The 144,179-nt window shown below is 48.3% G+C and overlaps 2 protein-coding genes across 2 annotated transcripts; both read left to right on the forward strand.

The window, feature by feature from the left end:
• Window positions 1–7,620: 7,620 nt before the first annotated feature.
• LOC147084140 (uncharacterized) lies at window positions 7,621–94,668 on the forward strand. The gene is made up of 5 exons (XM_085979832.1): window positions 7,621–7,670; window positions 10,891–11,151; window positions 76,375–76,587; window positions 84,774–85,465; window positions 94,625–94,668. The coding sequence occupies exons 1-5, from the start codon at window positions 7,621–7,623 to the stop codon at window positions 94,666–94,668; spliced, it is 1,260 nt and encodes a 419-aa protein (XP_085835958.1).
• Window positions 94,669–112,938: 18,270 nt separating this feature from the next.
• LOC147084141 (uncharacterized) lies at window positions 112,939–122,340 on the forward strand. The gene is made up of 2 exons (XM_085979833.1): window positions 112,939–113,020; window positions 121,455–122,340. Exon 2 carries the CDS (start codon window positions 121,513–121,515, stop codon window positions 122,338–122,340), a length of 828 nt encoding a protein of 275 aa, XP_085835959.1. The 5' UTR covers window positions 112,939–113,020; window positions 121,455–121,512.
• Window positions 122,341–144,179: the final 21,839 nt, after the last annotated feature.

The following is a 144,179-nucleotide window of genomic DNA, read 5'->3' on the forward strand; positions in this document are numbered from 1 at the left end:
TGTATGCTTTTTTAACAGCCTTCTCAACTTGTCCTGCCACCTTCTAAGATTTGTGTACATACACCCCGAGGCCTCTCTGTTCCTGCACCCTCTTTAAAACTGGACCATTTAGTTTATATTGCCTCTCCTCATTCTTCCTACCAAAATGAATCACTTCACACTTCTCTACATTAAATTTAATCTGCCACGTTTCTGCCCATTTCACCAGTCTGGCTACATCCTCCTGAAGTCTGTTACTATCCTCATTGTTTGCTACATTTCCGAGTTTCGTGTCATCTGTAAATTTTGAAATTTTGCCCTGGATCCCCAAGTCCAGGTCATTGATATATATCAAAAAAAGCAGTGGTCCGAATCAACGTTCACGTTAAGTTGCGCGGCCACGCAGCGGTCTGGAGGTCCCACGCAGCCGGCTCACCGCCCTATAAATGGAATAAACGCGCATGCGTGGAAATTTGAATGGGCCGCGCAGCCCGTTAAAAGGGCCATGCACCTCAAAACAAAAGAGGGAACATTGATCCTAATACCGACCCCTGGGCAACATCACTGTTTACCTCCCTCCAGTCTGAAAAGCAACCGTTCACCACTACTCTCTGCTTTCTGTCCCTTGGCAGAAAATTGGGAGGGGGGGCGAGTGCAAACAGCACCTGCTTTGTCGCCAAGCACTCAGTGGAGCAGGGGATTAGCCCTACTTTAAATGTCAGTCTCTTACATATACATTAATAAAAAGGGAGACGCTGTCCCTTTAAAATCGGTCATCCACGGGGAGGCAGTCCCTTTAATGAAAATCTCCTAGAAAAAGAGAGTGCCTGTCCCTTTAAGAGAACCCCCACCACTCCCATATTTATCTTAAAGTGCTTGAAATTAATAATTAAAAACGCAGAAAACTGGAGAAAAAATATTTTCACTCACATTTGCTCCACAGGGTTTCTTGTTTCTGTTTCATCAATTTAAAAACAAACTGCTTTTTTTACGATCAGCCATGATCGCATTGAATGGCGGAGCAGGCTCGAAGGGCCGAATGGCCGACTCCTGCTCCTATCTTCCATGTTTCCATGTTTAAAACAAGTATCTTCTGTAAAATAAAATTAGTTTGAGCTGTAAAATGGGAAAGGAACATGAAAAATAAACTTTCCCAGGATCACAGATTCTCACCAGGCCGCTTTACAAAATGGCGGCGGGCCGATCCCAGGTCCCTCCTCCTCCTTCGCCGCGATTGGTTGTTGGACCAAAGCCCCTCGGTCGGTGCTCCAGGCTCCGCCTCCCCTCGCTCATTGGTGGAGAGCTCAGTGTCAGTCAGTGCACGCCGGCGACGTCGTGACGTTTCAGGGTGGGCGGTTGGAGCAGGCGGGAAATTAAATTCATTTAAATTAAATCTCCCGTCAGTCTCCTCTGTCCCAATCAGCCGGCGCAAGTCCCGCCCCTCGGGCTCCCCGATTGGTTGGAGGACCCGCCGCCGGCTCGCTCCTCCAGCCCCGCCCCACTCGCTCCCTATTGGTCGGAACCTCCCGTCAATCAGGCCCTGGGCCCGGGTCCAATCTTCTATGCACTTTCAGTGATGACTTTTATGAACTGGTTTTACAGGAAATTAGAAGAGGAGGGGAGAGATTTGAAAACACTCGGTCCCTTTGTGACTCTAAAATTGCAGCTGACCCCGCGCATGCGCCCCATGGCCCCGCCCTCTCCTGCTCCACAGGCGACCGGCCCGCACCGCGCATGCTCAGTACAACCCCTGGGCCCCTGTCAATCATCCTCCCCCTCTGAACAGGCCCCGCCCCTCCTCCTACTCCTACTCCGCATGCGCCGCCGGGCCCTGCTCTCGAAGTTGAACCGCGCAGGGCCTCCGATTCTGGGTCGGCCCGGGCAACCGCGAGAGTCCGGATGACCGGCGGAAAGTGAGTTTTATGAAGGTTTTTTTTATATATAGCGGAGAGAAGCGCGGGCGAAGAGATAAATAAAAAGAAAATACAAACCGCACCGTCCCAGCGCCGAGCGGAGTGGATTGAGCGGCCTTCTCTGAATGGCCTCTTCTTGTGATGACGTCACAACCAGGCCCCAGCGCCGGGGAGGGAAGGTCCCGCCCCCTAGCCGCGCCACCATTGGTTGGAGGACCAGGCCGCCCAGTTCAGTCCTCCCAGCTCAGCCCTCTTCCTATTGGTCAGAGCTCCCGTCAGTCAGATTCACAATGTTCCGGCTCACATCCGCCACCCCGCGCAGTTCAAACCGCTCCGTTCGGCATCCACGGAGGTCCCGCCCGCCCCTCAGGTTTGCTTTTTCTGGTATTTTACTTTATAATCTCGCTCTCCGCTCCCCCCTCACCTCCATTTAAATCGATTCCCCAACACTTTACCCGGCCGCTGATTTCGCCTCTTTCCCGGGCCGACTTCCGTCTTCTCCCCAGAGGCCCCGCGCAGGCGCACTGGCAGCCTCGTTTTGTGGTGGGGCCGAATGAGCATACGCGGCCCCGCCTCTCCACATTTAAAGGGACACCCACCCGTCCACATTTAAAGGGACACCCACCCCATCCACATTTAAAAGGACACCCACCACCTCCACATTTAAAGGGACATCCACCCCACCACATTTAAAGGGACACCCAGCTCCTCCACATTTAAAGGGACTCCCTCCCCCCTCACATGTCCTCTACTGTGGAGGAGGAATTCCTTGAGTGTTTACGGGATGGTTTCCTGGACCAATATGTCGAGGAACCAACCAGAGATCAGGCCATCTTAGACTGGGTATTATGTAACGAGAAAGGATTAATTAGCAATCTTGTTGTACGAGGCCCCTTGGGTTGGAGTTATCATAATATGATCGAATTCTTCATTAAGATGGAGAATCAAGTTGTTGACTCAGAGACTAGGGTCCTAAATTTAAATAAAGGAAACTACGATGGTCTGAGGAGCAAGTTGGATAGGATTGATTGGGGAATGTCACTCAAAGGGTTGACGGTGGATAGGCAATGGCAAACATTCAAAGACCGCATGGATGAACTACAGAATTTGTTCATCCCAGTTTGGCATAAAAATAAAACTAAAGAGGTGACTCAACCGTGGCTAACAAGGGAAATTAGGGATAGCATAAGATCCAAGGAGAGGACATATAAATTGGGCAGAAAAAACAGTAAACCTGAGGATTGGGAGCAGTTTAGGGTTCAACAAAGGAGGACAAAGGGATTAATTAAGAAGGGGAAAATAGAATATGAGAGTAAGTTTTCAGGGAACATAAAAACAGACTGTAAAAGCTTTTATAGATATGTGAAGAGAAAAAGAACATAAGAAGTAGGAGCAGAAGTAGGCCATATGGCCCCTCGGGCCTGCTCCGCCATTCAATAGGATCATGGCTGATCCGAACCTAGACTCACGTCCACTTCCCTGCCCGCTCCCCGTAACCCCTAATTCCCTTATCAGTTAGGAAACTGTCTATCTGTGTTTTAAATTTATTTAATGTCGAAGCTTCCACAGCTATCTGAGGTAGCAAATTCCATAGATTTACCACCCTCTGAGTGAAGAAGTTTCTCCTCATCTCAGTTTTGAAACGGCAGCCCCTTATTCTAAGATTATGCCCCCTAGTTCTAGTCTCACCCATCAGTGGAAACATTCTCTCTGCATCCACCCGATCGAGCCCCCTCACAATCTTATATGTTTCGATAAGATCGCCTCTCATTCTTCTGAATTCCAATGAGTAGAGGCCCAACCTACTCAACCTTTCCTCATAAGTCAACCCCCTCATCTCCGGAATCAACTGAGTGAACCTTCTCTGAACTGCCTCAAGAGCAAGTATATCTTTTCTTAAATATGGAAACCAAAACTGCACGCAGTATTCCAGGTGTGGCCTCACCTGTCCCCTGTATAACTGAAGCAAGACTTACCTGCTTTTATACTCCATCCCCCTTGCAATAAAAGCCAAGATTCCATTGGCCTTCCTGATCACCTGCTGTACCTGCATACTAACCTTCTATGTTTCATGCACCAGGACCCCCAGATCCCTTTGTACTGTAGCACTTTGCAGTTTCTCTCCATTTAGATAATAACTTGCTCTTTGATTTTTTCTGCCAAGGTGCATAACCTCACACTTTCCAACATTATATTCCATCTGCCAAATTTCTGCCCACTCACTTAGCCTGTCTATGTCCTTTTGCAGGTTTTTTATGTCCTCCTCACTCACTGCTTTCCCTCCCATCTTTGTATCGTCGGCAAACTTGGATATGTTGCACTCGGTCCCCTCCTCCAAATCGTTAATATAGATTGTAAAGAGTTGGGGTCCCAGCACTGACCCCTGCGGAACACCACTAGTTACTGATTGCCAACCTGAGAATGAACCATTTATCCCAACTCTCTGTTTTCTGTTAGATAGCCAATCTTCCACCCATGCCAGTATATTACCCCCAATCCCATGATTTTTTATCTTGCGTAGTAATCTTTCGTGTGGCACCTTGTCAAATGCTTTTTGGAAGTCCAAATACACCACATCCACTGGTTCCCCTTTATCCACCCTGTTTGTTACACCCTCAAAGAATTCGAGCAAATTTGTCAAACATGACTTCCCCTTTATAAAACCATGCTGACTCTGTCCAATTAAATTATGCTTATCCAAATGTCCTGTTACTGCTTCCTTAATAATGGACTCCAACATTTTACCAACCACAGATGTTAGGCTAACTGGTCAATAGTTTCCAACCTTTTGTCTCCCTCCCTTTTTAAATAAGGGCGTTACATTAGCAGTTTTCCAATCTGCTGGGACCTTGCCTGAATCCAGGGAGTTTTGGAAAATTACCACCAATGCATCCACAATCCCCACTGCTACCTCTCTCAAGACCCTAGGATGTAAGCCATCAGGTCCAGGGGATTTATCCACCTTAAGTCATTCAATGGCATTACCATCGCTGAATCCCCCACTATCAACATCCTGGGGGTTACCATTGATCAGAAACTGAACTGGACCAGCCATATAAATACTGTGGCTACAAGAGCAGGCCAGAGGCTGGGAATTCTGCGGCGAGTGTCTCACCTCCTGACTCCCCAAAGCCTTTCCACCATCTACAAGGCACAAGTCAGGAGTGTGATGGAATACTCTCCACTTGCCTGGATGAGTGCAGCTCCAACAACACTCAAGAAGCTCGACACCATTCAGGATAAAGCAGCCCGCTTGATTGGCACTCCATCCACCTTCAACATTCACTCCCTCCACCACCGGCGCACTGTGGCTGCAGTGTGTACCATCTACAAGATGCACTGCAGCAACTCGCCAAAGCTCCTTCAACAGCACCTTCCAAACCCACGACCTCTACCACTTAGAAGGACAAGGGCAGCAGACGCATGGGAACATCACCACCTACAAGTTCCCCTCCAAGCCACACACCATCCTGACTTGATCCTGTATCGCCGTTCCTTCACTGTCGCTGGGACAAAATCCTGGAACTCCCTTCCTAACAGCATTGCAGGTGTACCTACACCATATGGACTGCAGCGGTTCAAGAAGGCGGCTCACCACCATCTTCTCAAGGGCAATTAGGAATGGGCACTAAATGCAGGCCTAGCCAGCCAGCGACGCCCACATCCCATCAATGAATAAAAAAATTGGAACAAAAGTCCCATTATCTTACCGAGTACCACCTCCTCAGTGATTTTAATCGTGTTTAGCTCCTCCCCCCCATAGCCCCCTGTTTGTCCAGTGTTGGGATATTTTTAGTGTCCTCTACTGTAAAGACTGATACAAAATATTTGTTCAGCGTTTTTGCCATCTCCATGTTCCCCACTACTAATTTCCCAGTCTCGTCCTCTAAGGTACCAACATTCACTTTAGCCACCCTTTTTCTTTTTATATAACTGTAGAAACTCTTGCTATCTGTTTTTATATTTTTTGCTAGTTTACTTTCATAATCTATCTTCCCTTTCTTAATTAATGTTTTAGTTATTCTTTGCTGGCTTTTAAATACTTCCTAATCTTCTATCCTCCCACTAGATTTGGCTACTTTATATGCCCTTGTTTTCAGTCGGATACTATCCTTTATTACTTTACTTAGCCACGGATGGCTGTCTTTTCTTTTACGCCACTATTTCCTCAGTGGAATATATTTTCTTGAAAATTGTGAAATATCTCCTTGAATGTACACCACTGCTCTTGTACCGTCTTGCACCTTAATCTATTTTCCCAGTCCACTTTAGTCAACTCTGCTCTCATACCTTCATAGTCTCCTTTATTTAAGCTTAGTACGCTGGTTTGAGATCCAACTCTCTCACCCTCCAACTGAATTTGGAATTCAACCATGTTATGGTCACTCATTCCAAGGGGATCTTTTACTAGGACATTTTTTATTAATCCTGTCTCATGACACAGGACCAGATCTAAGATTGCCTGGGACAGTGTAGAGGGAGCTTTACTCTGTATCTAACCCGTACTCTACCTGCCCTCATGAGCAAATTTGGCTAGGGTAAATAAAATCAGAGAGTTAAATGCGTGGCTCAAAGACTGGTGTGGGAGAAATGGGTTTTGCTTCTTGGGACACTGGCACCAGTACTGGGACAGGAGAGAGCTGTGCCATTGGGACAGAGTTGACTTGGCCAGTGCTGGGACTAGAATCCTGGTGAATCGAATAACTCCGTCCCAACGGAACAGCTCTCTCCTGTCCCAGTACTGGTGCCAGTGTCCCAAGAAGCAAAACCCATTTCTCCCACACCAGTCTTTGAGCCACGCATTTAACTCTCTGATTTTATTTAACCTAGCCAAATTTGCTCATGAGGGCAGGTAGAGCACGGGTTAGATACAGAGTAAAGCTCCCTCTACACTGTCCCATCAAACACTCCCAAGGCAGGTACAGCACGGGTTAGATGCAGAGTAAAGCTCCCTCTACACTGTCCCATCAAACACTCCCAGGGCAGGTACAGCACGGGTTAGATACAGAGTAAAGCTCCCTCTACACTGTCCCATCAAACACTCCCAGGGCAGGTACAGCACGGGTTAGATACAGAGTAAAGCTCCCTCTACACTGTCCCCATCAAACACTCCCAGGGCAGGTACAGCACGGGTTAGATACAGAGTGTCAGCCGTGGCTCAGGCGGCAGCACTCTCTCCTCTGAGTCAGAAGGTTGTGGGTTGAAGTCCCACTCCAGAGACTGGAGTCTAAAACTCTGTGCTGCCCCTCCAGTGCAGTGCTGAGGGAGTAAAGCCCAGTGCAGAGTAAAGTTCCCTCTGCACTGCTCCACTAACAGGCCTGAGCCCCAAACTCAGAAGAGCGCCCTCTGCTGCATTGCACTTGTCTCAGCAGCGGGAGAAGCAGGCGGCGGAAGTCCCGCCCCTCGGGCACCCCGATTGGTTGGAGGACCCACCGCCACCTCAGTCCTCCGAGCTCCGCCCGCTCTCTCCCTATTGGTCGGAGCTCCCGTCAGTCACTGCCTTGGAATTGATGACGTGCCCCAGTCCGGCTCCCTGCAGAAGACAAGGGGCTGCGGCCGCTCAATCCGCTCCGCTCGGTGCCGGGAGGGCGCTGGGACGGTGCGGTTTGTATTTTCTGTTTATTTATCTCCCCGCCCGCGCTTCTCTCCGCTATATATAAATAAACCCAGATAAAACTCACTTTCCGCCGGTGATCCGGACTCTCGCGGTTGCCCGGGCCGACCCAGAATGCGGGGCCCTGTGCAGGCGCGGGAGCGGGGCCTGGTGACGCATGTGGAGTAGGGGGAGGGGCCTGTTCAGAGCCCGCGCTCACCTTGGAGCGGTGCATGCGGAGTAGGGGGAGGGGGAGGGGCCTGTTCTGAGCCCGCGCTCACCTTGGAGCGGCGCATGCGGAGTAGGGGGAGGGGGAGGGGCCTGTTCAGAGCCCGCGCTCACCTTGGAGCGGCGCATGCGGAGTAGGGGGAGGGGGTGAGACCTGTTCAGAGCTCACATCCACCAATGAGAACAACAACAACTTGTATTTCTATAGCGCCTTTAACGTTGGAAAACGTCCCAAGGCGCTGCACAGGAGGATTGTAAGGCATTGAAAAATGTGACCCCGAGCCACATAAGGAGAAATTCGGGCAGATGGCCAAAAGCTTGGTCACAGAGGTGGGTTTTGATCAGCCATGATCTCATTGAATGGTGGAGCAGGCTCGAGGGGCCGAATGGCTGACTCCTGCTATTTTCTATGAAAGAGAGGTGGAGAGGTTCAGAGAGGGAATTCCAGAGCTTAGGGTCGAGGCAACAGAAGACACGGCCACTGATGGTGCAGCGATTATAATCAGGGATGCTCAAGAGGGCAGAATTGGAGGAACGCAGATGTCTCGGCGGGGAGGAGGTTGTTTTCTTTGGAACCGGGGAGGCTGAGGGGAGACCTGATTGAGGTGTATAAAATTCTGAGGGGCCGAGATAGGAAGGACCTATTTCCATTGGCAGAGGGGTCCACATCCAGGGGCATAGATTTAAAGTAATTGGTTGGAGCTTTAGAGGGGAGTTGAGGAGAAATGTTTTCACCCAGTGGGTGGTGGGGGTCTGGAACTCACTGCCTGACAGGGTGGTAGAGGCAGAAACTCTCATCACATTTTGAAAGTACTTGGATGTGCACTTGAAGTGCCGTAACCTACAGGGCTAAGGACCAAGTGCTGGAAAGTGGGATTAGTGTGGATAGCACTTAATCGGCCGGCACGGACAAGATGGACCAAATGGCCTCCTTCTGTGCTGTAATTTTTCTATGATTCTATCACGGGGGGCGGGTGGTTGTGAGTCTGAAGGGAATAACTAAGATAGGGAGGGGCGAGGCCATGGAGGGATTTGAAAACAAGGATGAGAATTTTGAAATCGAAGCATTGCTTAACCGGGAGCCAATGTAGGTCAGCGAGCACAGGGGTGATGGGTGACCGGGACTTGGCGTTGAGTTACGACACGGGTAGTTTTGGATCACCTCAAGTTTACGTGGGGTAGAATGTGAGAGGCCAGCCAGGAGTGCGTTGGAATAGTCGAGTCTAGAGGTAACAAAAGGCCAGGTGAGGGTTTCAGCAGCGGATGAGCTGAGGCAGGGGCGGAGACAGGCGATGTTACCGAGGTGGAAATAGGCGGTCTTTGTTATGCTGCGGATATGTGTTCAGAAGCTAATTTCAGGGTCAAATATGACACCAAGGTTGTGAACAGTGTGGTTCAGCCTCAGAGAGATGTTAGGGAGAGGGATGGAGTCAGTGGCTAGGGACCGAAAACAATCATAGAAACATAGAAGATAGGAGCAGGAGTAGGCCATTTGGCCCTTCGAGCCTGCTCCGCCATTCAACGAGATCATGGCTGATCATCCAAACCCTAGCACCCGGTCTCTACACCGACAGCCATCCCACCCAAGCCCTATCCCCGTAACCCCACGTATTTAATCCCCCCTAACACGAAGGGTCAATTTTTATCATGGCCAATCAACCTAACCCGCACATCTTTGGACTGTGGGAGGAAACCGAAGCACCTGGAGAAAACCCACGCAAACACGGGGAGAATGTGCAAACTCCACACAGACAGTCACCCGAGGCCGGATTTGAACCCGGGTCCCTGGCGCAATCGCTTTAGCCTTCCCAATATTTAATTGGAGAAAATTTCTGCTCAGCCGGAACCGGATTAGAGATCGTGGAGGGGTCGAGAGAAGTGGTGGTGAGGTAGGGCTGGGTGTCGTCAGTGTACATGTGGATACTGAGGCTGTGTTTTCAGATGATGTCACCAAGGGGCAGCATTTAGATGAGAAATAGGAGGGGCCCAAGGATAGATCCTTGGGGGACACCAGAGGTAACGATGTGGGAGTGGGAAGAGAAGCTATTGCAGGTGATTCTGTGGCTACGATTAGATAGATAAGAATGGAACCAGGCGACTGCAGTCCCACCCAGCTGGACGATGGTGGAGAGGCGTTGGGAGAAGGATGGAGTGGTCAACCGTGTCAAAGGCTGCAGACAAGTCAGGAAGGATGAGGAGCGATAGTTTACCTTTGTCACAGTCACAAAGGATGTCATTTGATGAGACTTTGATGAGACTTGATTTGACTTCAGGGCCAAGTCAGTGAGGTGGATTGGGCTGTTTCTGGCCCGCTGGTTATTGTGGGCACGGCTGGACACCAGTTGGACCGGCTCTGCCCTGTTCTTTGAGGCAAAATAAGCCAAAAAAAATTCTTGCTTCCCTCCTTACCCTTTCTGCACTCCTTTTACAGGGTTTTAGAAGTGTAGCATTTACAGACAGGAAGCTCAAACCAAACATCACCTCAAGATCTGAGAGTTACGCGATTCCTCAGGACCTGATTCAGTCGCTCCTCCAATCTGCTGGCACCCCCGTGAGTTCACACTGGGGAGAGAACTTTTAAATGTTCTGAAAGAGCTTTAAAATCTACAAATACCTGAAGCAACACCAGTAGCCACACACTGAGGGAAATCCGGGCCCCGTGTGTGGGCAGGGATTAATTGCACCCCCCGTGCTCCTGGGACACCAGCTTGTTCACACTGATGAGAGACCAATTAAATGTTCTGACTGTGGGAAGAGATTTAAAAGGTCCCAGGATCTGAAGAGACACCAGCTGGAGAGAGCAGGAGAGATTCTGTTTACCTGCTCTGTGTGTGGGAAGAGATTCAATCGGTCCTCGAATCTGCTGGCACACCAGCGAGTTCACACTGGGGAAAGGCCAGTGAAACATTCCGACTGTGGGAAAAGCTTTCAAATGTCCCAGGAGCTGAAGGGACACCAGCTGGAGAGAGCAGGAAAGAGGCCATTCACCTGCTCCGTGTGTGGGAAGGGATTCACTTGGTCATCCGACCTACTGACACACCAGCGAGTTCACACTGATGAGAGACCGTTTACATGTTCTGTCTGTGGGATGAGCTTTAAAAGCTCCAGGAATCTGAGCGGACACCAGCGAGTTCACAGTGATGAGAGACCATTTAACTGTTCTGCTTGTGGGAAGAGCTTTAAAACCTCTGAGGATCTGAAGCAACACCAGCGAGTTCACTCCGATCAGAGGCCATTTACATGTTCTGTCTGTGGGATGAGCTTTAAAAGCTCCAGGAATCTGAGCGGACACCAACGAGTTCACACTGGAGAGAGACCGTTCACCTGCTCCGTGTGTGGGAAGGGATTCACTCAGTCATCAAGCCTGGTGAGACACCAGCGAGTTCACACTGGGGAGAGGCCGTTCACCTGCTCCGTGTGTGGGAAGGGATTCACTCGGTTATCAAGCCTTGTGAGACACCAGCAAGTTCACACTGGGGTGAGGCCATGCACCTGCTCCATGTGTGGGAAGAGATTCACTCAGTCATCCCACCTACTGACACACCAGCGATATCACACTGATGAGAGACTATTTAAATGTTCTGTCTGTGGGATGAGCTTTAAAACCTCTGAAGATCTGAAGCAACACCAGCGAGTTCACTCTGATCAGAGACCATTTACATGTTCTGTCTGTGGGATGACCTTTAAAAGCTCCAGGAATCTGAACGGACACCAGCGAGTTCACACTGGGGAGAGACCGTTCACCTGCTCTGTGTGTGGGAAGGGATTCACTTGGTCCTCGAATCTGCTGAAACACCAGCGAGTTCACACTGTTCTGTAGCGCAGGGCCCTGGAGACAGCTGGGGTGACATGAACATGGAATGGATGAATGTTTTATAAATTCTTGTACAGCTGTTTAATCTTTAAGATTGTTGTGCTGATGATTCCCTTTGTTTCACTGTTCATAGAAACATAGAAGATAGGAGCAGGAGTAGGCCATTCGGCCCCTCGAGACTGCTCCGCCATTCAATGAGATCATGGCTGATCATCCCTGTCCCTGCTTTCTCCCCATATCCCTTGATACCTTTAGCCTTAAGAAATATATCTAACTCCTTCTTGAATATATTTAATGAATTGGCCTCTACTGCCTTCTGTGGTAGAGAATTCCACAGGTTCACCACTCTCTGGGTGAAGAAATTCCTCCTCATTTCAGTCCTAAATGGCTTACCCCTTATCCTTAGATGGTGTTACATAGAATGTACAGCACAGCAACAGGCCATTCGGCCCAACTTGTCCATGCTGGTGTTTATGTCCCACACCCACCCTACTTTAATTAACCCTATCAACATCTCCTCCCATTCCTTTCTCCCTTGTGTGGCTTCCCCATAAATCCATCTGTGCTGTTCACCTCAACTACTCCCTGTGGTAGCGAGTTCCCCATTCTCTGGGTAAAAAAATTTCTTCTGAATTCCCTCCTGGATTTATTAGTGACTTTTACATTTATAGCCCCTTAAATATGATGAGATTCTGTTAAGCTGACCAGTATGTTGTTGTACTTTGTCTTTTTCTGATGAATGAAACATTACTGAGCCCCTGTACCCGTGTTATGGGATGAAGTGCCAGACAAGTGAAGGCACAACGTCTGGGTGTGAATCTAATAATAACCTCACGGACCGTATAGGTGTGATAACCAGACGGGCTTGTGGTTTTAGTCTGGTCACAGATGGACTAAATTCCCCGAATTAGCAGGAGTTCAGGAGGCGGTCAACAGACAGGTCCAAACAATCCCATTTCCTGAGCGGTAACCAAACTTGTGTATAAGAACAGGCCACTTAAGCCGTTGTCAGTTGGAACAGACTCGAGAAGATCGCGCACGAATCCACTGTACTTCTATTCTCCAGATTGAGGGAATTATCACCTGATCTGTGTTATGCAGCGCTCTTAATAAAGTCTGGAGAGATAATTTGTGTTCTTGTGAGCTTGATTATCTGGTATCCGAAACCCTGGGACTCCCGATCATTAGTCAACCTCAGTGTGTGGAAAGGGATTCCCTGGGGTATCCCACCCACTGACACACCAGAGTGTCCACAGTGTGACTGCGGTGGGTCGATTCCACTGTTTCCGATGCCTTTAATCACATCCAGGACTGAACCATGTTAATTCAGGCAACTGGGGCTTGTTAATGTTAAGAGCTCCCAATAACTGGGCTGGATTTAAAGATTATTCCCTGTTCTCTCAGTACTAGTGAGCAGAGAGAAGCTGATGTTATAGAATCATAGAGCACAGTAGGATGCCTTTCGGCCCATCGTGCTGGTGCTGGCTCTCTGAAAGAGCGATGCAATTAGTCCCACTGCCCTGCTCTTTCCCCACAGCCCTGCAAATTTCTGCTTTTAGTATATATTCAATTTGACAGTTACTATTGAAGCTGCTTCCACCTCCCATTCAGGCAGTGCATTCCAGATCATCACAATTCGCTGAGTAAAAAAAGTCTCCTCATTTCCTCTCTAGATTCTTTTGCCAATGATCTGAAATCTGTGTCCTCTCGTTACCGACCCTCCTGCCAGTGACAACAGCTTCTCCTTGTTTGCTCGATCAAAACCCCTCATAATTTTGAGCACCTCGATCAGAGCTCCACTTAACCGTCTCTGCTCCAAGTTATATTGCAAGTGTTTTGTGAATTTTTGCTCTGATCGAGGTGCTGGATGTCCGTGCCTGGGGAATGGGACATTCTATCCTCGTGAGCACCGAGTGTCAGCATTCAGCAATCTCTGATCAGGGACTGTCTTTTTAAACTGCCTCACCTCAGCTTTTTGACTCCCTGATTTCATTTGTAAGCAGTTCAGAGTTTTTGCAGAGTGACCAAGGCTGAACAGATAAATGTGAGGTATTACATTTTGGTAGGAAGAATGGGGAGGTCACTTATCACTTGGAGGGTGCGAGTCTAGGTGGGGTAGAGGAACAAAGGGATCTAGGAGTACAAATACACAAATCACTAAAAGTTGCGACACAGGTCAGCAAGGCCATAAAAAAAGCAAACCAAGCACTAGGGTTTATTTCTAGAGGGATAGAATTGAAAAGTAGTGAAGTTATGCTAAACCTGTATCGAACCTTGGTTAGACCACACTTAGAGTACTGCGTACAGTTCTGGTCGCCATATTATAAAAAGGATATAGAGGCACTGGAGGTCTTCAAAATTATGAAAAATTTTGATAGAGTGGATACAGAGAGAATGTTTCCACTTGTGGGGAAGAGCATAACTAGAGGCCATCAATATAAGATAGTCACCAAGAAATCCAATAGGGAATTGAGAAGAAGATTCACCAGACTAATACCTGGGATGGCAGGAATGATGTGTGAGGAATGATTGGGTCGATTGAGCTTATACTCGCGGGAGTTTAGAAAATGAGAGGGGACCTCATTGAAACCTATAAAATTCTAACAGGACTGGACAGACTAGATGCAGGAAGGATGTTCCCGATGGCGGGGGAGTCCAGAACCAGGGGTCACAGTCTAAGGATAAGGGGTAAGCCATTTACGACAGAGATGAGGAGGAATTTCTTCACCCAGAGAGTGGTGAACCTGTGGAACTCTCTACCACAGAAGGCAGTTGAGGCCAATTCATTAAACATATTCAAGAAGGAGTTGGATATATTTCTTAAGGCTAAAGGGATCAAGGGATATGGGGAGAAGGCAGGGAGAAGGTACTGGGTTTGAATGATCAGCCATGATCTCATTGAATGGCGGAGCAGGCTCGAGGGGCCGAATGGCCTACTCCTGCTCCTATTTTCTATGCTTCTATGTTTCTATGTACATTCATGGGATGTGGGCATCGCTGGCAAGGCCAGCATTTATTGCCCATCCCTAATTGCCCTTGAGCAGGTGGTGGTGAGCTGCCTTCTTGAACCGCTGCAGTCCGTGTGGTGAAGGTCTCCCACAGTGCTGTTAGGGAGGAAGTTCCAGGATTTTGACCCAGTGATGATGAAGGATCGGCGATATATTTCCAAGTCAGGATGAAGTGTGACTTGGAGGGGAACTTGGAGGTGGAGGTGTTCCCATGCATCTGCTGCCCTTGTCCTTCTAAGTGGTAGAGGTCGTGGGTTTGGGAGGTGCTGCTGAAGAAGTATTGGCGAGTTGCTGCAGTGCATCTTGTAGATGGAACACACTGCAGCCACAGTGCGCTGGTGGTGCAGCGAGTGAATATTTAAGGTGGTGGATGGGGTGCCAATGAAGCGGGCTGCTTTGTCCTGGATGGTGTCAAGCTTCTTGAGTGTTGTTGGAGCTGCACTCATCCAGGCAAGTGGAGAGTATTCTATCACACTCCTGACTTGTGCCTTGTAAATGGTGGAAAGGCTTTGGGGAGTCAGGAGGTGAGACACTTGCCACAGGATACCCAGCCTCTGACCTTTGGAATTCTCTTCCACAGAGAGCTGTGGAGGTTGGGTCATTGAATGTGTTTAAGGGGGAGATGGACAGATTTTTGAACGATAAGCAAATCAAAGTTTATGGGGAGTGGGCAGGGAAGTGGAGTTGAGGCCAAGATCAGATCAGCCATGATCTTATTGAATGGCGGAGCAGGCTCGAGGCGCCAAATGACCTACTCCTGCTCCTACGTCTTACGTTCTTGTGTCTCTCATCAGCTCCGGCCGCCGCGCTGAGTTGTGTCTGACCCCGCGCATGCGCCCCATGGCCCCGCCCTCTCCTGCTCCACAGGCGCCCGGCCCACACCGCGCATGCTCAGCACACACCCTGGGCCCCTGTCAATCATCCTCCTGCGCGCTGGGCCCGAGCTCCAGGCTGCTGCACGGGGCTTTCTTTGTAAAGTCGGTGTTGGTGAAGAGCCGCAATCAGTGAGGGAAAGTGAGTTTTCCCCCAGATCTGATTGAGAGCAGAGTAGGGGAGAGAATAAAGGGGAATCCAAACCTGAGAGTCCGCGGATCCGGGCCCCGAGCGGAGCTTCTTCAGTTTGGCGGAGCGCACTCCAGTGACACGTGACCCGGGCCCAGGGCCTGATTGACGGGAACTTACGACCAATAGGGAGCAAGTGGGGCGGGGCTGGAGGAGCGAGCCGGCAGCGGGTCCTCCAACCAATCGGGGAGCCTGAGGGGCGGGACTTGCGCCGGCTGATTGATCCGCAGGGCAGCGAGTTTCTCCAGTCCCTTGTTCAGGGCCCGGGGCCAGGGGAGGCTGTGGGCCTTTATTCCCCTCATTGGACACAAGGCTCTTTGGCTCACAACACACGGGCTCAGATTGCAATACAGACTTTTTAAATTCATGAATCAAAGGGACAGGGTCGCTCATTCTGTTGTGCGACAGTTCCTGGGACAGACTGTATCTCCCCCTCTCCTCCACACAGGGATTTGTGCTGGTTAAAGGGACAGCGATTCTCCTTGTTCTGCGAGTTTGTAATTAACTTTATCCCATATTACAGACCCTAGGAGTTTACCAATAACTCCTCGAGTCTTGGTTATGATCTTCCAGAATTCCCTAGATTCTAGAACGTTCCCCAGGGATTGGAAGGTGTCAAATGTAACCCCGCCATTCAAGAAAGGAGGACGAGAGAAAACAAGGACCCCTGGGCCAGTTAGCCTGACATCAGTAGTACGTGCAAAAAAGATTCACAAGAATGACACCAGAACTGGGAGGATATACCGATCAGGAAAGGCTGAACAGGCTGGGGGCTCATTTCTCTGGAAAAGAGAAGGCTGAGGGGTGACCAGATAGAGGTCATTAGATTATGAAAGGGTTTGATAGGGTAGACATGGAGAAAATGTTTCTACTTGTCGGGGGGGACCAGAACTAGCTGTCATAGATATAATAATATATATAAGAGAGAGAAATAGCACCAGAGTAAAGAAAAGTTCAGAAATAGGAGGAATCAGACGGGGCAATAGCAAGGCAGACTAAGATGGGTTTGGAGTGCATGTGTGTAAATGCACATAGCCTGGTAAATAAGGTTGGTGAGCTGCAGGCACAAGGTGCCACAGGGGACTATGATATAGGGGCAATAACAGAGACCAGACTCAAAGAAAGGGAGGATTGGGGTCTTAATATTCCTGGCTACAAGGTATTCAGGAAAGATAGGGAAGGAAAAAGAGAAGGGGTGGCAGTATTGATCAACTAAACTATTACTGCACTGGAGAGGGGTGATGTAGTCGAGGGAGCAAAGATTGGTTTGAATTCAGGAACAATAGAGGAGCTATTACACTGCTGGGTGTTTACTACAGGCCACCAAATAGTGGGGAGGAGATAGAGGAGCGATTACACTGCTGGGTGTTTACTACAGGCCACCAAATAGTGGGGAGGAGATAGAGGAGCGATTACACTGCTGGGTGTTTACTACAGGCCACCAAATAGTGGGGAGGAGATAGAGGAGCAGATTTGCAGGCAAATTACAGAAAGATGCAAGAACATAGAAACATAGAAGGTAGGAGCAGGAGTAGGCCATTCGGCCCCTTGAGCCTGCTCCGCCATCCAATGAGATCATGGCTGATCATCCAATTTCAGTACCCGGTCCCTGCTTTCTCCCCATACCCCTTGATCCCTTTAGCCTTAAGAAATATATCCAACTCCTTCTTGAATATATTTAATGAATTGGCCTCGACTGCCTTCTGTGGTAAAGAATTCCACAGGTTCACCACTCTCTGGGTGAAGAAATTCCTCCTCATTTCTGTCCTAAATGGCCTACCCCTTATCCTTAGACTGTGACCCCTGTTTCTGGACTCCCCGACCATCGGGAACATCCTTCCTGCATCTTGTCTGTCCAGTCCTGTCAGAATTTTATAAGTTTCAATAAGATCCCCTCTCATTCTTCCAAACTCCAGCGAGTACAAGCCCAATCGTCCCAATTTCTCCTCATACGTCATTCCTGCCATCCCAGGTGTCAGCCTGGTGAATCTTCGTTGAATTCCTTCCATGGCAAGAACATCCTTCCTCAGATAAGGTGACCAAAACTGCACACACTACTTAAGATGTGGTCTCACCAAAGCCCTGTATAACTGCAGCAAGACATCCTTGTTCCTGTACTCGAACCCTCTCGCTATGAAGGCCAACATACCATTTGCCTTCTTAACCGCCTGCTGCACCTGCATGCTTACCTTCAGCGACTGGTGCACAAGGACACCCAGGTCTCGTTGCACTTCCCCTTCTCCCAATCTATTGCCATTCAGATAATAATCTGCCTTCCTGTTTTTGCCACCAAAGTGGATAACCTCGCATTTATCCACGTTATATTGCATCTGCCATGCTTTTGCCCAATCACATAACCTATCCAAATCACACTGGAGTTTCTCGGCATCCTCCTCACAACACACACCTGCCCACCCAGCTTTGTGTCGTCTGCAAATTTGGAGATATTACATCTAGTTCCCTTGTCTGGATCATTAATATATATTGTGAATAGCTGGGGTCCAAGGACCGATCCCTGCGGTACCCCACTAGTCACTGCCTGCCACTCAGAAAAAGACCCGTTTATTCCAACTCCTTGCTTTCTGTCTGCCAACCAGTTCTCTATCCAAGTCAGTACCTTACCCCCAATCCCATGAGCCTTAACTTTGCACGCTAATCTCTTATGCGGGACCTTATCGAAAGCCTTCTGAAAGTCCAAATACACCACATCCACTGGTTCTCCCTTATCTATTTTACCAGTTACATCCTCAAAAAATTCCAGTAGATTAGTCAAGCACGATTTACCTTTTGTAAATCCATGTTGACTTTGTCTGATCCTGTCACTGTTTTCCAAGTGCTCTGCTATTACATCTTTTATAATGGACACTAGCATTTTCCCCACTACCGATGTCAGGCTTACCGGTCTGTAATTCCCCGTTTTCTCTCTACCTCCTTTTTTGAATAGTGGGGTAACATTAGCTACCCTCCAATCCATGGGTACTGTTCCAGATTCCATCGAATGTTGGAAGATGATCAGCAATGCATCTACTATTTCTAGGGCCACTTCCTTAAGTACCATGGGATGTAGATTATCAGGCCCTGGGGATTTATCGGTCTTCAAGAGTAGTGATAATGGGGGACTTCAATTATGCGAATATAGATAGTAACAGTGTAAAGGGCAAATTGGGGAGTAATCCCTGAAATGTGTACAAGAAAACTTTCTGGATCAGTGTGTTTCCAGCCCAAGGAGGAAGGAAGCAGAGCTGGATCTAGTTCTGGGGAACGAAGTGGGGCGAGTGGAGCGTGTTTCAGTGGGGTGTATTTAGGGGAACAGTGATCATAATATCATCAGGTTTAGAATAGTTATAGTAAAGGACAAAGAACAATCAAGCGTAAAAATAATTAACTGGAGGAGGGCTAACTGCAGTGAGAGGAAAAGGGATCTGGCCCAGGTGGATTGGAGTCAAAAATTGGGAGGCAAAACAGAAAATGACCAATGGGAGGCCTTCAAAGAGGAGCTGGTTCGGGTACAGAGCAGACACATTCCTATGAGGGGGAAAGGAAGGGCATCCAAAGCTAGAGCTCCCTGGATGACTAAAGATAGAGGTTAAAGTGAGAGAGAAAAAGGAGGTTTATGACAAATGTAAGGTTGATAATACAGTGGGGAATCATGCTGAATATAGAAAGTACAGAGGAGATCTAAACAATGGAATAAGAGGGGCAAAGAGAGAGTCTGAGAACAGATTAGCAGCGAACATAAAAGGGAACCCAAAAGTCTTTTATAAAGACTTAACTAGTAAAAGGGTAGTCAAAGGAAGGGAGGGGCTGATTGGGGACCTAAAGGGAGATTGTCTTGTGGAGGCAGAGGGCTGGGCTGAGGGACTAAATGAGAACTTTGCATCTGTCTTCACTGGAGAAGAGGATGCTGCCAGTGTAGCAGTAAAGGAGGAGGCCGGAGCGATACTGGATAGGATACAAATAGATAAAGAGGAGGGACTTCAAAGGTTGGCAATCCTCAAAGTAGAAAAGTCACCGGTCCGGATGGGATTTGTCCTCGGTTACTGGGGGAAGTAGGGGTGAAAATTGCGGAGGCTCCGGCCACAATCTTCCAATCCTCCTTGGACATGGGGGTGGTGCCAGAGGACAGGAGGATTGCAAATGTTACAGCCCTGTTTAAAATAGGGGAGAGGGATAAACCCGGCAACTACAGGCCAGTCAGCCTAACGTCGGTGGTGGGGAAACTTTTAGAGACAATAATCCAGGACAAAATTCATTGGTCCTTAGAAAAGTCTGGGCTAGTAACTGAAAGTCAGTTTGTTAAAGGCAAATCGTGTCTGACTAACTTGATGGAGTTCTTTGATGAAGTAATGGAGAGGGTTGAGGGTAGAGCGGTTGATGTTGTGTATATGGACTCTCAAAAGGCGTTTGACAAAGTCCCACATAATAGACTTGTTGGCCTTAGTCCATGGGATTAAAGGGACAGTGGCAGCATGGATCGAGAATGGGCTCAGGGACAGAAGGCAGAGAGTAGTGGGGAACGGCTGTGTTTCAGACTGGAGGGAGGGATTCAGTGGGGATCTCCAGGGCTCACAATTAGGACCACTGCTCTTTTTGATCCATATTAATGACCGGGACTTGGGTGTACAGGGCTCAATTTCAAAGTTTGCAGAGGACATGAAACTTGGAAATGTCGTAAACAGTGAGGATAGTAACAGACTTCAGGAGGACATAGACAGACTGGTGAAATAGGCAGACATGTGGCAGATGAAATTTAACACAGAAGTGTGAAGTGATACATTTTGGTAGGAAGAATGATGAGAGGCAATAAAACTAAATGGTCCAATTTTAAAGGGTGCGCAGGAACAGAGAGGCCTCGGGGTGTATGTACACAAATCTTTGAAGGTGGCAGGACAAGTTGAGAAGGCTGTTAAAAAAGCAAACAGGATCCTTGACTTTATTAACAGAGGAATAGAGTACAAAAGCAAGGAAGTTATGCTAAGCCTTTATAAAACACTGGTTAGGCCTCAGCTGGAGTATTGTGTTCAATTCAGGGCACCGCACTTTAGGAAGGATGTCAAGGCCTTGGAGAGGGTGCAGAGGAGATTTACTAGAATGGTACCAGTGATGAGGGACTTCAGTTATGTGGAGAGACTGGAGAAGCTGGGATTGTTCTCCTTGGAGCAGAGAAGGTTAAGGGGAGATTTACTAGAATGGTACCGGGGATGAGGGACTTCAGTTATGTGGAGAGACTGGAGAAGCTGGGGTTGTTCTCCTTGGAGCAGAGAAGGTTAAGGGGAGATTTACTAGAATGGTACCGGGGATGAGGGACTTCAGTTATGTGGAGAGACGGGAGAAGCTGGGGTTGTTCCCCTTGGAGCAGAGAAGGTTAAGGGGAGATTTGATAGAGGTGTTAAAAATCATGAATAGTTTGGATAGAGTAAATAAGGAGAAACTTTCTAGTGGAGGAAGAGTTGGTAACCAGAGGACACAGATTTAAGGTGATTGGCAAAAGAACCAGAGGTGACATGAGGAAACTTTTTTTCCACAGCGAGTTGTGATGGGGAACGCGCTACCTGATAGGGCGGTGGAAGCAGATTCAACAGGAGCCTTCAAAAGGGGATGGGATAAATACTTGAACTGAAATAAATTGCAGGGATATGGGGAAAGAGCGGAGGAGTGGGACTAACTGGATTGCTCTTCGAAAGAGCCGGCACAGACTCGATGGGCCGAATGGCCTCCTTCTGCGCTATTCTGTGATTCTATGAATACAGAGAGACAATGTCCCTTTAAATATCGAGGTGTTACGTTGAGGTAAGGTGACACATTAGTTACAAAGGAGAAGACAAAAAGGTCGCAGACTCTTTAACTGACACCAATACTCCGAGGGAAGAGGATGTGACGGTCGATGTCCCTTTAACTGCGCCACACATGCCTGTGATTAAAGGCATCGGAAACAGTGGAATCGACCCACCGCAGTCACACTGTGGACACTCTGGTGTGTCAGCAGGTGGGATACACCAGGGAATCCCTTTCCACACACGGAGGTTGACTCTAATGATCGGGAGTCCCAGGGTTTCGGATACCAGATAATCAAGCTCACAGGAACACAAATTGTCTCTCCAGACTTTATTAAGAGCGCTGCATAACACAGATCGGGTGATAATTCCCTCAATCTGGAGAATGGAAGTACAGTGGATTTGCGCACGACTTTCTCGAGTCTGTTCCAACTGACAACGGCTTAAGTGGCCTGTTCTTAGACACAAGCTTGGTTACCACTCAGGAAATGGGATTGTTTGGACCCGTCTGTTGACCGCCTCCTGAACTCCTGCTAATTCAGGGAATTTAGTCCATCTGTGACCAGACTATAACCACAAGCCCGTCTGGTTATCACACCTATACGGTCCGTGATGTTATTATTAGATTCACACCCAGACATTGTGCCTTTACTTGTCTGGCACTTCATCCCATAACACGGGTACAGGGGCTCAGTAATGTTTCATTCATCAGAAAAAGACAAAGTACAACAACATACTGGTCAGCTTAACAGAATCTCATCATATTTATGGGGCCATAAATATAAAAGGCACTAATAAATCCAGTAGTGAATTCAGGAGAAAAATGTTTACACAGAGAGTGGTAGAATGGGGAGCTCACTGCCACAAGGAGTAGTTGCGGTGAACAGCACAGATGCATTTAACGGGAAGCCACATGAGGGAGAAAGGAATGGGAGGATATGTTGATCGGGTTAATTGAAGTAGGGTGGGTGTGGAGCATAAACACTGGTATGGACCAGTTGGGCCGAATGGCCTGTTTCTGTGCTGTACATTCTATGTAACACCATGAACAGTCAATCGAAGGGAATCACCAGCACAACAGTCTTAAAGATTAAACAGCAGTACAAGATATATAAAACATTCATCCATTCCATGTTCATGTCGCCCCAGCTTTCTACAGGGCCCTGCACTACAGATCAGTGTGAACTTGCTGGTGTTTCAGCAGAGTCGAGGACCGAGTGAATCCCTTCCCCCACACAGAGCAGGTGAATGGTCTCTCCCTAGTGTGAATTCGCTGGTGTCCCTTCAGATTCCCAGAGCTTTTAAAGCTCTTCCCACAGTCAGAACAGTTAAATGGTCTCTCATTAGTGTGAACTTGCTGGTGTCTCAACAGGTTGGCTGACAGAGTGAATCCCTTCCCACACACGGAGCAGGTGAACGGTCTCTCATCAGTGTGAACTCGCTGGTGTGTCAACAGGTTGGATGACAGAGTGAATCCCTTCCCACACACGGAGCAGGTGAATGGCCTCTTCCCAGTGTGAACTCGCTGGTGTCCGTTCAGATTCCTGGAGCTTGTAAAGCTCATCCCACAGACAGAACATGTAAATGGTCTCTGATCGGAGTGATCTTGCTGGTGTTGCTTCAGACCCCCAGAGGTTTTAAAGCTCTTCCCACAGGCAGAACATTTAAATGGTCTCGCATCAGTGTGAACTTGCTGGTGTCCATTCAGATCCCCAGAGCTTTTAAAGCTCTTCCCACAGGCAGAACATGTAAATGGTCTCTCATCAGTGTGAACTCGCTGGTGTCTGTTCAGATCCCCAGAGCTTTTAAAGCTCTTCCCACAGACAGGACAAGTAAATGGTCTCTCATCAGTGTGAACTCGCTGGTGTAACGTCAGTTCCGTGGAGCTTTTAAAGCTCTTCCCACAGGCAGAACATGTAAATGGTCTTTCATCAGTGTGAACTCGCTGGTGTTTCTTCAGTCCCGTGGAGCTTTTAAAACTCTTCCCACAGGCAGGACATGTAAATGGTCTCTCATCAGTGTGAACTCGCTGGTGTTTCTTCAGTTCCGCGGAGCTTTTAAAGCTCTTCCCACAGACAGAACATTTATACGGTCTCTCCCCAGTGTGAACTCGCTGGTGTGTCAGTAGGTGGGATGACTGAGTGAATCCCTTCCCACACACGGAGCAGGTGAACGGCCTCTTTCCTGCTCTCTCCAGCTGGTGTCCCTTCAGCTCCTGGGACATTTTAAAGCTTTTCCCACAGTCGGAGTGTTTCACCGGTCTCTCCCCAGTGTGAACTCGCTGGTGTGCCAGCAGATTCGAGGACTGAGTAAATCTCTTCCCACACACGAAGCAGGTGAACAGAATCTCTCCTGCTCTCTCCAGCTGGTGTCTCTTCAGATCCTGGGACCTTTTAAATCTCTTCCCACAGTCAGAACATTTAATTGGTCTCTCATCACTGTGAACAAGCTGGTGTCTCAGGAGGGTGGCAGAATGAGAGAATCACTTCAAAAACACAGAGCAGGTCAACGGTCTCACATCGGTGTGGACAAGCTGGTGTCTCAGCAGCATGGAGGGTGCAATTAATCCCATCCCACACACGGAGTGGGTTAAAGGTCTCTCATTGGTGTGGACAAGCTGCTGTCTCAGCAGCACGGATGGTGCAATTAATCCCTGCCCACACACGGAGCGGGTTAAAGGTCTCTCCCTCGTATGATCTTGCTGGTGTATCATCGGAGCGGATGGCTGAGTGAATCCCTTCTGGAACACGGGGCCGGTGAACGGGCTCTCCCCAATATGTAGCCACTGGTGTCGCTTCAGGTGCTTGTAGATCTCGAAGCTCTTCCCACACTCAGAACATTTAAAAGGTCTCTCATCAGTGTGAACTCTGGTTCACTGGTGTGCCAGCAGATTGGAGGACCGATTGCATCAGGTCCTGAGGAATCCTGTAACTCTGTCAGATCTTGACGTGATGTTAGGTCTCAGCCTCCTGTCTGTAAAGGCTCCACTTCTAAAACCCTGTGAAAGGAGTGTAGAAAGGGGTAAGAGGGAGAATGTTGTCTCCATTTTTTAAATATAATCATTCATAGAAACATAGAAGATAGGAGCAGGAGTCGGCCATTCGGCCCCTCGAGCCTGCTCCGCCATTCAATTGATCCCTTTAGCCTTCACGGGATGTGGGCGTCGCTGGCAACACCAGCATTTATTGCCCATCTCTAGTTACCCTTGAGAAGGTGGTGGCGAGCCGCCGCCTTGAACCACTGCAGTCCGTGTGGTGAAGGTGCTCCCACAGTGCGGTTACACTTCTTTGCAGTGGTTTGGTACAACTGAGGGGCTTGCTAGGCCACTTCAGAGGGCAGTGAAGAGACAACCACATTGCTGTGAGTCTGAAGTCACATATAAGCCAGTCAGATTAGTGAACCAGATGTGTTTTTAACAACGGTTTCATGGTCACCATTACGAGCCTTTTAATTCCAGATTTATTTAATTAACTGAATTTAAGTTCTGCAGCTGCCGTGCTGGGATTACATGGAAACTTAGAATATAGGAGCTGGAGTAGGCCATTCGGCCCCTCGAGCCTGCTCCACCATTCAATGAGTTCATGGCTGATCATCCAAATTCAGTACCCTGTCCCTGCTTTCTCCCCATATCCCTTGATCCCTTTAGCCTTAAGAAATATATCTAAGTCCTTCTTGAATATATTTAATGAATTGTTAAATATATTCAAGAAGGAGTTAGATATAGTTCTCACTTGAACTCAATTCTCCAGATCACTAGTCCAGGCCTCTGGAGAACTAGTCCAGTAACATAACCACTGTGGTATGGTACCTGTACTCATGTCCCCCTTTTCCCAGCCCAGGGGCAGTGAAGCTGATTTTCAGGCCCCAGCTGCTGCACAGGTTGGTTGAAAGGATCAACAGTAATGGCAGCTGCAATCCCCACAAGCCCCCGCGCTCCAGAAAGCGCTCCGGCCGCCGCGCTGAGTTGTGGCTGACCCCGCACATGCGCCCCATGGCCCAGCCCTCTCCTGCTCCACAGGCGCCCGGCCCGCACCGCGCATGCTCAGCACACACCCTGGGCCCCTGTCAATCATCCTCCCCCGCGCCTGCGCACTGGGCCCGAGCTCCAGGCTGCCGCGCGGGGCTTTCTTTGTAAAGTCGGTGTTGGTGAAGAGCCACAATCAGTGAGGGAAAGTGAGTTTTCCCCCAGATCCGATTGAGATCAGAGGAGGGGAGAGAATAAAGGGGAATCCAAACCTGAGAGTCCGAGGGCTCCGCAGGCACCGAATGGAGCTTCTTCAATTTGGTGGAGCGCACCCGTAAGACAAAGGTCCTCTACCAACCTGCCCCCGCCGCGCAGTGCTGCCCCCCGATTATCAAAATCCACGACAAGGCCTTGGACAACGTGGACCACTTTCCATACCTCGGCAGCCTACTGTCAACAAGGGCACACGTCGACGACAAAGTCCAACACCGCCTTCAGTGTGCCAGTGCAGCCTTCGGTCGCCTGAGGAAGAGAGTGTTTGAAGACCAGGACCTCAAACCCAGCACCAAGCTCATGGTCTACAGAGCAGTAGTGATACCCGCCCTCCTGTATGCCTCAGAGACATGGACCATGTACAGCAGGCACCACAAAGCAAAAAATAAACCCTTTTCAATTTAATTTAAAATAAGACAATACTTTAGAAAATATGATTAAATATAAAATAAATATTCACAATCTCCGCCCTTTTTAGTTCAGACACACCCCTCCTCCAGCATTCATCTGTGTGAAAGGCTCAGAGGGTGCGGAATTCTTAAAGTGCATCCAGGAGAACTTTTTGAGCCAGCATGTAGAAAGTCATACAAGAGAGGGGGCGGTACTGGACCTAATTCTAGGGAATGTGGCCGGGCAAGTGGTAGAAGTGTTAGTAGGAGCGCATTTTGGTGACAGTGACCATAATTCGGTGAGATTTAAGGTAGTCATGGAAAAGGACAGAGATGGACCAGAAATAAAGGTTCTAAATTGGGCGAAGGCTGATTTTAATATGATACGGCAGGATCTGGCCAAAGTGGACTGGGATCAGCTACTTGTAGGAAAATCCACATCGGAGCAATGGGAGTCTTTCAGAAAGGAAATTGAGAGAGTACAATGGCAACATGTTCCCGTAAAGGTCAAGGGTGGGACCAACAAGCCCAGGGAACCCTGGATGTCAAGGGATATACAAGGATGGAGTAGGAAAAAAAGGGAGGCTTTGGCAGATACAAAGGACTAAAAACAGTGGAAGCCCTCGAGGAGTATAGAAAGTGCCGGGGGGATACTTAAAAAAGAAATTCGGAGAGCAAAGAGGGGGCATGAAATAACACTGGTGGGCAAAATAAAGGAAAATCCCAAGGTGTTTTATAAGTATATTAAGGGCAAGAGGATAACCATGGAAAGAACAGGGCCCATTAGGGACCAAAGTGGCAATCTGTGCATAGAGCCAGAAGATATAGGTGGGGTTTTAAATGAATATTTTGCATCTGTGTTCACTATGGAGAACGACGATGTAGGCATAGAAATCAGGCAAGGGGATTGTGAAACACTTGAACAAATTATTATCAAGAGGGAGGAGGTACTAGTGGTTTTAGCAGGCTTAAAAGTGGATAAGTCCCCAGGCCCAGACAAGATGTATTCCAGGCTGCTGTGTGAGGCAAGGGAGGAGATTGCAGAGGCTCTGACACAAATTTTCAGAACCTCTCTGGCCACAGTGGAGGTGCCGGAGGACAGCTAACGTAGTACCATTATTCAACAAGGGTAGTAGGGATAAACCAGGAAATTACAGGCCAGTGAGCCGAACATCAGTGGTAGGGAAATTATTGGAAAAAATTCTGAGGGACAGAATTAGTCTCCACTTAGAGAGGCAAGGATTAATCAAGGATAGTCAGCATGGCTTTGTCAGGGGGAGATCATGTCTAACCAATTTGATTGAATTTTGAGAGGGGGTGACTAGGTGTGTGGATGAGGGTAGTGCAGTTGATGTAGTCTACATGGACTTTAGTAAGGCTTTTGACAAAGTCCCACATGGGAGATTGGTCAAGAAGGTAAGAACCCATGGGATCCATAGAAACATAGAAGATAGGAGCAGGAGTAGGCCATTCGGCCCTTTGAGCCTGCTCCACCATTCAATGAGATCATGGCTGATCATTCAAATTCAGTACCCTGTCCCTGCCTTCTCCCCATATCCCTTGATCCCTTTAGCCTTAAGAAATATATCCAACTCTTTCTTGAATATATTTAATGAACTGGCCTCCACCGCCCTCTGTGGCAGAGAATTCCACAGGTTCACCACTGTCTGGGTGAAGAAATTCCTCCTCATTTCAGTCCTAAATGGCTTACCCCTTATCCTTAGACTATGACCCCTGGTTGTGGACTCCCCGGCCATCAGAAACAGCCTTCCTGCATCTAGTCTGTCCAGGCCTGACAGAATTTTATAGGTTTCGATGAGATCCCCTCTCAATCTTCTAAACTCCAGTGAGTATAAGCCCAATCGACACAATCTCTCCTCATACGTCATTCCTGCCATCCCAGGTATCAGCCTGGTGAATCTTCGCTGCACTCCTTCCATGGCAAGAACGTCCTTCCTCAGGTAAGGCGACCAAAACTGCACACAATACTCAAGCTGCGGTCTCACCAAGGCCCTGTACAACTGTAGCAAGACATCCTTGTTCCTGTACTCGAACCCTCTCGCTACGAAGGCCAACATACCATTTGCCTTCTTAACCGCCTGCTGCACCTGCATGCTTACCTTCAGCGACTGGTGCACAAGAACACCCAGGTCTCTTTGCACTTCCCCGTCTCCCAATCTATTGCCATTCAAATAATAATCTGCCTTCCTGTTTTTGCCACCAAAGTGGGTAACCTCACATTTATCCACATTATACTGCATTTGCCATGTTTCTGCCCAATCACACAACCTGTCCAAATTATACTGGAGTTTCACGCCAGGGCAATTTGGCACATTGGATCCAAAATTGTCTTCGTGGCAGGAGGTAGAGGGTGATGGTCGAAGGTTGTTTTTGTGACTGGAAGCCTGTGTCCAGTGGTGTACCGCAGGGATCGGTGCTGGGTCCTTTGCTGTTTGTAGTGTACATTAATGATTTAGATATCAATGTAGGAGGTATGATCAGTAAGTTCGCAGATGACACGAAAATTGGTGGAGTGGTAAATAGCGAGGAGGGAAGCCTCAGGCTACAGGACGATATAGACAGATTGGTCAGATGGGCAGAACAGTGGCAAATGGAATTTAACCCTGAAAAGTGTGAGGTGATGCATTTTGGGAGGACTAACAAGGCAAGGGAATACACAATGAATGGTAGGACCCTAGGAAGGACAGAGGATCAGAGGGACCTTGGTGTGCATGTACATAGATCCCTGAAGGCAGCAGGACAGGTAGATAAGGGGGTTAAAAAGGCATATGGGATACTTGGTTTCAATAGCCGAGGCATAGAATATAAGAGCAGGGAGGTTATGATGGAGCTGTACAAAACGCTAGTTAGGCCTCAGCTGGAATACTGTGTGCAGTTCTGGTCGTCACACTATAGGAAGGATGTGATTGCATTGGAGAGGGTGCAGAGGAGATTCACCAGGATGTTACCTGGGCTGGAGCACTTCAGCTATGAAGAGAGACTGGACAGGCTGGGGTTGTTTTCCTTAGAGCAGAGAAGGCTGAGGGGGGACCTGATTGAGGTGTACAAAGTTATGAGGGGCATAGATAGGGTAGATAGAAAGGAACTTTTCCCCTTAGTAGAGGGGTCAATAACCAGGGGCATAGTTTCAAAGTAAGGGGCAGGAGGTTTAGAGGGGATTTGAGGAAAAACTTTTTCACCCAGAGGGTGGTTGGAATCTGGAACTCACTGCCTGAAAGGGTGGTAGAGGCAGGAACCCTCACAACATTCAAGAAGCATTTGGATGAGCATTTGAAATGCCATAGCATACAAGGCTACGGACCCAGTGCTGGAAAATGGGATTAGAATAGACAGGGCTTGATGGCCGGTGCGGACACGATGGGCCGAAGGGCCTCTTTCTGTGCTGTATAACTCTATGACTCTAACTCTGAGCCGAAGTTCCTCAAGCCGCAGACACTTCTGGTCACCACACTTTAGGAAGGATGTGAAGGCCCTTGAGAGGGTGCAGAGGAGATTTACCAGAATGGTTCCGGGGATGGGGGATCTTAGCTACAAGGACAGGTTGGAGAAGCTGGATTTGTTTTCATTAGGGCAAAGGAGGTTGAGGGGTGATTTGACAGAGGTGTACAAGATTATGACGGGTTTGGATAGGCTAGACGGGGAAAGGCTGTTCCCACTAGTTGATGGTACAAGGACTAGGGGACACAGATTTAAGGTTTTGGGCAAGAGATACAGGGGGGATGTGAGGAAAATCTTTTTTACGCAGCGAGTGATGAGGACCTGGAACTCGCTGCCGACGGAAGTGGTGGAAGCGGAGACACTCAATGTTTTCACGGGGAGACTGGATAGGCACTTGGGGGAAATAAACTTGCAGGGCTATGGGGATAGAGCGGGGGAGTGGGACTGACTGGATTGCTCTACAGAGAGCCGGCACGGACTGGATGGGCCGAATGGCCTCCTTCTGTGCCTCTATGACTCTATGCGGTTGCTGTGGATCACACTGGGGTCCACCAGCTCCCACATGCTACAGCTGCAACACATCACCTGCCCCGCCATCTCTATTGTATTTTATTTAACTAATTAGGTTTTCAAGTTTTGAAATTCCCAATTGTCTATTAATAGTTTTTAATCTAGGTAATAATCTTGTTTAATTTATTACATTTAGCTATATGCTTTAGGTCTTTACTGTAACTTAGCCCACAGTCCTAATTAAACCCTAGTTGTTTATATATTTTCACGTATCAAGCAGCACCTCTTACCCCCACCTCATCGAATTCGCTCACTCACCCAATTCCCGAGTTAAGTACTCTGTAGAAGCCGTACTCCGTAGAACTGGACTCCATGCTACTTACCTCCCAAACATTTCTCCTTCCGCACTCAAAAGGCCGATGAATTTCAGGTCCTGATGAACGGAGTGACTCTCTGAGATCTCGATGTGAAGTTTGGTTTGAGTTTCCCCGTCTGTCAATCCTGCCCTTCTCACAGCCGGTGAAAGGAGTTTCCAAAAGCCATCACTGAGAGTCCAGGACAGAAATTGACAACATTCTCCCCCAGCAACAATTCTCCTGTCCTCACCCAATCACGTTCCCTTAGCAACAAGGTATTGAAACTTCTTTTATACATTCTCGCAAAATATTACACACAGGTGTCTTCAACCAATCTCGCTCCCCCAGCAACAACTCCCCGGTCCTCACAGGATACTAGTTTGGCAACATAAAATGATATGGAACCTTCCAGAACTTTGGGCACTTTTTAATGGTTAATTACAAAATGGCCAGTTTTGCAGTTACCAATTACTGTAACTCATCAATACACACAATTCTGATTCATCGACTTTGCATTATAGAATAGTAGAATTACATTAATACATCCAAAGGGCTTCCAGCAAATAGTTTGCAGAAGGCTGCACCACTGAATAAATGTGAAATATTTAGTGTTTCCCACATTCAATAACTGTTCATTTTATTTTGCCTCATTTGAACACATTAATCTGACTGGCTGAAGGGCACTGATGTAATTTGATTGGAGGCCTTCTATCAATTATCTTGCCTACCCTCAATCTGGCAAAAAACTACTTAAAAATGTCGACTATTCCTCAATTCAATTAATGTCAAGCACAATGGTTTTAATGGGAACAGACACAAACAGTTAATTCCTGCCCCTTGCCCACCACAACAGCACTTAGACATACTGTGGGGAATCCTCATGGGACAAAGATGGAAGCTTTGTGAATTTAACACAAAATGAGGGCAGCGAATGTTGTAAAGCCTAAGGGGGAATTACAGTTTGTGTCCCGAGCTGAGCCGCCCCCTCTTAAGCTGAGTTTGTTTGTCTTGTTTCTTATTTACAAGTTCACTTCTTACAATACATTCTTTAATTCTTTATGTTGCTGCTTTAAGCTGTATAATTTTCACCCTAACAGATATGTACTTGAAGTGCCGTAACCTACAAGGCTGCGGACCAAGTGCTGGAAAGGGGGATTAGGGAGGATAGCTCTTTGTCGGCCGGCACGGACAAGATGGGCCGAATGGCCTCCTTCTGTGCTGTAAATTTCTATGATTCATTGATCATCCCATTCCCAAGCTGACTCTGTGTTAACACCTCAGACGAGCCGTCCCACGTAGAGTGACTCCCTCAACCTGTTCTCCCGGTTACAGAACCAGTTTGTCTCTCTCAGGAATGCCCAAGGCTCTGTTGTCTGGGCACCAACTCACTCGTGACCTCACATGTTGCCAACAAGTCTGCTGCCTGAGCAGTTTGCAGTGTTATTAGGTCTGTGGGTCTCTTAGCAACCACCTCCCTTATCTAGGCAAAGGGCCCAACTCCTGACTTTGGGTGTTATCATTCCAAACTTCAGCATTCTCTGTCTTTTCGCTTCAATCTGTCTGTGTCCACCCAGTGACAACACTGAGCCCCTCCCTCCAACCACTGACACTCGCCCTCTTGCTGAGAAAGAAAGACTTGCATTTATATAGCGCCTTTCACAACATCAGGATGTTCCAGAGCGCTTTACAGCCAATGAAGATCTTCTGAAGTATAGTCACTGTTGTAATGTAGGAAACGCGGCAGCCAATTGGTGCACAGCAAGCTCCCACAAACAGCAATGTGACAATGACCAGATAATCTATTTCAGTGATGTTGATTGAGGGATAAATATTGGCCCCAGGACACCGGGGAGAACTCCCCTGTTCTTCTTCAATGTAGTGCCATGGGATCTTTTACATCCACCTGAAAGAGCAGACGGGGCCTCGGTTTAACATCTCATCCGAAAGACGGCACCTCTGACAGTGCAGCACTCTCTCAGTACTGGAGTGTCAACCTAGATTTTTATGCTCAAGTCTCTGGACTGGGACTTGAACCCACGACCTTCTGACTCAGAGGTGAGAGTGCTGCCCACTGAGCTAAAGTGCCTGGAGCTAAGCCAGCTGGGATACTTGACATAGGATTACATCGGATATACGGCACAGAAACAGGCCATTCGGCCCAACCAGTCCATGCCGGTGTTTATGCTCCACTCGAGCCTCCTCCCGTCTTTCCTCATCTAAATCTATCAGCATAACCCTCGATTCCCTTCTCCCTCATATGCTTGTCTAGCCTCCCCTTAAATGTATCGATACTATTCGCTTCAACCACTCCCTGTGGCAGCGAGTTCCACATTCTCCCCACTCTCTGGGTAAAGAAGTTTCTTCTGAATTCCCTATTGGATTTCTTGGTGACTATCTTATATTGAGGCCTCTAGTTATGCTCTTCCCCACAAGTGGAAACATTCTCTCTGTATCCACTCTATCAACATTTTTCATAATTTTAAAGACCTCTATTAGGTCACCCCTCAGCCTTCTGTTTACAAGAGAAAAGAGACCCAGCCTGTTCATCCTTTGCTGATATGTATACCCTCGCATTTCTGGTATCATCCTTGTAAATCTTCTCTGCACCCTCTCCAGTGCCTCTATATCCTTTTTATAATATGGCGACCAGAACTGTACACAGTACTCTAAGTGTGGTCTAACCAAGGTTCGATACAGGTTTAGCATAACTTCACTACTTTTCAATTCTATCCCTCTAGAAATAAACCCTAGTGCTTGGTTTGCTTTTTTTATGGCCTTGCTAACCTGTGTCGCAACTTTTAGTGATTTGTGTATTTGTACTCCGAGATCCCTTTGTTCCTCTACCCCACCTAGACTCGCACCCTCCCAGTGATAAGTGACCTCCCCATTCTTCCGACCAAAATGTAATACCTCACATTTATCTGTTCAGCCTTGGTCAGTCTGCAAAAACTCTGAAATGTTTCATAATGAAATCAGGGAGTCAAAAAGCTCAGGTGAGGCAGTTTAAAAAGACAGTCCCTGACCAGAGATTGCTGGATGCTGACACTCGGAGCTCACGAGGATAGAATGTCCCATTCCCCAGGCACGGACATCTAGCACCTCGATCACAGCAACAATTCACAAAATAACGGCAATATAACTTGGAACAGAGACGGTTAAGTGGAGCTATGGTCGAGGTGCTCAAAATTATGAGGGGTTTTGATCGAGCAAACAGGGAGAAGCTATTGTCACTGGCAGGAGGGTCAGTAACGAGAGGACAGATTTCAGATCATTGGCAAAAGAATCGAGAGAGGAAATGAGGAGACTTTTTTTAGCCAGTGAATTGTGATGATCTGGAATGCACTGCCTGAATGGGAGGTGGAAGCAGATTCAATAGTAACTTTCAAAAGGGAATTGGATATATACTAAAAGCAGAAATTTGCAGAGGTGTGGGGAAATAGCAGGGCAGTGGGACTAATTGCATCGCTCTTTCAGAGAGCTGGCACCAGCATGATGGGCCGAAAGGCATCCTACTGTGCTCTATGATTCTATAACATCAGCTTCTCTCTGCTCACTGGTACTGAGAGAACAGGGAATAATCTTTAAATCCAGCCCAGTTATTGGGGGCTCTTAACATTAACAAGCCCCAGTTGCCTGAATTAACATGGTTCAGTCCTGGGTGTGATTAAAGGCATCGGAAACAGTGGAATCGACCCACCGCAGTATCAATGTGGACACGCTGGTGTGTCAGCGGGTGGGATACACCAGGGAATCCCTTTCCACCCACTGAGGTTGACTCTAATGATCGGGAGTCCCAGGGTTTCGGACACCAGATAATCAAGCTCACAAGAACACAAATTGTCTCTCCAGGCTTTATTAAGAGCGCTGCATAACACAGATCAGGTGATAATGCCCTCAATCTGGAGAATAGAAGTACAGTGGATTCACGCGCGATCTTAAGAACATAAGAAATAGGAGCAGGAGTAGGCCAATCGGCCCCTCGAGCCTGCTCCGCCATTCAATAAGATCATGGCTGATCTGATCCTAACCGCCAATCTACTATCACAGAACCATCTCCTGAATCTAACAGGATTAGGAGCAGGATCAGGCTACATGGCCCCTGGGCCCGCTCCGCTACCCACAGGGCCATGACCGATCCGAACCTAGACTCATGTCCAAATTCCTGCCCGCTCCCCATAACCCTTTATTCCCTTTACTTCTAGGAAACTGTCTATTTCTGTTTTAAATTTATGTAATGATGTAGCTTCTACAGCTTTTTGGGGCAGCATATTCCATGGACCTACCACCCTCTGAGTGAAGTAGTTCCTCCTCATCTCAGTTTTGAAAGAGCAGCCCCTTATTCTAAGACTATGCCCCCTAGTTCTAGTTTCACCCATCATCGGGAACATCCTCCCTGCATCCACCCGATCCAACCGCTTCACAATCTTATATGTTTCAATAAGATCGCCTCTCATCCTTCTGAACTCCAATGAGTAGAGTCCCAATCGACTCAACCTCTCCTCATATGTCCATCCCCTCATCCCCGGGATTAACCGAGTGAACCACCTTTGTACTGACTCGCGAGCAAGTATGTCTTTTCTTAAGTATGGACACCAAAACTGTATGCAGTATTCCAGGTGCGGTCTCACCAATACCTTGTACAACTGAAGCAATACCTCCCTATTTTTATATTCTATCCCCCTAGCAATGAAAGCCAACATTCCATTGGCCTTCTTAATCACTTGCTGCACCTGCATACTAACCTTTTGAGTTTCGTGCACCAGGACCCCCAGATCCCTTTGTACTTCAGTACTTTCCAGTTTCTTGCCATTAAGATAATAACTTGCTCTACGATTTTTCCTGCCAAAGTGCATAACCTCACACTTTCCAGTATTGTATTCCATCTGCCAAATCTCTGCCCACTTACTTAGCCTGTCTATGTCCCCTTGCAGGTTTTTTATGTCCTCCTCACTCACTACTTTCCCTCCCATCTTAGTATCATCTGCAAACTTTGATATGTTACACTCAGTCCCCTCCTCCAATTCGTTAATATAGATTGTAAAGAGTTGGGGACCCAGCACTGAACCCTGTGGAACACCACTAGTTACTGATTGCCAGTCCGAGAATGAACCATTTATCCCAACTCTCTGCCTTCTGTTAGATAGCCAATCCTCTATCCATGCCAGAATATTACCCCCAATCCCGTGATTTTTTATCTTAAGCAATAATCTTTTGTGTGGCACCTTGTCAAATGCCTTTTGGAAGTCTAAATACACTACGTCCACTGGTTCCCCTTTATCCACCCTATATGTTACTTCCTCAAAGAACTCCAGCAAATTTGTCAAACATGACTTCCCCTTCATAAAACCATGCTGACTTTGTCCTATTAAATTATGATTATCCAAATGTCCTGTTACTGTCTCCTTAATAATGGACTCCAATATTTTACCTACCACAGATGTTAGGCTATAGTTTCCAGTCTTCCGTCTACTGCCCTTTTTAAATAAGGGTGTTACATTAGCAGTTTTCCAGTCTGCCGGGACCTTTGCGGAGTCCAGGGAGTTTTGGAAAATTATTACCAATGCATCCACAATCCCTACCGCCACTTCCCTCAAGACCCTAGGATGTAAGCCATCAGGTCCAGGTGATTTATCCGCCTTGAGTCCCATTATTTTACCGAGTACCACTTCCTTAGTGATGTTGATCGTGTTTAGCTCCTCCCCCCCTATAGCCCCCTGTTTGTCCAGTGTTGGGATATTCTTAGTGTCTTCTACTGTAAAGACTGATACAAAATATTCATTCAGTGTTTTTGCCATCTCCATATTTCCCACCATTAATTCCCCGGTCTCATCCTCTAAGGGGCCAACATTTACTTTAGCCACCCTTTTTCTTTTTATATAACTATAAAAATTCTTACTATCTGTTTTTATATTTTTTGCTAATTTACTTTCATAATCTATCTTCCCTTTCTTAATCAATGTTTGTTATTTTTTGCTGTCTTTTAAAGTTTTCTCAATCCTCGATCCTCCCACTAGATTTGGCTACCTTATATGCCCTTGTTTTTAGTCGAATGCTATCCTTAATTTCCTTACTTATCCATGGATGGCTGTCTTTTCTTTTACACCCTTTTCTTCTCAGTGGAATATATATTTTTTGGAAGTTGTAAAATAACTCCTTAAATGTACACCACTGATCATGTATCGTCTTACCCTTTAATCTATTTTCCCAATCCACTCTACTCAATTCCGCTCTCATACCTTCATAGTCTCCTTTATTCAAGCTTAGCACGCTTGTTTGAGATCCAACCTTCTCACCCTCTAATTGAATATGGAATTCAACCATGTTATGGTCACTCATTCCAAGGGGATCCTTTACTAGGACATTTTCTCGGTCCTTTACTAGGACCTTCTCGAGTCTGTTCCAACTGACAATGGCTTAAGTGGCCTGTTCTTATACACAAGCTTGGTTACCGCTCAGGAAATGGGATTGTTTGGACCCGTCTGTTGACTGCCTCCTGAACTCCTGCTAATTCAGGGAATTTAGTCCATCTGTGACCAGACTATAACCACAAGACCGTCGGGTTATCACAACTATACGGTCCGTGAGGTTATTATTAGATTCAAACCCAGACGTTGTGCCTTCACTTGTCTGGCACTTCATCCCATAACACGGGTACAGGGGCTCAGTAATGTTTCATCCATCAGAAAAAGACAAAGTACAACAACATACTGGTCAGCTTAACAGAATCTCATCATATTTAAGGGGCCATCAATATAAAATAGTCTCTGACAGATCAAGTAGGGAATTCAGGAGAAATGTCTTTACCTAGAGAGTGGTGAGAATGGGGAACTCGCTACCACAGGGAGTAGTTGAGGTGAACAGCACAGATGGATTTATGGGGAAGCCCCACAAGGGAGAAAGGAATGGGAGGATGTGTTGATCGGGTTAATTGAAGTAGGGTGGGTGTGGGGCATAAACACTGGCATGGACCAGTTGGGCCGAATGGCCTGTTTCTGTGCTGTACATTCTGTGTAACACCATGAACTGTCAAACAAAGGGAATCATCAGCACAACAGTCTTAAAGATTAAACAGCAGTCCAAGAATTTCTAAAACATTCATCCATTCCATGTTCATGTCGCCCCAGCTACAGAACAGTGTGAACTCGTTTGTGTCTCAGCAGGTGGGATGACTGAGTGAATCCCTTCCCACACACAGAGCAGGTGAAAGGCCTTTCATTAGTGTGAACTCGCTGGTGTGTCAGCAGGTGGGATGAATGAGTGAATCCCTTCCCACACACAGAGCAGGTGAACGGCCTCTCCCCAGTGTGAACTCGCTGGTGTGTCAGCAGGTGGGATGACTGAGTGAATCCCTTCCCACACACAGAGCAGGTGAAAGGCCTCTCCCCAGTGTGAACTCGCTGGTGTGTCAGCAGGTGGGATAACTGAGTGAATCCCTTCCCACACACAGAGCAGGTGAACGACCTCTCCCCAGTGTGAACTCGCTGGTGTGTCAGCAGGTGGGATGACTGAGTGAATCCCTTCCCACACACAGAGCAGGTGAAAGGCCTTTCATTAGTGTGACCTCGCTGGTGTCTCAGCAGGTGGGATGACTGAGTGAATCCCTTCCCACACACAGAGCAGGTGAACGGCCTCTCCCCAGTGTGAACTCGCTGGTGTGGCAGCAGGTGGGATGACTGAGTGAATCCCTTCCCACACACAGAGCAGGTGAAAGGCCGCTCCCCGGTGTGAACTTGTTGGTGTTCTAGCAGTGTTGAGGACCGAGTGAATCCCTGCCCACACACGGAGCAGGTGAACAGTCGCTCCCCAGTGTGAACTCGCTGGTGTGCCGTCAAATGTCCAGAGCGTTTAAAGCTCTTCCCACAGTCAGAACATTTAAATAGTCTCTCATCAGTGTGAGCTCGCTGGTGTTCTTTCAGATCCCCAGAGCTTTTAAAGCTCTTCCCACAGTCAGAACACTTAAATGGTCTCTCATCAGTGTGAACTTGCTGGTGTCTCAGCAGATTGAATGACCGAGTGAATCCCATCCCACACACACAGCAGGTGAATGGCCTCTTTCCTGCTCTCTCCAGCTGGTGTCCCTTCAGCTTCTGGGAGATTTTAAAGCTTTTCCCACAGTCAGAATGTTTCACCAGCCTCTCCCCAGTGTGAACTCGCTGGTGTGCCAGCAGATTCGAGGACCGAGTGAATTCCTTCCCACACACTGAGCAGGTGAACATAATCTCTCCTGCTCTCTCCAGCTGGTGCCTGTTCAGGTCCTGGGACCTTTTAAATCTCTTCCCACACTCAGAACATTTAAAAGGTCTCTCATCAGTGTGAACTCGCTGGTGTGCCAGCAGATTGGAGGAGCGACTGAATCAGGTCCTGGTGAATCGAGTGACTGTCTGATCTTGAAGTGATGTTTGGTCTGAGCTTCCTGTCTGTAAATGCTCCACTTCTAAAACCCTGTAAAAGAAGTGTAGAAAGGGGTAAGAGGGAGAATGTTACCTCATGTCCCCCTTTCCCAGCCCAGGGGCAGTGAAGCTGATTTTCAGGCCCCAGCTGCTGCACAGGTTACATACGAACATACGAATTAGGAGCAGGAGTAGGCCACTCGGCCCCTCGAGCCTGCTCCGCCATTCAATAAGATCATGGCTGATCTGATTACTCCACATTCCCACCTACCCCCGATAACCTTTCACCCCCTTGCTTATCAAGAATCTATCTACCTCTGCCTTAAAAATGTTCAAAGACTCTGCTTCCACCGCCCTCTGAGGAAGAGAGTTCCAAAGTCTCACGACCCTCTGTGAGAAAAGATTTCTCCTCATCTCTGTCTTAAATGGGCGACCCCTTATTTTTAAACAGTGACCCCTAGTTCTAGATTCTCCCCAAGAGGAAACATCCTCTCCACATCCACCCTGTCCAGACCCCTCAGGATCTTATATGTTTCAATCAAGTCACCTCTTACTCTTCTAAACTCCAGCAGATACAAGCCTAGCCTGTCCAACCTTTCCTCATAAGACAACCCGCCCATTCCAGGTATTAGTCTAGTAAACCTTCTCTGAACTGCTTCCAATGCATTTACATCCTTCCTTAAATAAGGAGACCAATACTGTACACAGTGCTCCAGATGTGGTCTCACCAATGCCCTGTATAACTGAAGCATAACCTCCCTACCTTTGTATTCAGTTTCCCTCGCAATAAACAATAACATTCTATTAGCTTTCCTGATTACTTGTTGTACCTGAATACTAACCTTTTGCGATTCATGCATTAGGACACCCAGATCCCTCTGCATCTCAGAGCTCTGCAATCTCTCACCATTTAGATAATATGCTTCTTTTTTATCCTTCCTGCCAAAATGGACAACTTCACATTTTCCCACATTATGCTCCATTTGCCAGATCTTTGCCCACTCACTTAACTTATCTATATCCCTTTGTAGCCTCCTCATGTCCTCTTCACAATTTACTTTCCTACCTATCTTTGTGTCATCAGCAAATTTAGCAACCATGCCTTCGGTCCCTTCATCCAAGTCATTTATATAAATTGTAAAAAGTTGAGGTCCCAGCACTGATCTCTGTGGCACACCACTCGTTACATCTTGCCAACCAGAAAATGACCCATTTATGCCTACTCTCTGTTTCCTATTAGCTAGCCAATCTTCTATCCATACCAATATGTTACCCCGTACAACATGAGCTTTTATTTTCCGCAATAGTCTTTGATGTGGCACCTTATCAAATGCCTTCTGGAAATCTAAGTACAGTACATCCACCGGTTCCCCTTTATCCACAGCACATGTTACTTCCTCAAAGAACTCCAATAAATTGGTTAAACATGATTTCCCTTTCACAAAACCATGTTGACTCTGCCTGATTACCTTGAACTTTTCCAAGTGCCCTGCTATAACGTCTTCAATAATAGCTTCTAACATCTTCCCTATGACAGATGTTAAGCTAACTGGCCTGTAGTTTCCTGCTTTCTGTCTCCCTCCCTTTGAGTAAAGGAGTTACATTCACTATTTTCCAATCTAATGGAACCTTCCCCAAATCACGGGAATTTTGGAAAATTAAAACCAATGCATCAACTATCTCACTAGCCACTTCTTTTAAGACCCTAGGATGAAGTCCATCAGGACCTGGGGACTTGTCAGCCCACAGCTCCAACAATTTGCTCAGTACCACTTCCCTGGTGATTGTAATTTTCTTGAGTTCCTCCCTCCCTTCCATTTCCTGATTTACAGTTATTTCTGGGATGTTACTTGAATCCTCTATAGTGAAGACCGATGCAAAATACCTGTTCAATTCAACTGCCATCTCCTTATTTTCCATTATTAATTCCCCAGTCTCACTTTCTATAGGACCAATGCTCACTTTGTTAACTCTTTTCTTTTTAAAATATCTATAGAAACTCTTACTATCAGTGTTTATATTTCTAGCTAGCTTTCTCTGGTACTCTCATTTTTCTCTCCTTATTAATCTTTTAGTCATTCTTTGCTGTTTTTTATATTCTGTCCAATCTTCTGACCTCCCAGCCATCTTTGCACAATTATATGCTTTTTCTTTAAGTCTGATACTATCTTTAACTTTTTTAGTTAACCACGGATGGTGGGTCCTCCTCTTGGAATTTTTCTTTCTCGTTGGAATGTATCTATTCTGTGTATTCTGAAATATCCCCTTAAATGTCTGCCACTGCGACTCTATTGACCTATCCCTTAACCTAATTTGCCTGTTCACTTTAGCTAGCTCTGCTTTCATGCCCTCTTAATTGCCCTTATTTAAGTTTAAAATACTAGTCTTGGACCCATTCTTCTCTCCCTCAAACTGAATGTAAAATTCAATCATATTATGATCGCTGCTACCTAGGGGTGCCTTCACTATGAGGTCATTAATTAATCCTATCTCACTGCACAATACCAGGTCTAGTATAGCCTGCTCTCTGGTTGGCTCCAGAACGTGCTGTTCTAAGAAACTATCCCGAAAACATTCTATGAACTCCTCATCTAGGTTACCTTTGCCCATCTGATTTTTCCCGTTTATATGTAGATTAAAATCCCCCATGATTATTGCCATACCTTTCTGACAAGCTCCCATTATTTCTTCCTTTATACTCCATCCTACCGTGTGGTTACTGTCAGGGGGCCTGTACACCACTCCCACAAGTGACTTCTTGCCTTTATCATTTCTCATCTTAACACGTTGGTGCAGCAAGCAATTAGGAAAGCAAATGGTACGTTAGTCTTTATTACAAAAGGATTGTAGGGACTGAAGGCGGATAAATCCTCCGGACCTGATGGCCTACATCCTAGGGTCTTGAGAGAAGTGGCGGTAGGGATTGTGGATGCATTGGTGATTATTTTCCAGAACTCCCTGGACTCAGGAAAGGTCCCGGCAGATTGGAAAACTGCTAATGTAACACCCTTATTTAAGAAGGGATGTTCTGCCCTCGCAACGCGCTTCTATGCAGAGCTAGACAGATAGCGAACAACTCGATATCTTCCAATAAAATCACAAGGCTTGACTTTTCTTGTAACGCTTTACTGAACGATTCTAATTGTAAAACTGAAATACAACACAGAAATGGAAGCACACATTAGTATACAGGCGCATAACTGATATGTATACACAGATTTAGGTACGCCTGAGCAACACAGTACATTTAGTAAACTGGGAGGCATTCTCTTTAAATTAGCCCTGTACATAGTGTATGAAAATACAGCTACTAGTTAATCAGCTAGACAGAGAAAAGTTACAACTAAACATTTTCTACAACATGCAGTGCACATTAATCATCCATAGCATTCTAAAATACTTACAGACAAACAATTTCCAAGACTCAAGCATGGGGACAATACAACTGCCCGGAGCCTGTGCTGCTGTAGGAGCACCGTGGTGTAGGTCTGTGTCCCAGCGAGGACTCCACGAGGACTACGTAGCAGTCCTGTGGGGAGCGTGATGACCTCATCACGCTCGGTAGCGTTGTCCGCGCTTGGGGCGTCACATGATGCGCGTGGTCGCGTTTCTGGCCGTGGAGGCCGAAGTCGGGAGCGGGAGCTGGAGGCCAGGCTGAGCCGATGCTTGCCGCGGGAGCGGAAGATCGCGTCGCTCCCGGCGGCTGGTAGATGCGGCCGAAGACGCTAGGCCGGGCTGTGCCGGCAGCCTTTCTGGAAGGCCGAGTCAGGCCGGCAGCCACCTCACGCACGTCACGTCGTACGTGCCGTGACGTCAGCACGCTACGTTGTACGTGACGTGACGTCGGCACGCTAAGGCGCGTCTTAAAGGGGCAATGGCCCTAAAAGGTAAGTTAAAGGGGCAACGGCCCCAACAGGTAGGTTATACATATATAAGTAAGTTAAATACATACAGTGAGGTTAAGTTAGAGGGAGAGGCAGCACAAGGGAAGTAGACAAAAAGCTGGAAACTATAGACCAGTTAGCCTAACATCTGTGGTTGGCAAAATGTTGGAGTCCATTATTAAGGAAACAGTAACAGAGCATTTGGATAAGCATAATTTAATAGGACAGAGTCAGCATGGTTTTATGAAGGGGAAGTCATGTTTGACAAATTTGCTTGAATTCTTTGAGGGTGTAACATACAGGGTGGATAAAGGGGAACCAGTGGATGTGGTGTATTTGGACTTCCAAAAGGCATTTGACACGGTTCCACACAAAAGATTACTGATCAAGATAAGAAATCACGGGATTGGGGGTAATATACTGGCATGGGTGGAAGATTGGCTATCTAACAGATAACAAAGAGTTGGGATAAATGGTTCATTCTCGGGCTGGCAATCAGTAACTAGTGGTGTTCCGCAGGGGTCAGTGCTGGGACCCCAACTCTTTACAATCTATATTAACGATTTGGAGGAAGGGACCGAGTGCAACATATCCAAGTTTGCCGACAATACAAAGATGGGAGGGAAAGCAATGAGTGAGGATGAGATAAAAAACCTGCAAAAGGACATAGACAGGCTAAGTGAGTGGGCAGAGATTTGGCAGATGCAACATATGTTGGAAAGCGTGAGGTTATGCACTTTGGCAGAAAAAATCAAAGAGCAAGTTATTATCTAAATGGAGAGAAACTGCAAAGTGCTACAGTACAAAGGGATCTGGGGGTCCTGGTGCATGAAACACAAAAAGTTAGTATGCAGGTGCAGCAGGTGATCAGGAAGGCCAATGGAATCTTGGCTTTTATTGCAAGGGGGATGGAGTATAAAAACAGGGAGGTCTTGCTGCAGTTATACAGGGTATTGGTGAGGCCACACCTGGAATACTGCGTGCAGTTTTGGTTTCCATATTTAAGAAAAGATATACTTGCTCTCGAGGTGGTTCAGAGAAGGTTCACTCGGTTGATTCCGGAGATGAGGGGGTTGACGTATGAGGAAAGGTTGAGTAGGTTGGGACTCTACTCATTGGAGTTCAGAAGAATGAGAGGCGATCTTATCGAAACATATAAGATTGTGAGGGGGCTTGATCGGGTGGATGCGGGGAGAATGTTTCCACTGATGGGTGAGACTAGAACTAGGGGGCATAATCTAAGAATAAGGGGCTGCCCTTTCAAAACTGAGATGAGGAGAAACTTCTTCACTCAGGAGGGTAGTAAATCTATGGAATTTGCTACCCCAGAGAGCTGTGGAAGCTGCAAAATTAAATAAATTTAAAATGGAGATAGACAGTTTCCTAGCAGATAAGGGAATTAGGGGTTACGGGGAGAAGGCAGGGAAGTGGACGTGAGTCTCGATTCGGATCAGCCATAATCTTATTGAATGGCGGAGCAGGCCCGAGGGGCCGTATGGCCTACTCCTGCTCCTACTTCTTATGATTGGAGTATAAGAGTAAAGTCTTACTGCAATTATTTAGGGCCTTGGTGAGACCACACCTGGAGTATTGTGTACAGTTTTGGTCTCCTTACCTAAGGAAGGATATACTTGCCTCAGAGGGAGTGCAACAAATGTTCACCAGACTGATTCCTGGGATTGGGGGGGATTGTCCTGTGAGGAGAGATTGAGGAGACTGGGCCTATATTCCCATGAATTTTGAAGAATGAGAAGTGATCTCATTGAAACATCTACAATTCTTACAGGGTTTGACAGGGTAGATGCTGGGAGACGGTTTCCCCTGGCTGGGGAGTCTAGAACCAGGGGTCACAGTCTCAGAATAAGGGGTCGGCCATTTAGGACTGAGATGAGGAGACATTTCTTCATTCAGAGGGTGGTGAATCTTTGGAATTCTCTGCCCCAGAGGGCGGTGGAGGCTCAGTCATTGAGTATAATCAAGGCTGAGATCGATAGATTTTGGGACTCATGGGGAATCAAGGGATATGGGGATCGGGCGGGAAGGTGGAGATGAGGTAGAAGATCAGCCATGATCTTATTGAATGGCGGAGCAGGCTCGAAGGGCCGAATGGCCTGCTCCTGCTCCTATTTCTTATGTTCTTAAGAAAGCTATTTGCTATAGCCTGCTCCACCACGACAAACACAGAGGATTTCAGTCACATGCAGAGACTGGAGAAGCTGGGATTGTTCTCCTTGGAGCAGAGAAGGTGCAGCGGAGATTTAATAGAGGTGTTCAAAACATGAAGGGTTTTGATAGAGTAAATAGGAGCATGGGAACAGGAGGAGGCCATTCAGCCCCTCCAGCCTGTTCCACCATTCAATGAGATCATGGCTGATCTGTGTCTTAACTCCACCCACCTGCCTTGGCTCCATATCCCTTTGCTCCCTCGTCTAGCAAAAATCTATGGCTCTCGGATTTAAAATGATTAATTGAGCTGGCATCGACTGCTTTCTGCGGGAGAGGGTTCCACACTTCTACCACCCTTTGTGTGAAGAAGTGTTTCCCAACTTCTCTCCTGAATGGCCTGGCTCTGATTTTAAGGTGATGTCCCCTTGTCCTCGACTCCCCCACCGGCAGAAAAAGTTTCTCTCTATCTACTCTACCAATTCCTTTCAAAATCCTAAAATCCTCAATCACTCCTTAACCTTCTAGATTCCAGGGAACACAAGCCTAGTTTATGTAATCTCTCCCTCATAATCTAACCCTTGGAGCCCGGGTAACATTCTGGTGAATCTGTGCTGCACTCCTTCCAAGGCCAGTATATCCTTTCTGAGGTGCGGTGCCCAGAACTGTACACAGTGCTCCAGGGAGTTCCTGAGAGTTAATGTGCGTAGGTCCCTGAAGGTGGCGGGACATATTGAGAGAGTGGTTAACAAAGCATATGGGATCTTGGGCTTCATAAATAGAGGTATTGAGTACAAAAGTAGAGAAGTTATGCTGAACCTTTATAAAGCGCTGGTTAGGCCACAACTGGAGTATTGCGTCCAGTTCTGGTCACCACACTTTAGGAAGGATGTGAAGGCCCTTGAGAGGGTGCAGAGGAGATTTACCAGAATGGTTCCGGGGATGGGGGATCTTAGCTACAAGGACAGGTTGGAGAAGCTGGATTTGCTTTCATTCGAGCAAAGGCGGTTGAGGGGTGATTTGACAGAGGTGTACAAGATTATGACAGGTGTGGATGGGCTAGACGGGGAAAGGCTGTTCCCACTAGTTGATGGTACAAGGACTAGGGGACACAGATTTAAGGTTTTGGGCAAGAGATACAGGGGGTAAGTGAGGAAAAACTTTTTTACGCAGCGAGTGATGAGGACCTGGAACTCGCTGCCGACAGAAGTGGTGGAAGCGGAGACACTCAATGTTTTCAAGGGGAGACTGGATAGGCACTTGAGGGAAATAAACTTGCAGGGCTACGGGGATAGAGCGGGGGAGTGGGACTGACTGGATTGTTCTACAGAGAGCCAGCATGGACTCGATGGGCCTGTTAGAACCGGGTTTTCCTGGTCCTCGTCTTGAGTTCCGTAGTACGAAGAATGATTTCAGGCTTGAGGGTTCGGAGAGTTAAAACAACATTTTATTACTTCCAACTGTTCGCAGTGGTCACACAGTATATTGAGGTCTTTTACAGTACATTCGTGTCCCGAGAGTCACACCGGGTTAGGCACGTGTTGCCAGCATTTACGTCCCCGGGAGGTGTCTGACTCTCTTGATGATCCACACGTCTTCTGGCTAAGAGCGAATGCCGGTAGGGAAGCCCCTTTTATACAGTGGGACAAGGGTCATTACATCACTTCCCTGGCAACAAGCGTTCTCCAATGGGGATCACTTAAGCCCTTTCAGTTTGGCCATGATCTGGTCTTCAGTCTGGCGGGCAAGTCCTGACTTGTCTCACTGCTGCATATGCCTTCCTGAAGTACCGGATCGTGATTGGGCACCGCACAATAGCTAGTCAATCATCTTCTAGCTAGCAGTTAAGCCCTTTCAGTGACCTTTATTGCTCGTTAACACTTGGCCGCAGGCTGGGGCAGGTGTCTCTCTTTTCTGCTAGCTTTGCACTTTGCAAAGTTGGGGCTGCTCTTTAATCTAATCTAGACTTTCCTTGTGCGAAGCCATTTTTGTAAGCCAATTCATCGTCCATTTTATTCACATTTCCACAGGCCGAATGGCCTCCTGTTGTGCCGTTATGACTCTCTTGGGGTCTAACCAGGGCTTTGTATAGCTGTAGCTTATAAGCAGAAACTGTTTCCAGTGGCAGGAGGGTCGGTAACCAGAGGACACAGATATAAGGTCATTGACAAAAGAACCAGAGGCGAGGTGAGGAGAATTTTATTGACGCAGCGAGTTGTTGTGATCTGGAATGCGCTGCCTGAAAGGGCGGTGGAAGCAGAGTCAATAATAACGTTCACTGGGGAATTGGATAAATACTTGAAGGGGAAACATTTTCAGGGCTATGGGGAAAGAGCAGGGGAGTGGGACTAAATGGAGAGCTCGTTCAAAGAGCCGGCACAGGCACGATGGGCTGAATGGCCTCCTTCTGTGCTGTATGATTCTAGGAGCCACTCCTCGAGTGGAGTGGTGCCCGCAGGGATCGCTTGGCAGGAAATTGGGAGGAGGTGGTTCACACGCAGACAGCACCTGATTTCGAGACGCTGTCCTTTTAAAATTGGTCCTCCACAGGCAAGGAGGGACTCGGACCCTTTAATGAATACCACTTTGAAAAGAAGAGTCCCTGTCCCTTTAAGAGCCCTCCGCCCACCACTCCCACCTTTTTCTTAAAGTCTTTGAAATTAATAATAAAAGTTAATGCAGAAAAAATGTGTGTGTGTCTGACTGTATGTGTGTGTGTCTGTGTAGAATAGCATCATAGAATGATACAGCACAGAAGAAGGCCATTCGGCCCATCGTGCCTGTGCCGGTTCTTTGAAAGAGCGATCCAATTAATCCCACTCCCCCTGCTCTTTCCCCAAAGTCCTGTAAATGTTTTCCCTTCAAGTATTTATCTCAATCTCTTTTGAATTATAATATTGAATCTGCTTCCACCGCCCTTTCAGGCAGTGCATTCCAGATCACAACAACTTGGTGTGAAAATCTGTTTCCTCATGTCACCTCTGGTTCTTTTGCCAATCGCCTTAAATCTGGTTTCTGTCCCTTCAGCCATTGGAAACGGTTTCTCCTTATTTACTCTCTCAAAATCCATCCTGATTTTGAACAACTCTATCAAATCTCCTCTTAATCTTCTATGCTTAAGGAGAACAACCCCAGCTTCTCCCGTCTCTCCACGTAACTCAAGTCCCTCATCCCTGGTCCCATTCTAGTAAATTTCTTCTGCACCCTCTCTAAGGCCTTGACATCCTTCCTAAAGTGTGGTGCCCAGCGGAAGCCTAGCCAGTGTTTTATAAAGGCTTAGCATAACCTGCTTGCTTTTGTACTCTATTCCTCTATTAATAAAATCAAGGATCCTGTATGCTTTTTTAACAGCCTTCTCAACTTGTCCTGCCACCTTCTAAGATTTGTGTACATACCCCCCGAGGCCTCTCTGTTCCTGCACCCTCGTTAAAACTGGACCATTTAGTTTATATTGCCTCTCCTCATTCTTCCTACCAAAATGAATCACTTCACACTTCTCTACATTAAATTTAATCTGCCACGTTTCTGCCCATTTCACCAGTCTGGCTACATCCTCCTGAAGTCTGTTACTATCCTCATTGTTTGCTACATTTCCGAGTTTCGTGTCATCTGTAAATTTTGAAATTTTGCCCTGGATCCCCAAGTCCAGGTCATTGATATATATCAAAAAAAGCAGTGGTCCGAATCAATGTTCACGTTAAGTTGCGCGGCCACGCAGCGGTCTGGAGGTCCCGCGCAGCCGGCTCACCGCCCTATAAATGGAATAAACGCGCATGTGCGGAAATTTGAATGGGCCGTGCAGCCCGTTAAAGGGGCCACGCACCTCAAAAAAAGAGGGAACATTGATCCTAATACCGACCCCTGGGGAACATCACTGTTTACCTCCCTCCAGTCTGAAAAGAAACCGTTCACCACTACTCTCTGCTTGCTGTCCCTTGGCAGAAAATTGGGAGGGGGCGACAGCAAACAGCACCTGATTTCTCACCAAGCACTCAGGGGAGCAGGGGATTAGCCCCACTTTAAATGTCAGTCTCTTACATATACATTAATAAAAAGGGAGACGCTGTCCCTTTAAAATCGGTCATCCATGGGGAGGCAGTCCCTTTAATGAAAATCTCCTAGAAAAAGAGAGCGCCTGTCCCTTTAAGAGAACCCCCACCACTCCCATATTTCTCTTAAAGTGCTTGAAATTAATAATTAAAAACGCAGAAAATTAATATTTAAATAATTAATTCAGGGAGAAAAAATCTTTTTCCTCACATTCGCTCCACAGGGTTTCTTGTTTCTGTTTCATCAATTTAAAAACGAACTGCTTTTTTTATGATTAGCCATGATCGCATTGACAGGATTAATTAAAAATGTCCTAGTAAAGGATCCCCTTGGAATGAGTGACCATAACATGGTTGAATTCCATATTCAATTAGAGGGTGAGAAGGTTGGATCTCAAACAAGCGTGCTAAGCTTGAATAAAGGAGACTATGAAGGTATGAGAGCGGAATTGAGTAGAGTGGATTGGGAAAATAGATTAAAGGGTAAGACGGTACATGATCAGTGGTGTACATTTAAGGAGTTATTTTACAACTTCCAAAAAATATATATTCCACTGAGAAGAAAAGGGTGTAAAAGAAAAGACAGCCATCCATGGATAAGTAAAGAAATTAAGGATAGTATTCGACTAAAAACAAGGGCATATAAGGTAGCCAAATCTAGTGGGAGGATAGAGGATTGGGAAAACTTTAAAAGACAGCAAAAAATAACAAAAAGATTGATTAAGAAAGGGAAGATAGATTATGAAAGTAAATTAGCAAAAAATATAAAAACAGATACAGTAGTAAGAGTTTTTATAGTTATATAAAAAGAAAAAGGGTGGCTAAAGTAAATGTTGGTCCCTTAGAGGATGAGACCGGGAAATTACTGGTGGGAAATATGGAGATGGCAAAAATATTGAATGAATATTTTATATCAGTCTTTACAGTAGAAGACACTAAGAATATCCCAACACTGGACAAACAGGGGGCTAAAGGGGGGGGGGGGAGAAGCTAAACACGATCAAAATCACTAAGGAAGTGGTACTCGGTAAAATAATGGGACCAGCGGGAGCAGCGAGGAGGAGCTCGGGAGAAAACCCGGCGACCAGCGAGGCCCGAGACCAGTCGGGAGCAGTGAGTCGGAGCCCGGTATAAAAACCGGAGAGAGGCGAGGCCCGAGACCAGTCGGGACCAGCGGGAGCAGCGAGGAGGAGCTCGGGAGAAAACCCGGCGACCAGCGAGGCCCGAGACCAGTCGGGAGCAGTGAGTCGGAGCCCGGTATAAAAACCGGAGAGAGGCGAGGCCCGAGACCAGTCGGGACCAGCGGGAGCAGCGAAGAGGAGCTCGGGAGAAAACCCGGCGACCAGTGAGGCCCGAGACCAGTTGGGAGCAGTGAGTCGGAGCCCGGTATAAAAACCGGAAGGAGGCGAGGCATACCAACTCAGCAGCGGGGAGAGAGGTAAAAAGTAATCAGTGTGTGACGTCACCAGGGAGCAGGTAGGTGATTGGTTGGTGAGTATTTCTCTTTTTTCAATACAAGCTTGAATTCTGTGGTGTTAAATTTCTGTGGTGTAGTGGGGATAGTTGGTAAATAAAGCGCCCTAGAGCATACCTGTAACTGGGGTATTGAATAAATTTTTAAAGAAATTAAAGGGGTAAGTCATGGCAGGAGAGTTCAGACCCGTGCTCTGCTCCTCCTGCTCTATGTGGGAAGTCAGGGATGCTGCCAGTGTCCCTGATGACCATGTGTGCGGGAAATGCATCCAGCTGCAGCTACTTGTAGACCGCATTGCGGCGCTCGAGCTGCGGGTGGATGAATTTTGGAGCATGCGCGATGCTGAAAGGCTCGTGGATAACACGTTTAGCGAGTTGTGCACGCCTCAGGGTAGGGCAGCACAGGGGGTGACCATCAGGCGGAGCAACAAAGGCAGGCAGGTAGTGCAGGGAACCCCTGCGGACATCCCCCTTTCAAACAAGTATACCGCTTTGGACACTGTTGAGGGGGATGACTCACCAGGGGAAGGCAGCAGCGGCCAACTTCCTGGCACTGGGGGTGCTCCTGCTGCCCAGGAAGGGGGGAAAAAGAGTGGGAGAGCAATAGTGGTAGGGGATTCTATAGTAAGGGGAACGGATAGGCGTTTCTGTGGCCGTAGACGTGAATCCAGGATGGTTTGTTGCCTCCCTGGTGCCAGGGTCAAGGATGTCACTGAGCGGCTGCAGGGCATTCTGGAGGGGGAGGGAGAACAGCCAGTGGTCGTGGTCCACATTGGTACCAACAACATAGGTAAAAAGAGGGATGAGGTCCTGCAGCAAGAATTTAGGGAGCTAGGTGAAGGATTAAGGAGCAGGACCTCAAAGGTTGTAATCTCTGGATTACTCCCGGTGCCACGTGCTAGTAAGTATAGGAATAGGAAGATAGAACAGATGAATGCGTGGCTAAAGGGATGGTGCAAGGGGGAGGGCTTTAGTTTCCTGGATCACTGGGTCTGCTTCTGGGAAAGGTGGGACTTGTACAAGTCGGACGGTTTACACCTGAACCAGGGGGGAACCAATATCCTTGCGGGGAGGTTTGCTAGCACTGCTGGGGAGGGTTTAAACTAACTTGGCAGGGGGTTGGGGTACAGAGTGGAGCTATAGTAGGGGGTGATTTACGGCCAAATACAGAGGGAAAAACAAGTCAGCTGGGAAGGCAGAGCAAATATGTGAAGGCAAAAGAGAATATGGCAGGGCTGGAAGGCATTTATTTTAATGCAAGGAGTCTTGCAAATAAGGTGGATGAACTGAAGTTGTTGTTGAACACATGGGAGTACGATATTGTTGCTATCACGGAGACATGGTTGAGGGAGGGTCAGGACTGGCTGCTCAATATTCCGGGGTATAGAATCTTCAGGCGAGACAGAGGGGGGTGTAAAAGGGGAGGGGGTGTTGCAATATTAATTAAGGAGTCAATTACTGCTGTAAGGAGGGATGATATATTAGCGGGTTCCTCTAATGAGGCCATATGGGTAGAACTTAAAAACAAAAAGGGGGCAAGCACTTTGCTGGGAGTGTACTATAGGCCCCCAAACAGTCAGGGGGAGATAGAGGAACAGATATGTAGGCAAATCTCAGAGAAGTGCGAAAATAATAGGGTAATAATAGTGGGGGATTTCAACTTCCCCAATATAAATTGGGACAGTCAGAGTGTGAAAGGCTTAGAGGGTGCAGAATTCTTAAAGTGCATCCAGGAGAGCTTTTTGAGCCAACATGTAGAAAGTCCTACAAGAGAGGGGGCGGTACTGGACCTAATTCTGGGGAATGTAGCCGGGCAAGTGGTGGAAGTGTCAGTAGGAGAGCATTTTGGCGACAGTGACCATAATTCGGTGAGATTTAAGGTGGTCATGGAAAAAGACAAAGACGGCCCGGAAATAAGGGTTCTAAATTGGGGGAAGGCCGATTTTAATATGATAAGGCAGGATCTGGCCAAAGTGGACTGGGAGCAGCTGCTTATAGGAAAATCCACATCAAAACAGTGGGAGACTTTCAGAAGGGAAATAGAGAGAGTACAACGCCAACATGTTCCTGTAAAGGTCAAGGGTGGGACCAACAAGCAAAGGGAACCTTGCATGACAAGGGATATACAAAAATGCATTAGAAATAAGAGGGGGGCTTTTGGCAGTTACAAAAGACTAAAGACAGAAGAAGCCCTAGAGGAGTATAAAAAGTGCAGGGGCATACTTAAAAAAGAAATTAGGAGGGCGAGGAGGGGCCATGAAATAACACTGGCGAGCAAAATAAAGGAAAATCCTAAGATGTTTTATAAGTATATTAAGGGCAAGAGGATAACCAGGGAAAGGGTAGGGCCCATTAGGGACCAAAGTGGCAATCTGTGTGTAGAGCCAGAGGATGTAGGCGGGGTTTTAAATGAATTTTTTGCATCTGTGTTCACTATGGAGAAAGACGATGCAGACATAGAAATCGGGCAAGGGGACTGTGACATACTTGAACATATTAGCATCGAGAGGGAGGAGGTGCTAGCGGTTTTAGCGGGCCAAAAAGTGGATAAATCCCCAGGCCCGGACGAGATGTATCCCAGGCTGCTGTGGGAGGCAAGGGAGGAGATTGCAGGGGCTCTGACACTAATTTTCAGAACCTCTCTGGCCACAGGGGATGTACCAGAGGACTGGAGAACAGCTAACGTAGTACCATTATTCAAGAAGGGTAGCAGGGATAAACCAGGGAATTACAGGCCAGTGAGTCTAACATCTGTGGTGGGGAAATTATTGGAAAAAATTCTGAGGGACAAAATTAATCTCCACTTGGAGAGGCAAGGATTAATCGGGGATAGTCAGCATGGCTTTGTCAAGGGTAAATCATGTCTAACAAATCTGATCGAATTTTTCGAGGGGGTGACTAGTGGGGTGGATGAGGGAAATGCTGTGGATGTGGTGTACATGGACTTCAGTAAAGCTTTTGACAAAGTCCCGCATAGGAGACTGGTCAAGAAGGTAAGAGCCCATGGGATCCAGGGTGCCTTGGCGCGTTGGATCCTAAACTGGCTGAGTGGCAGGAGGCAGAGGGTGATGGTCGAAGGTTGCTTTTGTGACTGGAAGCCTGTGTCCAGTGGGGTACCTCAGGGATCGGTGCTGGGTCCCTTATTGTTTGTGATCTACATAAATGATTTGGATGAAAATGTAAAAGGTATGATCAGTAAGTTCGCAGATGACACGAAAATTGGTAGGGTGGTAAATTGCGAGGAGGAAAGCCTCCGGCGACAGGACGATATAAACGGGTTGGTCAGATGGGCGGAAAAGTGGCAAATGGAATTTAACCCTGAAAAGTGCGAGGTGATGCATTTTGGACGGACAAATAAGGCAAGGGAATACACAATGAGTGGTAGGACCCTAGGAAGTACAGAGGGTCAGAGGGACCTTGGTGTACATGTACATAGATCCCTGAAGGCAGCGGAGCAGGTAGATAAGGTGGTTAAAAAGGCATATGGGATACTTGCCTTCATTAGCCGAGGCATAGAATATAAGAGCAGGGAGGTTATGATGGAGCTGTACAAAACGCTGGTGAGGCCACAGCTGGAGTACTGTGTGCAGTTCTGGTCACCTCACTATAGGAAGAATGTGATTGCTTTGGAGAGGGTGCAGAGAAGATTCACCAGGATGTTACCTGGGATGGAGCGCCTCAGCTATGAAGAGAGGCTGGACAGGCTGGAGTTGTTTTCCTTGGAGCAGAGAAGGCTGAGGGGGGACCTGATTGAGGTGTACAAAATAATGAGGGGCATAGATAGGGTAGATAAAGAGGAACTTTTCCCCTTAGTGGGGGGGTCAATAACAAGGGGGCATAGATTCAGGGTAAGGGGCAGGAGATTTAGAGGGGATTTGAGGAGGAACTTTTTCACCCAGAGGGTGGTTGGAATGTGGAACTCAATGCCTGAAAGGGTGGTGGAGGCAGGAACCCTCACAACATTCAAGAAGCATTTGGATGAGCACTTGAAATGCCATTGCATACAAGGCTATGGACCAAATGCTGGAAAATGGGATTAGACTGGACAGGGATGGATGGGCGGCGCAGACACGATGGGCCGAAGGGCCTCTTTCTGTGCTGTAAAACTCTATGACTCTAGGCGGATAAATCACCTGGACCTGATGGCTTACATCCTAGGGTTTTGAGGGAAGTGGCGGTAGGGATTGTGGATGCATTGGTAATAATTTTCCAAAACTCCCTGGACTCGGCAAAGGTCCCGGCAGACTGGAAAACTGCTAATGTAACACCCTTATTTAAAAAGGGCAGTAGACAGAAGGCTGGAAACTATAGACCGGTTAGCCTAACATCTGTGGTAGGTAAAATTTTGGAGTCCATTATTAAGGAGACAGTAACAGGACATGTGGATAATCATAATTTAATAGGGCAAAGTCAGCATGGTTTTATGAAGGGGAAGTCATGTTTGACAAATTTGCTGGAGTTCTTTGAGGAAGTAACGTATAGGGTGGATAAAGGGGAACCAGTGGACGTAGTGTATTTAGACTTCCAAAAGACATTTGACAAGGTGCCACACAAAAGATTATTGCTTAAGATAAAAAATCACAGGATTGGGGGTAATATTCTGGCATGGATAGAGGATTGGCTATCTAACAGAAGGCAGAGAGTTGGGATAAATGGTTCATTCTCAGACTGGCAATCAGTAACTAGTGGTGTTCCGCAGGGGTCAGTGCTGGGTCCCCAACTCTTTACAATCTATATTAACGATTTGGAGGAGGGGACCGAGTGTAACATATCAAAGTTTGCAGATGATACTAAGATGGGAGGGAAAGTAGTGAGTGAGGAGGACATAACAAACCTGCAAGGAGACATAGACAGGCTAAGTAAGTGGGCAGAGATTTGGCAGATGGAATACAATACTGGAAAGTGTGAGGTTATGCACTTTGGCAGGAAAAATCGTAGAGCAAGTTATTATCTTAATGGCAAGAAACTGGAAAGTACTGTAGTACAAAGGGATCTGAGGGTCCTGGTGCACGAAACTCAAAAGGTTAGTATGCAGGTGCAGCAAGTGATTAAGAAGGCCAATGGAATGTTGGCTTTCATTGCTAGGGGGATAGAATATAAAAATAGGGAGGTATTGCTTCAGTTGTACAAGGTATTGGTGAGACTGTGTACAGTTTTGGTGTCCATACTTAAGAAAGGACATACTTGCTCTCGCGTCAGTACAAAGAAGGTTCACTTGGTTAATCCCGGGGATGAGGGGATGGACATATGAGGAGAGGTTAAGTAGATTGGGACTCTACTCATTGGAGTTCGGAAGAATGAGAGGCGATCTTATTGAAACATATAAGATTGTGAAGGGGTTGGATCGGGTGGATGCGGGGGAAGATGTTCCCGATGATGGGTGAAACTAGAACCAGGGGGCATAGTCTTAGAATAAGGGGCTGCTCTTTCAAAACTGAGATGAGGAGGAACTACTTCACTCAGAGGGTGGTAGGTCCATGGAATATGTTGCCCCAAAAAGCTGTAGAAGCTACATCATTACATAAATTTAAAACAGAAATAGACAGTTTCCTAGAAGTAAACGGAATTAAGGGTTACGGGGAGCGGGCAGGAATTTGGACACGAGTCTAGGTTCGGATCGGTCATGGCCCTGTGGGTAGCGGAGCGGGCCCAGGGGCCGTGTAGCCTGATCCTGCTCCTATTTCGTGTGCCTAATTCTGTTAGATTCAGGAGATGGTTCTGCGATAGTGGATTGGCGTTTAGGATCAGATCAGCCATGATCGCATTGAAGGGCGGAGCAGGCTCGAAGGGCCGAATGGCCTACTCCTGCTCCTATCTTCAAGGTTTCTATGTTTAAAACAAGTATCTTCTGTAAAATAAAATTAGTTTGAGCTGTAAAATGGGAAAGGAACATTAAAAATAAACTTTCCCAGGATCACAGATTCTGACCAGGCCGCTTTACAAAATGGCGGCGGGCCGATCCCAGGTCCCGCCTCCTCCTTCGCCGGAATTGGTTGGAGGACCAAAGCCCCTCGGTCGGCCGTCCAGGCTCCGCCTCCCCTCGCTCATTGGTGGAGAGCTCAGTGTCAGTCAGTGCACGCCGGCGACGTCGTGACGTTGCAGGGTGGGCGGTTGGAGCACGCGGGAAATTAAATTCATTTAAATTAAATCTCCCGTCAGTTTCCTCTGTCCCAATCAGCCGGCGCAAGTCCCGCCCCTCGGGCTCCCCGATTGGTTGGAGGACCCGCCGCCGGCTCGCTCCTCCAGCCCCGCCCCGCTCGCTGCCTATTGGTCGGAAGCTCCCGTCAATCAGGCCCTGGGCCCGGGTCCTATGTTTCCTATGCACTTTCAGTGATGACTTTTATAAACTGGTTTTACAGGAAATTAGAAGAGGAGGGGAGAGATTTGAAGACACTCGGTCCCTTTGTGACGCTAAAGTTGCAGCTGACCCCGCGCATGCGCCCCATGACCCCGCCCTCTCCTGCTCCACAGGCGCTCGGCCCGCACCGCGCATGCTCAGCACACACCCTGGGCTCCTGTCAATCATCCTCCCCCACTGAACAGGCCCCGCCCCTCTCTCTACTCCGCATGCGCCGCCAGGCCCCGCTCCCGAGGATGAGCCGCTACCGCGCCTGCGCAGGGCCTCGGATTCTGGGTCGGCCCGGGCAACCGCGAGAGTCCGGATCACCGGCGGAAAGTGAGTTTTATGAAAGTTTTTTTTTATATAACGGAGAGAAGCGCGGGCGGGGAGATAAATAAAAAGAAAATACAAACCGCACCCTTCCAGCGCGGAGCGGATTGAGCGGCCGCAGCCCCTTGTCTTCTGCAGGGAGCCGGATGACGTCACAATCGGGCCCCAGCCTCAGCGCCAGGGAGGAAGGTCCCGCCCCCTTGCCGCGCCGCCATTGGTTGGAGAACCAGGCCGCCCAGTTCAGTCCACCCAGCTCAGCCCCCTTCCTATTGGTCAGCACTCCCGTCAGTCAGAATCACATTGTTCCGGCTCACTCCGCCACCCCGCGCGGTTCAATCCGTTCCGTTCGGTGTCCGCGGAGGTCCCGCCCGCCCGACTCTCAGGTTTGGTTTTTCTGGTATTTTACTTTATAATCTCGCTCATCGCTCCCCCCTTCACCTCGATTTAAATCAATTCCCCAAACACTTTACTTTACCCCGGCCGCTGAATTCGCCTCTTTCCCGGGCTCGGCCTTCTGCCTTCTCCCCGGAGGCCTCGCGCAGGCGCACTGGCAGCCTCGTTTTGTGGTGGGGCCGAATGCGCGGCCCCGCCTCTCCACATTTAAAGGGACACCCACCCCGTCCACATTTAAAGGGAAACCCACCCCCTCCACATTTAAAGGGAAACCCACCCCCTCCACATTTAAAGGGACACCCACACCCTGCACATTTAAAGGGACACCCACCCCCTCCACATTTAAAGGGACACACACCCCCTCCACATTTAAAGGGACACCCACCTCCTCCACATTTAAAGGGACTCCCTCCCCCCCCTCTCATGTCCTCTACTCTGGAAGAGGAATTCCTTGAGTGTTTACGGGATGGTTTCCTGGACCAATATGTCGAGGAACCAACCAGAGATCAGGCCATCTTAGACTGGGTATTATGTAACGAGAAAGGATTAATTAGCAATCTTGTTGTGCGAGGCCCCTTGGGTCAGAGTGATAATAATATGATTGAATTCTTCATTAAGATGGAGAATGAAGTTGTTGACTCAGAGACTAGGGTCCTAAATTTAAATAAAGGAAACTACGATGGTCTGAGGAGCGAGTTGTGTAGGATTGATTGGGGAATGTCACTCAAAGGGTTGACGGTGGATAGGCAGTGGCAAACATTCAAAGACTGAATGGATGAACTACAGAATTTGTTCATCCCAGTTTGGCATAAAAATAAAACAAAAAAGGTGACTCAACCGTGGCTAACAAGGGAAATTAGGGATAGCATAAGATCCAAGGAGAGGACATATAAATTGGCCAGAAAAAGCAGTAAACCTGAGGATTGGGAGCAGTTTAGGATTCAACAAAGGAGGACAAAGGGATTAATTAAGAAGGGGAAAATAGAATATGAGAGTAAGCTTGCAGGGAACATAAAAACTGACTGTAAAAGGTTTTATAGATATGTGAAGAGAAAAAGAACAGAAGAAGTAGGAGCAGGAGTAGGCCATACGGCCCCTCGGGCCTGCTCCGCCATTCAATAGGATCGTGGCTGATCCGAACCTAGACTCACGTCCACTTCCCTGCCCGCTCCCCTTAACCCCTAATTCCCTTATCAGTGAGGAAACTGTCTATCTCCATTTTAAATTTATTTAATGTCGCAGCTTCCACAGCTCTCTGAGGTAGTAAATTCCATTGATTTACCACCCTCTGAGTGAAGAAGTTTCTCCTCATCTCAGTTTTGAAACGGCAGCCCCTTATTCTAAGATTAAGCCCCCTAGTTCTAGTCTCACCCATCAGTGGAAACATCCTCACCGCATCCACCCGATCAAGCCCCCTCACAATCTTATATGTTTCGATAAGATCGCCTCTCATTCTTCTGAATTCCAATGAGTAGAGGCCCAACCTACTCAACCTTTCCTCATAAGTCAACCCCCTCATCTCTGGAATCAACCGAGTGAACCTTCTCTGAACTGCCTCGAGAGCAAGTATATCTTTTCTTAAATATGGAAACCAAAACTGTTTGCAATATTCCAGGTGTAGCCTCACCAGTACCCTGTATAGCTGAAGCAAGACTTCCCTGCTTTTATACTCCATCCCCCTTACAATAAAAGCCAAGATTCCATTGGCCTTCCTGATCATCTGCTGTACCTGCATACTAACCTTCTGTGTTTCATGCACCAGGACCCCCAGATCCATGTGTACTGTAGCACTTTGCAGTTTCTCTCCATTTAGATAATAACTTGCTCTTTGATTTTTTCTGCCAAAGTGCATAACCTCACACTTTCCAACATTATATTCCATCTGCCAAATTTCTGCCCACTCACGTAGCCTGTCTATGTCCTTTTGCAGGTTTTTTATGTCCTCACTCACTGCCTTCCCTCCCATCTTTGTATCATCGGCAAACTTGGATATGTTGCACTCGGTCCCCTCCTCCAAATCGTTAATATAGATTGTAAAGAGTTGGGGTCCCAGCACTGACCTCTGCGGAACACCACTAGTTACTGATTGCCAACCCGAGAATGAACCATTTATCCCAACTCTCTGATTTCTGTTAGATAGCCAATCTTCCACGCATGCCAGTATATTACCCCCAATCCCGTGATATTTTATCTTGTGCAGTAATCTTTTGTGTGGCACCTTGTCAAATGCCTTTTGGAAGTCCAAATACACCACATTCACTGGTTCCCCTCTATTCACCCTGTTTGTTACATCCTCAAAGAATTCGAGCAAATTTGTCAAACATGACTTCCCCTTTATAAAACCATGCTGACTCTGTCAGATTAAATTATGCTTATCCAAATGTCCTGTTACTGCTTCCTTAATAATGGACGCCAACATTTTACCAACCACAGATGTTAGGCTAACTGGTCAATAGTTTCCAGCCTTTTGTCTACCTCCCTTTTTAAATAAGGGCATTACATTAGCAGTTTTCTGATCTGCTGGGACCTTGCCTGAATCCAGGGAGTTTTGGAAAATTACCACCAATGCATCCGCAATCCCCATCGCTACCTCTCGCCAGACCCTAGGATGTCAGCCATCAGGTCCAGGGGATTTATCCGCCTTAAGTCCCATTATCTTACCGAGTACCATCTCCTTAGTGATTTTAATTGTGTTTAGCTCCTCCCCCCCCTATAGCCCCCTGTTTGTCCAGTGTTGGGATATTTTCAGTGTCCTCTACTGTAAAGACAGATACAAAATATTTGTTCAGCGTTTTTGCCATCTCCATGTTCCCCACTTCTAATTTCCCGGTCTCGTCCTCTAAGGGACCAATGTTCACTTTAGCCACCCTTTTTCTTTTTATATAACTTTAGAAACTCTTGCTATCTGTTTTTATATTTTTTGCTAGTTTACTTTCATAATCTATCTTCCCTTTCTTAATTAATCTTTTAGTTATTCTTTGCTGGCTTTTAAATGCTTCCCAATCTTCTATCCTCCCACTAGATTTGGCTACTTTATATGCCCTTGTTTTCAGTCGGATACTATCCTTTATTACTTTACTTAGCCACGGATGGCTGTCTTTTTTTTTACGCCCCTTTTTCCTCAGTGGAATATATTTTTCTTGAAAGTTGTGAAATATCTCCTTGAATGTACACCACTGCTCATGTACCGCCTTACACCTTAATCTATTTTCCCAGTCCACTTTAGTCAACTCTGCTCTCATACCTTCATAGTCTCCTTTATTTAAGCTTGGTACGCTGGTTTGAGATCCAGCTCTCTCACCCTCCAACTGAATTTGGAATTCAACCATGTTATGGTCACTCATTCCAAGGGGATCCTTTACTAGGACATTTTTTATTAATCCTGTCTCATTACACAGGACCAGATCTAAGATTGCCTGCCCCCTGGTTGGTTCAGTAACATACTGCTCAAGGAACCCGTCCCTAATGCACTCTATGAACTCTTCCTCAAGGCTGCCCTGCCCAATTTGATTTGTCCAGTCAATATGAAAGTTAAAATCTCCCATGATTATAGCTGTTCCCTTATTACAAGCCCCAACTATTTCCTGATTTATACTCTGACCAATAGAGTTGCAACTGTTAGGAGGCCTATAGACTACGCCCACTAGTGACTTTTTCCCCTTATTATTCCTTATTTCCACCCAAACCATTTCACTATCCTGATCCTTTGACCGAATATCATTTCTCACTATTGCAGTGATTCCATCCTTTATTAACACAGCCACCCCACCTCCTTTTCCTTCCTGTCTGTCCTTCCTAATAGTCAAATACCACTGGATGTTTAGTTCCCAGACATGGTCACCCTGCAGCCATGTCTCCGTAATGGCCACCAGATCATACCCATGTGTAGTTATTTGTACCGTCAACTCGTCTATTTTGTTACGAATGCTGCGTGCATTCAGATAAAGAACTTTTAAATATGTTTTGTGACAATTTATTCCTGCTTTTACCCCCTTTACTACTTTACCTTTATCTTTATATATTCTGTCCCTTCCTGACACGCTCTGGTTTTTAATTCCCCCACTGCTATCTTGCTCTGTTGCCTTCTCCGCTGACATTTTTATTTTTCGCTCTCTTGAAACCTCCCCCCGACTAATTAGTTTAAAGCCCTCTCTACAGCCCTAGTTATTCGATTCGCCAGGATTCTAGTCCCAGCACTGGCCAAGTGAAGTCCGTCCCAACGGAACAGCTCTCTCCTGTCCCAGTACTGGTGCCAGTGTCCCAAGAAGCAAAACCCATTTCTCCCACACCAGTCTTTGAGCCACGCATTTTACTATCTGATTTTATTTACCCTAGCCTTATTTGCTCGTGAGGGCAGGTACAGCACGGGTTAGATACAGAGTAAAGCTCCCTCTACACTGTCCCATCAAACACTCCCAGGGCAGGTACAGCACGGGTTAGATACAGAGTTAAGCTTCCTGTACACTGTCCCATCAAACACTCCCAGGGCAGGTAGAGCACGGGTTAGATACAGAGTAATTCTCCCTCCACACTGTCCCATCAAACACTCCCAGGGCAGGTACAGCACGGGTTAGATACGGAGTAAAGCTCCCTCTACACTGTCCCATCAAACACTCCCAGGGCAGGTACAGCACAGGTTATATGCAGAGTAAAGCTCCCTCTACACTGTCCCATCAAACACTCCCAGGGCAGGTACAGCACGGGTTAGATACAGAGTAAAGCTCCCTCTACACTGTCCCATCAAACACTCCCAGGGCAGGTACAGCACGGGTTAGATACAGAGTAAAGCTCCCTCTACACTGTCCCATCAAACACTCCCAGGGCAGGTACAGCACGGGTTAGATATAGAGTAAAGCTCCCTCTACACTGACCCATCATAAGAACATAATAAGAACATAAGAAGTAGGAGCAGGAGTAGGCCATACGGCCCCTCGGGCCTGCTCCGCCATTCAATAGGATCATGGCTGATCTGAATCTAGACTCACATCCACTTCCCTGCCCTCTCCCCATAACCCCTAATTCCCTTATCTGCTAGGAAACTGTCTATCTCCATTTTAAATGTATTTAATGTTGCAGCTTCCACAGCTCTCTGAGGTAGCAAATTCCATAGATTTACTACCCTCTGAGTGAAGAAGTTTCTCCTCATCTCAGTTTTGAAAGGGCAGCCCCTTATTCTAAGATGCGAGTCATCAGAGAGTGCTGTGAGTTTGGGTAAGTGTGAGAGTTCTTTAATTGTTATTTCTCTTTAAATCATTCTTGATAAGATTACTTAAGCAGTTTAAGTAAAGGGGAAAAGTTAAATATTTGGGATTCTGTTGGTTTAAGAAGAGTAAAACAAGGTTACACTGCAGTAGGAGTAAATTGGAACAGCAGGCAGTGGAAACCAGTTTTCTAACCAATCAGCAGGGGTGACTCATTTGGCTGTAAACAAACAAACAGTATAAAAAGACCAGTCCTAGTGCGAGCAAGCACTGAGTGCGAGTCATCAGAGAGTGCTGTGAGTTTGGGTAAGTGTGAGTTTGGGTAAGTGGGGTGTTTGGTGCTCTTTTCAAACTTTAACTCTGGGTTGTAGTTAATAAGGCCTTTCTGGTGCAGAGTGACTGTTGGTAAACCATTTAACTGGTGTAATTAGAGGGATTGATTTAATTTAAATCCAATTAATTAAAGGGGATACTAGCATCTAAAATCGGGCAGAGGGTGTCCATAACTAATAATAAAAAATTTAATTAATTACATAGAATGGGGCAGGTGATGTGTTACTGTTGCGAGATGTGGGAGCCGGTGGACCCCATTGAGGCTCACGGTGATTACATCTGTGACAAGTGTCTGCTGCTACAGGAACTCCAGCTCCGTGTTGATGAGCTGCCGTCTGAGCTTCAGACACTGTGACACATCAGGGAGGGGGAGAAGTACCTGGACTCTGTGTATCAGGAGGTGGTCACACCTATGAAGTTAATTAATTCAGATGTAGCCCATGGTCAGGGACAGGACGGTGTGACTACGAGTGAGGCAGGTACGGGGATCTAGGAGGTAGAGCTGGAGGAGCCGCAGCCCTTGCTCTTGTCCAACAGGTTCGAGGTTCTTACTCCCTGTGGGGACAGGAGCAGGGACTGCAGGGAGGATGAGCAACCTGGCCACAGCACCGTGGAACGGGGGGTCATTCAAGAGGGGGGAGTAAATAGAAATGTTGTAGTGGTAGGGGATAGTATTATTAGGGGGATAGATAGAGTTCTCTGCAGCCGAGAGCGAGAGTCCCGAAGGCTGTGTTGCCTACCCGGTGCCAGGGTTAAGGACATCTCCTCTGGGCTGGAAAGAAACTTGCAGTGGGAGGGGGTGGATCCAGTTGTCGTGGTCCATGTTGGTACAAACGACGTAGATAGGACTAGGAAGCCGGTTCTGTTAAAGGAGTATGAGCAGCTAGGGGTCAAATTAAAAAACAGAACCTCAAGGGTAATAATGGATTATTACCTGAGCCACGAGTGAATTTGGCTAGGACAAATAAAATTAGAGAGTTAAATGCGTGGCTCAAAGACTGGTGTGGGAGAAATGGGTTTTGCTTCCTGGGACACTGGCACCAGTACTGGGGCAGGAGGGAGCTGTTCCGTTGGGACGGGCTTCACTTGGCCAGTGCTGGGACTAGAGTCCTGGCGGATCATATAACTAGGGCTGTAGAGAGGGCTTTAAACTAACTAGTGGTGGGGAGGTTCCTAGAGAGCAAATAATAAAAATGACAACAGAGAAGGTCATAGACTTAGGTAGCAGTGGGGAAATTAAAAACCAGAGCGTGTCAGGAAGGGGCAGAAGGTATGGAGAAAAAGGTAAAGTAATAAAAAGGGCAAAAAGCAGGAACTAAGTGTCACAAAACATATTTGAAAGTTCTCTATCTGAATGCACGTAGCATTCGTAGCAAAATAGATGAGTTAATGGCACAAATAACTACTACATATGGGTATGATCTTGTGGCCATTACAGAAACATGGCTGCAGGGTGACAATGCCTGGGAATTAAACATACCAGGTTATTTAACGATCAGTATTCTGCCCTCGCAACGCGATCCTATGCAGAGCGAGACAGATAGCGAACAACTTGATATCTTCCAATAAAATCACAAGGCTTGACTTTTCTTGTAACGCTTTACTGAAAGATTCTTATTATTGTAAAACTGAAATACAACACAGAAATGGAAGCACACATTAGTATACAAGCGCATAACTGATATGTATACACAAATTTAGGTACGCCTGAGCGACACAGTACATTTAGTAAACTGGGAGGCATTCTCTTTAAATTAGCCCTGTACATAGTGTATCAAAATACAGCTACTAGTTAATCAGCTAGACAGAGAAAAGTTACAACTAAACATTTTCTACAACATACAGTGTACACTAATCATCTATAGCATTCTAAAATACTTACAGACAAACAATTTCCAAGACTCAAGCATGGGGACAATACAACTGCCCGGAGCCTTTGCTGCTGTAGGAGCACCGTGGTGTAGGTCTGTGTCCCAGCGAGGACTCCACAAGGACTACGTAGCAGTCCTGTGGGGAGCGTGATGACCTCATCACGCTCGGTCGCGTTGTCCGCGCTTGGGGCGTCACGTGATGCGCGTGGTCGCGTTTCTGGCCGTTGAATCCGAAGTCGGGAGCGGGAGCTGGAGGCCAGGCTGAGCCGGTGCTTGCCGCGGGAGCGGAAGATCGCGTCGCTCCCGGCGGCTGGTAGATGCGGCCGAAGACGCTAGGCCGGGCTGTGCCGGCGGCCTTTCTGGAAGGCCGAGTCGGGCCGGCAGCCGCCTCACGCACGTCACGTCATACGTGCCGTGACGTCAGCACGCTACGTCGTACGTGACGTGACGTCAGCACGCTAAGGCGCGTCTTAAAGGGGCAATGGCCCTAAAAGGTAAGTTAAAGGGGCAACGGCCCTAACAGGTAAGTTATACATATATAAGTAGGTTATGTACATACAGTAAGGTTAAGTTAGAGGGAGAGACAGCACAATCAGGAAGGACAGGCAGGAAGGAAGGGGAGGTGGGGTGGCTATGTTAATAAAGGAATGAATCACTGTAATACAGAGAAATTATATTGGGTCAAAAGATCAGGATAATGAAACAGTTCGGGTGGAGGTAAGGAATAATAAGGGGAAAAAAACACTAGTGGGCGTAGACTATAGGTCTCCGAACAGTTGCAACTCTGTTGGACGGAGTATCAATCAGGAAATAGTTGAGGCTTGTAATAAGGGAACATCTATAATTATGGGGGATTTTAACTATCATATTAATTGGACAAATCAAATTGGGCAGGGCTGCCTTGAGGATGAGTTCATTGAGTGTATTAGGGATGGGTTTCTTGAGCAGTATGTAACTGAACCGACCAGGGGGCAAGCAACCTTAGATCTGGTCCTGTGTAACGAGACAGGATTAATTAAAAATGTCCCAGTAAAGGATCCCCTTGGAACAAGTGACCATAACATGGTTGAATTCCATATTCAATTAGAGGGTGAGAAGGTTGGATCTCAAACAAGCGTGCTAAGCTTGAATAAAGGAGACTATGAAGGTATGAGAGCGGAATTGAGTAGAGTGGATTGGGAAAATAGATTAAAGGGTAAGACGATACATGATCAGTGGTGTACATTTAAGGAGTTATTTTACAACTTCCAAAAAAAATATATTCCACTGAGAAGAAAAGGGTGTAAAAGAAAAGACAGCCATCCGTGGCTAAGTAAAGAAATTAAGGATAGTATTCGACTAAAAACAAGGGCATATAAGGTAGCCAAATCTAGTGGGAGGATAGAGGATTGGGAAAACTTTAAAAGACAGCAAAAAATAACAAGAAGATTGATTAAGAAAGGGAAGATAGATTATGAAAGTAAATTAGCAAAAAATATAAAAACAGACAGTAAGAGTTTTTATAGATATATAAAAAGAAAAAGGGTGGCTAAAGTAAATGTTGGTCCCTTAGAGGATGAGACCGGGAAATTAATGGTGGGAAATATGGAGATGGCAAAAACACTGAATGAATATTTTGTATCAGTCTTTACAGTAGAGGACACTAAGAATATCCCAACACTGGACAAACAGGGGGCTATGGGGGGGAGGAGCTAAACACGATCAAAATCACGAAGGAAGTGGTACTCGGTAAAATAATGGGACTCAAGGCAGATAAATCACCTGGACCTGATGGCTTACATCCTAGGGTCTTGAGGGAAGTGGCGGTAGGGATTGTGGATGCATTGGTAATAATTTTCCAAAACTTCCTGGACTCAGCAAAGGTCCCGGCAGACTGGAAAACTGCTAATGTAACACCCTTATTTAAAAAGGGCAGTAGACAGAAGGCTGGAAACTATAGACCGCTTAGCCTAACATCTGTGGTAGGTAAAATTTTGGAGTCTATTATTAAGGAGACAGTAACAGGACATTTGGATAATCATAATTTAATAGGACAAAGTCAGCATGGTTTTATGAAGGGGAAGTCATGTTTGACAAATTTGCTGGAGTTCTTTGAGGAAGTAACATATAGGGTGGATAAAGGGGAACCAGTGGACGTAGTGTATTTAGACTTCCAAAAGGCATTTGACAAGGTGCCACACAAAAGATTATTGCTTAAGATAAAAAATCATGGGATTGGGGGTAATATTCTGGCATGGATAGAGGATTGGCTATCTAACAGAAGGCAGAGAGTTGGGATTAATGGTTCATTCTCAGACTGGCAATCAGTAACTAGTGGTGTTCCGCAGGGGTCAGTGCTGGGTCCCCAACTCTTTACAATCTATATTAACGATTTGGAGGAGGGGACCGAGTGTAACATATCAAAGTTTGCAGATGATACAAAGATGGGAGGGAAAGTAGTGAGTGAGGAGGACATAAAAAACCTGCAAGGGGACATAGACAGGCTAAGTAAGTGGGTAGAGATTTGGCAGATGGAATACAATACTGGAAAGTGTGAGGTTATGCACTTTGGCAGGAAAAATCGTAGAGCAAGTTATTATCTTAATGGCAAGAAACTGGAAAGTACTGAAGTACAAAGGGATCTGGGGGTCCTGGTGCACGAAACTCAAAAGGTTAGTATGCAGGTGCAGCAAGTGATTAAGAAGGCCAATGGAATGTTGGCTTTCATTGCTAGGGGGATAGAATATAAAAATAGGGAGGTATTACTTCAGTTGTACAAGGTATTGGTGAGACTGCACCTGGAATACTGCATACAGTTTTGGTGTCCATACGTAAGAAAAGACATACTTGCTCTCGAGTCAGTACAAAGAAGGTTCACTTGGTTAATCCCGGGGATGAGGGGATAGACATATGAGGAGAGGTTGAGTAGATTGGGACTCTACTCATTGGAGTTCAGAAGAATCAGAGGCGATCTTATTGAAACATATAAGATAGTGAAGGGGTTGGATCGCGTGGATGCGGGGAGGATGTTCCCGATGATGGGTGAAACTAGAACTAGGGGGCATAGTCTTAGAATAAGGGGCTGCTCTTTCAAAACTGAGATGAGGAGGAACTACTTCACTCAGAGGGTGGTAGGTCCATGGAATATGCTGCCCCAAAAAGCTGTAGAAGCTACATCATTACATAAATTTAAAACAGAAATAGACAGTTTCCTAGAAGTAAAGGGAATTAAGGGTTACGGGGAGCGGGCAGGAATTTGGACATGAATCTAGGTTCGGATCGGACATGGCCCTGTGGGTAGCGGAGCGGGCCCAGGGGCCGTGTAGCCTGATCCTGCTCCTATTTCGTGTGTCTAATTCTGTTAGATTCAGGAGATGGTTCTGTGATAGTAGATTGGCGGTTAGGATCAGATCAGCCATGATCTTATTGAATGGCGGAGCAGGCTCGAGGGGCCGATTGGCCTACCCTGCTCCTATTTCTTCTGTTCTTATGTTCTTATTATGCCCCCTAGTTCTAGTCTCACCCATCAGTGGAAACATCCTCACCGCATCCACCCGATCAAGCCCCCTCACCATCTTATATGTTTCGATAAGATCGCCTCTCATTCTTCTGAACTGCAATGAGTAGAGTCCCAACCTACTCAACCTTTCCTCATATGTCAACCCCCTCATCTCTGGAATCAACCGAGTGAACCTTCTCTGAACCGCCTCGAGAGCAAGTATATCTTTTCTTAAATATGGAAACCAAAACTGTACGCAGTATTCCAAGTGTGGCCTCACCAATACCCTGTATAACTGCAGCAAGACCTCCCTGTTTTTATACTCCATCCCCCTTGCAATAAAAGCCAAGATTCCATTGGCCTTCCTGATCACCTGCTGCACCTGCATACTAACTTTTTGTGTTTCATGCACCAGGACCCCCAGATCCCTTTGCACTGTAGCACTTTGCAGTTTCTCTCCATTTAGATAATAACTTGCTCTTTGATTTTTTCTGCCAAAGTGCATAACCTCACACTTTCCAACATTATATTGCATCTGCCAAATCTCTGCCCACTCACTTAGCCTGTCTATGTCCTTTTGCAGGTTTTTTATGTCCTCCTCACTCACTGCTTTCCCTCCCATCTTTGTATCGTCGGCAAATCCTTCCTCCAAATCGTTAATATAGATTGTAAAGAGTTGGGGTCCCAGCACTGACCCCTGCGGAACACCACTAGTTACTGATTGCCAGCCCGAGAACGAACCATTTATCCCAACTCTTTGTTTTCTGTTAGATAGCCAATCTTCCACCCATGCCAGTATATTACCCCCAATCCCGTGATTTTTTATCTTGATCAGTAATCTTTTGTGTGGAACCTTGTCACATGCCTTTTGGAAGTCCAAATACACGACATCCACTGGTTCCACTTTATCCACCCTGTATGTTACATGCTCAAAGAATTCGAGGAAATTTGTCAAACATGACTTCCCCTTCAGAAAACCATGCTGACTCTGTCCTATTAAATTATGTTTATCCAAATGCTCTGTTACTGTTTCCTTAATAATTGACCCCAACATTTTGCCAACCACAGATGTTAGGCTAACTGGTCTATAGTTTCCAGCTTTTTGTCTACTTCCCTTCTTAAATAAGGGTGTTACATTAGCAGATTTCCAATCTGTCGGGACCTTTCCTGAGTCCAGGGAGCTCTGGAAAATGATCACCAATGCATCCACAATCCCTACCGCCACTTCTCTCAAGACCTTAGGATGTAGGCCATCAGGTCCAGGGGATTTATCCATCTTAAGTCCCATTATTTTACTGAGTACCATCTCCTTAGTGATTTTAATCGTGTTTAGCTCCTCCCCCCCCATTGCCCCCTGTTTGTCCAGTGTTGGGATATTTTTAGTGTCCTCTACTGTAAAGACTGATACAAAATATTCGTTCAGCGTCTTTGCCATCTCCATGTTCCCCACCACTAGTTTCCCGGTCCCATCCTCTAAGGGACCAACGTTCACTTTAGCCACCCTTTTTCTTTTTATATAGCTGTAGAAACTCTTGCTATCTGTTTTTATATATTTTGCTAATTTACTTTCATAATCTATCTTCCCTTTCTTAATTAATCTTTTAGTTATTGTTTGCTGGCTTTTAAATGCTTCCCAATCTTCTATCCTCCCACTAGATTTGGCTACTTTATATGCCCTTGTTTTCAGTCAAATACTATCCTTTATTACTTTACTAAGCCACGGATGGCTGTCTTTCCTTTTACTCCCCTTTTTCCTCAGTGGAATATACTTATCTTGAAAGATGTGAAATATCTCCTTGAATGTAGACCACTGCTCTTGTACCGTCTTACACTTTAATCTGTTTTCCCAGTCCACTTTAGTCAATTCTACTCTCATACCTTCATAGTCGCCTTTATTTAAGCTTAGTACGCTGGTTTGAGATCCAACTCTCTCACCCTCAAACTGAATTTGGAATTCAACCATATTATGGTCACTCGTTCCAAGGGGATCCTTTACTAGGACATTTTTTATTAATCCTGTCTCATTACACAGGACCAGATCTAAGATTGCCTGCCGCCTGGTTGGTTCAGTTACATACTGCTGAAGGAACCCGTCCCTAATACACTCTATGAACTCTTCCTCAATGCTGCCATGCTCAATTTGATTAGTCCAGTCAATATGAAAGTTAAAATCCCCCATGATTATAGCTGTTCCCTTATTACAAGCCCCAACTATTTCCTGATTTATACTCCGACCAACAGATTTGCAACTGTTAGGAGGGCTATAGACTATGCCCACTAGTGACTTATTCCCCTTATTATTCCTTATCTCCACCCAAACTGTTTCACTATCCTGATCCTTTGACCCAATATCATTTCTGACTATTGCAGTGATTCCATCCTTGATTAACATAGCAACCCCACCTCCCTTTCCTTCCTGTCTGTCCTTCCTAATTGTCAAATACCCTTGTATGTTTAGTTCCCAGTCATGATTATCTTGCAGCCATGTTTCTGTAATGGCCACCAGATCATACCCATGTGTAGTTATTTGTACCGTCAACTCGTCAACTTTGTTACGAATGCTCCGTGCATTCAGATAAAGAACTTTCAGATATGTTTTCTGACAATTTATTCCTGCTTTTACCCCTTTTACTACTTTACCTTTATCATTATACATTCTGTCCCTTCCTGACACGCTCTGGTTTTTAATTCCCCCACTGCTACCTTGCTCTATTGCCTTCTCCGCTGTCATTTTTATTTTTCGCTCTCTTAAAACCTCCCCCCCATTAATTAGTTTAAAGCCCTCTCTACAGCCCTAGTTATTCGATTCGCCAGGATTCTAGTCCCAGCACTGGCCAAGTGAAGTCCGTCCCAACGGAACAGCTCTCTCCTGTCCCAGTACTGATGCCAGTGTCCCAAGAAGCAAAACCCATTTCTCCCACACCAGTCTTTGAGCCACGCATTTAACTCTCTAATTTTATTTACCCTAGCCAAATTTGCACGTGGCTCAGGTAGTAATCCAGAGATTATTACCCTTGTGGTTCTGCTTTTTAATTTGGCCCCTAGCTGCTCAAACTCCCTCAGCAGAACCTCTTTCCTTGTCCTATCTATGTCGTTTGTACCAACATGGACCAAGACAACTGGATCCTCCCCCTCCCACTCCAAGTTTCTCTCCAGCCCAGAGGAGATGTCCTTAACCCTGGCACCGGGCAGGCAACACAGCCTTCGGGACTCTCGCTCTCGGCTGCAAAGAACCGTATCTATCCCCCTAACGATACTATCCCCTACCACTACAACATTTCTTTTAACTCCCCTCACTTGAATGCTCCCCCGCTCCACGGTGCTGTGGCCAGGTTGCTCATCCTCCCCGCAGTCCCCGTTCCCGTCCTCACAGGGAGTAAGAGCCTCAAACCTTGTTGTACAAGAGCAAGGGCTGCGGCTCCTCCAACATTACCTCCTGGATCCCCGTACCTGCCTCACTTGTAGTCACACCGTCCTGTCCCTGACCACGGACTACATCTGAATTAATTAATCTAATTGGTGTGAATACTTCCTGGAACACAGAGTCCAGGTAACTCTCCCCCTCCCTGATGTGTCTCAGTGTCTCAACATGGAGCCGGAATTCCTCGAGCAGCCAACACTTACTGCAAATGTGATCACCGTGAGCATCAATGGTGTCCACCAGCTCCCACATATTGCAGCAGTAACACATCACCTGCGCTCCCATTCTATGTAATTAATTACATTTCTTCTTATTATTTTTAAATACCCTCTGCTGGGTGCCGGGAGGGCGCTGGGATGGTGCGGTTTGTATTTTCTTTTTATTTATCTCCCCGCCCGCGCTTCTCTCCGCTATATATAAAAAACCCTGATAAAACTCACTTTCCACCGGTGATCTGGACTCACGCGGTTGCCCGGGCCGACCCAGAATGCGAGGCTCTGCGCAGGCGCGGTAGCGGCTCATCCTCAGGAGCGACGCATGTGGAGTAGGGGGAGGGGGGGGGCCTGTTCAGAGCCCGTTCAGAGCCCGCGCTCACCTTGGAGCGGTGCATGCGGAGTAGGGGGAGGGGCGGGGCCTGTTCAGAGCCCGCGCTCACCTTGGAGCGGCGCATGCGGAGTAGGGGGAGGGGGCGGGGCCTGTTCAGAGCCCGCGCTCACCTTGGAGCGGCGCATGCGGAGTAGGGGGAGGGGCGGGGCCTGTTCAGAGCCCGCGCTCACATTGGAGCGGAGCATGCGGAGTACGGGGAGGGGGTGGGGCCTGTTCAGAGCCCGCGCTCACCTTGCAGCAATGCATGCGGAGTAGGGGGAGGGGGCGGGGCCTGTTCAGAGCCCGCGCTCACCTTGGAGCGGCCATGTGGAGTAGGGGGAGGGGGCGGGGCCTGTTCAGAGCCCGCGCTCACCTTGGAACGGTGCATGCAGAGTTCGGGGAGGGGGCGGGGCCTGTTCAGAGCCCGCGCTCACCTTGGAGCGGCGCATGCGGAGTAGGGGGAGGGGGCAGGGCCTGTTCAGAGCCCGCGCTCACCTTGGAGCGGTGCATGCGGAGTAGGGGAGGGGGCGGGGCCTGTTCAGAGCCCGCGCTCACCTTGGAGCGGCGCATGCGGAGTAGGGGGAGGGGGCAGGGCCTGTTCAGAGCACTCGCTCACCTTGGAGCGGTGCATGCGGAGTAGGGGGAGGGGTCGGGGCCTGTTCACAGCCCGCGCTCACCTTGGAGCGGTGCATGCGGAGTAGTGGGAGGGGGCGGGGTTTGTTCAGAGCCCGCGCTCACCTTGGAGCGGCCCATGCGGAGTAGGGGGAGGGGGCGGGGCCTGTTCAGAGCCCGCGCTCACCTTGGAGCGGTGGATGCGGAGTAGGGGGAGGAGGCGGGGCCTGTTCAGAGCCCGCGCTCCCCTTGGAGCGGTGGATGCAGAGTAGGGGTGGGGGCGGGGCCTGTTCAGAGCCCGCGCTCACCTTGGGGCGGCGCATGCGGAGTAGGGGGTGGGGCCTGTTCAGAGCCTGCGCTCCCCTTGGAGCGGTGGATGCGGAGTAGGGGGAGGAGGCGGGGCCTGTTCAGAGCCCGCGCTCACCTTGGGGCGGCGCATGCGGAGTAGGGGTGGGGGCGGGGCCTGTTCAGAGCCTGCGCTCACCTTGGGGCGGCGCATGCGGAGTAGGGGGTGGGGCCTGTTCAGAGCCTGCGCTCACCTTGGAGCGGCGCATGCGGAGTAGGGGGCGGGGCCTGTTCAGAGCCTGCGCTCACCTTGGAGCGGCGCATGCGGAGTTGGGGGTGGGGCCTGTTCAGAGCCTGCGCTCACCTTGGAGCGGCGCATGCGGAGTAGGGGGCGGGGCCTGTTCAGAGCCTGCGCTCACCTTGGAGCGGCGCGTGTGGTGGAGGGGGCAGGGCCTGTTCAGAGCTCACCTCCAACAATGGGAACAACAACAACCTGTATTTCTATAGCACCTTTAACATAGGAAAACGTCCCAAGGCGCTGCACAGGAGTATTGTAAGACATTGAAAAATGTGACCCCGAGCCACATAAGGAGAAATTCGGTCAGATGGTCAAACGCTTGGTCACAGAGGTGGGTTTTGAACAGCCATGATCTCATTGAATGGCGGAGCAGGCTCAAGGGGCTGAATGGCCGACTCCTGCTCCTATTTTCTATGAAAGAGCGGCGGAGAGGTTCAGGGAGGGAATTCCAGAGCTTAGGGCCGAGGCAACAGAAGACACAGCCACTGATGGTGCAGCGATTATAATCAGGGATGCTCAAGAGGTCAGAATTGGAGGAACGCAGGTGTCTCGGGGAGGAGGTTGTTTTCTTTGGAACCGAGGAGGCTGAGGGGAGACCTGATTGAGGTGTACAAAATGCTGAGGGGCCGAGATAGGAAGGACCTATTTCCCTTGGCAGAGGGGTCCACAAGCAGGGGGCGTAGATTTAAAGAAATTGGTCGGAGTCTTAGAGGGGAGTTGAGGAGAAATGTTTTCACCCAGAGGGTGGTGGGGGTCTGGAACTCACTGCCTGACAGGGTGGTAGAGGCAGAAACTCTCATCACATTTTAAAAGTACTTGGATGTGCACTTGAAGTGCCGTAACCTACAAGGCTACGGACCAATTGCTGGAAAGTGGGATTAGTGTGGATAGCACTTAATCGGCCGGCATGGACAAGATGGGCCGAATGGCCTCCTTCTGTGCCGTAATTTTTCTGTGATTCTATCGCGGGGGGCGGGTGGTTGTGAGGCTGAAGGGAATAACTAAGATAGGGAGGGGCGAGGCCATGGAGGGATTTGAAAACAAGGATGAGAATTTTGAAATCGAAGCACTGCTTAACCGGGAGCCAATGTAGGTCAGTGAGCACAGGGGTGATGGGTGAACGGGACTTGGCGTTGAGTTACGACACGGGTAGTTTTGGATCACCTCAAGTTTACATAGGGTAGAATGTGGGAGGCCAGCCGGGAGTGCGTTGGAATAGTCAAGTCCAGAGGTAACAAAGGCCCGGGTGAGGGTTTCAGCAGCGGATGAGCTGAGGTAAGGGCGGAGACAGGTGATGTTAGAGGTGGAAATAGGCGGTCTTTGTTATGCTGCGGATATGTGTTCGGAAGCTCATTTCAGGGTCAGATATGACACCGAGGTTGTGAACAGTCTGGTTCAGCCTCAGAGAGATGTTAGGGAGAGGGATGGAGTCAGTGGCTAGGGAACAGAGTTTGTGGCAGGGACTGAAAACAATTGCTTCAGTCTTCCCAATATTTAATTGTAGAAAATTTCTGCTCACCCAGAACCGGATTAGAGATCGTGGAGGGGTCGAGAGAAGTGGTGGTGAGGTAGAGCTGGGTGTCGTCAGCGTACATGTGGAAACTGACGCTGTGTTTTCAGATGATGTCGCCAAGGGGCAGCATTTAGATGAGAAATAGGAGGGGCCCAAGGATCGATCCTTGGGGGACACCAGAGGTAACGATGCGGGAGTGGGAAGAGAAGCTGTTGCAGGTGATTCTGTGGCTACGATTAGATAGATAAGAATGGAACCAGGCGAGTGCAGTCCCACCCAGCTGGACAACGGTGGAGAGGTGTTGGGAGAAGGATGGAGTGGTCAACCATGTCAAAGGCTGCAGACAAGTCAGGAAGGACGAGGAGGGATAGTTTACCTTTGTCACAGTCACAAAGGATGTCATTTTTGACTTTGAAACTTGATTTGACTTCAGGGCCAAGTCAGTGAGGTGGATTGGGCTGTTTCTGGCCCGCTGGTTATTGTGGGCATGGCTGGACACCAGTGGGACCGGCTCTACCCTGTTTGTTCTTTGAGGCAAAATAAGCCAAAAAAAGTTCCTGCTCCCCCCTTACCCTTTCTACACTCGTTTTACAGGGTTTTAGAAGTGGAGCATTTACAGACAGGAAGCTTAAACCAAACATCACCTCAAGATCTGAGAGTTACGCGATTCCTCAGGACCTGATTCAGTCGCTCCTCCAATCTGCTGCCACCCCCGTGAGTTCACACTGGGGAGAGAACTTTTAAATGTTCTGAAAGAGCTTTACAATCTACAAGTACCTGAAGCAACACCAGTAGCCACACACTGAGGGAAACCCGGGCCCCGTGTGTGGGCAGGGATTTATTGCACCCTCCGTGCTCCTGGGACACCAGCTTGTTCACACTGATGAGAGACCAATTAAATGTTCTGACTGTGTGAAGAGATTTAAAAGGTCCCAGGATCTGAAGAGACACCAGCTGGAGAGAGCAGGAGAGATTCTGTTCACCTGCTCTGTGTGTGGGAAGAGATTCACTCGGTCCTCGAATCTGCTGGCACACCAGCGAGTTCACACTGGGGAAAGGCCAGTGAAACATTCCGACTGTGGGAAAAGCTTTCAAATGTCCCAGGTGCTGAAGGAACACCAGCTGGAGAGAGCAGGAAAGAGGCCATTCACCTGCTCCGTGTGTGGGAAGGGATTCACTCGGTCATCCGACCTACTGACACACCAGCGAGTTCACACTGATGAGAGACCGTTTACATGTTCTGTCTGTGAGATGAGCTTTAAAAGCTCCAGGAATCTGAGCGGACACCAGCGAGTTCACACTGATGAGAGACCATTTAACTGTTCTGCCTGTGGGAAGAGCTTTAAAACCTCTGAAGATCTGAAGCAACACCAGCGAGTTCACTCCGATCAGAGGCCATTTACATGTTCTGTCTGTGGGATGAGCTTTAAAAGCTCCAGGAATCTGAGTGGACACCAGCGAGTTCACACTGGGGAGAGACCGTTCACCTGCTCTGTGTGTGGGAAGGGATTCACTCAGTCATCAAGCCTAGTGAGACACCAGCGAGTTCACACTGGGGAGAGGCCGTTCACCTGCTCCATGTGTGGGAAGGGATTCACTCGGTCATCAAGCCTGGTGAGACACCAGCAAGTTCACACTGGGGCGAGGCCATGCACCTGCTCCGTGTGTGGGAAGAGATTCACTCAGTCATCCCACCTACTGACACACCAGCGATATCACACTGATGAGAGACTATTTAAATGTTCTGTCTGTGGGATGAGCTTTAAAACCTCTGACGATCTGAAGCAACACCAGCGAGTTCACTCTGATCAGAGACCATTTACATGTTCTGACTGTGGGATGAGCTTTAAAAGCTCCAGGAATCTGCACGGACACCAGCGAGTTCACACTGGGGAGAGGCGGTTCACCTGCTCTGTGTGTGGGAAGGGATTCACTTGGTCCTCGAATCTGCTGGCACACCAGCGAGTTCACACTGTTCTGTAGTGCAGGGCCCTGTAGACAGCTGGGGTGACATGAACATGGAATGGATGAATGTTTTATAAATTCTTGTACTGCTGTTTAATCTTTAAGATTGTTGTGCTGATGATTCCCTTTGCTTCACTGTTCATAGAAACATAGAAGATAGGAGCAGGAGTAGGCCATTCGGCCTCTGGAGACTGCTCCGCCATTCAATGAGATCATGGCTGATCATCCAAATTCAGTACCCTGTCCCTGATTTCTCCCCATATCCCTTGATCCCTTTAGCCTTAAGAAATATATCTAACTCCTTCTTGAATATATTTAATGAATTGACCTCTACTGCCTTCTGTGGTAGAGAATTCCACAGGTTCACCACTCTCTGGGTGAAGAAATTCCTCCTCATTTCAGACCTAAATGGCTTACCTCTTATCCTTAGATGGTGTTACATAGAATGTACAGCACAGAAACAGGCCATTCGGCCCAACTGGTCCATGCCAGTGTTTATGCCCCACACCCACCCTACTTCAATTAACCCGATCAACATCTCCTCCCATTCCTTTCTCCCTCATGTGGCTTCCCCATAAATCCATCTGTGCTGTTCACCTCAACCACTCCCTGTGGTAGCGAGTTCCCCATTCTCACCATTCTCTGGGTAAAAAAGTTTCTCCTGAATTTCCTCTTGGATTTATTAGTGACTTTTATATTTATAGCCACATAAATATGATGAGATTTTGTTAAGCTGACCAGTATGTTGTTGTACTTTGTCTTTTTCTGATGAATGAAACATTACTGAGCCCCTGTACCCGTGTTATGGGATGAAGTGCCAGACAAGTAAAGACACAACATCTGGGTGTGAATCTAATAATAACCTCACGGACCGTATAGGTGTGATAACCAGACAGGCTTGTGGTTATAGTCTGGTCACAGATGGACTAAATTCCCTGAATTAGCAGGAGTTCAGGAGGCGGTCAACAGACGGGTCCAAACAATCCCATTTCCTGAGCGGTAACCAAGCTTGTGTATAAGAACAGGCCACTTAAGCCGTTGTCAGTTGGAACAGACTCGAGAAGATCGCGCGTGAATCCACTGTACTTCTATTCTCCAGATTGAGGGAATTATCACCCGATCTGTGTTATGCAGCGCTCTTAATAAAGCCTGGAGAGACAATCTGTGTTCTTGTGAGCTTGATTATCGGGTATCCGAAACCCTGGGACTCCCGATCATTAGAGTCAACCTCAGTGTGTGGAAAGGGATTCCCTGGTGTATCCCACCCGCTGACACACCAGAGTGTCCACAGTGTGACTGCGGTGGGTCGATTCCACTGTTTCCGATGCCTTTAATCACATCCAGGACTGAACCATGTTAATTCAGGCAACTGGGGCTTGTTAATGTTAAGAGCCCCCAATAACTGGGCTGGATTTAAAGATTATTCCCTGTTCTCTCAGTACTAGTGAGCAGAGAGAAGCTGATTTTATAGAATCATAGAGCACAGTAGGATGCCTTTCAGCCCATCGTGCTGGTGCCGGCTCTCTGAAAGAGCAATGCAATTAGTCCCACTGCCCTGCTCTTTCCCCACAGCCCTGCAAATTTCTGCCTTTAGTATATATCCAATTCCCTTTTGAAAGTTACTATTGAATCTGCTTCCACCTCCCATTCAGGCAGTGCATTCCAGATCATCACAATTCGCTGTGTAAAAAAAGTCTCCTCATTTCCTCTCTAGATTCTTTTGCCAATGATCTGAAATCTGTGTCCTCTCATTACCGACCCTCCTGCCAGTGACAACAGCTTCTCCTTGTTTGTTTGATCAAATCCCCTCATAATTTTAAGCACCTCGATCACAGCTCCACTTAACCGTCTCTGCTCCAAGTTATATTGCCAGTGTTTTGTGAATTGTTGCTGTGATCAAGGTGCTGGATGTCCGTGCCTGGGGAATGGGACATTCTATCCTCGTGAGCACCGAGTGTCAGCATCCAGCAATCTCTGGTCAGGGACTGTCTTTTTAAACTGCCTCACCTGAGCTTTTTGACTCCCTGATTTCATTATTAAACATTTCAGAGTGTTTGCAGACTGACCAAGGCTGAACAGATACTTGTGAGGTATTACTTTTCAGTAGGAAGAATCGGAAGGTCACTTATCACTTGGAGGGTGCGAGTTCTAGGAGCAAAGGGATCTCGGAGTACAAATACACAAATTACTAAAAGTTGTGACACAGGTTATGAAATAAAGAGTAGATTGCCTTTCAAAAGCTAGGCTTTATTAACCTTAAAAAACCAGCAAGTACATGTTGAGCACCCAGTCTCAACCACTGTAGAAAACTGAATTTAAGATGGCCACCACAGGTCACATGGAATCAACTAACCAATAAGTTTACAGCATATATCTCAAGGCAGGAAAACAGGCAACCAATTACAATGCTTCTTATAAAACAAGAATAATCACCACATTCACCCCTCCTTTTAAAATATACTTCAACCTCGGTAGCCTTTACAGTTTACAATTAGTTATTTATGACTAGAGCTCTGCTATTACGTCTTTTATAATGGACTCTAGCATTTTCCCCACTACCGATGTCAGGCTTACCGGTCTGTAATTCCCCGTTTTCTCTCTACCACCTTTTTTGAACAGTGGGGTAACATTAGCTACCCGCCAATCCATGGGTACTGTTCCAGAGTCTATCGAATTTTGGAAGATGACCAGCAATGCATCTACTATTTCTAGGGCCAGTTCCTCGAGTACCCTCGGATGTAGATTATCTTCTATGTTTCTATGTATTCAATCTTTCCTTGTAGCTGAAATTCTGCAGTCCTGGGAACAACCTCATAAATCTCCCGTCTCGAGCAGTCACATCTTTCCTGCAATGGGGTGAGCAGAACTGCACGCAGCACTCTAGCCGGTGGCCTAACTGGTGTTTTGTACAGTTCAAGCAGAACCTCCCTGCTCTTGCATGATACAGAAAGAAAGAGGCACTGCCCCTTTAAATACCTGGGGGGCACCCACAGAATCACAGGAACTCCACAGTGCAGATAGAGGCCATTTCGGCCCATCGAGCCTGCACCGACACATATCCCACCCTATCCCTGTAACCCCACGTATTTAATCCTCCGAACACTAAGGGTCAATTTAACATAGCCAATCAACCTAACCCACACATCTTTGGACTGTGGGATGAAACCGGAGCACCCGGACAAAACCCACGCAAACACGGGGAGAATGTACAAACTCCACACACAGTCGCCCGAGGCCGGATTCGAACCCGGGTCTCTGGCGCTGTGAGGCAACAGTGCTAACCACTATGCCACCATTCCCCTTTAAATGGCCAAGCAATTGTTTTTGTTGAAAAGAGGCCGCAGTCCCCTTTGACTCACACCTCCCCCCCCGCCCTCCTCTCACCCACCACAAATACTCACGAGAGAGAGAGAGAGAGAGAGAGGAGGAAGAATGCTGGTCTTTGTCCCTTTAAAAGTGGCTGCCCACCAAAATGTTCACAGCACCAGGGCTCTTTGTTCTGGATAAAAGTCAGAGAGAGAAAAGGTTCACTTATTTTTAAATGAATGCAGTTGATGAATAGACTTGCAATAAAGGTAATGCAAAGGAATAAACACTCACAAGCTGGGTTTTTTTCCACTCCCTCCTCCCCTTCCCTTTAACAGCTCCTGCAGACAATGAAAGCAGGAAAGCGGCCTGCAGCCCACCGAGGTCCCGCCCCCCTCCCTCCCGCGCCGCCATTGCTTGGAGGACCGTCAGCCCACCCGGTCCTCCCAGCGTTTTCCGCGCTCCTGATTGGCGGGCGCCTCGCGTCAATCACCCCCCCCTCCGATTACGCGTTGACGCCAGCACGCAACGCCCAGGGGTCGGTTGGATCGGCGCACGCCACCGCAAGGTAAAAAAAAGACACCCCACACAAATGAGGAAAAACAAGAATAATAATAATCGCACTTTAGAGGGGAGGAGGTTGGGGAATTAATGAGTGTTTTCAATTTGTTTCGGAAAAAAACATTTTTGAAAAGCTTCTCAACGGTGCGAGGCTGCCAGTGCGCCTGTGCGGGGCCTCCGGGAAGCAGACGGAATCAGCGGCCGGGGTAAAGTCATCTGTTGGGGAATCGATTTAAATCGAGGTGAAGGGGGAGCGGAGAGCGAGATTATAAAGTAAAAGACGAGAAAAACCAAACCTGAGAGTCGGGCGAGCGGGACCTCCGCGGACGCCGAACGGAGCGGATTGATCCGCGCGGGGTGGCGGAGTGAGCCAGAACAATGTGATTCTGACTGACGGGAGCGCTGACCAATAGGACGAGGGCGGAGGTGGGAGGACTGAACTGGGCGGCCTGGTCCTCCAACCAATGGCAGCGCGGCTAGGGGGCGGGGCCTCCTCTCCAGCTCAGGTGCGCTGGGGCCGATTGTGACGCGCTGTCCCCAGGTGAGAGCAGCTCAGTCAGCACAGAGCTGGGGCTGGAATCTGGGAGAGGGGCCGCAGGCAGCGGGCCTGGCAAAGGGGCACAAGCTTCACAATACAAGCTGCTTTCAAATGCACAATTGTTTCCTACACACAGCCTGGGTCACTCTGCAAAAAAAACTGTTTAACAATTCATCATAACTCCCCTGCTTTAGGAGAGGCGTAGAGTGCAAAAGCAAGGAAGTTATGATGAAACTGTGTAAAAGACTGGAGTCAGCTGTGGCTCAGTGGATAGCAGAGTCAGAAGGTTGTGGGTTCAAATCCCGCTCCAGGGACTTGAGTATATAAAGCGAGGCTGACACTCCAGTGCGGTGCTGAGGGAGTGCCGCACTGTCGGAGGGTCAGTACTGAGGGAGCGCCGCACTGTCGGAGTGGCAGTACTGAGGGAGCGCCACACTGTTGGAGGGGCAGTACTGAGGGAGTGCCGCACTGTCGGAGGGGCAGTACTGAGGGAGCGCCGCACTGTCGGAGGGACAGTGCTGCGGGAGAGCCGCATTGTCAGAGGGGCAGTAATGAAGGAGCGCTGCAGTGTCGGAGGTGCCGTCCTACGGATGAGAAGTTAAACCGAGGCCCCCATCTGCCCCCTCAGGTGGATGTAAAAGATCCCGTGGTGCTATTTCGAAGAAGTTATCCCCGGTGTTTTGAGCCCAATATTTATCCCTCAATCAACATGACGAAAAAACATTATCTGGTCATTATCACATTGCTCTTTGTGGGAGCTTGCTCTGCGCAAATTGGCTGCCGCGTTTCCCACATTACAACAGTGACTACACTTCAAAAGTACTTCATTGGCTGTAATGCGCTTTGGGACGTCCGGTGGTCGTGAAAGGCAGTTAAAAAGGCAAATGGTATGCTGGCCTTCATTACAAGAGGATTTGAGTACAGGAGTAAAGAAGTCTTACTCCAATTATATCTTCTTCTTTCTGCTTAGGCAGTCCCTCGGAACCGAGGGTGACTTGTTTCCACATTAAGAATGAGTTCTCGGGTGTAAGGGTAAACCGGGAGAGCTTCTTCTCTGATATAAAGGGTCAACTGGATCCATGTTTATCTGTAATTTAAACAGAGGTCTGGTCGTCTTCCGAGCTCTTTCCCCTAGAGGAGAGGGTAGAATGGGGGTCTTTAGTGTTAAATAGTTTCACCTGGGTCCATTGCTTCCATCGCATACCCATCGGTTCCTGTAGACAAACACACGTATCACTTGTCATTAATACAGTACATGGCCCCATCCAACGGGCCCCATTCCCTTTCTTCCGATAACTTGCGTCATTACTTGTTGACCTATTCTGGGCAACTCGTCTGGTTTAAGTCCAGCATTCTGCCTTTCTAGATCTTTAATCTGTTGTTGGTTCCTTACTACTTTATTTAGCGCTTGTACCTCCTGATTTAGTTGTACTAAGTATCTCCTTAATCTATCTTGCACTGGTCCTGGTCTTAAATACATATTTTGGTTCTGTCTTCACAAAGGAGGACACAAATAACCTCCCAGAGATGTTGGGGAACATAGGGTCTAATGAAAGGGAGGAACTGAATGAAATCAGTATTTGTAGGAAATGGTGTTAGGGAAATTGATGGGATTGAAGGCTGATAAATCCCCAGGGCCTGATAATCTACATCCTAGGCTACTTAAGGAAGTGGCCCTAGAAATAGTAGATGCATTGCTGGTCCTCTTCCAAAATTCGATAGACTCTGGAACAGTACCCATGGATTGGCAGGTAGCTAATGTTACCCCACTATTCAAAAAGGGTGGTAGAGAGAAAATGGGGAATTATAGACCGGTAAGCCTGACATCGGTAGTGGGGAAAATGCTAGAGTCCATTTTAAAGGATGTAATAGCAGAGCACTTGGAAAACAGTGACAGGATCGGACAAAGTCAACATGGAGGGTCCCTAAACTTACATAGAAACATAGAAGATAGGAGCAGGAGTAGGCCATTTGGCCCCTCGAGCCTGCTCCGCCATTCAATGTTCAAGTTTCTGGAGTGGGACTTGAACCCACAACTTTGTGCCTCAGAGGCGAGAGTGCTACCCACTGAGCCACTGGCTGACACTAAAGAACAAGCAGTCCTGACGAACGGTCATCAACCTGAAACATTAACTCTGTTTCTCTCTCCACAGATGCTGCCTGACCTGCTGAGTATTTCCAGCATTTTCTGTTTTTATTGAAGAAACGAGGGAGTGATTGCTGACAGGAGGAATGTTGGGTCGTCCTGCACATGCGCACCTCCTTGGCGGCTGAGGCGAAACACCGACTCGCCCCCACCTGAGCCGCTCATGCGTACCAGATGTTGCGGCTCCGCATGCGCGCCCGATGTTCCAACCGCGGGGTTTTGTGCGCTGAGCATGCGCGTTGTGGACTGATCGGGACGGGCGATTATGGAGCAGGAGGGAGAGCGTGGGGGCCATGAGCACATGCACGGGACTCGGAGTCAACAGAGTGCTTTCTGGAGCGTGGGGGCTTGTGGGTATTACAGCCGCCATTACTGCTGATCCTTTCAACCAACCTGTGCAGCAGCTGGGGCCTGAAAATCAGCTTCACTGCCCCTAGGTTCGGAAAGGGGAAAATTAAACAACAGTTTGTCTCTGATCCTTTTCTGATCTCAATTTACAGGGTTATAGAAGTGGAGCAGTTACAGGCGGGAAGCTCAGACCAAACATTACGTCAACATCTGACAGAGTCGCTGGATTCATCAGGACCTGAATATCATCGGCCTTTGCACATGGAAGGAGAAAGCAGCGATCGCAGCGATGACAAACCGCACATGTGTTCGGTGTGTGGACGCGGATTCAGCCGATCGCCTGACCTGGCGAGACACATACACCGTCACACCGGGGAGAAACCGGGTAAAGGTGGGGACGGTGGGAAGGGATTCAGTTCCCCGTCTACGTTGGAAGTTCAACGGCGCAGTCACACCAGGGACAGTCCGTTCACCTGCTCCGTGTGTGGAAAGGGATTTGTTTGTTCATCCCACCTGCAAACACACCAGCGAGTTCACACTGGGGAGAGACCATTTCAGTGTTCTAACTGTGGGAAGAGCTTTAAAAGCTCCGGGCATCTGAAGAGACACCAGCTTGTTCACACTGATGAGAGACCATTTCAATGTTCTGACTGTGGGAAGAGCTTTAAAAGCCCCAGGGAACTGAAGGAACACCAGCTTGTTCACACTGATGAGAGACCATTTCAGTGTTCTGACTGTGGGAAGAGCTTTAAAAGCTCCGGGGAGCTGAAGGGACACCAGCTTGTTCACACTGATGAGAGACCGTTTCTGTGTCCTAACTGTGGGAAGAGCTTTAAAAGCCCCGGGGAACTAAAGCAACACCAACTTGTCCACACTGATGAGAGACCATTTCAGTGTCCTAACTGTGGGAAGAGCTTTAAAATCCCCCGGGAGCTCAAGCGACACCAGCTTGTTCACACTGATGAGAGGTCGTTTAAATGTTCTGACTGTGGGAAGAGTTTTAAAAGCTCCGGGAGTCTGAAGGGACACCAGCTTGTTCACACTGATGAGAGACCATTCACCTGCTCCGAATGTGGGAAGGGATTCACTCAGTCATCCAACCTCCTGTCACACCAGCGAGTTCACACTGGGGAGAGACCATTCACCTGCTCCATGTGTGGGAAGGGATTCACTCATTCATCCAACCTCCTGTCACACCAGCGAGTTCACACTGGGGAGAGACCGTTCACCTGCTCCATGTGTGGGAAGGGATTCACTCATTCATCCACCATGCAGACACACCAGCTTGTTCACACTGACGAGAAACCCTTTAAATGTTCTGACTGTGGGAAGAGTTTTAAAAGCTCCGGGGAGCTCAAGCGACACCGGCTCCTCCACACTGGAGAGAGGCCATTCACCTGCTCCGTGTGTGGGAAGGGATTCACTCTGTCATCCACCCTCCTGTCACACCAGCGTGTTCACACTGACAAGAGATCCTTTAAATGTTCTGACTGTGGGAAGGGCTTTAAAAGCTCCGGGGATCTGAAGGAACACCAGCGAGTTCACACTGACGAGAGACCGTTTCAGTGTTCTGACTGTGGGAAGAGCTTTAAAAGCTCCGGGGATCTGAAGGAACACCAGCGAGTTCACACGGACGAGAGACCATTTCAGTGTCCTAACTGTGGGAAGAGCTTTAAAGGCTCCAAGGATCTGAAGGAACACCAGCGAGTTCACACTGACGAGAGACCCTTTTAAATGTTCTGACTGTGGGAAGAGCTTTAAAAGCTCTACGAGCCTTAAGAGACACCAGCGTGTTCACACTGATCATCGAATCTAACAGCACAGAAGGAGGTGATTCGGCCCATCCTGTCTGTGCCGGCTCTTTGAAAGAGCTGTCCAATTTAGTCCCAAACCCCAGCTTTATCCCCAGAACTCTGCAAACTAGTCCTCTTCAAGTACGTGTACAATTACCATTTGAAAGTTCCTGTGGAACCTGATTCCAGCATCCTTTCAGATGGTGCGTTCCAGATCTTAACAACCCTCTGTGTGAAAACAATTCTCCTCATTCCCCTCTAGTTCTTTTAGCAACTATTTTAAAGCTGTGACCTTTGGTTACCGACCCACTTGCCAGAGTGAACAGTTTCTCCCCACTTGCTCGATCAAAACCCCTCATTATTTTGAACACCTCTATTAGGTCTCCTCTTAACCTTCTCTGCTCTAAGGGGAACAATCCCAGCTTCTCCAATCTCTCCACATAACTGAAGTCCCTCATCCCTGGTACCATCCTGGTCAACCTCCTCTGTACCCTCTCCAAGGCCTTGACATCCTTCCTAAAGTGTGGTGCCCAGAACTGTACACAAGACTCCAGCTGAGGCCAAAACCCTGCAGCTGCACAAAACCCTGGTTAGACCACACCTGGAGTACTGTGAGCAGTTCTGGGCATCACACCTTAGGAAGGATATATTGGCCTTGCAGGGAGTGCAGCGTAGGTTTACCAGAATGATACCCGGACTCCAAGGGTTAAGTTACGAGGAGAGATGATATAAATTAGTGTTGTAGTCCCTAGAATTTAGAAGTTAAGGTGTGATCTGATCGAAGTTTTCAGGATATTAAGGGGAACAGATATGGTGGATAGAGAGAAACTATTTCCGCTGGTTGGGGATTCTAGGATTAGGGGCATAGTCTAAAAATTAGAGCCAGACCTTTCAGGAGTGAAATTAGGAGACACTTCTACACACAAAGGGTGGTAGAAGTTTGGAACTTCCTTCCACGAATGGCAATTGATGCGAGATCAATTGTTAATTTTAAATCTGAGATTGATAGGTTTTTGTTACCCAAAGGTATTAAGGGATATGGGCCAAAGGCGGGTGTATGGAGTTAGATCACAGATCAGCCATGATCTCATTGAATGGTGGGACAGGCTCGAGGAGCTGAATGGCCTCCTCCTGTCCTATGTTCCTCACTAGTGATTTGTAAAGGTTTAGTGTAACTTCCTTGTTTTTGTATTCAATGGCACTATTTGCAAAGCCAAGTATCCCACACACTTTCTGAACCGCCTCACCAACTTGCCGCGACACTTTCAAAGATTTGTGAATATGGACCCCCAGGTCCCTCTGCTCTTGCACCCCCTCAAAATAGTCCCATTTAGATTATATGGCCTCTCCCTGTTGTTTCTCCCAAAGTGCATCACTTCACACTTATCCTCATTTAATTTCATCTGCCTTGTGTCTGCTCATTTCACAGTCTGTCTCTGTCCTTCTGAAGTCTGCTACTACTATGCTCACTATGTACTGGCCGCGCTAGACGTGCTCCTATCTAGTTATCCAGCAAGTTAAACACTTATTCAAAATAATTCTTCGTGAAGCCGTTTGCTGTTTGAAGCCTTTACTTGAACAATTTTGTGAAACTGTAAACAAAGATAAAGTATGTTTTGTACATAAACTGAGTACCATACATTCGATATTACATAAGATATAAACATATTTACAACAGTAGAATAGACTAATTGTATAACTAACTAACATTTGGACTCACTTCTGTAACCATCAAATATTAACCTTTTATAAACATAGTATTATCAAAATACTACTCTGACAACATTGCTATTATGCTAAGAAACAAAGATACAGATATTGCGCTTGGCCTAACATGAAATCAGATTACATTGGATTGTGAAACCCTTATGGAATCCTCCATTACTGCCAGGTTCTTCCTGGAATTCTACTTCCTGTGTTACACAGGAAGAAAGGTATGAAGGTCAAATGACTTCTCACAGGAAGAAAGGAACAAAGGTCAAATGACCTCACACAGGAAGAAAGGAACAAAGGTCAAATGACCTCACACAGGAAGAAAGGAACAAAGGTCAAATGACCTCTGCTTCATACAAACACACTGCTAACACAATAACCACCACCAGAGGGTACTATCTGCACACATAAAATAGTCCATCGGTCCAGAACACTCCCCGTCTGGGGTCATTAATGACTCCACATAGTCCGAACTCTACTTGTCACTGGAGTCCTCTGGCGACAAAAGAAGAACCACCTCAGAGACGGTCCATCGGTGTCGATGATAGGATGCAGCTTCCGTAGACTGCTGTGAGTGGGTAGGTTGCGTTCTGCTACGCACAGTTCCAATCTGGGTATGGTGAGGTCTGGCTGGGGCGCCAACTTGACTCTATCAAAGATGAAGCCGATTTTGCTTTGTCCTTCTTGAGTGGTGACCTTCAGATAAGCCACGCTTGCAATGGCCTTAGCGGATGCGTCTGCAAAGACACGAAGCTCTTTGAATTGGGCATTTGAGGGAGAGAAAGACGTAGAGCAGTGAGGTATTTGGATCTCCTGTAAGTCTTGGAATGAGTCTCTCCATCTGTCCCACACTGCTTCCATCTCTTTGGGGAGAGGTGAATCCCACTCTTCAGTGCGTGTGGAGAGTTCCCTGAGGAGCAGCCTGCCTTGTATGGTGACAGGGGCTAAGAAGCCGAGAGGGTCGTATAGGCTGTTGACTGTAGAGAGCACTCCTCTACGTGTGAAGGGTTTCTTGGCGTCTAGGACTTGGAATGTGAACGTGTCTGTTGCTATGTTCCACGACACCCCTAGGCTACGCTGTAGGGGGAGGTCATCAGTGAAGAGGTCTAGGTCCTTGACGTCCTTAGCACGATCTTCAGGGGGGAATGCCTCCATCACTGCTGGTCTGTTAGAGGCTATCTTATGCAGCCTGAGGTTGGATAGTGCAAGTAGTTCCTGGGCTCGTCCGAGGGTACTGATGGCCTCTGCTTCGGTCGGGAATGACTTCAGTGCATCGTCGACGAAGAACTCTCATTCGATGAACCCTCTCACATCACTGCCAAAGTCGTCGTCTTCTTCCTTGGCAGCCCTCCTTAGTCCGTATATGGTGACAGCAGGGGATGGGCTATTCCCAAAGGCATGGACACACATTCTGTAGTCCACAATGTCTCTATTGGGGTCATTGTCTCGATACCACAGGAAGCGGAGGAAGTCTCTGTGGTCTTCTCTCACCACGAAGCAATGAAACGTGCTGGATATCGGCAGTGATGGTGACGGGCTCTTTCCTGAATCTCATGAGCACTCCCAAGAGGCTGTTGTTAAGATCGGGCCCTGTGAGGAGTACGTCGTTGAGAGAGACTCCCTGATATGGTGCACTGGAGTCAAACACCACGCGGATCTATTCTGGCTTTTTGGGGTGATAGACTCCGAAGGAAGGGAGGTACCAACACTCTTGGCCTTCCTGGAGTGGAGGAGCTATCTCTGCATAATCGTTGACAAGCATTTTCTTGACAAATTCTAGGAAGTGTGCTTTCATCTTTTCAGATTCCTGGCGACATCCTACAGGGTACACATTAACGAGGCAATCTTGGAGCATGCTCTTGTGCTCACTCCTTCTCCACACACCTCGGTGCACCTGGATGTAATCTCTGGACCAGCAGCTCCCTCTCTCTCCCCGCCGTGCTCTGAAGCAGGAGGAGGCGTCTCTGACTTCCAAGGAGCTGGGCCTGGGTGTAGTGCTGAAACGTGCCGATCACTTTCACATTCAGTGCATTTTGCATCTACCTTGCAGTTCTTGGCGAGATGGCTCGTGGATGAGCAGCACTTGAAACATGTAGAGTTCTCTTTAAGATATTGATTCCAATCTTCCAGGGACATCTCCCTGAAGCCTCTGCACTTCTTTAAAGGATGGGGCTTGTTGTGGATAGGGCATTGTTTGCTCATATCCTCAGGTTTCTTCTGAATCTTTGTGTGCTCAGTTGAGGACACTTGCATTTTGTGGACAGACATTGGTGTCTTTCCATGTCTGGCAAACTTGTCTCTTCTGGCAAGTGCTGGGTGGGAGGAGAAGAAGTTGAAGCTGGGGTCGTTTCTGGCTTTGGCTTCTTTACGGATGAATTTAACAAACGCAGAGAATGGTGGGAACGCCACGTTGTGCTTTAGCTTGAACTTTGATCCAAACGTTATCCACTTCTCCTGCAGGTTAAATGGAAGCTTCTCAATGATGGGACTTACCCCTGTGGCAGTGTCTAAGTACGATAGACCGGGTAGGCAGCCGTCCTGCTTTGCGGCTTTGAGTTCCGACAGCAGATCTCCAAGGTCGCGAAGCTTCTGGTGTTCCTTACTCGTCAACCTCGGAAAGTTCGCCAACCTGTCAAAGAGAGCCCTTTCAATGGCTTCGGGCGAGCCGTAACTTTCTTCCAGCCTCGCCCAAGCCTTCTTCAACCCCTCTGGCAGCTGCCCCACATTGGCCGCTTTTATCCTGCAGGCCTGTCCGGCGGACTCTGGGCCGAGCCATTTGATAAGGAGGCCGAGCTCTTCTCCTGCCGACAGGTCTAAGCCCGATATGGCATCATGGAAGCAGGACTTCCAAGCCCGATAATTCTCCGGCCTGTCATCAAACTTAATTAACCCCGAAGTCACCAGCTGGGTGCGTGCAAGGTATTTGGCGAGGTCGTAGGTGCTGGGACCTGGGCCAGGGTTGCCTTGGCTAGGGGCTCTGTTGGAGGTCTCAAGGAACCGAGAGGGGATTTGCCTCCGACTTTCTCTATTCAGCGTCCTATTCCTCTGCACCGTGTCTTCCTTTCTGCTGGGGGAGACTCTGCGGCTTGAGGCACGCCGTCTGCTTTGACCTTGTTTGGCAACTTGTGGCATGTTATACGAAGTGCTTGCGTCTGTAGAGATGTGCGGGCCTCCATCCCTTTCTCCTGCAAACTGTATGTCGGCATGGTCGCTCACGTAATCTATGGTGCGCTGTCGTGGACTCTGCCACGGAACGGGAATTAAAGGTTTGTAAGCTGTCTCGGGATCAACTCCCTCCAAAATTGCCTCGAATACATGTGTCTCGGCTAATGCAGCATCTATCTCTTTTTGTTGCTGCAGAGCGTCTAATGTGGCTTGGAGACGGGCCTGTTCAGCCTGGCATTCAACTTGGTGACGGGCCTGTTCCGCTTGGAGTCGGGTCTGTTCTGCTTGGAATCGGGCCTGTTCTGCTTGGGGTTCAGCTTGGAGACGGGCCTGTCTTACTTTTATTTCTATTTCACTGTTCGCATGTGCAGCTCTGGCTTGAGCTGCCACTAGCTTAGCCCGTGCTCTGGCGATAGTCACGCTTATTCTAGAACCACCTGATGACCGTGTACTAGCTTGCGATCTGACGTAACCGGAGCTTATAGACCGATTGTCACCTTCTACAGTTTCGTCTGCCTGTTTAAGGTCTTCTCCTCGCTGCAAAGCATTTTCGTTATTATCTTCTGACATGTTGATGTGAGGTAGATGTGCTCTACGAGGTTAAGGCTTACATTGGGTTCCTCCTGCTCTGCTCTTCACAGCTAGCCGTATTGCTATCTTTTCACTGATATGTTTTCACTGCTAGCCGTATTGCTATCTTTTCACTGATATCTTTTCACTGTACTGGCCGCGCTAGACATGCTCCTATCTAGTTGTCCAGCAAGTTAAACACTTATTCAAAATAATTCTTCGTGAAGCCGTTTGCTGTTTGAAGCCTTTACTTGAACAATTTTGTGAAACTGTAAACAAAGTTAAAGTATGTTTTGGACATAAACTGAGTACTATACATTCGATATTACATAAGATATAAACATATTTACAACAGTAGAATAGACTAATTGTATAACTAACTAACATTTGGACTCACTTCTGTAACTATCAAATATTAACCTTTTATAAACAAAGTGTTATCAAAATACTACTCTGACAACGTTGCTATTATGCGAAGAAACAAAGATACTCACAGATATTGCGCTTGGCCTAACATATGAAATCAGATTACATTGGATTGTGAAACCCTTATGGAATCCTCCATTACTGCCAGGTTCTTCCTGGAATTCTACTTCCTGTGTTACACAGGAAGAAAGGTATGAAGGTCAAATGACTTCTCACAGGAAGAAAGGAACAAAGGTCAAATGACCTCACACAGGAAGAAAGGAGCAAAGGTCAAATGACCTCTGCTTCATACAAACACACTAACACAATAACCACCACCAGAGGGTGCTATCTGCACACATAAAATAGTCCATCGGTCCAGAACACACTATTTACTACGTTGCCAAGTTTTGTATCATCTGTAAACTTCAAACTTGTACACCTATACCCAAGTCCAGGTAAGTTATATATAACAAGAAAAGCAATGGTCCTAATCCCGACCCCTGGGGGACTCACTGCATACTTCCCTCCAGTCAGAAAAACATCCCTCAGCACTGCTCACTGTCTCCTATCCCTCAGCCAATTATATACCCAAATTACCATCAGCCCTTTAATACCATGTGCTTCTCTTTTCCGAGTAGGTCTCTTGTGTGGTACTTTATCAAATGGCTTTTGAAAGTCCATAAGAAATAGGAGCAGGAGTGGGCCATACGGCCCCTCAAGCCTGCTCCACCATTCAATAAGATCAGGGCTGATCATCGACCTCAACTCCACTTTCCCGCCCGATCTCCATATCCCTTGATTCCCCCAGAGTCCAACAATCTATCGATCTCAGCCTTGAATATACTCAAAGACTCAGCATTCACAGCCCTCTGGGGCAGAGAATTCCAAAGATTCACAACCCTCTCAGTGAAGAAATTCTTCCTCATCTCGGTCTTAAATGGCCGACCCCTTATCCTGAGACTATGCCCCCTAGTCCTAGACACTCCAGCCAGGGGAAACAACCTCTCAGCATCTACCCTGTCAATCCCCTTCAGAATCTTGTATATTTCAATGAGATCACCTCCCATTCTTCTAAACTCCAGAGAGTATCGGCCCATTCTACACAATCTCTCATCATAGTTGGAATAAACGGGTCATTTTCCGAGTGGCAGGCAGTGACTAGTGGGGTACCGCAAGGACCGGTCCTAGGACCCCAGCTGTTCACAATATATATTAATGATCTGGACGAGGGAATTGGATGTGATATCTCCAAATTTGCAGACGACACAAAGCTGGGTGGGACGGTAAGCTGTGAGGAGGATGTCGTGAAACTCCAGTACGATTTGGACAGGTTGGGTGATTGGGCAGAAATATGGCAAATGCACTATAATGTGGATAAATGTGAGGTTATCCACTTTGGTGGCAAAAACAGGAAGGCAGATTATTTTTTGAATGGCAATCGATTGGGAGAAGGGGAAGTGCAAAGAGACCTGGGTGTTCTTGTGCACCAGTCGCTGAAGGTAAGCATGCAGGTGCAGCAGGCAGTTAAGAAGGCAAATGGTATGTTGGCCTTCGTAGCAAGAGGGTTCGAATACAGGAACAAGGATGTCTTGCTGCAGTTGTACAGGGCCTTGGTGAGACCGCACCTTGAGTATTGTGTGCACTTTTGGTCGCCTTATCTGAGGAAGGACATTCTTGCCATGGAAGGAGTGCAGCGAAGATTCACCAGGCTGATACCTGGGATGGCAAGAATGACGTATGAGGAGAGATTGTGTCGATTGGGCTTATACTCACTGGAGTTTAGAAGATTGAGAGGGGATCTCATCGCAACCTATAAAATTCTGTCAGGCCTGGACAGACTAGATGCAGGAAGGATGTTTCTGATGGCTGAGGAGTCCAGAACCAGGGGTCGTAGTCTAAGGATAAGGGGTAAGCCATTTAGGACAGAGATGAGGAGGAATTTCTTCACCCAGAGAGTGGTGAACCTGTGGAATTCTCTGCCACAGAGGGCGGTGCAGGCCAGTTCATTAAATATATTCAAGAAAGAGTTGGATATATTTCTTAAGGCTAAAGGGATCAAGGGATATGGGGAGAAGGCAGGGACAGGGTACTTAATTTGGATGATCAGCCATGATCTCAAATGGCGGAGTAGGCTCGAAGGGCCGAATGGCATACTCCTGCTCCTATCTTCTATGTTTCTATAGGACAGCCCTCTCATCCCAGGAATCAATCTAGTGAACCTTCGTTGCATCACCTCCAAGGCAAGTATATCCTTCCTTAGATAAGGAGACCAAAACTGTGCCCAGTACTCCAGGTGTGGTCTCACCAAGGCCCTGTACAATTGCAGCAAGACTTCCTTACTCTTATACTCCAACCCCTTTGCAATAAAGGCCAACATGCCATTTGCCTTCCTTATTGCTTGCTGTACCTGCATGCTAGCTTTCTGTGTTTCTTGCACGAGGACACCCAAATCTCTCTGAACAACATTTGAAAGTTTCTCACCATTTTAAAAAGATTCTGTTTTTCTATTCTTCCTACCAAAGGGAATAACCTTACATTTCCCTACATTATACTCCATCTGCCACCTTACTGCCCACTCACTTAGTCTATCTATATCCCTTTACAGACTCTCTGTGTTCTCCTCACAGCTTACTGTCCCACCTAGCTTTGTATCATCAGCAAACTTGGATACATTACACTCGGTCCCTTCATCTAGGTCATTAATATAGATTGTAAATAGCTGAGGCCCCAACACTGATCCTTGCGGCACCCCACTAGTTACAGCCTGCCAACCTGAAAAAGATCCATTTATCCCTACTCTCTGTTTTCTGCCTGTTAACCAATCCTCTATCCATGCTACTATATTACCCCCAACCCCGTGAGCCCTAATCTTGTGTAATAATCTTTTATGTGGCACCTTGTTGAATGCCTTTTGGAAATCCAAATATACTACATCCACTGGTTCCCCTTTATCTACCCTGCTAGTTACATCCTCAGATAACTCTAATAAATTTGTCAAGCACGATTTCCCTTTCATAAAACCATGTTTGCTCAGCCTACCCATGTTATGATTTTCTGAGTGCCCTGATACAACTTCCGTAACAATGGATTCCAGCATTTTCCCAATGACTGATGTCAGGCTAACTGGCCTGTCGTTCCCTGTTTTTTTTTCTCCCTCCTTTCTTGAATAGCGGTGTTACATTTGCGATCTTCCAATCCGCTGGCACCGTTCTAGAATCTTGGGAATCTAGGGAATTTTGGAAGATCAAAACCAATGCATCCACTATCTCTTCAGCCACCTCTTTTAGAACCCTAGGATGTAGGCCGTCAGGTCCAGGGGATTTGTCGGCTTTTAGTACCATTAGTTTCTCTAGTACTTTACATTAAGTTCCTCACCCTCATTAAACCCTCGGTTCCCCACCATCTTTGGTACACTTTTGTGTCTTCTACTGTGAAGACAGATACAAAATATTTGTTTTAACGTTTCTGCCATTTCCTTATTCCCCATAATAATTTCTCCTGTCTCTACCTCTAAGGGACCAACGTTGTCAGCTGTGGCTCAGTGGGCAGCTCACTCGCCTCTGGGTCAAAGGGTGGTGGGTTCATGTCCCACTCCAGAGACTCGAGCACATAAAGCTAGGCTGACCCTCCAGTGCAGTGCTGAGGGAGTGCGGCACTGTCGGAGGGGCCGTCTTTCGGATGAGACGTTAAACCGAGGCCCCGTCTGCTCTCTCGGGTGGATGTAAAAGATCCCATGGCAGTATTTTGAAGAAGAGCAGGGGAGTTCTCCCCGTTGTCCTGGCCAATATTTATCCCTCAACCAACATAACAAAACAGATTATCTGGTCATTATCACATTGCTGTTTGTGGGAGCTTGCTGTGTGAAAATTGGCTGCTGCACTTCCCACATTACAACAGTGACTACACTTCAAAAAGTAAAGCGCTTTGAGACGTCCAGTGGTCATGAATGGCGCTATAGAAATGCAAGTCTTTCTTTACTTTTGCTACTCTCTTCCTTTTTGATGCTTTTGATTTAATGATTAAACATTTAAGAAATTATTGCAGTGACAAAGGCTGTCTGTGAAACTGGAGGAAATTTGTCTTTAAATAATCCTTAAAAAATTTTTTTTAATGTAAGATTGAACATTTTATTGACAGTGAATGACATTTACAGAGCTCAGGTCTCAGCTCTTTGTACAAAGTCACAAGCCCTCATGCCTACAAGGCAGGGGTCCCAGTCTCTACAAGCTTCTTGGTCGTCTTCACTTGTTCATCCGGATAGCGGGTCTCCAGGAATTCACACAGATGAGGGTCGGCGCTCCCAGTGGAGGGTTTGTGCAGATCCAGCAGACTCTGGTTGACATTCTTCTCCATCTGCAGGGCTCTCTGCATCACCGAGCGGAGCCTCTCGCTCTCCCGGCCGAACAAGTGGACTGTAATGAAACTTAAAAACTTAAATTAATTTTTGAAACTTATCAAATTAAATTAAATTCACCCCAGCCAGGGTGACAATGCACTCCAGTCCCTGCAGTGCCCACCAGTCTCGGAAGGTCTCAGGTGTGCCGGCAGACACCGCGTGCTCCATCTCCAGGGCCACCCGGGCGTGAACATGGCCACGGAAGAGAGGCAGGCAATCGGGCCGAACGACCCCCTCGACCGCCCGCTGCCTGGACCTGTTTATGGCCACTTTCACCAGGCCCAGGAGCAGTCCTACGAGGAGGTCCTCCACCCTGCCCACTCCCCTCCGCACCGGGTGACCAAAGATCAGGAGCGTGGGACTGAAGTGCAGCCAAAAATCGAGGAGCAGCCCCTTCAAATAGTGAAAGAGGGGCTGCAACCTCTCACATTCCACATAAATATGGAACACGGACTCCTCCAGGCCGCAGAAATAGCAAGCGGCCTGGGAGTCCGTGAACTTATCCAAAATCTTATTGCACGGGACTGCTCCATGCAACACCCTCCATGCCAAGTCCCCAATAGATAAAGGGAGGACTCCCGCACAGAGAGCCCTCCATTGGGGACCTCTGCCTCTGCTGGATGGCAAGATGGCATGCCAAGGCGTGTCCGGACAGCAGGCGAAGATGACAAAGTGGAGAGTGTGCAGGAGCAGCCCATACAGGAAACCCCTCCGCGCAGAACTAAACATCACGGAGGGCATTTCCCTGAGATGGCTCAAGTTGAGAGGCGCCGGTTCCCGAGAGGGGTTTTGGGGCCGTGCGCTGATGAGGAATTCCGTCTGAACGGGGGTCAGTTCGGACGGGACCACCCCATGTGCTTGAGCCTCCTCGATACACCTAGTGGAGTTGGGGCCCAGTGCCGCGGGATCACGGGTGTCAGACGCACCACCTAAGCTCCTACCTTACCTGTCAAGAGGGAAGGAGTTGTCTGTCACGTCAGGATGCCTCCTTTGGAGCATGCGAGTGATCATACCACCAAAGCTGCGGAAACATGTCCTCAACGAGCTGCACTCAGGACATTGTGGTATTGTCCGGATGAAGGAGCTGGCACGAAGCTACTTCTGGTGGCCCGGTCTGGATCATGAAATTAAAGTTGAAGCAAAATCATGCCCATCATGCGAGACAACCAGGGATACGCCAAGAGCAGCGCCACTGCATCCATGGGAATGGCCAGCGACACCGTGGCAACGGATCCATTTGGACTTCGCGGGACCAGTGGAAGGAACGATGTTCCTGGTCGCGGTGGACTCCCATTCCAAATGGCCGGAGGTTGCAGTAATGTCCACTACCACTACCACTACGGAGAAAACCATCGAGACTCAGAGAGATGTTCGGGGGATTTGGTCTGCCGGAGCAGATCGTAACCGACAATGGAACACAGTTCACATCCCAGGAGATGGAGGAGTTCCTCAAGAGCAATGGAATCCAGCACACATTCTCCGCACCTTATCATCCATCCACGAATGGATTGGCGGAGAGATTTGTCAGAACGCTGAAACGTGCGTTGAAAGCTGCAAGAAGTGATGCTCCTCTAAAGCAGCGCCTGAATGCTTTCTTGCTGAAATACCGAAACACGCCTCATGCTACGACTGGAGCATCTCCTGCTTACCTACTCATGGGAAGGCAGCTACGGACACGCCTTGACCTGCTGAGGCCAACGTCCACAGAAGCAGTGGTGCACGCCAATCAGCAGGATCAAGTCAGCAGACGAGCTCAGAGGTCCAAAGAACGACATTTTGTGGTGGGGGGCAAAGTCCTCGTGCATAACTACACCACCCCGGAGTGGTGGGTCCCGGCTACGGTCATTCAAAAGACGGGCCCCGTTTCATACCGAGTCTGCACCGGAGACGACCGAACATGGAGACGGCATGTAGACCAGTTACTGCCAAGATAGTCGCCACAGGTAACCCAAGAAACAGAGGATCAAGGACCTGCTGGGGGCTCCAGCAGGGACTGGTCGTCCGACCCTGAGATGGTGGCACCATCCACTCTTGTGCCATCGAGGGAGGAAGCCACGCCTGCAGGGTCATGGGAGAGCCAGCCAGAGCCTGCTCCTGAGCTTAGGCGTTACCCCCAAAGAGAAAGGCAGCCTCCAGAGCGCGTTAGTTACAGTTAGTGCTAACCTGTGTGCATGGGGCAGAATAATCCCCAGGGTTAGCGGAATGTAGAGGCAGTCTACCCTCTCTTCCAAAGTTATAGTCATTTTCAGTTATTCTGTTTTGTGGACATTCTATTTTAAGGGGGAGGAAATATGTTGTGTATTTTGAATGTGTCTTAGAATTGTCCCACATGGGATACCGTAGTGGTGATTTGCAATGCACTATGGGAAATGTAGTGCATAGAGTGAAGAAGCACATTGTAAATAAAATGGCCATTAACTAAACTCTCCACCCCGGAGTCCTTCTTAATTGTTATATAGATAAGGGTATAAAACCCCTTGAGACACAACACTTGGGCTGATAAGTGGCAGGTAACATTCGCACCACACAAGTGCCAGGCAATGACTATCACCGACAAGCAAGCGTCTAACCACCGCCCCTTGACATTCAACAGCATTACCATCGCTGAATCCCCCACCATCAACTTCCTGGGGGTCACCATTGACCAGAAACTTAACTGGACCAGCCACATAAATACTGTGGCAACAAGAGCAGGTCAGAGGCTGGGTATTCATGGCGAGTGTCTCACCTCCTGACTCCCCAAAGCCTTTCCACCATCTACAAGGCACAAGTCAGGAGTGTGATGGAATACTCTCCACTTGTCTGGATGAGTGCAGCTCCAACAACACTCAAGAAGCTCGACACCACCCAAGACAAAGCAGCCCGCTTGATTGGCATCCCATCCACCACCTTAAACATTCACTCCCTCCACCACTGGCGTACCGTGGCTGCAGTGTGTACCATCTACAAGATGTACAGCAGCAACTCGCCAAGGCTTCTTCGGCAGCACCTCCCAAACCCACGACCTCTTCTACCTACAAGGACAAGGGCAGCAGGTGCAGGGGAACACCTGATAGAATACATATATCCCTGAAGGCAGCAGGACAGGTAGATAAGGTGGTTAAAAAGGCATATGGGATACTTGCCTTCATTTAGCCCATTAAAACCCAATTTCTGGAAGCTGCACCACATATAGTATTACAATAGTAAAGATACTCTTGACATTTAATGAGTTTTATTACTGTACTATTAATATTTGTTTCAGTGTGACAATGTGTAAACTGAAACCATATAAAAAAAACTGCCTCATTTCCCAGGAGCTGCAAATAGTCCAGGGCATGGTGGTTGGCGCTGTTGCCTCGCAGCGCCAGGGACCCGTGTTCGAGTCCGGCCTCGGGCGGCTGTGTGGAGTTTGCACATTCTCCCCGTGTTTGCGTGGGTTTGCTCCGGGTGCTCCGGTTTCCTCCCGCGGTCCGGTGATGTGCGGGTTGGGTTGATTGGCTATGATAAATTGACCCTTGGTGTTGGGGGGATTAAATACGTGGGGTTACGGGGATAGGGTGGGATGTGTGTTGGTGTAGGGGTTACGGGGATCGGGTGGGATATGTGTCGGTGCAGGCTCGATGGGCCGAAATGGCCTCTATCTGCACTGTGGGGTTTCTGTGATTCTGTGATTAGCCGAGGCATAGAATATAAGAGCAGGGAGGTTATGATGGAGCTGTATAAAACGCTAGTTAGGCCACAGCTTGAATACTGTGTGCAGTTCTGGTCGCCACTATAGGAGGGATGTGATTGCATTGGAGAGGGTGCAGAGGAGATTCACCAGGATGTTACCTGGGCTGGAGTGCTTCAGCTATGAAGAGAGACTGGACAGGCTGGGGTTGTTTTCCTGAGAGCAGAGAAGGCTGAGGGGGGACCTGATTGAGGTGTACAAAATTATGAGGGGCATAGATAGGGTAGATAGAAAGGAACTTTTCCCCTTAGTAGAGGGGTCAATAACCAAGGTAGGGGCAGGAGGTTTAGAGGGGATTTGAGGAAAAACTTTTTCATCCAGAGGGTGGTTGGAATCTGGAACTCACTGCCTGAAAGGGTGGTAGAGGCAGGAACCGTCACAACATTCAAGAAGCATTTAGATGAGCACTTGAACTGCCATAGCATACAAGGCTACAGACAAAGTGCTGGAAAATGGGATTAGAATAGACAGGGCTTGATGGCCGGTGTAGACACGATGGGCCGAAGGGCCTCTTTCTGTGCTGTATAACTCTATGGCTCTATGACCACCAACTCCAAGTCAAACACCATTCTAACTTGGAAGTATATTGCCATTCCTTCATCGGCGCTGGGTCAAAGTCCTGGAACTCCCTCCCTGACAGCACTGTGGGAGTACCTTCACCACACGGACTGCAGCGGTTCAAGAAGGTGGCTCACCACCACCTTCTCAAGGGCAATTAGGGATGGGCAATAATCGCCCACATCCCATGAACGAATAAAAAAAAACTTCATCCCATAACACGCGTACAAGGGCTCAGTAATGTTTAATTTATCAGAAAAAGACAAAAGTACAACAACATACTGGTCAGCTTATCAGAATCTCATCATATTTATGAGGCCACAAACTTAAAATAGTCACTAATAAATCGAGTAATGAATTCAGGAGAAGTGTCTTTACCCAGAGAATGGTGAGAGTGGGGAACTCGCTACCACAGGGAGTAGTTGAGGTGAACAGCACAGATGCATTTATGAGGAAGCCACATGAGGGAGAAAGGAATGGAAGGATATGTTGATCGGGTTAATTGAAGTAGGGTGGGTGTGGAGCATAAACACCGGCATGGACCAGTTGGGCCGAATGGCCTGTTTCTGTGCTGTACATTCTATGTAACACCATCAACTGTCAATCGAAGGGAGTCATCAGCACAACAGATTGAAAGATTAAACAGCAGTACAAAAATTTATAAAACATTCATCCATTCCACGTTCATGTCACCCCAGATGTCTGCAGGGCCCTGTGCTAAACAGTGTGACCTCGCTGGTGTCTCTTCAGCTCCCCGGACCTTTTAAAGCTCTTAGCACAGTCAGATCATTTAAATGGTCTCTCATCAGTGTGAACTCGCTGGTGTGTCAGCATGTTGGATGACTGAGTGAATCCCTTCCCGCACACGGAGCAGGTGAACAGCTTCTCCCCAGTGTGAGTACGCTGGTGTTCCTTCAGATCTCCGGACCTTTTAAACCTTTTCCCACAGTCAGAACATTTAAACGGTCTCTCATCAGTGTGAACTCGCTGGTGTGCCAGCAGGGGGGATGACTGAGTGAATCCCTTCCCACACACGGAGCAGGTGAATGGCCTCTCCCTGGTGTGAACACACTGGTGTCCATTCAGATGCCCGGTGCTTTTAAACCTCTTACCACAGTCAGAGCATTTAAATGGTCTCTCATCAGTGTGAACTCGCTGGTGTATCTTCAGCTCCCCGGTGCTTTTAAAGCTCTTACCACAGTCAGAGCAATTAAATGGTCTCTCATCAGTGTGAACTCGCTGGTGTATCTTCAGCTCCCCGGTGCTTTTAAAGCTCTTACAACAGTCAGAACATTTAAATGGTCTCTCCCCAGTGTGAACTCGCTGGTGTATCTTCAGCTCCCCGGTGCTTTTAAAGCTCTTACCACAGTCAGAGCATTTAAATGGTCTCTCATCAGTGTGAACTCGCTGGTGTTCCAGCAGGTGGGATGACCGAGTGAATCCCTTACCACACATGGAGCAGGTGAATGGCCTCTCCCCAGTGTGAACACGCTGGTGTCCATTCAGATGCCCGGAGCTTTTAAAGCTCTTACCACAGTCAGAGCATTTAAATGGTCTCTCATCAGTGTGAACTCGCTGGTGTGTAGTCAAATTGCTGGAGCTTTTAAACCACTTCCCACAGTCAGAACATTTAAATGGTTTCTCATTGGTGTGAACTCGCTGGTGTTGCAGCAGGTGGGATGACTGAGTGAATCCCTTCCCACACACGGAGCAGGTGAATGGCCTCGCCCCAGTGTGAACACGCTGGTGTCCATTCAGATGCCCGGAGCTTTTAAAGCTCATCCCACAGTCAGAGCATTTAAATGGTCTCTCATCAGCGTGGACCAACTGGTGTTTCTTCAGATCCCCAGAGGTTTTAAAGCTCTTCCCACAGTCAGAACATTTAAATGGTCTCTCATCAGTGTGATATTGCTGGTGTCTCAACAGGTTTGATGGCTGAGTGAATCCCTTCCCAGACACGGAACAGGTGAACGGTCTCTTTCCTGTTGTCTCCAGCTGGTGTCTCTTCAGCTCCTGGGACATTTGAAAGCTTTTCCCAGTCAGAATGTTTCACCGGCCTCTCCCCAGTGTGAACTCGCTTGTGTGCCAGCAGATTTGAGGACTGAGTGAATCTCTTCCCACACACTGAGCAGGTGAACAGAATCTCTCCTGCTCTCTCCAGCTGGTGTCTCTTCAGATCCTGGGACCTTTTAAATCTCTTCCCGCAGTCAGAACATTTAATGTGAACAAGCTGGTGTCTCAGGAGGGTGGCAGAATGAGAGAATCGCTTCAAAAACACAGAGCAGGTCAACGGTCTCTCATTGGTGTGGACAAGCTGGTGTCTCAGCAGCACGGAGGGTGCAATTAATTGCTTCCCACACACGGAGTGGGTTAAAGGTCTCTCCCTAGTGTGATCTTGCTGGTGTATCATCAGAGCGGATGACTGAGTGAAACCCTTCTGGAACACGGGGCCGGTGAACGGGCTCTCCCCAGTGTGTAGCCACTGGAGTTGCTTCAGGTACTTGTAGATTTTGAAGCTCTTCCCACACTCAGAACATTTAAAAGGTCTCTCATTAGTGTGAACTCGCTGGTGTGCCAGCAGATTGGAGGACCAACTGAATCAGGTCCTGATGAATCGAGCGACTCTGTCTGTTCTTGACGTGATGTTCGGTCTGAGCTTCCTGTCTGTAAATGCTCCACTTCTAAAACCCTGTAAAAGGAGTGTAGAAAGGGGTAAGAGGGAGAATGTTGCCTCATGTCCCCCTTTCCCAGCCCAGGGGCAGTGAAGCTGATTTTCAGGCCCCAGCTGCTGCACAGGTTACATACGAACATACAAATTAGGAGCAGGAGTCGGCCACTCGGCCCCTCGAGCCTGCTCCGCCATTCAATAAGATCATGGCTGATCTGATTACTCCACATTCCCACCTACCCCCGATAACCTTTCACCCCCTTGCTTATCAAGAATCTATCTACCTCTGCCTTAAAAATATTCAAAGACTCTGCTTCCACTGCCCTCTGAGGAAGAGTTCGAAGTACTCACGACCTTCTGAGAAAAAATTTCTCCTCATCTCTGTCTTAAATGGGCGACCCCTTATTTTTAAACAGTGACCCCTAGTTCTAGATTCTCCCACAAGAGGAAACATCCTCTCCACATCCACCCTGTCCAGACCCCTCAGGATCTTATATGTTTCAATCAAGTCACCTCTTACTCTTCCAAACTCCAGCGGATACAAGCCTAGCCTGTCCAACCTTTCGTCATAAGACAACCCGCCCATTCCAGGTATTAGTCTAGTAAACCTTCTCTGAACTGCTTCCAACGCATTTACATCCTTCCTTAAATAAGGAGACCAATACTGTACACAGTGCTCCAGATGTGGTCTCACCAATGCCCTGTATAACTGAAGCATAACCTCCCTACTTTTGTATTCAGTTTCCCTCGCAATAAATAATAACATTCTATTAGCTTTCCTGATTACTTGTTGTACCTGAATACTAACCTTTTGCGATTCATGCATTAGGACACCCAGATCCCTCTGCATCTCAGAGCTCTGCAATCTCTCACCATTTAGATAATATGCTTCTTTTTTATTCTTCCTGCCAAAATGGACAACTTCACATTTTCCCACATTATACTCCATTTGCCAGATCTTTGCCCACTCACTTAACTGATCTGTATCCCTTTGTAGCCTCCTTATGTCCTCTTCACAATTTACTTTCCTACCTATCTTTGTGTCATCAGCAAATTTAGCAACCATGCCTTCGGTCCCTTCATCCAAGTTATTTATATAAATTGTAAAAAGTTGAGGTCCCAGCACTGATCCCTGTGGCACACCACTCGTTACATCTTGCCAACCAGAAAATGACCCATTTATGCCTACTCTCTGTTTCCTATTAGCTAGCCAATCTTCTATTCATGCCAACATGTTACTCCCTACACCATGAGCTTTTATTTTCCACAATAACCTTTGATGTGGCACCTTATCAAATGCCTTCTGGAAATCTAAGTACAGTACATCCACCAGTTCCCCTTTATCCACAGCACATGTTACTTCCTCAAAGAACTCCAATAAATTGGTTAAACATGATTTCCCTTTCACAAAACCATGTTGACTCTGCCTGATTACCTTGAACTTTTCCAAGTGCCCTGCTATAACGTCTTTAATAATAGCTTCTATCATCTTCCCTGTGACAGATGTTAAGCTAACTGGCCTGTAGTTTCCTGCTTTCTGTCTCCCTCCCTTTTTGAATAAAGGAGTTACATTCGCTATTTTCCAATCTAATGGAACCTTCCCCGAATCTAGGGAATTTTTGAAAATTAAAACCAACGCATCAACTATCTCACTAGCCACTTCTTTTAAGACCCTAGAATGAAGTCCATCAGGACCCGGGGACTTGTCAGCCCACAGCTCCAACAATTTGCTCAGTACCACTTCCCGGGTGATTGTAATTTTCTGGAGTTCCTCCCTCCCTTCCATTTCCTGATTTACAGCTATTTCTGGGATGTTACTTGAATCCTCTATAGTGAAGACCGATGCAAAATACCTGTTCAATTCAACTGCCATCTCCTTATTTTCCATTATTAATTCCCCAGACTCACTTTCTATAGGACCAACGCTCACTTTGTTAACTCTTTTCTTTTTTAAATATCTATAGAAACTCTTACCATCAGTTTTTATATTTCTAGCTAGCTTTCTCTGGTACTTAATTTTTCTCTCATTAATCTTTTAGTCATTCTTTGCTGTTTTTTATATTCTGTCCAACCTTCTGACCTGCCAGCCATCTTTGCACAATTATATGCTTTTTCTTTAAGTCTGATACTATCTTTAACTTTTTTAGTTAACCACGGATGGTGGGTCCTCCCCTTGGAATTTTTCTTTCTCGTTGGAATGTATCTATTCTGTGTATTCTGAAATATCCCCTTAAATGTCTGCCACTGCAACTCTATTGACCTATCCCTTAACCTAATTTGCCTGTTCACTTTAGCTAGCTCTGCTTTCATGCCCTCATAATTGCCCTTATTTAAGTTTAAAATACTAGTCTTGGACCCACTCTTCTCTCCCTCAAACTGAATGTAAAATTCAATCATATTATGATCGCTGCTACCTAGGGGCGCCTTCACTATGAAGTCATTAATTAATCCTATCTCACTGCACAATACCAGGTCTAGTATAGCCTGCTCTCTGGTTGGTTCCAGAACGTGCTGTTCTAAGAAACTATCCCGAAAACATTCTACGAACTCCTCATCTAGGTTACCTTTGCCCATCTGATTTTTCCCGTCTATATGTAGATTAAAATCCCCCATGATTATTGCCATACCTTTCTGACAAGCTCCCATTATTTCTTCCTTTATACTCCATCCTACCATGTGGTTACTGTTAAGGGGCCTGTACACCACTCCCACAAGTGACTTCTTGCCTTTATCATTTCTCATCTTAACACGCAGGTGCAGCAAGCAATTAGGAAAGCAAATGGTACGTTAGTCTTTATTACAAAAGGATTGTAGGGACTTAAGGCGGATAAATCCTCCGGACCTGATGGCCTACATCCTAGGGTCTTGAGAGAAGTGGCGGTAGGGATTGTGGATGCATTGGTGATTATTTTCCAGAACTCCCTGGACTCAGGAAAGGTCCCGGCAGATTGGAAAACTGCTAATGTAACACCCTTATTTAAGAAGGGAAGTAGACAAAAAGCTGGAAACTATAGACCAGTTAGCCTAACATCTGTGGTTGGCAAAATGTTGGAGTCCATTATTAAGGAAACAGTAACAGAGCATTTGGATAAACATAATTTAATAGGACAGAGTCAGCATGGTTTTATGAAAGGGAAGTCATGTTTGACAAATTTGCTCGAATTCTTTGAGGATGTAACATACAGGGTGGATAAAGGGGAACCAGTGGATGTGTTGTATTTGGACTTCCAAAAGGCATTTGACAAGGTTCCACACAAAAGATTACTGATCAAGATAAGAAATCACAGGATTGGGGGTAATATACTGGCATGGGTGGAAGATTGGCTAACAGAAAACAAAGAGTTGGGATAAATGGTTCATTCTCGGGCTGGCAATCAGTAACTAGTGGTGTTCCGCAGGGGTCAGTGCTGGGACCCCAACTCTTTACAATCTATATGAATGATTTGGAGGAGGGGACCGAGTGCAACATATCCAAGTTTGCCGATGATACAAAGATGGGAGGGAAAGCAATGAGTGAGGATGACATAAAAAACCTGCAAAAGGACATAGACAGGCTAAGTGAGTGGGCAGAGATTTGGCAGATGCAATATAATGTTGGAAAGTTTGAGGTTATGCACTTTGGCAGAAAAAAATCAAAGAGCAAGTTATTATCTAAATGGAGAGAAACTGCAAAGTGCTACAGTACAAAGGGATCTGGGGGTCCTGGTGCATGAAACACAAAAAGTTAGTATGCAGGTGCAGCAGGTGATCAGGAAAGCCAATGGAATCTTGGCTTTTATTGCAAGGGGGATGGAGTATAAAAACAGGGACGTCTTGCTGCAGTTATACTGGGTATTGGTGAGGCCACACCTGGAATACTGCGTGCAGTTTTGGTTTCCATATTTAAGAAAAGATATACTTGCTCTCGAGGCAGTTCAGAGAAGGTTCACTTGGTTGATTCCGGAGATGAGGGGGTTGACGTATGAGGAAAGTTTGAGTAGGTTGGGACTCTACTCATTGGAGTTCAGAAGAATGAGAGGCGATCTTATCGAAACATATAAGATTGTGAGGGGGCTTGATCGGGTGGATGAGGCGAGGACGTTTCCACTGATGGGTGAGACTAGAACTAGGGGGCATAATCGAAGAATAAGGGGCTGCCCTTTCAAAACTGAGATGAGGAGAAACTTCTTCACTCAGGGGGTAGTAAATCTATGGAAATTGCTACCCCAGAGAGCTGTGGAAGCTGCAACATTAAATAAATTTAAAATGGAGATAGACAGTTTCCTAGCAGATAAGGGAATTAGGGGTTACAGGGAGAGGGCAGGGAAGTGGACGTGAGTCTAGATTCGGATCAGCCATGATCCTATTGAATGGCGGAGCAGGCCCGAGGGGCCGTATGGCCTACTCCTGCTCCTACTTCTTATGTTCTTATGTTCTTATGATTGCAGTATAAGAGTAAAGAAGTCTTACTGCAATTATACAGAGCCTTGGTGAGACCACACCTAATAATAATAATAATAATAATCATCTTTATTGTCATTGTTAGTGCACAAGTGCAGTACAACGAAATGTAGGCTTGCGGCTCCCGAGAGTGTACATTTAGATTAAGACATTTAAACATTCAACATTCATTTGGTTTGTAATACATTAACATAAACATAAACATAATAAAGTGCATTGGCAGATGTGCATGATTTAGAGTTTATTTGTGGAGTTCAGTAGGATGACAGCCCTGGGAAAGAAGCTGTTCCTAAATCTGGTCGTTCAGGTGCGAATGCATCTGTAGCGTCTCCCAGATGGCAGGAGGGCGAACAGACTGTGGCTGGGGTGGGTAGGGTCTTTGATGATGGTCCGTGACCTCCGTAAACAGCGTTTCTGGTATATGTGCTCTATGGTCAGTAGCCGGGTGCCGGTAATGCATTGGGCAGTTTTGACTACCCGCTGCAGGGCTTTCTGGTCATAGTAGCGACAGCTGCCATACCATGATACAGTTCGTCAGGATGCTCTCAATTGTGTAGCGGTAAAAGTTAGAGAGGATCAGGGGTGACAGGTTACATCCCTTCAGCCTCCTTAGGAAATATAGGCGCTGCTGGGCCTACTTCACCAGAGAGGAGGTATTGAGGGACCAGGAGAGGTCTTCCGTGATGTGGACTCCGAGGAACTTAAAGCTGTCCACCCTTTCCACCACAGCCCCATGGATGTGGATGGGGGTGTGACTTCCACCTTTAGACTTCCTGAAGTCCACAATGATTTCTTTGGTTTTCTTGATGTTAAGGGCCAGGTTGTTATCGGCGCACCACTTCACGACATGCTGGACCTCCTCCCTGTAGGCTGACTCATCGTTGTTGGTGATCTGGCCTACTACCGTGGTATCATCCGCAAACTTGATGACGGTGTTGGAACCATGAACAGCCACACAGTCGTGGGTGAAGAGGGAGTAGAGGAGGGGGCTCAGCACACACCCTTGTGGGGTATTGTGTACAGTTTTGGTCTCCTTACCTAAGGACGGATATACTTGCCTTAGAGGGAGTGCAACAAAGATTCACCAGACTGATTCCTGGGATGGGGGGATTGTCCTATGAGGGGAGATTGAGGAGACTGGGCCTATATTCCCATGAATTTTGAAGAATGAGAGGTGATCTCATTGAAACATCTAAAATTCTTACAGGTCTCGACAGGGTAGATGCTGGGAGACTGTTTCCCCTGGTTGGGGAGTCTAGAACCAGGGGTCACAGTCTCAGAATAAGGGGTCGGACATTTAGGACTGAGATGAGGAGAAATTTCTTCACTCAGAGGGTGGTGAATCTTTGGAATTCTCTGCCCCAGAGGGCTGTGGAGGCTCAGTCATTGAGTATAATCAAGGCTGAGATCGATAGATTTTTGGACTCATGGGGAATTGAGGGATATGGGGATCGGGCGGGAAGGTGGAGATGAGGTAGAAGATCAGCCATGATCTTATTGTATGGCGGAGCAGGCTCGAAGGGCTGAATGGCCTGCTCCTGCTCCTATTTCTTATGTTCTTAAGAAAGCTGTTTGCTATAGCCTGCTGCCCCACGACAAATACACAGAGGATTTCAGTTATGTGGAGAGACTGGAGAAGCTGGGATTGTTCTCCTTGGAGCAGAGAAGGTGCAGCGGAGATTTAATAGAGGTGTTCAAAACAGGAAGGGTTTTGATAGAGTAAATAGGAGCATGGGAACAGGAGGAGGCCATTCAGCCCCTCCAGCCTGTTCCACCATTCAATGAGATCATGGCCGATCTGTGTCTTAACTCCACCCACCCGCCTTGGCTCCATATCCCTTTGCACCCTTGTCTAGCAAAAATCTATCGCTCTGGGATTTAAAATGATTAATTGAGCTGGCATCGACTGCTTTCTGTGGGAGAGGGTTCCACACTTCTACCACCCTTTGTGTGAAGAAGTGTTTCCCAACTTCTCTCCTGAATGGCCTGGCTCTGATTTTAAGGTGATGTCCCCTTGTCCTCGACTGCCCCACCGGCAGAAAAAGTTTCTCTCTATCCACTCTACCAATTCCTTTCAAAATCCTAAAATCCTCAATCACTCCTTAACCTTCTAGATTCCAGGGAACACAAGCCTAGTTTATGCAATCTCTCCCTCATAATCTAACCCTTGGAGCCCGGGTAACATTCTGGTCAATCTGCGCTGCACTCCTTCCAAGGTCAGTATATCCTTTCTGAGGTGCGGTGCCCAGAACTGTACACAGTGCTCCAGGGAGTTACTGTGCGTAGGTCCCTGAAGGTGGCGGGACATATTGAGAGAGTGGTTAACAAAGCATATGGGATCTTGGGCTTCATAAATAGAGGTATTGAGTACAAAAGTAGAGAAGTTATGCTGAACCTTTATAAAGCGCTGGTTAGGCCACAACTGGAGTATTGCGTCCAGTTCTGGTCACCACACTTTAGAAAGGATGTGAAGGCCCTTGAGAGGGTGCAGAGGAGATTTACCAGAATGGTTCTGGGGATGGGGGATCTTAGCTACAAGGACAGGTTGGAGAAGCTGGATTTGTTTTCATTAGAGCAAAGGAGGTTGAGGGGTGATTTGATAGAGGTGTACAAGATTATGATGGGTTTGGATAGGCTAGATGGGGAAAGGCTGTTCCCACTAGTTGATGGTACAAGGACTAGGGGACACAGATTTAAGGTTTTGGGCAAGAGATACAGGGGGGACGTGAGGAAAAACTTTTTTATGCAGCGAGTGGTGATGACCTGGAACTCACTGCCGACGGAAGTGGTGGAAGCGGAGACACTCAATGTTTTCAAGGGGAGACTGGATAGGCACTTGAGGGAAATAAACTTGCAGGGCTACGGGGATAGAGCGGGGGAATGGGACTGACTGGATTGCTCCACAGAGAGCCGGCATGGACTCGATGGGCCGAATGGCTTCCTGTTGTGCCGTTATGACTCTCTGGGGTCTAACCAGGGCTTTGTATAGCTGTAGCTTATAAGGAGAAACTGTTTCCAGTGGCAGGATGGTCGGTAACCAGAGGACACAGATATAAGGTCATTGACAAAAGAACCAGAGGCGAGGTGAGGAGAATTTTATTGACGCAGCGAGTTGTTGTGATCTGGAATGCGCTGCCTGAAAGGGCGGTGGAAGCAGAGTCAATAATAACGTTCACTGGGGAATTGGATAAATACTTGAAGGGGAAACATTTTCAGGGCTATGGGGACAGAGCAGGGGAGTGGGACTAAATGGAGAGCTCTTTCAAAGAGCCGGCACAGGCACGATGGGCTGAATGGCCTCCTTCTGTGCTGTATGATTCTAGGAGCCACTCCTGGAGTGGAGTGGTGCCCGCAGGGATCGCTTGGCAGGAAATTGGGAGGAGGTGGTTCACACGCAGACAGCACCTGATTTCAAGATGCTGTCCTTTTAAAATTGGTCCTCCACAGGCAAGGAGGGACTCGGTCCCTTTAATGAAAATCACATTGAAAAGGAGAGTCCCTGTCCCTTTAAGAGCCCTCCGCCCACCACTCCCACCTTTTTCGTAAAGTCTTTGAAATTAATAAAAGTTCATGCAGAAAAAATGTGAGTGTGTGTCTGACTGTATTTTAGTGAGTGTCTGTGTGTCTGTCTGACTGTATGTGTGTGTGTCTGTGCAGAATAGCATCATAGAATGATACAGCACAGAAGGAGGCCATTCGGCCCATCGTGCCTGTGCCGGCTCTTTGAAAGAGCGATCCAATTAATCCCACTCCCCCTGCTCTTTCCCCAAAGCCCTGTAAATGTTTTCCCTTCAAGTATTTATCTCAATCTCTTTTGAATTATAATATCGAATCTGCTTCCACCACCCTTTCAGGCAGCGCATTCCAGATCACAACAACTTGGTGTAAAAATCTGTTTCCTCATGTCACCTCTGGTTCTTTTACCAATCGCCTTAAATCTGGTTTCTGTCCCTTCAGCCATTGGAAACGGTCTCTCCTTATTTACTCTCTCAAAATCCATCCTGATTTTGAACAACTCTATCAAATCTCCTCTTAATCTTCTTTGCTTAAGGAGAACAACCCCAGCTTCTCCCGTCTCTCCACGTAACTCAAGTCCCTCATCCCTGGTCCCATTCTCGTCAATTTCTTCTGCACCCTCTCTTAGGCCTTGACATCCTTCCTAAAGTGTGGTGCCCAGCTGAGGCCTAACCAGTGTTTTATAAAGGCTTAGCATAACCTGCTTGCTTTTGTACTCTATTCCTCCATTAATAAAGTCAAGGATCCTGTCTGCTTTTTTAACAGCCTTCTCAACTTGTCCTGCCACCTTCTAAGATTTGTGTACATACACCCCGAGGCCTCTCTGTTCCTGCACCCTCTTTGAAACTGGACCATTTAGTTTATATTGCCTCTCCTCATTCTTCCTACCAAAATGAATCACTTCACACTTCTCTACATTAAATTTAATCTGCCATGTTTCTGCCCATTTCACCAGTCTGGCTCCGTCCTCCTGAAGTCTGTTACTATCCTCATTGTTTGCTACATTTCCGAGTTTTGTGTCATCTGTAAATTTTGAAATTTTACCCTGGATCCCCAAGTCCAGGTCATTGATATATATCAAAAAAAGCAGTGGTCCGAATCAATGTTCACGTTAAGTTGCGCGGCCACGCAGCGGTCTGGAGGTCCCGCGCAGCCGGCTCACCGCCCTATAAATGGAATAAACGCGCATGCGCGGAAATTTGAATGGGCCGTGCAGCCCGTTAAAGGGGCCACGCACCTCAAAAGAATTAGAGAGTGGTTAACAAAGCATATGGGATATTGGGCTTCATAAATAGAGTAAAAAAGTAGAGAAGTTATGCTGAACCTCAAAATATTAGTGGGAACATTGATCCTAATACCGACCCCTGGGGAACATCACTGTTTACCTCCCTCCAGTCTGAAAAGAAACCGTTCACCACTACTCTCTGCTTTCTGTCCCTTGGCAGAAAATTGGGAGGGGGCGAGAGCAAACAGCACCTGATTTCTCACCAAGCACTCACGGGAGCAGGGGATTTGCCCTACTTTAAATGTCAGTCTCTTACATATACATTATAAAAAGGGAGACGCTGTCCCTTTAAAATCAGTCATCCACAGGGACGCGATCCCTTTAATGAAAATCACATATAGAAGAGTGCGCCTGTCCCTTTAAGAGAAACCCCACCACTCCCATATTTCTCTTAAAGTGCTTGAAATTAATAATTAAAAATGCTGAAAATTAATATTAAGAAAATTAATTCAGGGAGAAGAAATATTTTTACTCACAAGTATTTGTTCCACAGGGTTTGTTATTTCATCAACTGAAAAGCGAACTTCTTTTATTTAATAAAAAGTATCTTCTGCAAAACAAAATTAGTTTGAGCTGTAAAATGTGAAAGGAACATTAAAAATAAACTTTTCCGGGCTCACAGATCCTGAGCCACTTTACAAAATGGCGGCGGGCCGATCCGTCCAATCAGCCGGTTCCAGGTCCCGCCTCCTTCTTCACCGCGATTGGTTGGAGGACCAAAGCCCCTCGGTCAGTCCTCCAGGCTCAGCCTCCCCTCGCTCATTGGTGGAGAGCTCACGTCTATCATTGTACGACGGCGACGTCTTGACGTGACTGGTTGGGCGAAGAGCGGGGTGAGCGCGCGGGGCGCCGGCTCGCTCCTCCAGCCCCACCCCGCTCGCTCCCTATTGGTCAGAAGTTCCCGTCAATCAAGCCCTGGGCCCGGGTCCCTGGAGCGCGCTCCGCCAAATTGAAGCAGCTCCGCTCGGGGCCCGGATCCGCGGACTCTCAGGTTTGGATTCCCCTTTATTCTCTCCCCTCCTCTGATCTCAATCGGATCTGGGGGAAAACTCACTTTCCCTCACTGATTGCAGCTCTTCACCAACACCGACTTTACAAAGAAAACCCCGCGCGGCAGCCTGGAGCTCGGGCCCAGTGCGCAGGCGCGGGGGAGGATGATTGACAGTGGTCCAGGGTGTGTGCTGAGCATGCGCGGTGCGGGCCCGGCGCCTGTGGAGCAGGAGAGGGCGGGGCCATGGGGCGCATGCGCGGGGACAGCCACAACTCAGCGCGGCGGCCAGACCGCTTGCTGGAGCGCGGGGGCTTGTGGGGATTGCAGCCGCCATTACTGCTGATCCTTTCAACCAACCTGTGCAGCAGCTGGGGCCTGAAAATCAGCTTCACTGCCCCTGGGCTGGGAAAGGTGGAGATGTAAAACTGTGACCCCTGGTTCTAGAAACATAGAAGATAGGAGCAGGAGTAGGCCATTCGGCCCCTCGAGCCTGCTCCGCCATTCAATGCGATCATGGCTGATCATCCAAATTCAGTACCCTGTCCCTGTCTTCTCCCCATATCCCTTTAGCCTTAAGAAATATATCTAACTCCTTCTTGAATATATTTAATGAACTGGCCTCAACTGCCTTGTGTGGTAGAGAATTCCACAGTTTAACCACTCTCTGGGTGAAGAAATTCCTCCTCATCTCTGTCCTAAATGGCTTACCCCTTATCCTTAGACTGTGACCCCTGGTTCTGGACTCCCCAACCATCGGGAACATCCTTCCTGCATCTAGTCCTGTTAGAATTTTATAAGTTTCAATGAGATTCCCTCTCATTCTTCTAAACTCCAGCTGGAATACTGTGTGCAGTTCTGGTCGCCACACTACAGGAAGGATGTGATCGCGTTGGAGAGGGCGCAGAGGAGGTTCACCAGGATGTTACCAGGGCTGGAGCGCTTCAGCTATGAAGAGAGACTGGGCAGATTGGGTTTGTTTTCCTTGGAGCAGAGGAGGCTGAGGGGGGACATGATTGAGGTGTACAAAATTATGAGGGGCATAGATAGGATGGATGCTGAGGAGCTTTTTCCCTTAGTAGAGGGGTCAATAACTAGGGGGCATAGATTCAAGGTAAAGGGCGGGAGGTTTAGAGGGGATTTGAGAAAGAACTTTTTCACCCAGAGGGTGGTTGGAGTCTGGAACTCACTGCCTGAAAGGGTTGTGGAGGCAGGAACCCTCACAACATTTAAGAAGCATTTGGATGAGCACTTGAAATGCCACAGCATACAAGGCTACGGACCAAATGCTGGAATATGGGATTAGATTAGACAGGGCTTGATGGCCGGTGCGGACACGATGGGCCGAAGGGCCTCTATCCGTGCTGTATAACTCTATGACTATGTATAAGCCCAATCGACCCAATCTCTCCTCATACATCATTCCTGCCGAGACGCTCCTTAAAACCCACCTCTGTGACCAAGCTTTTGGCCATCTGCCCTAATTTCTCCTTGTGGCTCGGGGTCACAGCGCCAGGGACCCGGGTTCGAATCCGGCCTCGGGTGACTGTGCAAACTCCACACAGACATTCTCCCTGTGTTTGCGTGGGTTTCCTCCGGGTGCTCCGGTTTCCTCCCACAGTCCAAAGATGTGCAGGTTAGGTTGATTGGCTATGATAAATTGATCCTTAGTGTTAGGGGGCTTAAATACGTGGGGTTACAGGGATAGGGTGGGATATCTGTTGGGGTTATAGGGATCGGGTGGGATATGTGTCGGTGCAGGCTCGATGGGCCGAAATGGCCTCTATCTGCACTGTGGGGTTTCTGTGATTTCTGTGGGAATGTCTTACAATACTCCTGTGCAGCGCCTTGGGATGTTTTCCTACGTTAAAGGCGCTATAGAAATACAAGTTGTTGTTCTCATTGTTGGATGTGAGCTCTGAACAGGCCCCGCCCCCTCCCCTACTTCGCATGCGCCGCTCCAAGGTGAGCGCGGGCTCTGAACAGGCCCTGCCCCCTCCCCCTACTCCGCATGCGCCGCTGGGCCCCGCTCCCGAGGATGAGTCGTTACTGCGCCTGCGCAGGGCCTCGCATTCTGGGGAAGGCCCGGGGTCACCGGCGGAAAGTGAGTTTTATCAGGGGTTTTTTTATATAGCAGAGAGAAGCGCGGGCGGGGAGATGAATAAAAAGAAAATACAAACCGCACCGTCCCAGCGCCCTCCCGGGGCACATCATCAACTCCACGGCGGTGACTGACGGGAGCTCCGACCAATAGGGAGAGAGTGGGCGGAGCTCGGAGCACTGAGATGGCAGCGGGTCCTCCAACCAATCGGAGTGTCCGAGGGGCGGGACTTCCGCCGCCCGCTTCTCCCACTGCTGAGACAAGTGGAATGCAGCAGAGGGCGCTCTTCTGAGTTTGGGGCTCAGGCCTGTTAGTGGAGCAGTGCAGAGGGAACTTTACTCTGCACTGGGCTTTACTCCCTCAGCACTGCACTGGAGGGGCAGCACAGAGTTTTAGACTCGAGTCTCTGGAGTGGGACTTCAACCCACAACCTTCTGACTCAGAGGAGAGAGTGCTGCCGCCTGAGGCACGGCTGACACTCTGTATCTAACCCGTGCTGTACCTGCCCTGGGAGTGTTTGATGGGACAGTGTAGAGGGAGCTTTACTCTGTATCTAACCCGTGCTGTAACTGCCCTGGGAGTGTTTGATGGGACAGTGTAGAGGGAGCTTTATTCTGTATCTAACCCGTGCTGTAACTGCCCTAGGATTGTTTGATGGGACAGTGTAGAGGGAGCTTTACTCTGTATCTAACCCGTGCTGTAACTGCCCTAGGATTGTTTGCTGGGACAGTGTAGAGGGAGCTTTACTCTGTATCTAACCCGTGCTGTACCTGCCCTGGGAGTGTTTGATGGGACAGTGTAGAGGGAGCTTTACTCTGTATCTAACCCGTGCTCTACCTGCCCTGGGAGTGTTTGATGGGACAGTGCAGAGGGAGCTTTACTCTGTATCTAACCCGTGCTGTACCTGCCCTGGGAGTGTTTGATGGGACAGTGTAGAGGGAGTTTTACTCTGTATCTAACCCGTGCTGTACCTGCCCTGGGAGTGTTTGATGGGACAGTGCAGAGGGAGCTTTACTCTGTATCTAACCTGTGCTGCACCTGCCCTGGGAGTGTTTGATGGGACAGTGTAGAGGGAGCTTTACTCTGTATCTAACCCGTGCTGTACCTGCCCTGGGAGTGTTTGATGGGACAGTGTAGAGGGAGCTTTACTCTGTGTCTAACCCGTGCTCCACCATTCAATAAGATCATGGCTGATCTGATCTTGGCCTCACCTCCACTTTCCTGCCTGTTCCCCATGACCCTCGACTCCCCTGTAGTTCAAACATCTGTCTGTCTCAGCCTTGAATATATTCAGTGACTCCGCCTCCACAGCTCTCTGGGGTAGAGAATTCCAAAGATTCACGACCCTCAGAGAAGAAATTCCTCCTCATCTCCGTCTTAAATGGGCGACCCCTTATTCTGAGACTATGCCCCCGAGTTCTAGATTCCCCCACGAGGGGAAACATCCTCTCAGCATCCACCCTGTCGAGCCCCCTCAGAATCTTATGTTTCAATAAGATCACCTCTCATTCTTCTAAACTCCAATGAGTATCGGCCCAACTTGCTCAACCTTTCCTCATAAGACAACCCCTTCACCCCAGGAATCAACCTCGTGAACCTTCTCTGAACTGCCTCCAATGCAAGTATATCCCTCCTTAAATAAGGAGACCACAACTGTACGCAGTACTCCAGGTGTGGTCTCACCAACGCCCTGTACAGTTGTAGCAGGACTTCCCTACTTTTAATCCCCCTGTAATAAAGGCCAACATTCCATTTCCCTTCCTAATTACTTGCTGTACCTGCATGTTAACTGTTTGTGTTTCATGTACGAGGACCCCCAGATCCCTCTGTACCGCAGCGTTCTGTAGTCTCTCTCCATTTAATAACAATTTGCTTTCCTATTTTTCCGACCAAAGTGGATAACCTCACATTTTCCCACATTATACGCCATCTGCCAATGTTTTGCCCACTCACTTAACCGATCTATATCCCTTTGCAGACTCTGTGTCCTCCTCACAACTTGCTTTCCCACCTATCTTTGTATTGTTAGCAAATTTGACGACAGTACACTCGGTCCCTTCATCCAAGTCATTGATATAGATTGTAAATAGTTGAGGCCCCAGCACTGATCCCTGTGGCACCCCACTAGTTACAGATTGCCAACCTGAAAATGACCCATTTATCCCGACTCTCTGTTTTCTGTAAGTTAGCCAATCCTCTATCCATGCTAATGTATTAACCCCAACCCCGTGAGCTCTTACCTTGTGCAGTAACATTTTATGTGACACCTTTTTTTTTGAGGATGTAACTGGTAAAATAGATAAGGGAGAACCAGTGGATGTGGTGTATTTGGACTTTCAGAAGGCTTTTGATAAGGTCCCGCATAAGAGATTAGCGTGTAAAGTTAAGGCACATGGGATTGGGGGCAAGGTATTGACTTGGATAGAGAACCGGTTAGCAGACAGAAAGCAAAGAGTTGGAATAAGCGGGTCTTTTTCCGAGTGGCAGGCAGTGACTAGTGGGGTATCGCAGGGATCGGTCCTTGGACCCCAGCTATTCACAATATATATTAATGATCTAGACAAGGGAACTAGATGTAATATCTCCAAGTTTGCAGACAACACAAAGCTGGGTGGGCGTGTGTGCTGTGAGGAGGATGCTGAGAAACTCCAGGATGATTTGGACAGGTTGGGTGATTGGGCAAAAGCATGGCAGATGCAATATAACATGGATAAATGCGAGGTTATCCACTTTGGTGGCAAAAACAGAAAGGCAGATTATTATCTGAATGGCAATAGATTGGGAGAAGGGGAAGTGCAACGAGACCTGGGTGTCCTTGTGCACCAGTCACTGAAGGTAAACATGCAGGTGCAGCAGGCGGTTAAGAAGGCAAATGCCATGTTGGCCTTCATAGCGAGGGGGTTTGAGTACAGGAACAAGGATGTCTTGCTGCAGTTGTACAGGGCCTTGGTGAGACCACATCTTGAGTATTGTGTGCAGTTTTGGTCGCCTTGTTTGAGGAAGGATGTTCCCGATGGTTGGGGAGTCCAGAACCAGGGGTCACAGTCTAGGGATAAGGGTTAAGCCATTTAGGACAGAAATGAGGAGGAATTTCTTCACCCAGAGAGCGGTGAACCTGTGGAATTCTCTACCACAGAAGGCAATGGAGGCCAATTCATTAAATATATTCAAGGAGTTGGATATATTTCTTAAGGCTAAAGGGATCAAGGGATATGGGGAGAAGGCAGGGACAGGGTACTGAATTTGGATGATCAGCCATGATCGCATTGAATGGTGGAGCAGGCTCGAGGGGCTGAATGGCCTACTCCTGCTCCTATCTTCTATGTTGCTATGTTTACCTTCTCAAATGCCTTCTGGAAATCCCAATACACCACATCTACTGGTTCCCCTTTATCCACCCTGCTCATTACATCCTCAAAGAACTCCAGCAAATTTGTCAAACATGATTTCCCTTTCATAAAACCATGCTGACTCTGCTTGACTATATCATGATTTTCTAAATGCCCTGCTATCACTTCCTTAATGGGACAAGTTAAGAAACAGAAGATGACACGAGATGAAGTGTAAATGGAAATGGCAGCTGCCATGTGAGAGAGACAAAAAATGAAAGAAAGAGATCGGGGCCGAGGTTATGGTCTGAAATTGTTGAACTCGATGTTGAGTCCAGAAAGCTGTAAAGTGCCTAATCGAAAGATGAGGTGCTGTTCCTCGAGCTTACATTGAGCTTCATTGGAACAGTGTAAGAGGGCGAGGACAGAGAGGGAGTGGGGCGGAGAATTAGTGACAGGCGACCGGAAGCTCGGGGTCACCCTTACCGACTGAACGGAGGTGATCTGCAAAGCGGTCGCCCAATCTGCGTTTGGTCTCCCCAATGTAGAGGAGAATTAAAGTGACAGACTAATCTAATTGAAATTTTTGATGAAGTAACAGGGAGGATTGATGAAGGGAATGCAATGGATGTTGTCCACATGGATTTTCGGACGGTGTTTGACAAAGTACCAAATAGAAGGCTGGTTAACAAATTGAGGCTCATGGAATAGGTGGGTCAGTGGCAGCTTGGATAAGGAATTGGCTTAAGGACAGAAAACAGCGAGTTGTGGTAAATGGCTCTTTTTCAGACTGGAGGATTGTAGACAGTGGTTTTCCCCAAGGGTCAGTGCTGGGGCCACTTTTTTTTTGGATATATATAAATGACCTGGATATTGGAATACAGAGTAGAATTGCGAAATATGCCGATGACACCAAACTTGGGGGTGTGGCAAACAGTGAGGATGGTACCAGTCGACTGCAACAGGACATAGAAAGGCTAATAGAATGGGCAGAGTGGCAGATGGGATTTAATACAGAGAAGTGTGAGGTGATGCATTTTGGCAGAAGGAACAGGGAGAGGCAATATACACTTAATGGCACAGTTTTAAAGAGTGTGCAGGGACAGAGGGACCTGGGAGTTAATGTGCATAGGTCCCTGAAGGTTGCAGGACATATTGAGAGAGTGGTTAACAAAGCATATGGGATCTTGGGCTTCATAATAAAGGTATTGAGTACAAAAGTAGAGAAGTTATGCTGAACCTTTATAAAGCGCTGGTTAGGCCACAACTGGAGTATTGCGTCCAGTTCTGGTCACCACACTTTAGGAAGGATGTGAAGGCCCTTGAGAGGGTGCAGAGGAGATTTACCAGAATGGTTCCGGGGATGGGGGATCTTAGCTACAGGGGCAGGTTGGAGAAGCTGGATTTGTTTTCATTAGAGCAAAGGAGGTTGAGGGGTGATTTGACAGAGGTGTACAAGATTATGATGGGTTTGGATAGGCTAGACGGGGAAAGGCTGTTCCCACTAGTTGATGGTACAAGGACTAGGGGACACAGATTTATGGTTTTGGGCAAGAGATACAGGGGGGATGTGAGGAAAAACTTTTTTACGCAGCGAGTGGTGAGGACCTGGAACTCGCTGCTGACGGAAGTGGTGGAAGTGGAGACACTCGATGTTTTCAAGGGGAGACTGGATAGGCACTTGAGGGAAATAAACTTGCAGGGCTACGGGGATAGAGCGGGGGAGTGGGACTGACTGGATTGCTCTACAGAGAGCTGGCACGGACTCGATGGGCCGAATGGCCTCCTTCTGTGCCGTTATGACTCTATGAGACCGCATCGTGAGCAGCGAACACAGTTTCCTAAATTGCAAGAAGTACAAGTAAATCACTGTTTCACCTGGAAGGAGTGTTTGGGGCCCTGGACAGTGGGAGGGGAGGAGGTAAAAGGGCAGGTGTTGCATCTCCTGCGCTTGCACGGGAAGGTGCCGGGTGAAGGGGAAGGGGTGTTGGGGGTGATAGAGGAGTGGACCAGGGTGTCGCGGAGGGAGCGGTCCCTTCGGAATGTTGAAAGGGGAGGTGAGGGGAAGATGTGTTTGGTGGTGGGATCACGCTGGAGGTGGCGGAAATGGCGGAGGATGATCCGTTAAATGTGGAGGTTGGTGGGGTGAAAGGTGAGCACAAGGGGAACCCTATCGTGGTTCTGGGAGGGAGGGGAAGGGGTGAGAGCAGAAGTGAGGGAAATAGAATGGACTACACTACATCTACTGGTTCCCCTTTATCCACCCTGCTCGTTACATAACATAAGAACATAAGAAGTAGGAGCAGAAGTAGGCCATACGGCCCCTCGGGCCTGCTGCGCCATTCAACAGGATCGTGGCTGATCCGAACCTAGACTCACGTCCAGTTTCCTGCCCTCTCCCCGTAACCCCTAATTCCCTTATCAGCTAGGAAACTGTCTATCTCCGTTTTAAATGTATTTAATGTCGCAGCTTCCACAGCTATCTGAGGTAGCAAATTCCATAGATTTACTACCTTCTGAGTGAAGAAGTTTCTCCTCATCTCAGTTTTGAAAGGGTAGCCCCTTATTCTAAGATTATGCCCCCTAGTTCTAGTCTCACCCATCAGTGGAAACATCCTCACCGCATCCACCCGATCAAGCCCCCTCACAATCTTATATGTTTCAATAAGATCGCCTCTCATTCTTCTGAATTCCAATGAGTAGAGGCCCAACCTACTCAACCTTTCCTCAAAGAATTCTAATAAATTTGTCAAACACGATTTCCCTTTCATAAAACCATGTTGACTCTGCTTGATTGTATTGTGGTGTACCGATCACAGAACGGACACAATCCGCTTTCTGGTCCGTAGACTATAAATCAGGCGTCATGCCTTTAAGAAGGATCACACCTTTAAGAAACTCGATCTGCAACATAGTTAAGCCCAGAGCGGGGGAGGAGCAGTCGAAGCTGTGCACTGATGAAAGAGAGTTGTACTTTGTGTAGTCTCTGACTCCATTTTGTGTTCAGCATACGTAGACTCCTACATTGGTGACCCCGACGCTCAGGACGACTCCTAAGCGTAACCATGGCTGACACAAACGCAGTTTCTGTGAAGCTGCCGGAGTTCTGGGAGAACCTGGCCACCGCCTGGTTCCTTGAAGCCGAATCGCAATTCCGACTCCGCGGCATCACCGCCGACGCAACGATGTACGACTACCTCCTCGCCTCCCTGGGCAGCTCCACAATCACGAAAGTCTGGACAACACTACAAAACCCTCCGGAGGAAGGCAAGTACGCACATCTCAAGGCCGCGCTCATTAAAAAATTCACAGCCTCCCAATTCGTGCGCAACTGCCACCTCCTCGACCTCCCGGGCCTCGGTGACTCCACGCCGTCAGAATTGCTCTCACACATGCTTGCTCTGACCGACGAGAAACCGCCTGGCTACCTCTTCCGCACGCTCTTTATCCGCCAACTACCTCCCAGCATCCGCCCGGCGATCGTGGCGTCCAGCCTCACGGACCTCGAGGCCCTGGCCGACGAAGCCGATAAGCTCCTGTCCGCCAGCTCCAACCACGCCGTCACCCCCAGCCTGGCCTCCGCAGCGTCGGCGCGCGCTCCACTCTCTATCGCGTGGCCACACAGCTCGGCCACGAGGCCCCCCAGGCCCCCGCGTCCCCCAAGCCCTCCGACCCAGGGCTACTGCTACTTCCATACCCGGTTCGGCGCACGGGCACGCCGCTGCAGCCATCCCTGCACGTTTCCAACCGCCCCCACACCGGCCTACACGATGGCCGTGGGGCAAGTAGGCGCGCTGCTGTACGTTACGGACAGCGCCTCCGGACACCGTTTCCTGTGCGACACGGACGCGCAGCGCAGCATCATCCCTGCGTCCGCCCTCGAGATCCAGTGAGGCAGCCGCGGCCCTGCGCTGGCTGCCACCAATGGCACCAACATCCAGACGTACGGCACCCGCACCGTCACCATCGACCTCGCAGGCCACCGCTACCACTGGGAGTTTATCACCGCCAAGCTGCTCTCCCCGCTCTTCGGTGCGGATTTCCTGTGCGCCCATGGCCTGTTGGTCGACATGCTTCGGCGCCGCCTCGTGGACATGAACACCATGTCACCTATCCCGGGCGCCATGGCCCCCCCAACCCGCCGAAATGGCGTGGCAGTGCCGCGCCCGCTCAATGGACGACTACTCAGCACTCCTGGCTGAGTTCCCAGCCCTCACCAACCCGACCTTCTCCGCGAAGGTTGCTAAGCACGGGGTAGAACACTTCATCCCCACCACAGGCCCACCGGTGTATGCCCACGCCCGCAGGCTGGACCCGGCCAAGCTGGAGATCGCGCGGGCCGAGTTCACCACAATGGAACAGCTCGGCATCATCCGCCGCTCCAACAGCCCCTGGGCCTCCCCACTCCACATCGTCACCAAACCCGACGGGGGATGGCGCCCCTGCGGGGACTACCGGCGGCTAAACAACGCCACCACGCCGGATCGGTACCCCATACCGCACATTCAAGACTTCTCGGCTATACTGGCCGGCCGCTCAGTCTTCTCCAAAGTCGACCTGGTGCGTGGTTACCATCAGGTGCCAGTCCACCCCACGGACGTTCCCAAGACGGCCATAATCACCCCTTTTGGGCTATTCGAGTTCCTCCGAATGCCCTTCGGCCTCAAAAACGCGGCCCAGGCCTTCCAACGGCTCATGGACTCGGTCCTCCGGGACCTGAAGTTCCTCTTTGTCTACCTGGATGACATCCTGGTAGCTAGTTCCTCCAAGCAGGAACACATCGAGCACCTCCGCACCCTGTTCCAGCGGCTCAGTGAGCATGGGCTCATCATCAGCCCAGCCAAGTGCCAATTCGGCCTCAGCAGGATCGAATTCCTCGGCCACCACATCACGCAGGACGGAGCCATTCCCCTGCCCGCCAGCTTGCCGCGGTGTCCGAATTCACCACGGACATCCGGCACGTCTCCGGTCGAGACAACGTGGTGGCCGACTGCCTATCCCGCCCCGCCGTCCACCTGGCAGTGGACTATGCTCAACTGGCAGCGGAGCAACGCACCGACCCCGATCTGCTCTCCGCGCCCACAACCCTCCCAGGGCTGCGACTGACCGACGTCACCTGCGGTCCGTCTGCCGTCACAGTCAAATGCGACACCTCCTTGGCACAACCCCGCCCCGTAGTCCCGGCGTCCTGGCGAAAACGGGTGTTCGACATCGTCCACGGCCTCTCACACCCCGGCACCCGCGCGTCCATTAGACTGGTGGCCAACCGATTTGTCTGGCGCGGCCTGCGCAAAGATGTGCGCGTCTGGGCCAGATCCTGCATAGCTTGCCAGCGTGCCAAAATCCACCAACACGTCAAAGCCCCACTCGAGGAGTTCACCATGCCAGAAAGAAGGTTTGACCACATCCACATCAACCTCGTCAGCCCCCTGCCGCCATCACAAGGTCACACGCACCTGCTGACAATCGTGGACCGTACCACCCGCTGGCCCGAGGCCATTCCACTGACGTCCACCACCACCGCCGCCATCGCGAGGGCGTTCATCGGTACCTGGATCGCTCGGTTCGGCGTCCCCTCCGACATGACGTCGGATAGAGGCCCGCAGTTCCCCTCTGATCTGTGGGCCGCCATCGCCCGAAACCTCGGGGTGGCCGTTCACCGCACCATGGCTTACCACCCCCAAGCCAACGGACTGTGCGAGCGATTCCACAGGTCCATGAAGGCGTTCCTCCGCGCCAGCCTCGAGGACGAGGCTTGGATCGACCGCCTCCCGTAGGTGCTACTCGGCCTACACTCCGCGGTCAAGGAAGACCTGCAAGCCTCAGCGGCAGAACTCGTGTACGGCCAGCCGTTGCGCATACCCCGAGAGTTCCTGCCCACCACCACGACCCCATGATCGGCTGACCAGCAACGCTGCACTTTCGCCAACCGAGCACAACAGTTCGCTCCGGTACCCACCGGCCGGCACGGCGAACCAGCAACCCGCGTACCACCTAGCCTGCACATGGCCAAATTTGTTTTCGTGCGCCATGACGCCCACCGAGGACCTCTACAGCCCCCATACGACGGACCTTACAAGGTACTCCAGACAGGGAACAAGTTCTTCCTCCTCAAAGTGGGCGGCAGAACTGACAAGGTGTCGGTCGACCGGCTCAAGCTGGCGCACCTAGAGCCCGACGAACCCGTTCAAGTGGGCCAACCCCCACCGCGGGGCAGACCGCCTAAGAGCCCGACGCGTCCGACCGCCCCGCTCCCGACAGCAACCGCCAAGAGCCGTTCCGGCCGTGCCATCAAGCCGCCACGCCGGTTCGTACACTCCCTACTAGCGGATTCTGGGGGGAGCTGTGTGGCGTACCGATCACAGAACGGACACAATCCGCTTTCCGGTCCGTAGACTATAAATCAGGCGTCATGCCTTTAAGAAGGATCACACCTTTAAGAAACTCGATCTGCAACATAGTTAAGCCCAGAGTGGGGGAGGAGCAGTCGAAGCTGTGCACTGATGAAAGAGAGTTGTACTTTGTGTAGTCTCTGACTCCATTTTGTGTTCAGCATGCAGCCTCAACAATTAAACCTTTTCTGTTGAACCTCTCCGAGTTCAGTATTTTTTGCTAGGAGTAGGTAGACTCCTACAGTATTATGATTTTCTAAATGTCCTGCTACTACTTCCTTAATCATGGATTCCAGCATCTTCCCAGTGACAGATGTTAGGCTAACTGGCCTATAGTTTCCTGCTATCTGTCTCCCTCCTTTCTTGAATATGGGCGTTACATTTGCAGTTTTCCAATCTGCTGGAACCTTTCCAGAGTCTAGGGAAGTTTGGAAGATTACAACCAAAATATCCACTATCTCTGTAGCCACTTCTTTTAAGACCCCAGGATGCAGGCCATCAGGTCCAGGGGACTTGTCAGCCTGTAGTCCCATTAGTTTGCCTAGTACTTTTTCTCCAGTGATACTGATTGTTTTAAGTTCCTCCCTCCCTTTTGCCCCTTGATTTTCCGCTATTATTGGGATGCTTTTAGTGTCTTCTCCCTTGAAGACAGATACAAAATATTTGTTCAAAGTCTCTGCCATTTCCTTGTTTCCCATTATTCCCCAGTCTCATCCTCTAAGGGACCAATGTTTACTTTAGCTACTCTCTTCCTTTTTATATACTTGTAGAAGCTCTTACTGTCTGTTTTTATATTTCTTGCTAGTTTACTCATAATTCATCTTCTCTCACATTTTTATTTTTTTAGTCATCCTTTCCAAGTTTCTAAAAATTTCCCAATCTTCTGGCCTACCACTAATCTTCACAACATTGTACGCCTTTTCTTTCAATTTGATACCCTCCTTAACTTCCTTAGTTCATCCTTCTCAGAGTCTCTCTCACTGGAATATATCTTTGTTGAGTGTTAAGAAATATCTCCTTAAAAGTCTGCCACTGCTTATCTACCATCTTACCTTTTAATCTATTTTCCCAGTCCACTTTACCCAACTCTGTCTTAATACCCTTGTAATTGCCTTTATTTAAGTTTAACACAATTGTTTCAGACCTACTTCTGCTCCTAATTCTTATGTTCTTTTTCTCTTCACATATCTATAAAAGCTTTTACAGTCAGTTTTTATGTTACCTGCAACCTTACTCTCATATTCTATTTTCCCCTTCTTAATTAATCCCTTTGTCCTCCTTTGTTGAATCCTAAACTGCTCCCAATCCTCAGGTTTACTGCTTTTTCTGGCCAATTTATATGTCCTCTCCTTGGATCTTATGCTATCCCTAATTTCCCTTGTTAGCTACGGTTGAGTCACCTTTTTTGTTTTATTTTTATGCCAAACTGGGATGAACAAATTCTGTAGTTCATCCATGCGGTCTTTGAATGTTTGCCATTGCCTATCCACAATCAACCCTTCGAGTGACATTCCTGAATCAATTCTACCCAACTCGCGCCTCAAACCATTGTAGTTTCCTTTATTTAAATTGAGGACCCTAGTCTCTGAGTCAACAACTTCATTCTCCATCTTAATGAAGAATTCGATCATATTATGATCACTCCGACACAAGGGGCCTCGTACAACAAGATTGCTAATTAATCTTTTCTCGTTACATAATACCCAGTCTAAGATGGCCTGATCTCTGGTTGGTTCCTTGACATATTGGTCCAGGAAACCATCCCGTAAACACTCCAGGAATTCCTCCTCCACAGTAGAGGACATGAGAGGGGGGAGAGTCCCTTTAAATGTGGAGGGGGTGGGTGTCCCTTTAAATGTGGAGGGGGTGGGTGTCACTTTAAATGTTGAGGGGGTGGTATCCCTTTAAGTGTGGAGGGGGTGGGTGTCCCTTTAAATGTGGAGAGGCGGGGCCGCGCATGCTCATTCGGCCCCACCACAAAACGAGGCTGCCAGTGCACCTGTGCGGGGCCTCCGGGGAGCAAACGGAAGGCCGGGCCCGGGGAAGAGGTGGAATCAGCGGCCGGGGTAAAGTCAAGTGTTGGGGAAACGATTTAAATCAAGGTGAGGTGGGGACCGGAGAGCGAGATTATAAAGTAAGACACGAGAAAAACCAAACCTGAGAGTCGGGCGGGCGGGACCTCCGTGGACGCCGAACGGAGCGAATTGAGCCTCGCGGGGTGGCGGAGTGAGCCGGAGCAATGTGATTCTGACTGACGGGAGCGCTGACCAATAGGAAGAAGGCTGAACTGGGAGGACTGAACTGGGCGGCCTGGTCCTCCAACCAATGGCGACGCGGCTAGGGGGCGGGACCTTCCTCCCAGGCGCTGAGGCTGAGGCCCGATTGTGACGTCATCACAGGAAGAGGCCCAATCAGGTGGATGGAGGCCGGCCCGGGCCTGTGACCGACGGGAGCTCTGACCAATAGGATGAGGGCTGAGCTGGGAGGACTGAACTGGGCGGCGTGGTCCTCCAACCAATGGCGGCGCGGCTATGGGGCGGGGCCTCCTCTCCAGCTCAGGTGCGCTGGGGCCGATTGTGACGCGCTGTCCCCAGGTGAGAGCAGCTCAGTCAGCACAGAGCTGGGGCTGGAATCTGGGAGAGGGGCCGCAGGCAGCGGGCCTGGCAAAGGGGCACAAGCTTCACAATACAAGCTGCTTTCAAATGCACAATTGTTTCCTACAGACAGCCTTGGTCACTCTGCAAAAAAAACTGTTTAACAATTCATCATAACTCCCCTGCTTTAGGAGAGGGGTAGAGTGCAAAAGCAAGGAAGTTATGATGAAACTGTGTGAAAGACTGGAGTCAGCTGCGGCTCAGTGGATAGCAGAGTCAGAAGGTTGTGGGTTCAAGTCCCGCTCCAGGGACTTGAGCACATAAAGCGAGGCTGACACTCCAGTGCGGTGCTGAGGGAGCGCCGCACTGTCAGAGGGGCAGTACTGAGGGAGCGCCACACTGTCGGAGGGGCAGTACTGAGGGAGCGCCGCACTGTCGGAGGGTCAGTACTGAGGGAGCACCGCACTGTCGGAGGGGCAGTACTGAGGGAGCACCGCACTGTCGGAGGGGCAGTGCTGAGGGAGCGCTGCACTGTCGGAGGGTCAGTACTGAGGGAGCACCGCACTGTCGGAGGGGCAGTACTGAGGGAGCGCCGCACTGTCGGAGGGGCAGTACTGAGGGAGCACCGCACTGTCGGAGGGGCAGTGCTGAGGGAGCACCGCACTGTCGGAGGGGCAGTACTGAGGGAGCGCCACACTGTCGGAGGGGCAGTACTGAGGGAGCGCCGCCCTGTCGGAGGGACAGTACTCGGGGAGCGCTGCACTGTTGGAGGGGCAGTACTGAGGGTGTGCTGCACTGTGAGAGGGGCAGTACTGAGGGAGTGCTGCACTGTCGGAGGGGCAGTACTGAGGGAGTGCCGCACTGTCGGAGGGGCGGTACTGTGGGAGAACCGCACTGTCGGCGATGCAGTACTGAGGGAGCGCCGCTCTGTCGGAGGGACAGTACTCGGGGAGCACTGCACTGTCGGAGGGGCAGTACTGAGAGTGTGCTGCACTGTCAGAGGGGCAGTACTGAGGGAGCGCTGCACTGTCGGAGGGGCAGTACTGCGGGAGCACCGCACTGTCAGGGGAAGCAATGCTGTGGGAGAGCCGCATTGTCGGAGGGGCAGTAATGAAGGAGTGCTGCAGTGTCAGAGGTGCCGTCCTACGGATGAGACGTTAAACTGAAGCCCCTGTCTGCCCCCTCAGGTGGACGTAAAAGATCCCGTGGTGCTATTTCGAAGACGTTATCCCCGGTGTTTTGAGCCCAATATTTATCCCTCAATCAAAATGATGAGAAAACAGATTATCTGGCCATTTTCACATTGCTGTTTGTGGGAGCTTGCTGTGCGCCAATTGGCTGCCGCGTTTCCCACACTACAACAGTGACTGCATTTCAAAAGTACTTCATTGGATGTAAAGCACTTTGGGACGTCCGGTGGTTGTGAAAGGCGGTTAAGAAGGCAAATGGTATGCTGGCCTTCATTACAAGAGGATTTGAGTACAGGAGTAAAGAAGTCTTACTCCAATTATATCTTCTTCTGAGGCAGTCCCTCGGAACCGAGGATGACTTGCTTACACATTAAAAATGAGTTCTCAGGTGACTGATGAGTCCACACAGGCGGGGCAGACGGTGGTTGAAGGGGTGGGTGGGTGGGTGGGGTGCTTGGGTTGACGTGCGCTCCTTGCGCTTGGCTTCCGCTTGCTCCCGGCGAAGAGACTCGAGGTGTTCGGTGCCTTCCCGGATGCTTCTCCTCCACTTTGTGCGGTCTTGGGCCAGGGATTCCCAGGTGTCGGTGGGGATGTTGCACCTTTTCAAGGAGGCTTTGAGGGTGTCCTTGAAGCGTTTCCTCTGCCCACCTGGGGCTCTCTTGCCTGGCCGGAGCTCCGAGTAGAGCGCTTGTTTTGGGAGTCTCGTATCGGGCATGTGGACAATGTGACCCGTCCATCGGAGCTGATCGAGCGTGGTCAAAGCTTCGATGCTGGGGATGTTGGCCTGAGCCAAAACACTGACGTTGGTGCGTCTATCCTGCCAATGAATTTGCAGGATCTTGCGGAGGCAGCATTGGTGGTACCTCTCCAGTGCACCTCAAATCACTGGAGAGGTACCACCAACACTGCCTCCAATTATATAGGGCCTTGGTGAGACCACACCTGGAGTACTGTGTACAATTTTGGTCTCCTTACCTAAGGAAGGATATACTTGCCATAGAGGGAGTGCAATGAAGGTTCGTATGGGAAGAGATTGAGTAAACTAGACCTGTATTCTCTTGAATTCAGAAGAATGAGAGGGGATCTCATTGAAGCATACACAATTATTACAGGGCTTGATAGGGTGGATGCTGGGAGAATGTTTCCCTTGGCAGGGGAGTCTAGAACCAGGGGCCACAGCCTCAGGATAAAGGGTAGGCCATTCAGGACTGAGATGAGAAGAAATTTCTTCACACAGAGGGTGGTGAATCTTTGGAATTCTCTACCCCAGAGGGCTGTGGAGGCTCAGTCATTGGGTCTATTCAAAACAGAAGTCAATAGATTTCTGACCAGTAAGGGCATCAAGGGATATGGCAATAGTGCCGGTGAATGGAGTTGAGGCAGAAGATCAGCCATGATCTCATTGAATGGCGGAGCAGGCTCGAAGGGCCGAATGGCCGACTCCTGTTCCTATTTCTTATGTTCTTAAACCTTTATAAATCACTGGTTAGGCACCAGCTGGAGTATTGTGTCCAATTCTGGGAACCACACTTTAGGAAGGATGTCAAGGCCTTGGAGAGGGTGCAGAGGAGATTTACCAGGATGGTTCCAGGGATGAGGGACTTCAGTTATCTGGAGAGACTGGAGAAGCTGGGATTGTTCTCCTTAGAGCAGAGAAGGTTAGGGAGAGATTTAATAGAGGCGTTCAAAATCATGAAGGGTTTGGATAGAGTAAATAAAGAGAAACTGTTTCCAGCGGCAGGAGGGTCGGTAACCAGAGGACACAGATTGAAGATAATCGGTAAAAGAACCAGAGGTGACATGAGGAAACATTTTTTTACACAGCGAGTTGTTGTGATCTGGAATGCGCTGCCTGAAAGGGCGGTGGAAGCAGATTCAATAGTAACTTTCAAAAGAGAATTGGATCGATACTTTAAGGGGAAAAATTTGCAGGGATATGAGGGGAGTGGGATTAATTGGAGAGCTCTTTCAAAGGCTTCAAGGGTTAAGTTATGAGGAGAGATTACACAAACTAGGGTTGTATTAACTAGAATTTAGAAGGTTAAGGGGCGATCTGATGGAAGTTTTCAGGATATTGAGGGGAAATAGAGAGGGGCGATAGAGAGAAACTATTTCCGCTGGTTGGGGATTCTAGGACTGGGGGCAGAGTCTAAAAATTAGAGCCAGACCTTTCAGGAGTGAAATTAGGAAACACTTCTACACACAAAGGGTGGTAGAGGTTTCGAACTCTGTTCCGCAAACGGCAATTGATGCTGGATCAATCGTTCATTTTAAATCGGAGACTTATAGATTTTTGTTAACCAAAGGTATTAAGGGATATGGGCCAAAGGCGGGTATATGGACTGAGGCTGCAGACCAGCCATGATCTCATTGAATGGCGGAGCAGGCTCGAGGGACTGAATGGCCTCCTCCTGCACTGTATAGAAACATAGAAACATATAAGATAGGAGCAGGAGTAGGCCATTCGGCCCCTCAAGCCTGCTCCACCATTCAATGAGATCATGGCTGATCATCCAAATTCAGTACCCGGTCCCTGCCTTCTCCCCATATCCCTTGATCCCTTTAGCATTAAGAACTATATCTAACTCCTTCTTGAATATATTTAATGAATTGGCCTCAACTGCCTTCTGTGGTAGAGAATTCCACAGGTTCACCACTCTCTGGGTGAAGAAATTCCTCCTCATCTTTGTCCTAAATGGCTTACCCCTTATCCTTCGACTGTGACCCCTAGTTCTGGACTCCCCGACCATCGGGAACATCCTTCCTGCATCTCGTCTGTCTAGTCCTGTTAGAATTTTATAAGTTTCAATGAGATCCCCTCTCATTCTTCTAAATCCAGCAAGTATAAGCCCAATCGACCCAATCTCTTCTCATACGTCAATCCTGCCATCCCAGGTATCAGTCTGGTGAATCTTCGCTGCACTCCCTCCATGGCAAGAACATCCTTCCTCAGATAAGGCGACCAAAACTGCACACAATACTCAAGGTGTGGTCTCACCAAGGCCCTGTACAACTGCAGCAAGACATCCTTGTTCCTGTACTCAAACCCTCTTGCTATGAAGGCCAACATAACATTTGCCTTCTTAACCGCCTGCTGCACCTCAAATCAAATCAAATCAGACAGACCTGCATGCTTACCTTCAGCGACTGGTGCACAAGGACACCCAGGTCTCGTTGCACTTCCCCTTCTCCCAATCTATGGCCATTCAGATAATAATCCGCCTTCCTGTTTTTGACACCAAAGTGGATAACCTCGCATTTATCCACGTTATATTGCATCTGCCATGCTTCTGCCCAATCACCCAACCTGTCCAAATCATACTGGAGTTTCTCGGCATCCTCCTCACAGCACACACGCCCACCCAGCTTTGTGACGTCTGCAAACTTGGAGATATTACATCTAGTTCCCTTGTCTAGATCATTAATATATATTGTGAATAGCTGGGGTCCAAGGACCGATCCCTGCGATATCGCTCTATAATTCTTTAAAATAGGCTTTGCTGACTCAGGAAACCTCATTTGCGTTGCTGTTTTTTGGCTGACTAAATAAAAGTTTTTTTTCGGCTGCATGCAGGTATTTAATTGAGTTCGTTCAGGCTTGCTGTCAGTCCTGGCCCTGGTCCCACCTCTTCCTGCACCTCATTGGCTGATACCACTGTCAATCGACACCACGAGGGGGAACGGAGGGTGATTGACAGGGGACGATTGATGGAAGCGCCTGCCCGCGCTGTGATTGGTGCAGGGGAAGGCAAGTGGGCGTGTCCGGCCCCTGGGCCCACGTGGGGGAGACAAAGGATGGCTGGAGCGCATGCGCAGCCCGCCTCGCACCGTTGGGAAGCTTTTCAAATATTTTTTTTTTGCGAAACAAATTGAAAACACTCATTAATTCCCCCAACCTCCTCCGCTCTAAAGTGCGATTATTCTTATTTTTGTTTTTCCTCATTTGTGTGGGGTGTCTTTTTTTTACCTTGCGGTGGCGTGCGCCGATCCAACCGACCCCTGGGCGTTGCGTGCTGGCGTCAGCGCGTAATCGGGGGATGATTGACGCGAGGCGCCCGCCAATCAGGAACGCGGAAAACGCTGGGAGGACCGGGCGGGCTGACGGTCCTCCAACCAATGGCGGCGCGGGAGGGAGGGGGCGGTACCTCGGTGGGCTGCAGGCCGCTTTCCTGCTTTCATTGTCTGCAGGAGCTGTTAAAGGGAAGGGGAGGAGGGTGTGGAAAAAAACCCAGCTTGTGAGTGTTTATTCCTTTACATTACCTTTATTGCAAGGCTATTCATCAACTGCATTCAGTTAAAAATAAGTGAACCTTTTCTCTTTTTTTGACTTTTATCCAGAACAAAGAGCCCTGGTGCTGTGAACATTTTGGTGGGCAGACACTTTTAAAGGGACAAAGACCAGTATTCTTCCTCCTCTCTCTCTCTCTCTCTCTCTCGAGTATTTGTGGTGGGTGAGAGGGTGGGGGGGGGGTGAGTCAAAGGGGACTGCGGCCCCTTTTCAACAAAAAAAATTGCTTGGCCATTTACAGGGGAATGGGTGCCCCCCAGGTATTTAAAGGGGCAGTGCCTCTCTCTGTATCATGTAAGAGCAGGGAGGTTCTGCTTGAACTGCACAAAACACCAGTTTGGCCACCGGCTAGAGTGCTGTGTGCAGTTCTGCTCGCCCCATTGTAGGAAAGATGTGACTGCTCGAGATGGGAGATTTACGAGGATGTTGCCAGGTCTAGAGAATTTCAGCTACAAGGAAAGATTGAATACATAGAAGATAATCTACATCCTAGGGTACTTAAGGAAGTGGCCCTAGAAATAGTAGATGCATTGCTGATCATCTTCCAAAATTCGATAGACTCTGGAACAGTTCCCATGGATTGGAGGGTAGCTAATGTTACCCCACTGTTCAAAAAAGGTGGTAGAGAGAAAACGGGGAATTACAGACCGGTAAGCCTGACATCGGTAGTGGGGAAAATGCTAGAGTCCATTATAAAAGATGTGATAGCAGAGCACTTGGAAAACAGTGACGGGATCGGACAAAGTCAACATGGATTTACAAAAGGTGAATCGTGCTTGACTAATCTACTGGAATTTTTTGAGGATGTAACTGGTAAAATAGATAAGGGAGAACCAGTGGATGTGGTGTATTTGGAATTTCAAAAGGCTTTCGATAAGGTCCCGCATAAGAGATAGAAACAGAAGATAGGAGCAGGAGTAGGCCATTCGGCCCCTCGAGCCTGCTCCGCCATTCAAAGCAATCATGGCTGATCATCCAAGTTCAGTACCCTGTCCCTGCTTTCTCCCCATATCCCTTGAGCCTTAAGAAATATATCCAACTCCGTCTTGAATATATTTAATGAATTGGCCTCTACTGCCTTCTGTGGTAGAGAATTCCACAGGTTCACCACTCTCTGGGTGAAGAAATTCCTCCTCATTTCTGTCCTAAAAGAAATCCCTTATCCTTAGACAGTGACCCCTGGTTCTGGATTCCCCGATCATCGGGAACATCCTCCCTGCATCTAGTGTGTCCAGTCCTGCCAGAATTTTATAAGTTTCAATGAGATCCCCTCTCATTCTTCTAAACTCCAGCGAGTACAAGACCAATCGACCCAATCTCTCCTCATACCTCATTCCTGCCATCCCAGGTATCAGCCCAGTGAATCTTCGCTGAACTCCTTCCATGGCAAGAATATCCTTCCTCAGATAAGGCAACCAAAACGGCACACAATACTCAAGATGCAGTCTCGCCAAGGCCCTGCACAACTGCAGCAAGACATCCTTGTTCCTGTACTCAAACACTCTCGCTATGAAGGCTAACATACCATTTGCCTTCTTAACCGCCTGCTGCACCTGCATGCTTACCTTCAGCGACTGGTGCACAAGGACACCCAGGTCTCGTTGCACTTCCCCTTCTCCCAATCTGTTGCCATTCAGATAATAATCTGCCTTCCTGTTATTGACACCAAAGTGGATAACCTCACATTTATCCACATTATATTGCATCTGCCATGTTTCTGCCCAATCACCCAACATGTCCAAATCATCCTGGAGTTTCTCGACATCCTCCTCACAGCACACACGCCCACCCAGCTTTGTGTCGTTTGCAAATTTGGAGATATTACATCTAGTTCCCTCAGTTCCCTTGTCTAGATCATTAATATATATTGTGAATAGCTGGGGTCCAAGGACCGATCCCTGTGGTACCCCACTAGTCACTGCCTGCCACTCGGAAAAAGACACATTTATTCCAACTCTTTGCTTTCTATCTGCCAACCAGTTCTCTATCCAAGTCAATACCTTGCCCCCCAATCCCATGTGCCTTAAGTTTACATGCTAATCTCTTATGTGGGACCTTATCGAAAGCCTTATGAAAGTCCAAATACACCACATCCACTGGTTCGCCCTTATCTATTTTACTAGTTACATCCTCAAAAAATTCCAGTAGATTAGTCAAGCACGATTTACCTTTTGTAAATCCATGTTGACTTTGTCCGATCTTGTCACTGTTTTCCAAGTGCTCGGCTATTACATCTTTTATAATGGACTCTAGCATTTTCCCCACTCCCGATGTCAGGCTTACCTGTAATTCTGTAATTCCCCGTTTTCTCTCTACCACCTTTTTTGAATAGTGGGGTAACATTAGCTACCGTCCAATCCATGGATACTGTTCCAGATTCCATCGAAAACCAGCAGCTTCTCCTCCATCTCCACTCCAGCTCAAACTGCTGTAACAAAAAGACCTACACAGGCGGCCAGGGACCGACTTCCGTCACCTGCAATAAAACTCTTCCCGACAGCCGCTGATTAATGGCGGCCGCAGCACCCACAATTCCCCACGCCCCAGAAACTGCTCTATCCAATGCGCTGATTTCCCCGCTGTGAGTGCGCATGCTCCCCGGGGCCGTGGGCCATTCTGGGAGCCTGGCTCCTGTCCTTTGTCCCGAGTCGGACTCGGTGGAGCCAGCGGAAGAAACCGGGAAGCGGCGGCTCGGATGGGGGAGGCGCTGCACGCTGGGTTTCCTGGTGCCGGGGCCCTGGCCGCACGTCCGCCGGGCCCGGCCGCTCTGATTCTGATTGAGGTTTTTGATGAGGTAACAGAGAGGGTTGATGAGGGCAATGCGGTTAACGTGGAGTACATGGAATTCCAAAAGGCGCTCGACAGCGTGTAAAGTTAAGGCACATGGGATTGGGGCAAGGTATTGACTTGGATAGAGAACTGGTTGGCAGACAGAAAGCCAAGAGTTGGAAGAAACGGGTCTTTTTCTGAGTGGCAGGCAGTGACTAGTGGGGTACCGCAGGGTTCGGTCCTTGGACCCCAGCTATTCACAATATATATTCATGATCTGGACGAGGGAACTAGATGTAATATCTCCAAGTTTGCAGATGACACAAAGCTGGGTGGGCGTGTGTGCTGTGAGGAGGATGCCGAGAAACTCCAGTATGATTTGGATAGGTTGGGTGATTGGGCAGAAGCATGGCAGATGCAATATAACGTGGATAAATGCGAGGTTATCCACTTTGGTGTCAAAAACAGGAAGGCAAATTATTATCTGAATGGCAATAGATTGGGAGAAGGGGAAGTGCAACGAGACCTGGGTGTCCTTGTGCACCAGTCGCTGAAGGTAAGCATGCAGGTGCAGCAGGCGGTTCAGAAGGCAAATGGTATGTTGGCCTTCGTAGCGACAGGGTTCGAGTACAAGAACAAGGATGTCTTGCTGCAGTTGAACAGGGCCTTGGTGAGACCGCACCTTGAGTATTGTGTGCAGTTTTGGTCACCTTACCTGAGGAAGGATATTCTTGCCATGGAGGGAGTGCAGCGAAGATTCACCAGGCTGATACCTGGGATGGCAGGAATGACATATGAGGAGAGATTGGGTCGATTGGGCTTGTACTTGCTGAAGTTTAAAAGAATGAGAGGGGATCTCATTGAAACTTATAAAATTCTAACAGGACTGGACACACTAGATGCAGGAAGGATGTTCCCGATGGTCAGGGAGTCCAGAACCAGGGGTCACAGTCTAAGGATAAGGGGTAAACCATTTAGGACAGAGATGAGGAGGAATTTCTTCACCCAGAGAGTGGTGAACCTGTGGAATTCTCTGCCACAGAAGGCAGTAGAGGCCAATTCATTAAACATATTCAAGAAGGAGTTAGATATATTTCTTTAGGGTAAAGGGATCAAGGGATATGGAGTGAAGGCAGGGACAGGGTACTGAATTTGGATGATCAGCCATGATCTCGTTGAATGGCGGAGCAGGCTTGAGGGGCCGAATAGCCTACTCCTGCTCCTATCTTCTATGTTTCTATGTGAACCCAGGTATTTAAAGGGGCAGTGCCTCTCTCTTTCTGTATCATGTAAGAGCAGGGAGGTTCTGCTTGAACTGTACAAAAATATCAGTTAGGCCACCGCGTGCAGTTCTGGTCGTCCCCATTGCAGGAATAATGTGACTGCTCGAGACGGGAGATTTACGAGGATGTTGCCAGGACTAGAGAATTTCAGCTACCAGGAAAGATTGAATACATAGAAACATAGAAGATATGAGCAGGAGTAGGCCATTCGGCCCCTCGAGCCTGCTCCGCCATTCAATGTGATCATGGCTGATCATCCAAACTCGGTACCCTGTCCCTGCCTTCTCCCCATATCCCTTGATCCCTTTAGCCTTAAGAAATATATCCAACTCTTTCTTGAATATATTTAATGAATTGGCCTCCACTGCCTTCTGTGGCAGAGAATTCCACAGGTTCACCACTCTCTGGGTGAAGAAATTCCTCCTCATCTCTGTCCTAAATGGCTTACCCCTCATCTTTAGACTGTGACCCCTGGTTCTGGACTCCCCGGCCATCGGGAACATCCTTCCTGCATCTAGTCTGTCCAGTCCTGTTAGAATTTTATAAGTTTCAATGAGATCCCCTCTCATTCTTCTAAACTCCAGCGAGTATAAGCCCAATCGACCCAATCTCTCCTCATATGTCAGTGCCTCTCTATTTCTGTATCATGTAAGAGCAGGGAGGTTGTGCTTGAACTGTACAAAACACCAGTTAGGCCACCGCTAGAGTGCTGCGTGCAGTTCTGGTCGCCCCATTGCAGGAAAGATGTGACTGCTCGAGACGGGAGATTTACGAGGATGTTGACAGGACTAGAGAATTTTAGCTACCAGGAAAGATTGGAGAGGCTGGGGTTGTTTTCTTTGGAACAGAGGAGGCTGAGGGGAGACCTAATTGAGGTGTATAACATTGAGGGGCAGAGAGAGAGTGGATAGGAAGGACCTATTTCCCTTAGCAGAGGGGTCAATAACCAGGGGGCATAGATTTAAAGTAATTGGTCGGAGGTTTAGAGGGGACTTGAGGAGAAATGTTTTCACCCAGAGGGTGGTGGGGGTCTGGAACTCACTGCCTGACAGGGTGGTAGAGGCAGAAACTCGCATCACATTTAAAAAGTACTTGGATATGCGCCTGAAGTGCCGTAACCTACAAGGCTACGGACCAAGTGCTGGAAAGTGGGATTAGGGAGGAGAGCTCTTTGTCGGCCGGCACGGACACGATGGGCCGAATGGCCTCCTCCTGTGCTGTAAATTTCTATAATTCTATGAATTGTAGTTAAAGGGACAGACACCCCACAAACTCCGTTCCCTAGCCACTGACTCCATCCCTCTCCCTAACATTTGTCTGAGGCTGAACATAGAAACACAGAAGATGGGAGTATTCAGCCCCTCGAGCCTCCTCCGCCTTTCAATGAGATCATGGTTGATCATCCAAATTCAGTACCCTGTCCCTGCCTTCTCCCCATATCCCTTGATCCCTTTAGCCTTAAGAAATATATCTTAATAGGGGGGCACGGTGGCATAGTGGTTAGCACTGTTGCCTCACAGCGCCAGGGACCCGGGTTCAAATCTGGCCTCGGGCGACTGTCTGTGTGGAGTTTGCACATTCTCCCTGTGTCTGCGTGGGTTTCCTCCGGGTGCTCCGGTTTCCTCCCACAGTCCAAAGATGTGCAGGTTAGGTTGATTTGGCTATGATAAATTGACCCTTAGTGTTAGGGGATTAAATACATGGGGTTGTGGGGATAGGGTGGGATATGTGTCGGTGCAGGCTCGATGGGCCGAAATGGCCTCTATCTGCACTGTAGATTCTGTGATTCTGTGATATCTAACTCCTTCTTGAATATATTTAATGAATTGGCCTCCACTGCCTTCTGTGGTAGAGAATTCCACAGGTTCACCACTCTCTGGGTGAAGAAATTCCTCCTCATCTCCGTCCTAAATGGCTTACTCCTAATCCTTAGACTGTGACCCCTGGTTCTGGACTCCCTGACCATCGGGAACATCCTTCCTGCATCTAGTCTGTGTAGTCATAGAGTCATAGAGTTTTACAGCACAGAAAGAGGCCATTCGGCCCATCGTGTCTGCGCCGCCCATCCCTCCCTGTCCAGTCTAATCCCATTTTCCAGCATTTGGTCCATAGCCTTGTATGCAATGGCATTTCAAGTGCTCATCCAAATGCTTCTTGAATGTTGTGAGGGTTCCTGCCTCTACCACCCTTTCAGGCAGTGAGTTCCAGCTTCCAACCACCCTCTGGGTGAAAAAGTTCCTCCTCAAATCCCCCCTAAATCTCCTGCCCCTTACCCTGAATCTGTGCCCCCTTGTTATTGACCCCCCTACTAAGGGGAAAAGTTCCTCTTTATCTACCCTATCTATGCCCCTCATCATTTTGTACACCTCAATCAGGTCCCCCCTCAGCCTTCTTTGCTCCAAGGAAAACAACCCCAGCCTGTCCAGTCTCTCTTCATAGCTGAGGCGCTCCATCCCAGGTAACATCCTGGTGAATCTTCTCTGCACCCTCTCCAAAGCAATCACATCCTTCCTATAGTGAGGCGACCAGAACTGCACACAGTACTCCAGCTGTGGCCTCACCAGCGTTTTGTACAGCTCCATCATAACCTCCCTGCTCTTATATTCTATGCCTCTGCTAATGAAGGCAAGTATCCCATAAGCCTTTTTAACCACCTTATCTACCTGTTCCGCTGCCTTCAGGGATCTATGTACACGTACACCAAGGTCCCTCTGACCCTCTGTACTTCCTAGGGTCCTACCACTCATTGTGTATTCCCTTGCCTTATTTGTCCGTCCAAAATGCATCACCTCGCACTTTTCCGGGTTAAATTCCATTTGCCACTTTTCCGCCCATCTGACCAACCCGTTAATATTGTCCTGTAGCCTGAGGCTTTCCTCCTCGCAATTTACCACCCCACCAATTTTCGTGTCATCCGCGAACTTACTGATCATACCCTTTACATTCTCATCCAAATCATTAATGTAGATCACAAACAGCAAGGGACCCAGCACCGATCCCTGAGGTACCCCACTGGACACAGGCTTCCAGTCACAAAAACAACCTTCGACCATCACCCTCTGCCTCCTGCCACTCAGCCAGTTTAGGATCCAACGCGCCAAGGCCCCCTGGATCCCATGGGCTCTTACCTTCTTGACCAGTCTCCTATGCGGGACCTTGTCAAAAGCTTTACTGAAGTCCATGTAAACCACATCCACAGCATTTCCCTCATCCACACACCTAGTCACCCCCTCGAAAAATTCAATCAGATTGGTCAGACATGATTTACCCTTGACAAAGCCATGCTGACTATCCCCGATTAATCCTTGCCTCTCCAAGTGGAGACTAATTTTGTCCCTCAGAATTTTTTCCAATAATTTCCCTACCACAGATGTTAGGCTCACTGGCCTGTAATTCCCTGGTTTATCCCTGCTACCCTTCTTGAATAATGGTACTACATTAGCTGTTCTCCAGTCCTCTGGTACATCCCCTGTGGCCAGAGAGGTTCTGAAAATTTGTGTCAGAGCCCCTGCAATCTCCTCCTTTGCCTCACACAACAGCCTGGGATACATCTCGTCCGGGCCTGGGGATTTATCCACTTTTTGGCCTGCTAAAACCGCTAGTACCTCCTCCCTCTCGATGCTAATATGTTCAAGTATGTCACAGTCCCCTTGCCCGACTTCTATATCTACATCGTCTTTCTCCATAGTGAACACTGAGGCAAAAAATTCATTTAAAACCCCACCTACTTCATCTGGCTCTACACACAGCTTGCCACTTTGGTCCCTAATGGGCCCTACCCTTTCCCTGGTTATCCTCTTGCCCTTAATATACTTATAAAACATCTTAGGATTTTCCTTTATTTTGCTCACCAGTGTTATTTCATGGCCCCTCCTCGCCCTCCTAATTTCCTTTTTAAGTATGCCCCTGCACCTCCTATACTCCTCTAGGGCTTCCACCGTCTTTTGTCTTTTGTAACTGCCAAAAGCCCCCCTTTTTTTCCCTAATGCATTTTTGTATATCCTTTGTCATCCAAGGTTCCCTTTGCTTGTTGGTCCCACCCTTGACCTTTACAGGAACATGTTGGTGTTGTACTCTCTCTATTTCCCTTCTGAAAGCCTCCCACTGTTTTGATGTGGATTTTCCTATAAGTAGCTGCTCCCAGTCCACTTTTGCCAGATCCTGTCTTATCTTATTAAAATCGGCCTTCCCCCAATTTAGAACCCTTATTTCCGGGCCGTCTTTGTCTTTTTCCATGACCACCTTAAATCTCACCGAATTGTGGTCACTATCGCCAAAATGCTCTCCTACAGACACTTCCACCACCTGCCCGGCTACATTCCCTAGAATTAGGTCCAGTACCGCCCCCTCTCTTGTAGGACTTTCTACATGTTGGCTCAAAAAGCTTTCCTGGATGCACTTTAAGAATTCTGCTCCCTCCAAGCCTTTCACACTCTGACTATCCCAATTTATATTGGGGAAGTTGAAATCCCCCACTATTACTACCCTATTATTTTCACACTTTTCTGATATCTGCCTGCATATCTGTTCCTCTATCTCCCCCTGACTGTTTGGGGGCCTATAGTACACTCCCAGCAAGGTGCTTGATCCCTTTTTGTTTTTAAGTTCTACCCATATGGCCTCATTAGAGGAACCCGCTAATATATCATCCCTCCTTACAGCAGTAATAGACTCCTTAATTAATATTGCAACACCCCCTCCCCTTTTACACCCCCCTCTGTCTCGCCTGAAGATTCTATACCCCGGAATATTTAGCTGCCAGTCCTGACCCTCCCTCAACCATGTCTCCGTGATAGCAACAATATCGTACTCCCATGTGTTCAACAACAACTTCAGTTCATCCACCTTATTTGCAAGACTCCTTGCATTAAAATAAATGCCTTCCAGCCCTGCCATATTCCCTTTTGCCTTCACATCTTTGCTCTGCCTTCCCTGCTGACTTGTTTTTTCCTCCTTATTTGGCTGTACATCACCCCCTACTATAGCTCCACTCTGTATCCCATCCCCCTGCCGAATTAGTTTAAACCCCCCCCAGCAGTGCTAGCAAACCTCCCCGCAAGGATATTGGTTCCCCTCTGGTTCAGGTGTAAACCGTCCGACTTGTACAAGTCCCACCTTTCCCAGAAGCAGACCCAGTGATCCAGGAAACTAAAGCCCTCCCTCCTGCACCATCCCTTTAGCCACGCATTCATCTGTTCTATCCTCCTATTCCTATACTCACTAGCACGTGGCACCGGGAGTAATCCAGAGATTACAACCTTTGAGGTCCTGCTCCTTAATCTTGCCCCTAGCTCCCTAAATTCTTGCTGCAGGACCTCATCCCTCTTTTTACCTATGTCGTTGGTACCAATGTGGACCACGACCTCTGGCTGTTCACCCTCCCCCTCCAGAATGCCCTGCAGCCGCTCAGTGACATCCTTGACCCTGGCACCAGGGAGGCAACAAACCATCCTGGATTCACGTCTACGGCCACAGAAACGCCTATCTGTTCCCCTTACTATAGAATCCCCTACGACTATTGCTCTCCCACTCTTTTTCCTCCCCTCCTGGGCAGCAGGAGCGCCCCCAGTGCCAGGAAGCTGGCTGCTGCTGCCTTCCCCTGGTGAGTCATTCCCCCCAACAGTATCCAAAACGGTATACTTGTTTGAGAGGGGAATGGTCACAGGGGTTTCCTGCACTACCTGCCTACTTCTATTGCTCCGCCTGGTGGTCACCCATTTCCTTTCTTCCTGTGCAGCCCTTCCCTGCGGTGTGACCAACTCACTAAACGTGCTATCCACGAACTTCTCAGCCTCGTGAATGCTCCACAACCCATCCACCCGCAGCTCCAGCTCCTCAATGCGGTCTGCTAATAGCTGCAGATGGATGCATTTCCTGCACACGTAGTCACCAGGGGCAGTGCCCCTGAATTCCCACATGGAGCAGGAGGAGCACATCACGGGGCTGGGCTCTCCCGGCATGACTTTCCCCTTAATTAATTTAAATTAATTTACTATCACCAATTAAAGATATCTCTAAGGCGCTTGTATAGTCTACCAACAGTACCTGCTACACCAGAAAAGACCCTAGTAACGATAAACTACAGAGTTAAAGTTTAAAAAAGAGAAATACTCACCAACCAATCACTTACCTGCTCCCTGGTGACGTCACACACTGACTATTTTTTACCTCTCTCCCCGCTGCGGAGTTGGTAAGCCTCGCTGGTCGTGGGTTTTTATACCCGGCTGCTCCTCCTCTGCTCCCGCTGCTCCGAGTGCTCTCGGGCCTCGCTGGTCGTGGGTTTTTATACCCGGCTGCTCCTCCTCTGCTCCCGCTGCTCCGAGTGCTCTCGGGCCTCGCTGGTCGTGGGTTTTTATACCCGGCTGCTCCTCCTCTGCTCCGAGTGCTCTCGGGCCTCGCTGGTCGTGGGTTTTTATACCCGGCTGCTCCTCCTCTGCTCCCGCTGCTCCGAGTGCTCTCGGGCCTCGCTGGTCGTGGGTTTTTATACCCGGCTGCTCCTCCTCTGCTCCCGCTGCTCCGAGTGCTCTCGGGCCTCGCTGGTCGTGGGTTTTTATACCCGGCTGCTCCTCCTCTGCTCCCGCTGCTCCGAGTGCTCTCGGGCCTCGCTGGTCGTGGGTTTTTATACCCGGCTGCTCCTCCTCTGCTCCCGCTGCTCCGAGTGCTCTCGGGCCTCGCTGGTCGTGGGTTTTTATACCCGGCTGCTCCTCCTCTGCTCCCGCTGCTCCGAGTGCTCTCGGGCCTCGCTGGTCGTGGGTTTTTATACCCGGCTGCTCCTCCTCTGCTCCCGCTGCTCCGAGTGCTCTCGGGCCTCGCTGGTCGTGGGTTTTTATACCCGGCTGCTCCTCCTCTGCTCCCGCTGCTCCGAGTGCTCTCGGGCCTCGCTGGTCGTGGGTTTTTATACCCGGCTGCTCCTCCTCTGCTCCCGCTGCTCCTGTTACAATTTTATAAGTTTCAATGAGATCCCCTCTCATTCTTCTAAACTCCAGCAAGTACAAGCCCAATCGACCCAATCTCTCCTCATACATCATTCCTGCCATCCCAGGTATCAGCCTGGTGAATCTTCGCTGCACTCCTTCCATGGCAAGAACATCCTTCCTCAGATAAGGCGACCAAAACTGCACACAATACTCAAGATGTGGTCTCACCAAGGCCCTGTACAACTGCAGCAAGACATCCTTGTTCCTGTACTCAAACCCTCTCGCTACGAAGGCCAACA

This window comes from Somniosus microcephalus, unplaced genomic scaffold, assembly GCF_052327205.1.
Source record: "Somniosus microcephalus isolate GS21.2 unplaced genomic scaffold, FLI_Smic_1.0 scaffold1, whole genome shotgun sequence".
NCBI classification, from domain to species: Eukaryota; Metazoa; Chordata; class Chondrichthyes; order Squaliformes; family Somniosidae; genus Somniosus; species Somniosus microcephalus.

Coding starts and splice junctions, on each gene's coding strand:
- LOC147084141 (XM_085979833.1), top strand. CDS start 121,513: ATGGCTGACACAAACGCAGTTTCTGTGAAGCTGCCGGAGTTCTGGGAG.
- LOC147084140 (XM_085979832.1), top strand. CDS start 7,621: ATGCGGGGCCCTGTGCAGGCGCGGGAGCGGGGCCTGGTGACGCATGTG. Junction 11,152..76,374: donor TGTGGGAAGGGATTCACTCG/GTTATCAAGCCT, acceptor GAGCTTTAAAAG/CTCCAGGAATCTGAGTGGAC. Junction 85,466..94,624: donor ACCATTTCAGTGTCCTAACT/GTGGGAAGAGCT, acceptor TTTCTTGAATAG/CGGTGTTACATTTGCGATCT.